We start from the raw sequence: 121896 nt of genomic DNA on the forward strand, positions 1-121896 counted from the left end.
CCTGCATTGGACTCTCTGTCCAGCAGGGAGTCCGCTTCCCTCTCTCTCTCTGCCTGCCTCTCTGCCTACTTGTGATCTCTCTTTCCGTCAAATAAATAAGTAAAATCTTAAAAAGAAAGAAAAAGAAAGAAAGAAAAGTGTGTAAACTGATGGTTTTTATAAAGTGTGCACACTTGTATAATTGCCACACAGATCAAGATAAAGAACGTACTGGCAGTCCCCACCAAAGCCTCTTCAGACTCCCTCTGGGTACAACACTTCTGTTCTCTGGAAGGTAACTACTATTCCTGTTTCTAACAGCATTAGGTTCATTTTGACCATGTTGTTCTCTATATATACAGAATCATATGGTAGGTATTCCTCAGCGTCTGGCCTGGTTTTTTTTTTTTTTTTTAAGATTTTATTTATTTGAAAGCAAGTATGAGCAGAGACTGGGGAGGGGCAGAGGGAGAAGCAGACTCAAGGCTGAGCAAGGAGCCCGAAGCGGGACTCGATTCCAGAGAGGGACTCGAACCCCAAGATCATGACCTGAGCCAAGTCAGATGCGTAACCCACCGAGCCTCCCCTTAACCACTCAGAGTCTGGCTTCTTTCTCTCATCATTGTATTTGTGAGATTCTCCTGGGTCATTGCAGTAATTGTAGTTCTCATTGCTGTAAGGTATTCTATTCTATGAAATACCACGTTTTTAAAAAATTCATTCTAGTATCAATAAATAGTTACATCGTTTCCACTTTGGGGCTATCATAAACAGTATTGCTATAGCCATTCTTACATAAATGCTTGGTTAAGGTCTATATGCGTTTCTTTGGGGAACACATTGGGGCGGAAGTGCTGGGTCATAGATGCTCGGTGCCAGCGGCCGCCATCAGATGGTTTCCCAAAGCTGTCATCCTAATTTACGCTCCTGCCAGCAGTCGGGAGCAGCCTTCATGTCTGTGGACACATAGCAGAGAATTCAGAATGAGAGTAGATTTTGTCCCTGGACTACGCAGGACTGAGAACTAGTACTGTTCCCTTTCAAGGAGAAAAAATCAAGACTGATATCAGAACTCTGGTTTGTATCTCTTATACTTCATGGTCTCTAACTACTAAGTATATCATTACTACAATTTCCTGAGCTTGTAACAAGTGCCAGGCACATGGGTTCTAAGGGCCCATTATCATCCTCATTACAACCCTAGGAGGGAGCAATTAATATTGTTTCAGGTTTCAGGTGACGAACCTGTTACCCAGAAAGACACAGGCACCATCCCAGGGTCCCGGGGCTTGCAGGACAGATCGGCATTGCTTGAGCACAGAGCCTGGGCTCTTCGTGTGCCCTGCAAATACGTGCCTGTGTTCTCATTCCAGAGCCTGGGCTCAGTCTTTTTCAAAAAATTCTTTGACAGCCTTCCGAAAGACCTAAATCACAGAGCCATGCATCGTCAAATAGGACTACTCGGACCAATGAAATTTGCCCAGCTGTAGCTTGCAATGAATGAATGCCTTCGGACCAATCACCTTGAAGAATTCTGCTCCTAAAAGTCTTGTTTCTTTCGGGGGCACCCTGTGCTCCGCCGGCTCAGTGCTGGTACATAGTGGCTCCTCTGTAACATTGGCTGAACGGAATTGTGGAAAAATTCACTTATGTGCTGTTGGGGGCGGGGGGACCTCTGGGTCGCAGCTCCGGGCTCCTAATCTCTGACCACCAGGGGGCACATGTCTGTCCCTAGAGCACCCTCACATGGCGTCTCCCAAAGCCAGTTCCTTGCGGGCGGGGAGGGGAGGGCCCAGGGTCCCAGGGAAGGAAAGGGCTCTCTGCCAGATAACTCTGAGTTTTGAAAAAAGATACAAGACAATTGGGTTTTTCAGGGTGTGGTCCGAGGACCACCAAGTCATAATCACCTAGTATGTGTGACGAAAATGTAGTCTGCAGCTTGTTTGCCCTATACCTACTCAGTCGGACTTTCTGGGGGTAGGGTCTGGGAATTGTATGTTAACTAAAGTTGTCTAGTTATTCTTCCTTTCTTTCTTTTTCGTCTTTCTTTCTTTCTTTTCCTTCCTTCCTTCCTTCCTTCCTTTCTCTCTCTCTCTCTTTCTTTCTTTCATGCACACTGCTCTCAATTCAGACTACCTGTATTCAAATATTGACTTATTCACATGTTATCTGGGTGACCTTGAGCAGGCCAGTTAACCCAAGACTCAATGTTATCGTGGTAGGAGATCATAAAAACACGCTTTGTTCTTAGAATTGCTCTGAGTCACAAAGAAGACAATCCTCGTAGAGAACTTAGCGTGGTGCGTGGCAGTATCGTGACATTCATGAAGTTTAAAATATGATTATTGAATAATCAGGAGGGAGTGTGGTGAGGTGGCAAAAGCATGATGGGTGAGAACCGGAAGAGGTTTGGGAAATATCTCAGCTAAGGCTTTGCCGCTCTCACCAGCTGTGTGTCGTTGAGCAGGTCATTTAACTTCTCTGGGTTTCTATGCATATATAATGAGGGAGTGGAGCTAACTGGTCTGGGAGATCCTTTCCAGTCTGATGGTTCAGGGAAACTTCACAGTGTTTGGAGTATCATTCTGAACACGCAGTCACACAGACACACACACACACTCCGCTCTGCAGTACCAGTGGGATTCCTGTGAGGTTCCTGCAGCCCCTGTGTGATTATGTCCTTTCAGCCTTTATTGCTAATTCTCTTCTTGGCTTTTTCAGGGGAGGGCAGGGCCCATGGCTTCTTCATCCCAGGGCTTTCCAAGTCTGGCCCACCACCTACCACATGGTTCCTGTGATCATTTATACTAGAGAAAGTAGAAATGTAATGTGTGACACAAATGTAAGAAATTCACATCACTTTTATTCCCAGATGGTCTTGGAGAAAAATACCCGTTGGCGGGGAGAGAGAAGAGGGTCAGGCAAGGAATGGCTGGAGGAGCCCGGAGACCAGAGGTGAGCCTGCTAGCCTTTTGGGTGGACAGATACATGGGTTCAAGGAATGAGAAAAAGGAAGAACAGGTAGGAGTCGGGGTAGGGGATTTATAAGAAGCTTCGTCTACCAGGCTCCTTCTGCAACTTTCTCTGCACCCAACAACCCTGAGATTAAGAGTTGCCTGCTCTTACCGCCTGAGCCAGCCAGGGACTCCCGACCTTTTGTTTATTGTTGTTGATTAGGTTTGGGGGAGAAGCAGGAATGGGGTCAGTGTCTAGCCTAATCACCTGCACAGAGTAGATCTTCAAATATTTCAAATATTTAACTAAGGCTCATGGCATGGGAGAGCGGGAAGGAAACAGGTCCAAGGCACTCCTCTCATCTTTACAACAAAGCCAAAAATTATAAGCTGGAAAGGCAGAGTCTTTTGCTCAAGATGATGTATTAGGTTATAGTGGAGATGGGAATGTGGTCCACCAACCTCCATCCCAGCGCCCTGCCTTGGACCCTGCCTCTTCCAGTGCTTTTATTTTTTTTTTTTAATTTTTTTTTTTTAAATATTTTATTTATTTATTTGACAGACAGAGATCACAAGTAGTCAGAGAGGCAGGCAGAGAGAGAGGAAGGGAAGCAGGCTCCCTGTCGAGCAGAGAGCCCGAGCGGGGATCCATCCCAGGACCCTGGGATCATGACCTGAGCCGAAGGCAGAGGCTTTAACCCACTGAGCCACCCAGGGGCCCCTTCCAATGCTTTTAAACGAATGATGAATGTACACAGGTGGGAATGTTTCTGAACGGGCAGCTCGTGTCTTTACCCATCTTTTGGTCTGTCCAGCTCTGTGCGTCCACCTACCTCAAGCATGACTCTACCTGGATGTCTCCCAGGCTTGAGAACACAGAGCGCCTAGACTGAGCTCATTACCTTCGTCTCAGTTGTCTACTTTCCTTTTGTATTTTCTCTTTCAGCAAACGGTGCCACTATCTACTTATTTATTTCTATTTATTGGGGGGGGTTCACTGTTTATTATTCCATTATTCGGATTGAAATCTGGGTGCCAATCTTGACTCCTGCCTCTCTCTCACTCGTCATCACCAAAGCCCGTCAATCCCATCCCCTGCTCTCTCTCTATTCCATCCCTGTCCCTACTCCTGGCACCTCGGTCTGGGGATTCATCATGTCCAGGTGTCTGACAGACTCCTAACCAGTCTTACTGCTCTTCATTCAGTCTCCAGTCCCCAGCCGTCCAAGGCGTCACCTGCAGGCTGTAAGTTGCAAACTGGCCAGGGGCGTCTGGGTGGTTCAGTTGGTTAAGCGGCTGCCATCTGCTTGGGTCCTGGTCTCAGGGTCCTGGGATTGAGCCCCTCTCCCTCTGCCTGCCCCTCTGCCTACTTGTGCTCTTTCTCTATCTCTCTGTTAAATAAATAAAATCTTTTTTATTAAAAAAAAAAAGATGCAAACTGGTCAAATATTCATTGAGTTCCCATACATGGTTCTTTTTTTTTTTTTTTAAGCAGGCTCCCTGCTGAGCAGAGAGCCGGATTCGGGTCTCGATCCCAGTACTCTGGGATCATGACCTGAGCCGAAGGTAGAGGCTTTAACCTACTGAGCCACCTAAGCGTTCCCCCACCCCCCAAACCCCCATACATGGTTCTAAGTGATTGAGGATGGACAAAACAGACATGGTCCCAGAGATGAGCAGAGTCAGGGTGAGATGGACAAGAAAATGGGTAATTATAACAGATCATGGGAAACACTATGATAGGGGGAAAAAGAGTGAGGTAGGAGCTTTTGGAAAGACAGCTATGAACTTGGTGAGTTGAATGAATGAATCCAAGTGGGTACTCCTAATCCTGTGAGATTTCAGTGTCTGCCTACCCTCCTGGGTTTTGTGGGCTGTGTACACTGCATATTGGGAATGTGTCTGCGTACATATGTATGTCTGTTAGGATTGGATTCAGCTGAGAGTGACAGATAACCAAAACAGAAGTTTCTTTTTCTCTCTGACTTCAAGCCCAGACCTCAGTGGCCCCGGGCTGGTGCTGTTTTTAAAATAAGTCTGCAGAATCTTCTTCTTCTTCTTCTTCTTCTTCTCCTTCTCCTTCTCCTTCTTTTCCAAATTTTATTTACTTATTTGAAACAGGGGAAAAGAGAGTACAGGAGCAGGGACAGAGGGAGAGAGAGAAGTAGACTCCCTTGCTGAACTGGGAGCCCTACCTGAAGCTCGATCCCAGGACCCTAAGATCATGACGTGAGCCCAAGGCAGAGGCTTAACACGACCGAGCCAGCCAGGTGCCCCAAAAGGATTTTATTCTGGGTGGAAATTGCCCAGCTATAAATAAAAAGTTCTGGGATGCCTGGGTGGCTCAGTTGGTTAAGCTGCTGCCTTCAGCTCAGGTCATGATCCCAGGGTCCTGAGATCCAGCCCCGCATTGGGCTCCTTGCTCTAGGGGAGCCTGTTTTTCTCTCTGCCTCTGCCTGCCACTTTGCCTGCTTGTGCTCTGCCTGTCTCTGTCTCTGACAAATAAATAAAATCTTTAATATATATATTATGTATAAAATATAATATATATTAAAGTATATATTTTTAAAAATATATAATATATATTATATATTAAAATTTATATATATTAAAATATATATTATATATATTTATGTTTATATAAATATAAATATTAAAAGTTCTATTACTATAGGGAAAAAAAACCAAACCTTCATATTAGGAGTCTCTTCACTCTGTTCCTCAGCTACAATGTAGAGATCCTGATATCAGCCTTACAAGGCTGGAGAGAAGATATAAATGAGGCAAGGAAGGAAAAGTTCCTATGTGTCTGGGTGGCAGTGGGAAGCCATCCAGCATTTGTTGGCTCTGTTAAAAAAGTGAGGACCAGAGAGGTAGAGTGAGTCACCCAAAGTCACCCAAGAAGTGAGAGCCTGATGGTAGGCTCAGATGCTGAGAGAGGTCAGGAGTGCCAGACAAACTGGGAAGCCTTCCTGGAGAAGGGGGCTTTATCCTAGCGAGGCACTCCTAAGCTTCATCCCCATGCTTCCCCAGGCCCCTCCTCCAAGCTGGGAGAAAAGGGTTGCACTAGGAGGAACTTCTGCTTTGGGTGTAGAATCGCCCCAGTTCTTGGTTCCTGCCAATGTCAGTCAAGCTGTCCTGGGGGCCAGGTGGTTTCCAGGCCAGACCTCACCTGTCTCCTCATATGGAGAACTCTGTAGGACCCTCAGGGCATCCACATCTGGCGAGGGAATTTCCTGAATCTGGAGGACTGTGTCCACCGCTAAGTCCTGAGTACTGGAAGTTAGGGGTATTCTCGAAGCTTCTGTTGAGCTGAGCAGGCAGGATTCCGAACGCAAGGGATGCCCATGGTGTCTCCCAGCTTTTTTCTGAGTTTTCCTCCTTCAGGGCCCCCACAGCTGGGGATCAACAGCCCAGTTCTTCATGTCCGCAGCATCCCTGAGCTGGAGGCAGATTTCTTTTTGTCTCCAGATCTCAGTAACAGCTACTCCCCTGCAGGTTAAAGAGCAGGGGGGCCTGGCTCTGGGGGTCTCCAGAATCCAGAGCATGATAGGAGAGATTTCAAATAGACTGAACGAATGCCTTGCGGAAGGGAAGAAGGGTAAGGCTCCAGAGCACACCTTCTGCATAGGACCAGTTCAATGGTATTTTTCCTCTGGGATCAGAGATGTTCAGGTCTTACTCCTGTTCTCTACCACCTCTAAACCAAGCTCGTGTCTCCTTGGGAGGCTGCACAGCACAGAGCTTGAGCTTTGGGGGCAGCAGACCTTGACTGACATCCTGGTTCTGCTATTCAGTTTTCTCATCCACAAAATAGGGGTTAATCATACCCCCCTCAGTGAATTTTTGGGAAGGACTCCACTAAGAAGGGCTGTGAGGAGCCCAGCATGGGGCAGGTAGTTGCTACCCTTCCTTCCCTGGTTTGGGAAGATTTGGAGAGATTTTTCTGTTGGTTGAGGGACTTGGGTGCCCATCGTGAGACCACGTGGCAAAGGAATTTGGGGAGAAGCAGAAGAGAAAACTATTGCCTTTTTAGTCCAGAAAATTTATTTTTTTATTTTGTTTCTTTTTTTAAAGATTTTATTTATTTATTTGAGAGAGAGTGAGTGAGAGAGAGAGCATGAGTGGGTGGAGGAGCAGAGCGGGAGGGTGAAGTAGACTCCCCGCTGAGCAGGGAGCCCAATGCAGACTCCATCCCAGGACCCTGAGGTCATAACCTGAGCCAAAGGCAGATGCTTAACCCACTGAGCCACCCAGGTGCCCCCGACCAGAAACTTTAGAGGAGGAATTCCAGCACAGATGCCAACAGCAGCTGTGTGCTGGCAATCGTTTAAAAACTGGCTGTCTGCCAGAAATAGGCCCTCAACTCTATGGTCAACTAATCTTCGACAAAGCAGGAAGGAATGTCCAATGGAAAAAAGACAGCCTCTTCAACAAATGGTGCTGGGAAAATTGGACAGCCACATGCAGAAAAATGAAATTGGACTATTTCCTTACATCACACACAAAAATAGACTCAAAATGGATAAAGGACCTCAATGTGAGAAAGGAATCCATCAAAATCCTTGAGGAGAACACAGGCAGCAACCTCTTTAACCTCAACCGCAGCAACTTCTTCCTAGGAACATCGCCAAAGACAACAGAAGCAAGGGCAAAAATGAACCATTGGGATTTCATCAAGATCAAAAGCTTTTGCACAGCAAAGGAAACAGTTAACAAAACCAAAAGACAACTGACAGAATGGGAGAAGATATTTGCAAATGACATATCAAATAAAGGGCTAGCATCCAAAATCTATAAAGAGCTTAGCAAACTCAACACCCAAAGAACAAATAATCCAATCAAGAAATGGACGAAGACATGAACAGACATTTCTGCAAAGAAGACATCCAGATGGCCAACAGACACATGAAAAAATGCTCCACATCACTCGGCACCGGGGAAATTCAAATCAAAACCACAGTGAGATACCACCTCACACCAGTCAGAATGGCTAAAATTAACAAGCCAAGAAATGACAGATGCTGGCGAGGATGCGGAGAGAGGGGAACCCTCCTACACTGTTGGTGGGAATGCAAGCTGGTGCAACCATTCTGGAAAACAGTGTGGAGGTTCCTCAAAAAACTGAAAATAGAGCTACCCTATGACCCAGCAATTGCACTACTGGGTATTTACCCTAAAGATACAAACGTGGTGCTCCGAAGGGTCACGTGCACCCAAATGTTTATAGCAGCAATGTCCACAATAGCCAAACTACGGAAATAACCTAGATGTCCATCAACAGATGAATGGATAAAGAAGATGTGGTATATATACACAATGGAATACTATGCAGCCATCAAGAGAAATGAAATCTTGCCATTTGGGACGACATGGATGGAACTAGAGGGTATCATGCTTAGCGAAATAAGCCAATCAGAGAAAGACAACTATCATATGATCTCCCTGATATGAGGTTGGGGGGTAGGAAAAGAAAAAATGAAAGAAGGTGGGACTGGGAGGGAGACAAACCATAAAAGACTCAATCTCAAAAAACAGACTGAGGGTTGCTGGGGGGAGGGGGGACGGGAGAGGGTGGTGAGGATATGAACATTGGGGAGGGTATGTGCTATGATGAGTGCTGTGAAATGTGTAAACCTGACGATTCACAGACTTGTACCCCTGGGGATAAAAATTCAGTTTATTAAAAAATATAAATAATTAATAAAAAAATGGCTCTCTGGAAAGGTGTACACCTATACATAAGTTTATTAAACTTTTTTTATTTACATAAGGAATGCACAAGTAGATAAAAGTATAATAATCTTTGATATAAATTCCATGGAGCCAATTGATTTCTACAAAATGTTTTCATTTTGAGGACCACTCATCATCAGTAACCAACCTTAGGTCAGAGTCGATTACCTAGTATAGTTTTGACATGAACATTTGTATGTTCTTTAAGATTTATTTTACTTTATTTCATTTTTTTGAGAGAGAGAGAGAGAATGATCAGGAGGGGCAGAGAATCTCAAACCCCAATGGGGCTCGATCCTGTGACCCTGAGATCATCATGATCTGAGCCGAAACCAAGAATCAGATGTTCAGCTGACTGTGCCACCCAGGCGCCCCTAGTTTCTGTGTGTGTGTTTGTTTTTTTTTTAAGGATTTAATTTTTAAGTCATCTCTATACCCAAGGTGGAGCTCAAACTCACAACCCCAAGCTCAAGAGTCACACACTCTACAAACTAAGCCAGCCAGGCACCCCTGGATAACCTAAGCGAAGGCACAGGGTGAAAGTGGAACACTGAAGATTCTTTTTTTTTTTTTTTTTTTTAAAGATTTTATTTATTTATTTGACAGAGAGAAATCACAAGTAGTCGGAGAGGCAGGCAGAGAGAGAGAGAGGGAAGCAGGCTCCCTGCTGAGCAGAGAGCCCGATGCGGGACTCGATCCTAGGACGCTGAGATCATGACCTGAGCCGAAGGCAGCGGCTTAACCCACTGAGCCACCCAGGCGCCCAACACTGAAGATTCTTGTCTGAACTTCAGGCCTTAGTCAGTGACTGGCTGATTTTCTTTGCTGAACTGCATCATAGTTTTTAAACACAGAGGACTATTTCCTCAGATTGTCCTGTGAGTCGTAATATAACTGCTACAGACTTGACACATTATTAACATTTTCTCCATAAACATCTTAAGTCCCGACAGCCGCTGAGCAGGGAGCCTGATGTGGGACTCGTTCCCAGGACCCCGAGATCATGATCTGAGCTGAAGGCAGACACTTAACCAGCTGAGCCACCCAGGCATCACAAGTTTATAGAATTTGACTTTTTGCAGTGGCCATGCTCAACAGCTCACCCTGGAGATTTGATAGTGGGCTCTTGTGAGCAGGAACAAGCGAGCTCCCGCGCCAGAGGCTAGGGGGAGGGCAGCACCCCTACCCTAAATGGGAAGCCGCTCACTGGGTCCCACCAGCTATGGTGCATGGTAGGAAGATCACCCAATTTTTCAAAGAAAGCCAGAAGTGTGGATTTTTATGGGATTCTCTCCACTTAAAAAAATTGGCAACAAATCAAGATATTTTTCAAAACACAGTGCGAGCCAAACGAAACACATTTATGCGCAGAATTCGGCCTGTGGGCTTCTGTTTGTGACCTGTGCATTCATAATGTGCCTCATGGGCTGTCCTGTTGGGGACCCCGTGAGCAGGGCCAGGAAGAGAGAGTCAGGTGAGTGCACAAAATTTAAAAGATGCCAAAACACTCGATAATCCAGATAAAGAATATTTTACTGCAATATATTTAAAAATTAAAATTAATGCCAAAAAAAAAAAAGCCCTACACTGAACAAAATGATAACATTTTCTATAAAAACAGGGTCCATAACAGTATCGTGCCCAGCCACATGGGAGCCTGAGACAAAAGGAAAAGTCTATAATATCGACTTGGGACTAGAGGAACTTAAGGAAACTTCCATCGGGGCCACTGCCCAGCCCTGTGTTCTAGGACATCGGGGAGGGAGCGGATACTCTGAGATTTGGAGCTGAAAATATCTCCAGGCCTTGGCTCTTCTTGCAGGTTTCTATGATTTGTGTGGCTTCGAGGAAGGCCCAGAGGAGTCTATGCAGCTGCCTACCTCAACCCCAGAAGATCGACCCAGCAGTGGTGCCAGTTTGTAGAAGGCCGGTTGCTGCCCCAAACCTGAAGATTCATTACCCCTGACTCTGACTCTGATCTTGGTGGCTGGCTGGAGCACCTCCATTTCCTACGATACGGGGCCTAGGGTCTTCTCCCTGAAGATGCTGGTCACAGCATCTTGTGTATCCCTTTTGGAGTTTTCCCTTTTGGATCCTAGAATCTAAACATCAACTCCATTCTCAGCCTCCAAGCAAGAAAATGCTTGGTTAAGCTTAGACCAGTGGTTCTCAGTGGGGAGCAGTTTTGCTCCCCAGAGCAGTTTTGTCTCCTTTGGCGATGGAGACATTCTTGATTGTCATGACTCAGGGGTTGGACACCCCTGGTATCCACTGAACAGAGGCCAGAGAGGTTGCTAAACAGTCTACAATGCATAGGACAGTCCCCTACAGTGTAGAATTATCCTGTCCAGAATGTCAGGGCTGGAGCACCTAGGTAGCTCAGTGGGTTAAGCATCTGCCTTTGGCTCAGGTCATGATCCTCGGGTCCTCAGATCAAGCCCCGTGTCAGGCTCCCTGGTCGGTGGGTAGTCTGCTTCTCCCTCTACAATTCCCCCTGCTTGTGCTCTCTCTCTCTCTCTTTCTCAGATAAATAAGTAAAAAAATTTTTTAAAAATGTCAGTGCCGAGGTTGAAAAACTGGCCTGCGCAGAGATCTCTGCTCCATTTTCAAAGTTCTCCTGGGAGGCTATGTTCTCATCCATTGCCTTAAACCCCTGACAACCAGAAACTTCTACCCTTATTCACTCATATTGTTATTTGAGAACTTTTCTCCCCTCTAGCTTTCAAGGGAGAGAGAAAGTAAGTTTCTCAGTCCCTACTCTCCTCTTGGGCTAGCTGGCATTTCCCCCTAATTATTTCCATGCCTCATCGATTTCTTTCTCCTTCACCCTTTCTCCTACCAGGGTTCAAATCAAAAGGGATGGGGCTCAGTTCTGGTTTCTTGGATTTGAGGGGTAGTTTCCCTCTTGCGGCCAACTCCTGGCTGTCTTGTCGAGAGAAGAAGAAAGTTTCCAGAGGCTTCCGTCTCCCAGGTGATTTGCCAGCTGCACGCCAGTACCCACTTGCTGGGGGATATTTGAATAGCTTCACTGGGAGTTTCCAGTATCTTTTTCCATTTATACTGAGCACCTACTAGGTGACAGGTACTAAATAAGGGTTGTTGTATTTTTTTTTAAAATTTATTTATTTGAGAGGGCACGAGCACATGTGAATGGGGGAGGGCAGAGGGAGAGGGAGAGACAATCTCAAGCAGATTCCCTGCTGAGCACAGAGCCTGATGTGGAGCTCAATTCCAGGACCCCAAGACCATGACCTGAGCCAAAATCAAGAGCCCGCTGCTGAACCGACTGAACCACCCACACGCCCCACTAAGTAAGGGTTTTGGTGTTGTTTTTTTTAAACTCTCTTTGGTGATCTAAATATTTTTTTTTTAAGATTTTATTTATTTATTTGACAGACAGACATCACAGGTACGCAGGCAGGCAGAGAGAGAGAGAGAGAGAGGAGGAAGCAGGCTCCCTGCCGAGCAGAGATCCGATGCGGGGCTTGATTACAGGACCTTGAGATCATGACCCAAGCCGAAGGCAGAGGCTTTAACCCACTGAGCCACCCAGGTGCCCCTGATCTAGATATTTTTGTATTAAAATATACAGTTTACCATTTTAACCATTTTATTTTATTTACACTGTTTAAAAATTTTATTCATTTATTTGAGAGAGAGAGAGAGAACAAGCAGTGGGGAGGGGTAGAGGGAGAGGGAGAAGCAGATTTCTTGCTGAGTAGGCAGGCTGTGGATCCTAGGACCCAGGGATCATGACCTAGGCTTATGGCAGGCACTTAACCTGACTAAGCCACCCAGGCAGCCCCATTTTAACCATTTTAAAGTGACATTGAGTATATATAATGTTGTGCAACAATGACCATTGTTCATTTCCAGGATATTTTTTTTGTTTTATAAGTAGGCTTTATGCCCAGGGTAGAGCTCAGTGAAGGGCTTAAACTCACAACCCTGAGATGAGCTGAGATCAAGGGTCAGACGCTTAACTGACTGAGCCACCCAGGTACCCTAGTCTAGAACATTTTCCCCTTTTGTCCTTCCCCCAGCCTCTGGACCATTTAGAAATATAGCCATTGAGTGGGTAGACCAGAGGCACAAAACTGGAGTCAGAGAAACTTACTAGGACTCTAGCGATCCTGGGGAGAGAAGATAAATTCTGGACTAAAGCTATGCCAGGGACTGGTGAGAAGGGAGATATTAAGGGGGCAGCATTTTGGGGATTCAGTCAGCAGTTAGAAATGGATTAGAAGCAAAGGGGAAGAATTATGGGTAACAACCAGGAATACTGACTTGGGTTGTGGTGCTATTCACCAAGACAAGAACAAGAGTAGGTTTGGGGGGCACATGGGTGGCTCAGCGGGTTAAAGCCTCTGCCTTCGGCTCGGGTCATGATCTCAGGGTCCTGGGATCGAGCCCCGCATCGGGCTCTCTGCTCAGCAGGGAGCCTGCTTCCTCCTCTCTCTCTGCCTGCTTCTCTGCCTACTTGTGATCTCTGTCAAATAAATGAATAATAATCTTTATAAAATAAAATAAATAATAAATGAATAAATAATCTTAAAAAAAAAAAAAGAAGAGTAGGTCTGGGGGAAAGAATAAAATACCTAACATCCAGGGTGCCCAGCTGACTTATTCAGTAGAGCATGCGACTCTTGACCTCAGGGTTGTAAGTTCAAGCCCTACATTGGGTGTAGAGATTTCTTGAAAGTAAAATCTTAAAAACATAACAACACAAACAAAAAAATCCACCTAATATTTGTGAAACAATTAGTATGCACCACTTTTCTTAGTCCTTTGCATATATTAACTCAAATAACCCATACAACTCTATGAGATAAATACCATTATCTCCATTACGCAGATGAGGAAACAGAAGCAGAGAGAGGTTGAGTAACTTGCCCAGTGTCACACAGCTCTGGGCATCTAAATCCAAGCCCGTGTTGTGGCCACAATGCCACATCTTGGAGATGCTTGTGGCCATTCTAACAGACCACATCCTCCAGGATCAGCAAGAGGTTGAACTTATCTTGAGGAGCACTGATGTTTATATCTTGGAGAGTTGAGGAAAGGCACATTGACCCGCCAGGGAGATAAGAATCAAGAAAGCCTGGTTTTCTGAAAGTTAAGGACGAGGGGGGGGGCGGTGTCTTGGGGAGCAGGGGGCAGTTCCAGTGGCAACTCTAGGAATCTGTTTAGGAGGAGATTAGGGAAGGTAATCAAGTCAGTGGTAAAGGCCGGAGTCCCATCTTGACCCTGGGTTTGCACTGTGTACATACCACTGCTCTATTTAGATTATATCTGTATTTGGGAGGCGGAAAGAGGGTGCTGGTGGACATAGTGGGTGTGAATGCCCTCCCCCAAACTGTTCCTTGTAAATGTTTAAATTCCTAAGATCAGAAGCAACAAATATGTAAAGATGAGATTTTTGCATCCATCCACGGGGCAAGACCAGGGGCTGTGAGACCTCTCTTCCAAATTCTGGCACAATTCTGGCACCAATTCTGGTGACCACAAGTCGTATGTTACCCAGGAACCTGGAGGAAAAATCCATCTAAGAACAGTCTGCTGTGGTATCTTGAGGGAAATGTGCCTGGGGCTGTGGAGGTCTGAAAAAAATGCCCAGGACAGTTGGAAGGTTCAAAAGCCCATTTAGCTGGGAACCTTTCAGCAGAAGCCAGATTGCAACATAAGCGTGCAGACTGTCCTGGTTAATGTGGGGTTGCATGGGGTTCCTTCGGAGCGTCGCTGCTTCCATCTTTGTCTCCTTCCTGTCCTTTTCTCTGCCAGCTCATCCTTCTTGTCCTTGCAGACAGTGAGGGGCAACGCCTGGGCATCAGGCACAGATGGAACCGGAGCTCTCTGCTGTGATCCAGAAATAGTCATGCAAATATCTGGCTGCTGGGGCTTTATATTTTCACCCTCTTCTTTCCGACTCCTACCCTCACCTGCATTCCTTCCTTAAGGCGGGTGATTATTATGTTCACAGGGACCCGGGCTGGGGCTCCTGAGGTGTGCTCACTTCCTAGAGAGACAGCTCCCATTGGGAGAGAGGAATCTTCCCAAATGCCTTGCGACTGCAGCCCAGATCCATGACCTGAGATCACACAGGGTTATGCCCATCTACCATGTGACATTGTGTTACAGATCTTTATGGGCTGGCCTTCCTGGTGGGTTGTTTGGGTTTGATGTTCCATATTTGTTTCACAGACAAATGTTTCATAGACAAACATAGACAAATGTTTCCCCAGCCCACTAGTATAGACTGCTGTCCAGGGCAAGGAGGAGATGGTCTATGTGGACTTCAAGTTCAAGGTAGGGGTGGGCTCCTTCCTCCTGAACCTGGTGGAGCTGCACCCTGTGGGCTCTTTCCCTTCTTTGTGGCCTGCAGCAGTCACTGCCACTTCTGGGGGGGGGCCTGCCCACCCTCCCCTGCTCCACTCTGATGAGGACAGGACTGGGCTTCTGGTTCCCTTCAGCTGGCTGGTGCCTGGATAGTGCAGGCCCTGGTGAGAGACAGCTAGCTCAAGGTAGCAACAGAGACTTGAGACCCTACTGTACCACCTGGCAAACAATCCGGCCATTGACATCACTCTCCCGCTTGATCCTTGAAGGCAGGGAATGTGGAGGGGAGTGGGGAACTCTGCTTCCTCCCCAAAGCATTATCTCCATAGACACAGTACAATGAAGTGATCAAGAGCAAGGCTTCTGGATGCAGACAGCCCGAGTTCAAATCCCAGCTCCGCCACTTACCAGCTGTGTAACTTTGGGTGAATTGCTCAACCTCACTGTGCCTCAGTTCCTTACCTGCAAAGTTGAAATAATAATAGATCTTCCCTCTTGAGAACATTGTGAGGATGAGGTGAGTTTCTCCATGTATAGTGCTTACCAACAGTAGCTAGCGCATTAAACTTTAGCCATCGTATCGACCTTAGCAGTCTAGGTATTGCTTTGACCTTGCTGCATGGTCCACTCAGAACTGAATCAGTTGGCGGCTCCTCCCTCACCTGCTCCAATGGCTGTGGGTAGCTGTGTCTCCACAGAACCTCCTTCCCTGTCTCCCCTGTACCTGTCCCTACAGCATCCCTCTGGCACAGACTTGAACCCTCACTCCCTCTGGACTACTACTGCTGAACATGCCAGGCATGCTCCTGCCCACACCGCCCCCCACCTGCATTCCCACCCAGATGTGATTACCACTGGAAGCTCCTCAGCCTGGCATCAAGCATTGTCCGTGAGCCAGCCCAGACCTCCCTTTCCAACCTGGTCGTTCACTCCTTCCCATACCAGTCCCACCAGGACCTGCACCCCAGACCTTCACCAAATCCCTCCTACCCTTGGCTCGCGCCCCTCCTGGGGAGCTCTGCCCTGGTAGGCTTCAGAGCTGAACTAGCTAATCTTGCTGGATACTCGCACCACTCGCAGGCTATATGACCTTGGGCAAGCTGCTTAGCATTTCCAGGCTCAATTTCCTGCTGTATAGAAAGGAGCTCATCGTACCACTTCATAAGGTGAGGATTCAACAAGACAATGTAAGTAAAGTGGTGGGCACCCACTGTCCTTCAGCAGGCGGTAGATGATGTCATTATCATGATCCCGGAATCAGGGACCCAAACCCTACCCTCTTTCTGTGAAGCCTTCCTTGACCCCTACCTTGACATTTTGCGAGTGTTTCCAACTGGTCTTTGTACCTCAGTGACAGATGGGTGGCGAGAGTATGCTTGGAATCGGGGCTCCCTCATGTATACTGATTTAATTTAGTTTTGATACCTTCAGGGCAGAATTAGGAGTGGGTCCACACAGGGCATGGCAGAAAACTGGACAGAGGCACATTCCTCCACCTCCTTCCACCATTTGGGCCGATCTTGACAATCCTTTATTTTTATTATTTTATTTATATTTATATATTATTTATTATTATTATTTATTTATAAAATATTTATTATCGTTCCACCACTTGGGCCAGTTTTGACAATCCTGGGTCTTGAGAAGAGTAGGGGCCAGCTGCCTTTTGTGTTACGCTCAGAAGCGTGGGTTCTGTTCTGTTGGTCAGGGATGGGCAAACTATGGGACTTGGACCCCATCTGGCTGGCCATCTGTTTTTGGAAATTTTATTAGAACACAGCCACGCCTGTCTGTTTATGTACTGCCTATGGCTGTTTATGTGCTATGGTCTTCATAGCTGAGATGTACATAAAACCTAAAATATTTGCTATCAGGCCCTTTCCAGAAGAAGTTTGCTGACCCCTGTGCTAGGCCATCATTGGGAGCCTTTGAAGAATTCCAAGTCGGGGTGTGACATGATTGCATTTGCCTTTGAGAAGGATCCCTCTGGCAGCTGTCTGGAGGGCAGTTGGAATGAGGCAGGTGACCACGGAAGCAGGTAACCCTGAGGTGGCTGTTGCAATTGTCCTGCCAACCAGTGACGAGGCCTGAACTAAGCCGGTGGGCAGTGGGGATGAACACGTGGTGCAGACTGGAGAGATGCTTGTGGAGTGGAGCCAGTAGGACTCGATGCCTGAGTGGACGGGGCTGAAGGGAGGAGGAGGAGGAGGAAGGAGAGACGACTGCGGGCTTCACCCACTGAGGGTGAGGGTCATCCGCTCAAGGAAGAAGTCGCTGAGGAAGGATGTACATTGGGCTCTGGACATGAGTCATTTGGGATATTTGCAAGACAAAAGGAAAGCACCAGTTGTTATCCCTCTGGGAGTGTTTGTTGTGGTAAAATATGCATGAGATAGTCTTTATCTTTTTAACCATTTTCAAGTGTGCAATTCGGTGGCATGAAGTTTATTCATGATGTACAAATATCACCACTCTCCATTTCCAAAACTTTCTCATCCCCCACGGAAACCCTGTACCATTAAATAATGACTTCCTCAGCCCTGGGAACCTCTATTCTACTCTCTGTTTCTATGAATTTGCATAGTCATTGAACCTCACGTAAGTGGAATCATACAATAGTCGTCCTTCTGTGCCTGACTTCTTTCACTTACCATGATGTCCTCAAGGTTTAATCACAAATGGCTGAATAATATCCCATTGTATGTGAATGCTATATTTTGTTTATCCATTCATCTGGGGATGGATATTGTTTTGTTTTGTTTTGTTTTATTCTTATGCTTCTAGTAAAAACAATCATATTGGGCGCCTGGGTGGCTCAGTGGGTTAAGCCGCTGCCTTCGGCTCAGGTCATGATCTCAGGGTCCTGGGATCGAGTCCCGCATCGGGTTCTCTGCTCCGCGGGGAGCCTGCTTCCTCCTCTCTCTCTCTCTGCCTGCCTCTCTGCATACTTGTGATCTCTCTGTGTGTCAAATGAATAAATAAAATCTTTAAAAAAAAATCATATTTCTGATGTCTTAAAGTGGCATTTCAGAGACAATGGGACACTGTGTGCCTCCCGAGGCAAAACTATATACCACCTATGAAGCACCTTTGCTAAAAAATTAAATTCAAATCCCTTCGAGCCTCTAGGTTTATCTACCAGTGTATAGGAAATACAGAGACCAGAGCATCATATTAAACTATGCCATGGGGAGGCAATCAGCAAAGTCCAGACTGAGAAATATGTAGGATAAAAGACCTACTTTCTTCAACAAATAAATTGCAGAGGGAAAAAGAAAAAAAAAACAAAAACACAAAGATTAAAAGATACTTAGATACTTAGGGCCCCTGGGTGGCTCAGTGTGTTAAAGCCTCTGCCTTTAAGTCAGGTCATGATCTCAGGGTCCTGGGATCGAGCCCCGCATCGGCTCTCTGCTCAGGCGGAGAGCCTGCTTCCTCCTCTCTCTCTGCCTGCCTTGTGATCTCTGTCAAATAAATAAATAAAAATCTTAAAAAAAAAAGATACTTAGTACTGAAAAGTTTTATTAGCGAACTGCTCTGTGTAGATCTTGATTCAAACGAGCAGTTTAAAAAAATACGGAGACAATCAGGAACTTGAACATTGATTATTTGATGATATTAAGGAATGATTGTTTAAAATTACTAGCTGTGACAATGGTGTTGGGGTTTGTTTTTAAAAAATAATCTTATCTTGGGGGCGTGGGTGGCTCAGTCAGTTAAGAGCTGGCTCTTAATTTCAGCTCAGGTCATGATCTTAGGGTCATGAGATCCAGCCCTGAATCCAGCTTTGTGCCCCGCAGGGCATCTGCTCGAGATTCTCTCTCTCCCTCTGCCTCTTCCCTCCCCACCACACATGTGCACGTGCAGTCTTGCTCTCTCTATCTTAAATAAATAAAACTTAAAAAAATAATAATAAATTTTAAAAATCTTATCTTTTAGCGATAAACACTGAAATCATTTCAGATGAGATGATATGATATCTGGGAATTGTTTCAAAACCCTACTGGGTAGGAGGGGGCATAGTTGAAACAAGCTTTCCTATGCTTTCCAAGTTTTCCTATGATTCTATGCATATGACCTGGTGCTCATAAGAAACTGGGACTCCTGGTTGGCTGAGTTGTTTAAGGATCTGCCCTCTGCTCAGGTCATGATCCCTGGGTTCTGGGATCGAGCCCCGCATCGGGCTCCCTGCTCAGCAGTGAGCCTCCCTCTTCCTCTGCCCTTCTGTCTGATTGCGCTCACACTCTCCCTTTCTGTCTCTCAAATGAATAAAGTAAGTCTAAAAAAAAAAAAGAAGAAAGAAACAAGCTTTCCATGGATTGGTAGCTATTAAAATTGTGTGACGGATACTTGGGGATTTATTTTATTATTTGTTTATTTTCCCATGTGTTTGAACTTTCCTCAAATAAAACTTTTTAATGTCATATCATAGGCGTTCTCCTTCATTTTGGACTGGTCTTTGGCAAGCGTTCTCTTCTAAGAATTTAGCTTTGAGTTTCCTGGAGAGCATTCTCCACCCACACTCTAAGCTTCTACACAAAGAAATAAAGGATCTTAATAAATGCATTTTGAGGAACAATATTCAAGGGGTGCCTTTGTCATCTGAGCACAATTGTTATCAGGCAGATTTGCAATTCTGTGGGCTTTTAATTTTTTAAAAAAACTTTAAAAGATTTTATTTATTGAGAGTGAGCATGTGGGTGTGCATGAGGGGAAGGAAGGGGAGGGGAGGGGAGGGAGAAGAGGGGAGGGCCCAGGGGAAAGGGAGAAGAAGCAGGGACTCCCTGCTCAGCGTGTTACAGAGGGCGACCCCAGGATCCTGAGATCCTGACCTGAGCCAAAGTCAGATGCTTAACTGACTGAGCCAGCCAGGTGCCCCTCCAAAGGCTTTTTTAAAAAGCTGGCTCGTGGGGCTCCTGGGTGCCTCAATTGGTTAAGCCACTGCCTTCATGACTCAGGTCATGATCCCAGAGTCCTGGGATGGAGTCCCATATCAGACTTACTCTGCTCTGCAGAAAGCCTGCTTCTCCCTCTCCTTCTGCCTGCCACTCCCCCTGCTTGTGCTCACTCTCTCTCATTCTGTCAAATAAATAAATAAAATCTTAAAAAAAAAAAAAAGCTGGATTGCTTTTCTGCAACTGTTTTTGGAAGATCATGGTGTGGTAGCTTGCCACGTGGCAAGTCCCCTCTTACTTACCATTTGCCGTGTCTTGTGAGCCTCACGATTACTCTATGACTTACGTATTATTTTCAGCATCCATTTTACAGATGAGGAAGTGGAGGTTCGGCAAGATTAGTAAGGGCCGACATCGGTTAACCATTTACTATGTGTCAAGCACTGGGCTAATTGTTTCAATGAATTTGCTTGTTTTATCCTTACACACCCTTATGAGGTAGGCACTATTATTATCCCCTTTTTATAGATGAGGAAATTGAGGCTTACAGACACTAAGGAATTTGCTAGCACTGCTAGAGCAAGTGTCCTCTCCCGCTGTGTGGCTCCGAAGCTCTTCACCCTAACCTGGCCCCAGCCCAACAGAGTGGTTCAGGGCGAGCATCTGGGGCTCTGCTGTTTATTGGTCACATGGCCTTGGGCACATTATTTCATCTTCCTGAGCCTGGTTCCTAATCTGTAAAATGGGGCGAACAATAGCACCTCCCTAATAGAGTGACTGTGAGGACCAAATGAGCCTGTCAAGGGCCTGCCCCCATAGTAAGGACTCAGCTGATGGCAGCGACTTTTATTATCACCAGGTTTCTCTTGGTGGGGATCCTTGATTAAAGTCAGATTGCTTTAGAAGCTCAGGAATCTGGGGTGCCTGGGTGGCTCAGTCGTTAAGAGTTTGCCTTCAGCTCAGGTCATGATCCTAGAGTCCTGGGATCGAGTTCAGCATCAGGCTCCCTGTTCAGCAGGAAGCCTGCTTCTCCCTTTCCCTCTGCCTCTCCCACTCCCACTGTTTGTGTTCCCTCTCTCAATGTGTCTCTCTATTAAATAGATAAAAATCTTAAAAAATCTTCGGAAATAACTGGCCGTTCCACAGTCGTGGGATATTCTGTGTGGACACTACTCCGAAATTTTTCTTGGCAGGGGGGCGGGGGTGGGCGCGGGGGTGTTGGGGCAGCGGAGGGCAGGGGGTGCACGTGGAGAGGTGCTTTACTTAGAGCCAGGAGAGGGGGTCAGTCTGACCTTCGGGAAGTAAAAGACTAAAAGCCGATTGATCATGCAATAAACAGACACTGTAGGTGTTGCTCTGGTGTTTCAAACTATCCTGGTCTTTGAAAGTGCTTCCTGGGTCCGGCTAGAGGAGCTCTTAGGAACCCTCACTGGGTGTGACCCCAGGAGTGCCCAAGATGGGGACACATATAAATAAACATGTTAATATGCTATCCATTCCTTGTCCTGTAGTGGAGGGAAGGACAAGGGCTTTGGAGCACTAGGAAGCTCAGTTTGAATCCTGACTCTGCCACTCAGAGAGTATAGAGAGTCACAAATCCATCTGTGCTTAAGTTTGCATAGCTATGAATTAGGAAAGATGTGAGAGTAAAGCTAACAGTTGCAGAATGCTTACTATGTGCGGGGCGCTGTTGTTTTTCTATGTTAACTCATTTAATTCTTTCAAACTTAAGAAACTTTATTTTGGGGGCGGGCACCTGGTGGCTCAGTCATTAAGCATCTGCCTTGGGCTTAGGTCATGATTCCAGGGTCCTGGCATGGAGCCCTGCATCAGGCTCCATGCTCAGCAGGAAGCCTGTTTCTCCTTTTCCCACTCCCCCTGCTTGTGTTCCCTCTCTCTCTGCCTCTCCCTCTGTGTGTCAAATAAATAAACAAAATAATTTTTAAAATAAACTTTATTATTTTATTTTATTTTTGTATTTTTAAATTTTTTATTTAAATTCAAGTTAGTTAACATAGACTGTATTATTAGTTTCAAGGGTAGAATTTACTGATTCTATGCATATGACCTGGTGCTCATAAGAAACTTTATATTTTTTTAAGACTTTATTTTTTCATTAGACAGAGAGAGCACACAAGCAGGGGGAGACACAGAGGCAGAGGGAGAAGCAGGCTCCCTGCTGAGCTGGGAGCCCAACATGGGGCTCAATCCCAGGACCCTGAGATCATGACCTGAGCTGAAGGCAGACGCTTAACCATCTGAGCCACCCAGGCACCCCAAGAAACTTTATTTATTTTTTTTAAAAGATTTTATTTATTTATTTGACAGAGAAAGAGAGAGCACAAGCAGGGAAAGTGGGAGAGGGAGAAGCAGGCTCCGATGCGAGGTTCCATCCATAGTTTCGCCTTTTCCATGACGTCATAGAGTTGGACTCATACGGTATCTAGCCTTTTCAGATTGGCTTCTTTCATTTAGCAATAGGTATTTAAGATTCCTCCTTGTCTTTTCATGGGTTGATAGCTCATTTCTTTTTAGTGCTAAATGATATTCCCTTGTCTGGATCTACCGCAGTTTATCCATTCAGATATTGAAGGATATCTTGGTTGCTTATCTGTTTTGGCCATTTTGAATAAAGCTTTTACAAACATCTGTGTGCAGGTTTTTGTGTGGATATAAGTTTTCAATTCATTTGGGTAAATAATAAGAAGAGCAATTGCTGGATCATATGGTAAGAGTGTGTTTCATTTTGTAGGAAACTGCCACACTGTCTTCCACAGTGACCTGCACTGCTCTGGATTCCCGACAGCAATGAAGAGGACTTCCTGGTGCAGACCTCTTGAGAGTGCTTGGTTTTGTCAGTATTCTGGGTTTTGGCCATTCTAATGGGCATGTAGTGGAATCTCACTGTTGTTTTAATTTGCATTTTCTTATGACATCTCGCATACAGCATCTTTTCAAATGCTTATTTGCCATCTGTGTGCCTTCTTTGGTGAGGTGTCTATTCAAGTCTTTGGCCCATTTTTATTTTTTTATTTTATTTTTTAAATCTGGAAAGAGAGAAGGAGCCCAGTTTTTGTTTTTTTTTTTAATTTTATTTATTTATTTGACAGAGAGAAAGATCACAAGTAGGCAGAGAGGCAGTCAGAGAGAGAGGGGAAAGCAGACTCCCTGCTGAGCAGAGAGCCCAATGCGGGGCTTGATCCCAGGACCTGAGATCATGACCTGAGCCAAAGGCAGAGGTCATGAGCCACTGAGCCACCCAGGTGCCCCTTTGGCCCATTTTTAAATAGGATTATTTTATTGTTGAGTTTTAAGAGTTCTTCAGATATTTTGAATAATAGTCCTTTATCAGATGAGTCTTTTTTTTTTTTTTTAATTTGACAGACAGAGATCATGAGTAGGCAGAGAGGCAGGCGGGTAGGGTTGGGGAACAGGCTCCCTGCTGAGCAGGGTGCCTGATGCAGGGCTCGATGCCTGGACCCTGAGATCATGACTTGAGCCCAAGGCAGAGGTTTGACCTACTGAGCCACCCAGGTGCCTCCTCAGGTGAGTCTTTTACAAATATTCTCTCCCAGTCTGTGGCTCGTGATCTCTTAGTATTATTGTCTTTTTCAGAGCAGAAGGTTTTAATTTTTAAGAAGCTCAGCTTATCAGGGCACCTGGATGGCTCAGTCACCTGAGCATCTGCCTTCAGCTCAGGTCATGATCTCAGGGTCCAGGAATTAAGCCCTGTATCAGGCTCCCTGCTCGGCAGGGAGCCTGCTTCTCCCTCTCCCACTTCTCCTGCTTGTGTTCCCTCTCTTGCTGTCTCTCTCTCTCTGTCAAATAAATAAATAAAATCTTAAAAAAAAAAAAAAAGAAGTTCAGCTTATTAGTTTTTTGTTTCATGAATCATGCCTTTGGTGTTGTATGTAAAACTCATCACCATAATATCAGCTGTAGCAACATTTTTCTAGATGTGTCTCCTGAGGCAAGGGAAACAAAAGCAAAATAGACTACTGGGACTACATCAAAATAAAAAGCTTATGCACAGTGAAGGAAACAATCAACAAAACTAAAAGGCAACCTACAGAATGGGAGAAGATATTTGCAAATGACATATTCAGTAAAGGCTTAGTATCCAAAATGTATAAAGAACTTGATGCAACTCAACACCAAAAAAAAACATATAATCCAATTCAAAATTTGGAAGAAGACATGAATAGGCATTTCCCCAAAGAACACATAGAGATGGCCGGCAGGCACATGAAAAGTCGCTCGACATCACTCACCATCAGGAAAATGCAGATCAAAACCACAATGAGATGTCACCTCACACCTGCCAGAATGGCTAAAATAAAAAACACAAGAAACAACAAGTGTTGGAGAGGATGTGGAGAAAAAGGAATGCTCGTGCACTGTTGGTGGGAGTGTAAACTGGTGTGGCCACTGTGGAAAACAGTAGGGTGGTTCCTCAAAAAATTGAAGACAGAATTAGTATATGAACCACTAATTCCACTACTGGGTCTTTACCCAAAGAGCATGAAATCACTAATTTGAAAAGGTATATGGAACTCTGTGTGTATTGGGGCGTTATCTACAATAGCCAAACTACGCAAGCTGCCAAGTGTCCATGGATAGATGAATGGATGAAAAAGAGGTGGTCTGTATATACAATGGAATATTATTCAGCCATCAAAAAGAATTAAAATTTGCCATTTGCAACATGATTGGAGCTACAGAGTACAATGGTAAGTGAAATAAATCAGCCAGAATAAGACAAATACCGTATGATTTCAATCATATGTGGAATTTAAGAAACAAAGCAAACAAAGAAGAAAGAGACAAACCAAGAAAAAGACACTTAACTGTAGAGAACAAACTGATGGTTGCCAGAGTGCGGGGTTGGGCGGGGATAGGTGAAGGGGATTAAGAGTACCCTTATCATGATAAGCACCGAGTAATGTACAGAATTATTGAATCACTATATTATACACCCAAAACTAAACAGAACATTGTATGTACATACACTGGAATTAAAAGTTAATTAAAAAATAAAGGTCGTCTGGGTTCTCACCCTACGTTACTTTCTAGCAGTTTTAAAGTTTTGTGTTTTACATTTAGGTCTATGATCCATTTTAATTATTGTAAAAGCTGTAAAGTCTGTGTCTAGATTCATTTTCTTGCCTGTGGATAGCCAGTTGTTCCAGCAACTGGAACTAGAGACTAAGACTAGAGAACTAGAGAACAAAGACTAAACTCATTTAAATTTCTAAATCAACTTTGAGGCACTACCTTATTTATCCCCATTGCTCAGATGAGCAAACTGAGGCATAGAGTGGTTTTTATCAGTTACCCAGGGCAACACAGGGAGTACTTGACAGGGATCTGAACACATTGTAACCTGAAACCAGAGTCCATACACTCAATCCCTATCTACAATAATAACCTCTTTGTCATAGTTTTTTTGTATGTAGTTTGTATGTAGTTTTTTTGAGTAACACAGATGGTTCCTAGCACATAGTAGGTACTCAGGAAGCAGTAATGGTAGCATTGTCCAGCCCAGCCTCCAAGCTTTCACTCAATATCATGTTCTCAGAGAAGCTTTAGTTCATTCCTCCAGGCTAACCAGCCAACCATTGGAGGGCTATTTCATCCTAGGGATGACAGACAGCCTGTACCCTGCTTACTCTCCTGGTGTACCCTACATACAGTCACAGGTCGCTTCCATGTGAATTCCGCCGAGAGGCTCCATGTCTGATTTCTCTGTGTCCCCCAGACCGCCAGGTGCCGCACTGGGCAGCCTCTCAGTGAAAGTTTGTTTAATTGAGTTGGAGTGGCCTGCTCTTCCTTGACCCAAAAGGGTCACCCGTGCACATCACGGGTGTGGTCTATTCCTCAGGATATCCAGGCTCTGACTCACATCTTTGCTCCTGAGGCCCCCTTGCTCCAACCTTCCCTGATCTGTCAGGTTGGGCCACCCTAGTCTGCAGAAGTTCTCAGTTCCCTCCAAACTCAAGACATAGCACCTATCTTGAAGGCCTGCTCTCTAAACTAGACTGGCCTCTCCCAGGACGTCTGAAATCCCTCTTTGGTGGGTAGAGCAGTTCACTGGATGTTTAGCAGGACATGACAGACCCCGGCGACCTCATTCCAAAAAGATTATGAAAGGCATTAATCTTAACATTGTTGGACTGGTTTGGGGGCTAAGTAAGTGCCCCTGAGGGCTGTCTCCTGGGCCCTGGTATACCCCTCAGGCAGCCCCACTTGAGTCAGGGCTCTCTTGGACCAAGCTAATCACATGCCCATGTCCGCCTTGGGGAGTATGTTCTACCTGGGCCACCGTGGACATGCCGGCAGTGCCTGCTTTGGACTGAGCCATGTAGCACCATCCAGCAACGCCCTATGTCCGCCTCTGCAGAGCCACCCTGGGAAGATGCGACCAGCAAGACTCAAATAAATGCTTCCTCCGGACAGCACTGCCCTGGGCAGCACCCTCCTGGACACGGGTCCAGCGGAGGCCATGGGAGGAACCTGTTCTCTCCAGGAAGGCACGGTGCCTGCCCTGGGCGTGCCCAGCGGCCTCCGGTGCCCCGTGCACGCAGGGGTTCCAGGCAGGCCTCTCGCACGCGGACAGAGGGCTCCCAGAGCAGCGCCCCGTCCCCACATGGCCCGTCCTGGAGGCGCGCCCAGCCGCTGCCAAGAAGGCCGGCAGTTTATCCCCGGAGCCGCCAGCAGGGAGCTCCCTTTCGGTTCGGCTCGCGCGGCTGCGGGGGGCGGCGCTGCGCTGCGCCGCGCTGCGCTCCAGCCCGGACCGGGCCGGGGCCGCTGGATGCCGCGTCTCCGCTTCTGCAGCCTGCCGGGCGGGCTCCGGCGGCCGGTGAGCACGGTGCGGCGGGGGCGGCCGCTCGGGGACGGCCCGGGCCCGGTGGGGCGGCGGGGCGGGCTCCGGCCGGGAAGGCGGGCGGGCGGCGGGGCCCGCCGGCTCCTCCTCCCCCACTGTGCCCTGGAAGCGGCGGCCCGGACTCCCGGCTCCGGTCCCCGGCTGCGCGGCGGGGCTCGGCGCCCCGGAACGGGGAACCGACCGGGAGGGGCGGAGAGGGGAGCTCTGGCCCCTTTGGTCGGCTCTGGGGCGCGCGGAGGCAGGGCAGAGTGGCCTTCAGGTTGGGGGGGGCGGAATTGAGGGCTTGGGGGAGCCCAGGTGGCCCAGAGCTGCCGGGTGAAGGCTGCAGCCTCCGGGATAGGGGGCTTCTCGGGGGCAGGCCCAGGTCCCCCAAACCGAGCGAGCGAGGGAGGCTCTGAGCGAAGCAGCGGGGAAGGCGAGTACCTCCACCGAGCCCTTTATCCCTCCCAGCGGCCTTCACCCTTTCACTGCCAGGCCGACTGCGGGCTCCCTCTCAAAGGAGCAGCTGCTAGACAGCTGGCAAAACAATGGAGACCCCGCTTCCCCAGACCCCCTCCCCGGAGATAGAAGATGGGGTGAGCGAATGGTAGGCTTTGGAGACTAGGGAGTGCTGGCTGTCCCCGGTGCCTGGGTGCCTGGTTGCTCACCTCACCTTTCCCTGCAAAGGGGTGGGGTGTGTGTGGGAAGGTCGGACAGCCTGCCCCAGGCCTCTGGGAGCGACTGCCCGGACGCCCCGCCCTACTAACCTGTCATGCCAGTTGTTTCGCCAATGGGAAGAGGGAGGTGGTAAGGTTAGCTGCTCCCCCCTCCCCGTGTTTGGGTGGGGAACGGGTGCTGCTTGGTACCAAGCATGGTGAGGAGTGGGTCTTGTTCCTGGCTGAGATAAGGCCTGCAGGGACATACCACACATGGGGCTTTGTTGGGGGAAGGGAGGGGGGAATGGGGATGTCACCCTTTTGCAAGGCACATGTGTCCTGCTGATTAGTTAGAAAGGCTGCCAGCCAGAATGAACGGGGGTGCGGGTGGGGGGGCAGGATGGGGTTGGAGGAAGGCAGACAGTATGTTTTTTAAGTGGTGCTCCTTTTGCCTGGTCACTTGGCCCATGGGGCATGTGTTTGGCAGTGTCCTCTTGGTTTGTGTTTTGTAGAGAGGCCCCAGGACAATGCTTCCTGGGAGGGGCTCTCCTGCCTAGTGCCTTCCTGCCCTCAGATGGACCCCCCAAATTATGGAATCAGATTCCCTCCCGCCCTTTACCTGGCGAGTGATTCAGGCTGGTTTGTGTGGGCTCATTGGTCTTTGGAGTACCTGGCATGTGTAGTGCTGAGGAGGCCTTGTAAATCCCCCCAAGGAGAGTGAACTGTCGGAAGTACGCATGCAGTGTGTCTGTGCTGGAAGGGAGGGAAGGTCAACCAGCAGGTAAAGAGTGAGATTGCTTTAGCCAGACGTTGAATCCAGGCAGTCAGGCTGCCTTTCCATGTGCTTATGAGATCTGGAGCCCTTTTCTTGGGCAGGTTGGTTTCCTGTTGTCATGGCAATGGGCCAGGCCTTGTCTAACTTTCCCCACCCTTTTGGTTCAGAAGCTACTTTCTATTTGGGGATATTGAAAGTTGCTCTCCTGAGGTCTCTGGCTTCCTGACAGACCTCACTGGCTCTTTGTCAGTGGCCTGCCACCTCCTCAGCTTCCCCTCTGTCCTTTTGTGATGAGGGTTTTCCAGGAAACATCCTCCTGGTTGCTGGTCATGGCTAATTATATATAGCCTGGGGTGTGCTTGTCCATTTGGGGTTGGGGACATTCGTGTGCTGGGGCAGGGGCCTCGATTTCAGGAAGGTGACAGGGGAAGCTATTGTGTTGGAGGGTTAGGACAATGAGAAGGGTCGCAGGTGGGGGTGGGTGGGATAGAGCGCTGGTGGTCACTTCCTTTGAAAGCTTTGAACTTTGAACTGTTGATGACCTGGTGCCTGGCAGCTCTGAGAATCTAGTTTGTTTACGCTCTCCAAGCCTGGCTCAGGTGCCAGGGTGTGTGCCTGAAGGCTTCCTCAGGTGCCCCAGGCTCTCCTCAGAAGTCCTCACTGTGGATTGTGCCCTTCCTGACTTTCCTGCCCGGTCCCTCAGCCTCACTCCCTGGCAGCCCAGGGAAGCCAGCCTGGAGCCTGGAGCCCCCTTCACCAGCCCAACTCCAGGCTGCTCATGAAGGGGTGCATGTGTCTTCAGAAATTGGGCCTGAAACATTCAGGGTCCCCCAGAGGCAGGTGCCCGAAGGTGGACTGGGTGGGGCAGAAGTGAGGCTAGCGTGAAAAGGAGAATCCACCCAGCTCGGGTGGAGCAGGGAGTTGCTGGAATTCAGGAAACCTTGATCCACACTTGGTGTGTCACAGGTCTCCAGAGCAGCAGGGCGGTTCTGGTTCCTTCAAACCTGAGGTCTGTACTCCCCCCACCCCTCCACCCCCCACCACCAGACACCCTCACCTGAAGTGGACACCATGGACTGGACCTCCATCACCCGGGTCCTGTGAGCTGGTCCTGCTGGTGGCTCTGGGCCCCAGGTCTCGTCCCAGGCCTCTCCTGAGTGTGGTGGGTAAAGCTGAGGGGCTCTAAGCCTAGCGTAGTTTAAAGGTTCAAGGGTATGAGAGTGGTTCCCCCAGAACTGGGGCTGGGAGGCTTGATGGAGCTTTGAAGTTCTACTTTGGGTCAGGCTCATGGGTGCTTGAGGATCTGCTCACTCTGCCCCCACCTCTATCACCATAGGTTAGGGTTAGGAGGGGCGGGGAGCAGAACTGGAAAGCCTCCACTCCTCTCCCCACCTCCCTTTCCTTGAGGTGGGACCTGTGTGGCTTGTAAATTATCCATATTCCCTTGATGGTTCAAAGAGCTTACAGTCAGGCAGGACTTTAAACTGTGGACTGAGGTTTTTACAGGGCCCAGGGCCCTTTCTCTCTGCCAGGCACTTTACCATAACTTACAAGGGATTCTTTATATTATTCTCGGAGATTCAGAGATGTTGGATGATGGGCTCAAGGTCACACAGCAAGCACAGGCAGAGCAGAATTAGAACCTTTGCAATTTAGAGTTGAACAGAGTTAAGTCTCCAGCAAAGGCAACGCTTGCGGCCAAGTGTGAAGTCTCAGGCCCACGGAGATTTTATAGTTGAAATAGCTGAGGCCTACAGAGGGGAAAGGACTTGCTCAAGGTCACACAGAAGGGAGGGGGGAGTGGTGTTCCCTGAGTTCAGCGCCCAGCCGGCTGCGGCAAACCCCGCGGGAAGCCGAGGAGGTGCACCTAGAGGAGCAGCGGAGCACTCGGCCGCGCCGCTGGCACGTCTCCCGCTGTCGTTCCTCCCGGGGCCTGCGGGATCCCTGTGTTCCGAGGGAGACGGTAAGCGGCGGGAGGCACCGCGGGCCTGCGGCTGCCTGGAAATGCTCGGCGCCGCGGTTTCCGAGGGAGCGGGAGCGGGAGCCGGAGCCGGCGGGCGGACTGATGTCATGTGAGAAGCGTGCAGTCGGAGCGAGCACACCTGGAGCCCGATAAGCTCCGTGTGACCTGGCAGTGAGTCACGGGGTGCTGCGGAGCTCTTAGCGCGACCGGTCGGGAAGAGGCTCGGTGGCAGCGGCCGGCGTCACCCTGCGCTATTCGGTGGAGGCGGCCCCCCACTCGCCCTGCCCCGCCGCCGGGGCGGGTCAGGTGCCGCGCGAGCCCCGCCGGGTTGTCTTTGCAACCCTCCTTGCGGGACTGGCGCCGAAAAAGGCCTCTGGGCTGTAGGAAACGGCCGCTTAGGGAGGTCAGAGGCCAAGGGAGAGAGGCCGGCTCTCTTGGGAAAGTATTTCCTTTGTATTTATTTATGAGTGTGGTCTGGGAGTGGGGAGTGGGGGACTGACCCTTTTTAGTGTCCACCCACAGCAGCCAAGTCTGGGCGCCTTGTCTTGGGATACTAACGTTATAGTTTCCATTTCCTGGGGTTTCTACTTTGCCAGCTGCAGGGTGACCCATTTAAATCTGTCCCCTCTTAAAGCCACAAGACACTAGTGAGATCTATTTTAACCAAGTCCCCCAAGTCACTGAAACTTTTCCCAGGCAAGAGATGGCAAGCCTTGAACCTGCCCATTGCAAAGTTGGTTCACAGTTCTCACGCTAAATGGATTGTCAAGCTTTTCTTTTTTTCTTTGTCTGTCCTTCTTTTTAATCTTTAAAAATAGCAAAATTAACATATTCTGGGAAAAGGTTTAATTCCTAGGAAGTCTATTAGATAAAAAGCTAAAGTGGTATTCTCCGTTTGCTCCAACTGCACGAAAATCCCAGACAAAATTATGTAATGGATATTATATATATGGATACATGTGATACATATTTATGATAGATTTATATATAACATTATATTACATGATACAATTTAATATAAATTTTTTTCTGTAGGAAATAAAGAGCATACAGAAAAGTAGAAGAAATGTTATATATAATCCCACTATCTAAAGTCCCTAGGCCTAGATACACACACACTAGCTAAATATTCTCATTGTAAAAAAAATAGAACAATACAGATGAAACACCAATCTGCTTTGACTCTTCTAAAATCTGTCTCTTCCCGAAAGCATACATTTTTCTATGCATATGTAAATATTGCATATACATAATACATAATGCACATACATACATAATGCACATGCATATATGTGCACACATAAACATAGTTTTTAAAATATATGATTTTAAAAATTAAATATTATCTGAAAACTTGGGTTTTTTCACTTAACAGTATAGTATTGAGTCTTTCCAGGTGGGTGCATACAGATCTCCTTCATTCTTTTTTTGAAATTTTTTAAAAAAGATTTTACTTATTTGACAGAGACACAAGTGAGAGAGGGAACATAAGCAGGGAGAGTGGGAGAGGTAGAAGCAGGCTTCCTGCTTCGGGGCTCAAACCCAGGACCATGGGATCATGACCTGAGCAGAAGGCAGGTGCCTAACGACTTAACCACCCAGGCACCTCTCCTTCATTCTTTTTAATAACCCAGTTATTAAAATAGCCCAGTTCTATAATTTAGCTCTTCCTCCAGTGACGGATCTTTATATTGACAGAATTTTACAGTTGCAAACAATGATGCAAAGATGAGCCATGTTTCTTGTGTGAACATATCTGTCGAGGTCCTGTAAGTGTAATTGCCTAGAATATGTACATTAAAATATTTTCACAGATACCCCCAACTTGCCCTCCCTACACCAATTTATACTCCCAATAACACACATGAGCTACCCTGCTTCCTATCTTCTATTTGATTGATGTTACTAATAATGGTAGTTTTTACTAAACTGTTAAGTGAACAGCAGTATACCTCTGTGTTCTTTCATGTGTGTGCAGATAAGACTGAGGCTGAAAATCTGTTCGTGTCTGTTGGCCACTTGTATTTCAACAGCTATGAATTGCCTGTACTTAGTCTTGGCAGTAGTTACCTGGGCCCTCTGAACTTGAACCAGTGTGCTCTGGCTTGGCCATGTGCTCACGGGATTGCCTTCACCTCTTTGGGCCGTACTTTTTTCCATATACAAAGGCTCTGTCCAGCATTAAGGTTTATGTGTGGATTTATTCTAGTCACACTTGGGCTGAGGTGCACACTTTGTGGACCTTATGCTGTTTGTCATCCCATTTAGATGATAAAAATGTGTCCTGCTGTGATTGGGTACTGTTCTCGAGGGCCTACTCTGGGCTGGGGTTATCTGGAGGGCTTATAGACCAATTTCATTCAGTTCCCATGCCGTATGTGGTAGGTACTGTTATTACCCCATTTTACAAATGGGAAAACAGAGGCACAAGATTGCATAGCTATTACCCTGGTCCTAGGTTTGCTACCTGACATCTGAAGCCTTTCTTGAGTTTCACTTATCTTTATTTATTGAATTTATTTTTTGAGGCGGGGGAGAGGCAAAGGGAGAGAGAAAATCTCAAGCAGGCTCCACACTGGACCAGGGACATGACCTGGACACAGGGCTCCATCCCACAACCCTGAGATCATGACCTGAGCCAAAATCAAGAGTCAGACACTTAACCAATGAAACCGCCCAGACCAGCATATCTTGCCTCAAATACTTTAGTGTACATATCATTAAGCAGACTTCAGTGTTTGTTTACAGTTCTTTTTTCTTTTGAGTGAATACTTCACATAATGAGATGCACAAATCTTTTTTAAAAGATTTTTATTTATTTATTTGACAGAGAGATACAGAGCACAAGTAGAGCAGCAGGGAGAGGGAGAAGCAGGTTCTCTGCTGAGCAGGGAGCTGGAAGTGGGGCTCCACCCCAGAATCCTGGGATCATGACCTGAGCCAAAGGCAGAAGCTTAACCTATTCAGCCACCCAGGCGTCCCTGAAATGCACAGATCTTATGCATGCTATTTGATAACTGTTGGCAAATGTATACACCTGTCAATCCAAATCCCTATCAAGATAATTAAGGTAATATGAACATCACTCCAGAAAGTTCCCTCATGCCCTTTTCCAGGCAATTCCTACCCCTACCCCCTTCCTCAGCATCCAGATGTAATCGGTGTTCTGATTTTTTTTCACCATAGCTTATTTTTATCTATCCACATCTGTGGCTTACAGTGGCTTTACCTCCTTCCTGATAAACCCATCGTAACTCGAAAATACCATAAGTCGAGAATGCATTTAATCCACCTAACCTACCAAATTTAGGTTAGCCTACCCTCCCTGAAATGTGTTTAGAACACCTTCATCAGGCTACAGTTGGGCCGAATCATCTAGCACAAAGCCTATGTTATGATCAAGTATTGACTATCTCATGTAATTGCTTGCACACTGTGCTGAAAGTGAAGACAGAATGGTACAGCACGGGTACAGAATGGCTGTCAGCATTTCATTTGTTTACCCCTGTGATCACATGGCTGCCTGGGAGCTGCGTCTTGCTGCCACTCCCCAGCATCCCTAGGGAGCCTCTCACTGCATATCGCTACATCAGGACAAGATCCAAATTCAAAATGTGAAGAATGAGTTTTATTGAGTGCAAATTGCTTTCACACATGTGTAGCGTCAAGTCAAAAAATTGGTAAGTCGAACCATTGTAAGTCAGGGACCATCTGTACTAGAACTTCATATTAATAGTACTATACTAGTATGTACTCTGTTGTCAAAGCCTTCTTTTGCTGTCATTTGACTCCCTGTTTTTGAGATTCATCCCTGTTGTGTGGATCAGTGATTGCTTCCTTTTGCTTGCTGTGTAGTATTCCATTGTATGATTATGTAAATTGTTTCTCTGATTGATGAACTGGTCGGTGCGTATTGGAGTCAAATGGTCCTTGCCCTCAAGATGCTTTCTTTCTTTCTTTCTTTCTTTCTTTTTTTAAGGTTTTATTTATTTATTTGATAGACAGAGGTCATAAGTAGGCAGAAAGGCAGGCAGAGAGAGGAAAGGAAGGGAAGCAGGCTCCGTGCTGAGCAGAGAGCCCAATGTGGGGCTCGATCCCAGGACCCTGGGACCATGACCCGAGCCGAAGGCAGAGGCTTTAACCCACTGAGCCACCCAGGCACCCCCCTCAAGACACTTTCTGTCCTAACATACTAAGGCCTCTGAGTTGACCAAGTGGATTATACTTTGCGGTGATTTGGGGAGCAGTGAGGTCACAATGATGTAGGTACAGACCCTAACTTATATGCATACCTTTCCTCCACGTAAAATTAGGAAAGGCCCCCTGGAATAGGCTCAGGGGAAAAAGCCAGAGAAGGAGGTCAGAAAACTGTAAGGTTCCCTTCATGGGACAGGGTAAGAGATGAAGGGGAGCCCAGAATGAAGAATGGGAAGGTGCTGATATCATCCCTGCTGGAGTCTTTGGGCCCGGGGACAAGAGATGCTAAAAAGTCCAAGGTCTACAAGAAGGTGACAGAGCCCCAGGGTCCAGCAGAGTGGGCTCCAAGGAACAGAGGAGCAGTACTGCCTGTACCGGGGGTCTGACCCTGGACAGGGAGGTTGCAGGTGGCTCTAGACAGGTGGCACAGGAGAAAACCCAGGCCACAGCCAGGCAGTTGTAGGGATGACAGTGGGTAAGGGGTACCTTGGGAGCCGTGTGCATGACTTTGGCAGGACAGGGGTGCTGAGGGGAGGTCTGAAATGGACTCAGTCTCCAGAGGCTCCAGGGTTGGGATGAGAGGGGTAACTTCGGCAGCAAGTTAATAAACAACCTGTGTCCACAAGAGACTTAGATAGTTGGAATTTTCGAGCTAGAAGAGATCTAGGTCATCCTGTCCAGCCTTGAGCAAAGTGACAGGCTGAAGGTCCCCCCTAGTGATCTGTTGGCAGATCTGGGCCTAGATAGCAAAACCGCTAACCTTCCTGGCCAGCGGTTACCGCCGCCCCCATACTGCTACTCTAGGGCAGACTGTGTGCGCTTCCTATCCATCACAATGGCAGTGAGGGGCAAGCTTTTGCCAAGACAGCGATTTCCATGAAATTACTTCTCAGGGACCTTTCCAGCCCCAAAATTCTAGAATTCTGGGGCCTGTTGTCCGTTGATACTGCTCAGATGTCTAGTCCCCACCCAACAGAGAGTCAAGATTGGGTAAGGATTACAGAGTAAGAATTGAAGACCAAAAGAGGTGTCTTGCTGGGATAGCGTGGGTAGGCAGTTGGGTTCTCATGGTTGGGCTGAAGCTGAGGCCAGTGGACACATTTGTCCCCTTCCAGTCCCCAAGGTGGGTTTCTTTCTTCATTTCCCACATGGGTGTCTTTGGAGCCATCTTCTAAATCAGTCCTTTTTTTAGAGAGAGAGAGAGAGAGAGAGAGCGTGGGGGTGGGGTAGGTAGAGGGAGAGGAAGAAAGAAAATTTTAAGCACTCTCCATGCTGAGCCTGGAACCTGACACGGGACTCCTTCCCACAACCCTGAGATCATGACCTGAGCTGAAATCAAGAGTCGGATGCTTTAGCAACTGAGCCACCCAGGCGCCCCTAAATCAGCCTTTTAAGACAGTGTGGGTAGTATTGGGTGGAGGCAGTGACCACCAGAAGATCCCACATTCTGTTAAATGGTAGGTCTGTGCCCCACTCCATCAGTATTCAGGAGAAAAGAGAGAGAGAGACTCCCCAGGTCAAAATAGAGCCCTGAAGAGGGTAGCCCCCCCACCCTAAATCAGCCCAGACTCAGCTGGACAGGGCTGCCCCTGGCTTCGCACTTCCAGGGCCCCAGACTTCCTGTCTTCCTACCTCTTCCAGGTACTATGTGTATGGAGCATTTTGAACCAAAAAGTCCAGAGGGAACTTTGTTCTACTAGGTAGAAATAGGTCAGGGGGTCAAGGGGTGCCTGTTAGGCCCACAGGGAGCTAGTAACTGGGCCAGATTCCCCACCTCTTTGGATATGCTCTGCAATTAAAGATTTTTCTAGAATTCACTGCCCAGTTCAATAGCCAGTAGCTGTTGAATACTTGAAATGTAGTTATTCTGAATTAAGATGTGCTCTGAGTGTAGAAATCACATGGGACATTGCAGCCTTCTTATGGAAAAGAGAATGTAAAATATCTTGATAATTTTCATGTAGATTACATGACATTTTCTTGGATATATTTATATGAAAGTATATCATTAAAGCTAATGATATACTTCTTACCTTTTCTTCTTAGCTTTTTTCTTCTTACCTTTTTTAGTGTGGCTGCTAGGAAATTTTAAGTCACACCTGGGACTTGAATCATATTTCTGTGATGAGCGCTGCTCTGGGAAGGATACATCGATCTCTCAGGAACCTCATGGGTCAGGGTGCTGGGCAGGGAGGAGGCAATTAGCCAGAGCCACCAGGACCCTTGGGAGTTCCTGGCCTTGATGTTCCCCTAGGCATTGTATCAGGGCTAGGGGTCCCTCTCAGTAGGTTGGGGAGCCTGGAGGGCCTTGCTTGGTCGTGGCGGTGGGGTACACAGACAGGAAAGGCCTCTCCAGGGCCTCACAGAAGGTTATTCCTGGAAGAAGTGAGCTCGTTGGTCATGTGTCTGGAACTCGGAGGGGGAGGCCTTCTTGGAGAAAGAAAAAAATTGCACTTAATTTCTAATTAGATGGTATGGCCTACTTCTACTCCTTGTTCCCGGCTGGTTAGAACGTGTTCCCTAGCTTGCAACTCCACCCCCACCAGGTCTTTCTCAGTCCTGTCCCGAGTCGGGTGCCCACCGTGGGTGCAGGTGTCCGGGAGCTGGCTTGTCTCTTGGGCTGCCACAACTTTCTTCCCAAGGCTATATTTAGTTGTTGGTCTGGGGAAAAGGATATGAGTTTTTCAGGATCCTGTTTATCCAGCAGACCCAACCCCCCACCTCTCAGCTGTCTGTCCCCTGTCCAGTCTGGAACTTCCCCTTCCCTCCCTGCTTCACTTGGGGCACCATGGGCCCAGAGAGAAAACTGTATTTGCCGCCAACTAGCCAGGTGACAGCTAACATATACTTAATTTTCTGCACCCTGTTTTCTCATTTGTAGAGATAATGATACCTGCCTTGCGGGGAGGCTGCGAGGCTCAAATGAGAGTGTGGGTCACGCGCCCAGCAGCTGGAAATCACAACGTAAGGGTTGGTGCTCTGAGCTTCTCTGTCAGGCAGTGGCTAAGGCGGCTTTTGTGTCCCTTTCCTTCTTCCTTTGTGTTGAATCTTGAGTCAGGCCTCAGGTCGGCTTGATGGCACCGTCCCGCCAGGGGGTCCGAGCTCTGGGAGCCACCTCGGTGCACACCTATCAGGGATAAAAGGCGATGACAGGCTCTGGAGTTTGCATTTTTACAACCCTTATCAAAACCTCAAGTTTCCTTATTTGTAAAATGGGGGTAATCGCAGACCTTCCCGTAGCAGTGCTGTGAGGATTAACTTAACAGAGACCGTATTGTATCAAGCCAAGCACCTGGCACAGAGTGAGCCCGCTGTCGGTGAGGGGGAGCTGTGCTCATTAGTTCACCTTGTCTGGACTAGAGACACGGGAAGAGGCTCTGTGCAAATAATGTCTCCCTCTCTCTCTCTCTTTCTCTCTCTCTCCACTTCTGTTTGCAGCAGCAAGGTGGGGTACAAGCGCCCTGTGCTAAGCACCCGTAATCCTCTGGGGGTGCCCCCCCAAAGCAACGCCCCACCATGTTTAACCTAATGAAGAAAGACAAGGACAAAGATGGTGGGCGGAAGGAGAAGAAGGAGAAGAAGGAGAAGAAGGAGCGGATGTCGGCCGCGGAGCTGAGGAGCCTCGAGGAGATGAGCCTGCGTCGCGGCTTCTTCAACCTGAACCGCTCCTCCAAACGTGAGTCCAAGACACGCTTGGAAATCTCCAACCCCATCCCCATCAAGGTGGCCAGCGGCTCTGACCTGCACCTGACTGACATCGACTCCGACAGCAACAGGGGCAGCGTCATCCTGGACTCGGGCCACCTGAGCACCGCCAGCTCAAGCGATGACCTCAAGGGCGAGGAAGGCAGCTTCCGGGGCTCGGTGCTGCAGCGGGCGGCCAAGTTCGGCTCCCTGGCCAAGCAGAACTCACAGATGATCGTCAAGCGCTTCTCCTTCTCCCAGCGGAGCCGGGATGAGAGTGCCTCAGAGACCTCCACCCCTTCCGAACACTCTGCTGCCCCATCCCCACAGGTGGAGGTGAGGACCCTCGAGGGACAGCTGGTGCAGCATCCTGGCTCTGGCCTCACTCGGCCAGGGCCCCGGTCACGGGTCCCGGAGCTGGTGACGAAAAGGTTCCCAGCTGACCTGCGCTTGCCCCCCGTGGTGCCCTTGCCACCACCCGCCCTCCGGGAGCTGGAGCTGCAGCGGAGGCCCACTGGAGACTTCGGCTTCTCCCTGCGCCGCACGACCATGCTGGATCGGGGTCCCGAGGGCCAGGTCTACCGGAGGGTGGTTCACTTTGCTGAGCCCGGCGCGGGCACCAAGGACCTGGCCCTGGGGTTGGTGCCAGGTGACCGGTTGGTGGAGATTAACGGGCACAACGTGGAGAGCAAGTCCAGGGACGAGATCGTGGAGATGATCCGGCAGTCTGGGGACAGCGTGCGGCTCAAGGTGCAACCCATCCCGGAGCTCAGTGAGCTGAGCCGGAGCTGGCTGCGGAGCGGCGATGGACCCCGCAGGGAGCCAGCTGATGTGAGTGTCCCCCTGTGCAGCTGGGCCGGAGCCAGGATTGGGAACTGTACTTGGGTGGATGACTGGGGTACTCAGGAGCTGTGAAGTTGTGCCACTTCTTGGCCCCAGTGACAACTTACCTGGCCTGCAGGGTGGAACCACCTTAGCACGGGGTGGTCCATGGGGATATAGGCTTCAGGAGACAAGGGTGAAGGCTTTGGGCACCTTGTTTCCTGAGCCCTAAATCAGGGCACGGAGGCTCACATGGGTCACTTCAGATGAGAGATAGTCTGGACTACTAGTCCAGCCCAGCATCTGGACAAAAAGAGAGGAGTCCCATCTTTGGGCATTAGACTTGAAAGAAAAAGATGACTTATTTCAAATCAGGGCTGTCTTGGAACATCTAGGCTGTGCAGCTGTTCTGCGAGCTCTTGGGTAAGATGACTTCAGGCCTCCTCTTGCCCTTGAATGAGGAGCTGAATAGGAGGTAGGTTACAGAGACAAGTAGAGGCCAGATCATGAAGGACCTTGTAAGTCATGATAAGAATTTAGATTTTTGTCCCAATGAAATGGGACCATAGTGGGGTTTGAAGCAGGGGAGTGACTGGACCTGATTTATACAGATCACCTGGGTTCTAAGAGTCTTTATTACCTCTCCTGGAGGAAGAAAACACCTCAGAAACATAACAGGTATCAAGGCCACAGAAATAGTATGACCTGAGTGTCCCCGAGACCCCAGCCTTTATCTGGCCCACACAAAACATCAGTGGAGGGGGTGACACAGGAGCAGAAAAGATTTAGTCTATGTATGAGACGGTCTCCACGGGGACAGTGATCTCTAACCCCAGGGGTCTTTCAATAGAGTGGCTGTGTATCAGTTTGGAATGTTCCACTGGAGACAGAACGGGAAGGACAGGTTGGCCTCTGGCCGTCCCTGTCTCCCAGCTGTGGACTTTAGGATTGCCCAGATCTGGTCCAGTGTCCAGCCTGGCCAGAACCTGTCAGCACTAAGTGACCGGCCAGATGGGTCAAAGTCAGAAGTAGGAAGAAATGCTAAGGAAGCAGCCAGAGTCCTGATGCAAGCTTTCTCCCCGGGGAGGGGAAGCGGATATTCAGATGGCAGCTCAGCTGAGCAGCATGGAGGGCCTGGAGGGCCTGGGAGCGGCTGGGTCAGAGTCTGGCAGGAAGCACTGGAGGTGGGTTCCAGACCTTCCTTTATCCTGGGCCCAGCAGAGCTCAGGCAGTTTTGCTAGTCAGTAAGGGATAGTGAGTGGGAGGGAGCCTGTTGTGGGAACCAGGGAAGGACCTGGACTCATTCATTGCAGAAACTCACACAGAGCATGTACTGTGTGCCAGTCACCGGACTAGACTGAGCTCAGGGAACCACAGTGTGGCGGGAGTGGGCTTTATCCTAGAACCAGAGCCCATACCATGTTGCCGTGTCTGTCTACTTTCTCCCAGGCGGACGTTATTTTTAACAGATGGAATTTTCTTCTTCAAGAATGAATCCCCTGGGGGGGTTGTTGCCAGTTCCCTGTTGAACCACAGCACAGGCCTCTGTGGGGCCCTGGGCCTGGCATCCCAGATGCTATTTTGTTTTCTCTTTATAGCCTAGGGATCATCTTGGCATCTCGTATTTCTCAGCCGCTCTCCCTTCCCAATGAGCGGCTGCTCCCCCATCCCTGGGGAAGGGGGTGTTTCGGCTTTGGAGGCCCCAGTAGATTCCCCAGTACCGCCGGAGCTGGTATCCCTGAGATGCTGGCTTGCTTCAGCCCCTGTGGGGCAAGCCCAGCGGTGCCTAGAGGACTTCTTCCCCAGGCTGATGCCTAGGGGAATCCGGCAGGGGCCACACAGCAAACTCCAACCTCATGAGTCTCTGAGAACCATGTGAGAGGACAGTGAGAAGCACAGGGCTGAGGAAGCCCTGCATCTGTCCCTCCCTGGCAGGTGGCGGGGACTCAGGCCACCGCAGGGAGGAGCAGAGCGGGCCCGGCTTCCTGGCCTCCCAGGACAGACCGGGAGCTGGTGTGGGAGTGCCGCGGCCACCACGGTGGCTCTCCTCCTCCTCCTCCGTCTCCTCTTCTTCCTCCCACTCCCGCTCCGGCTCCTTTCCTTGGCAGCCGTTCTAAGCTCAGCTCCGTGCCAAGAAGAGTCTTCCCACTTCCCCAAGGCTCCTGGGTGGGGTACTCTGACAACTCTGGCCCCGCGAGGACGGCTCCCGGCGGCCACCCTGCCCGTCACGCCATCCATCAATGGTGTCCACACATGGCCCGTCCCCAGGGAGCTCCGAGGGAACCGGCCGGCCATCTGTTCTCTCTCTGCACACAGATGGAGACCAGGCGTCATGGCTCCTCTCCATGGCCTGTTCAGAAGGCCCCAGGGAGAGACAGCCCCTCGGGTTTCCTTCTCACAAGAATGCTTGGCTCACACCTCCATGTGTCCCTGTAGCTGCCAGCAAGGTTCCACTGGGAGTAGGGGTGAGCCACAGCAGGGGGATAGATATGGAGCCCTGATAGAGATCCCTCAGCAGGCCTGGGACCACGCAGCTCTTCTCCCCGCATCTAGTCTTCCCCTCCACTCGTTAAACAGACATGCGCTGAGCACCCACGGTGAGCTAGATCTGGGGAGCCAGCAGCAAGCCGCATGTAGCCCCAGGCCCCTCAGAACTCACGGTCTAGCGGAAGAGACGGTCAAGTAGCAGGGGATGTCAGTGTTGTTTGAGAAACTCCCCAACAGGGGCCAGTACGGGGTCCCAGGGAGCACAGAGGAGGGACCAGAAGACCAGTCTTGGGAGTGATCCCAGGGAAAGCTGCCATCTGGGTGGGAGATGAATGCAGGGGAGGCAGGAGGAAGGGGAAGGCTGTGAGAGACACATACCAAGGCCTAGAGGTTGGAGAGAGAATGACACATCTGGGGGGGGAGAGATAAAGCTGGGGGACAGTGCATGGGGAATGAGGATTGAGAGAAGCAGCAGAAGCAGCAGGCAGGGGACAGGTCAACAAAGGCCCTTGTGAACTAGCCTAGGGAATGTGAACTTCAACTGAAGGGTGAGAAGCTCTTTAATCAGGAAGTGGTGGGAACAGATCTTAGAAAATCTCTGTGGAGAATGCTTTTGGGTGTAGCGAGGGCAGCCATGGGGAAAATAGTGAGGGCCCTGTCACTGTCATCCTAGTGGGATGGAGGCCCGCACTCGGGTAGAGCAGTGGCGATGGAGAGAGATTTCGGACGTGACTGACTGGTGTGGGGGAGAGAGGTGAGGAGAGCCAAATGGGCTGTCAGCTTTGGAGGAGGATGCTGAGTTCCTCCCTTGGCTCCTCAGGGAAAGTGTTTTAGGGTATTTGGTTTTGGATCAGTTACTCTTAAATTGTCTAAAGGCAAAGCGTTCCCCGAGTCTGGCAAGATGAAAGAGAGTGTTGGTACCGACAAGGATCTGAAAACCCCAGCTGGATCAAAATTCTTTTCTCCTGCTCCATGAATCTGAGTGGGAAAGTCAAGGGCCCACTGAGAAGGACGAGGGCCCGGGAGGGTGGAGAGCTGCACCCTTCTGTTTGTATCCTCAGTGGACCCATTGCAGGGAGCAGGGGTATAGGATGTTCCTGCCAAGCTCCGAAAAGCCCACCTGCTTACCCTCAGCTGATGTCATTGTCCCTCTGCCACCAAGAGCCAGAGGAGCTAGCCCCCAAAGGGGCTCCACCCAGAAAGGGCTGCTTCCCTGAGATTCCAAAGTTGTGGTGGGAGGGGTGAGGTGGGGATTTCCAACAAGGCACCTGCCCCCTGCAGTCAGGCCTGCTTCCTCGGGCTCTGTATGGAGCTGTCAGGCATTTCCCAGAGATCTGTGATATGATTTCTTCTCCCCTTGGACTGTGGAGTTTCTACTCAAAAGTTCTAGGGCTACGAGGTTCCTTAAGAGGTTCTCATGTCTGTAAACCAGCCATCTGGTTTGCTTACATAGACATGTGTAAACCACCTTTCATAGATTTTGGGAGGTAGTAAATGCCTAGGATGATGGTTAGTACCTTTCCCCCTGCCCGGTTTCTGAAGCCATCAAGGGAAGGTAATTTTGCTGCTTCCTTAATTAACCCATCCTGATGTGCTTTCCTGTCTTTGTTCCTGGTAAGGTTTTCTTTCTAAGGGGAACTCATGATGCTTTTGTTCCAACCCTTTCCCAGTAGCCCCATCCTCAGAAACACCCAGCTGAAGGAAGAGCTGGGATGCTGGGTGCTCCCTAGATTTTTCCAGCATCTCAGGCTTACCGATGGAAATCAATGGCCGAAAGGTGACTGGCGGGTCGGGGTTGCCTGCATCTGGGAGAACGGCAGATGTCCCTCTGCCAGGAAGCCCTAAACCCTTGGGCAGAAGCTGTATGAGTATCACCAACCTCGTCCCCTGACCGCCAGGGACTTTCAGGAGGAGGGTACCAAGGGAAGACAGAAAATTGTCCTGGCCCAGGTCTGCCAGGCCCATGGGCTGTCCCTGGGGCTTCTGGTCATGGTGTTGGTGCCTGGTACTGCCTGGGCTCAGTGTTCTAGAACACCTCTGTTCCTAGAGTCACTCCAGATGATCCTTGGAGGGGTTTGGGTTTTTGTTTGTTTGTTTGTTTGCTTGATTGAAACAAAAAATTCTTCATTTTGTGCCAAAGCTTTAGGCACGTCTGCCGTCAGTCTTGCCATGGGAGAGTTCTGGCTTGGGGCCTCAGAGTAGAACCCAGACTCAATTCTTTTGGTGATGAGGTGGCTGGAGAGCTGATGGGTGAAAGGTCTTTGGGAGCATTTTGGCGGTTATCTATCCTGGATTAGTGGGATGCATGGGACCAACAGGATAGCCTGGTGGACAGGGTCATGTCTATTCTGCTAGGTCTTCTTTCTTTCTCAGAGGCACATTCTGCCTTCTTCCTGATGAGCTGCCAGACGAACTACAGCCCCAGAGTGCCCTGGCCACCCAGTCCGTGGGTGGTGGGCATAGTGCCCAGGCCGCATTGAGCTGGGTGTGGGTACATGTCATGGTCATTGGTTGTTTTCGCCAGCACTGCTTGGCGCCCTGGTGTGGGGGCAGGGCCTCGGTTTGAGGTGGCCCACACTGGCCCCATCCAGCCCTGGCCACAGCACCAACCCCCCCCCCCCGCCACACCCCTCCCTGGGGCCCACCCTGCTACCCCCTGGCCACCGGGTCTTCTGCTCCCTTCTAATCTCTTATTTACGTTGAAATGGTTCTGGAAAATACCAGATATGCAAACACCCAGACTGGGGGTGGGTGAGGAGTGGGGTGAAGGGGGGCGTGTGGCGGGTGGGAACACAAGTATTTTAAAAATGCTGCAGATCGCTACAGCGTTTCCCAGAAACCACAAGCACGCGGTCTGCCTGCCAGCAGCGCTCCCCGCCACCCCAACACCACTGAGCTGCTGGGCTCTCCTCGTTTGCCTTAGCTGGAGGTGGAGAGTAGTGTCAGTGGGGGTAGGGGGCCAGTGACCCAGCTGGGGAGGGGGCTCCCCACCCCCCCCCCGGCCTGCTGGGGCTGCCTGGCGCCTCCATAGTCAGTCCTGAGCAGCGCAGATGGATGTGCCCCAGGCTTCCAGTAGCACTGTGGGCGCCCACCGTGCCAGATAGGCACTGGGAAGGAGTGGAGTCTTCATGGCCCCCCACCTCCTGCTGTGCAGTTTGGTTGGGGGGGAAGGGAGGAGCTGGGGGGAGAGCCTAGTTCAGAGCCCCGCGTGGTGTTTGGCAGCCGCTTCTGTTCTGTTAAATACAGGGGACAGTGTCAGCAAAGCTCATGTTTTCAGCTGTTGGCTCTAGTTTAGTTGGGAAACTATTTCCTCAGACCTGGGTCCCCACTCTGGCTGCATTGATCTCCCGCTGTGAGTTTCTCAGAATCAGGGCGCAACAGTCTTCCCCCGGCATGGCTTAGCCCAGCCGCTTTGCACTGACTTGGGTGGGGGGGGTGTGGGCAGGCAGGGAAGCATGTAGGGTGTTCATCCCAGGGGCAGGCAGCGCATGGCACGGTCGTCTTCCCAGGTGGTGATTAACTGATCTGGTAAAGATTCCCCAGAACAGCAATGCCCTGGGGGCCGGTCATGAGAGGGGACAGCTGGGATGAGGATGGTGGCCAGTGTTCACTCTATGTCAGGCACCGCTCTAGCTGTTTTACACATACTAACTCATTTAAAGTGCTCAACAACCCTTTGCAGCAGGTCATGCAATCATCTTTATTTCACAGGCGAGGATACCAGATCACCGAGCGGTTAAGGATAAGTCTGTGGCCGAAGGTTTCAAGGCGATTTAAAGTCCCTTGTTGGGAGTTGAATTTAGGATATCAGCTCCTTGCCCTTCATGAGTGCGATGTATGGGGCAGGGGAACACAGTATCTGCGTATCCTTATAAATCCACCGGCCAGCCCAGGCCTATGTCCTCTTGGCCTCTATAGGCCTCGCCTCCAGAAGGGGAGGGAAGCAAGGAGTGTCTGGCCATTCTTGCTGTGACTCTGTGGATTGTGAGCTACAGGACGATGAGACTGTCCTTCCAGAAGTTTAGCCAGAGGAAGTGAGCCCACGCGGCAGCAGGTGGGATTACATCGGGTGGGAGCTGGGAGAGGGACTGGGATGCTGGCCCGTTTGGCCCTTACTGACACATTAATATGGACATCTGCAGTACTTTGGGGTGGCGGGACCCCCTCAGAGCGTCACCTCTGATGGAAGACAGGTCCTCTCCTGTCCCACGGGGGCTGCACGCTCTTGCTTCCTAGGGTGCACTGTGGGGGAAAGGTGAGCACGGGCCTGGCAGAGGGCCTCGCGGGTGGTGGGTATGTAACAAAGAGTTCTCATTGGCTTCTACCATGGAGTCCCTGCTGTTCCTTATGTATGTCATGCTTTTCCTCGCCCATCCTCTTGCCCTCATAGGCGCTGGCCCCGGTTTGAATGTCACTTCCTCAGGGAAGCCTTCCCTGACCTCTGAGTGGTCACCTCCTCCTTCATTACAGTCATCAAGATTGTTGTTCGTTAGTCACCTCATTTCTCTAGTGCAGAAGGGCTTCGTGAGAGTTGTGGGATGTTTGTTGAAGGAAAGAAGATGGTTCTGTGCTCAGGAACTGGTTTCCCATTCTCTCTGCATGGTTTTCCTCATTTACCTGTTTTGGTTCCTAGAACCTTTTCCCCCACTCCACCCCGCCCGCCCTGACTCGCCTTGGTGACTTGTCCATGGTACCTGTCCCACCTTCACCCCCGAACTCCACTTCTTCTGTCCCTGGGCACTCAGCAGCCCCCACAGGAATGGAGGAGACAGGGACTCTAGGCATCCAGGAGCAGGTTGCAGGATGGTCTGCCTCCTGGCCCCGCATTGGTGTTTTTGGAAAGGCACTGGGCTTGGATGAGTAGCAGATTTGGGGTTTTACGGGGGTCATATAGTGTGCAGCCCAGGGGACCTGGGAGCAATGTCCTTGGCGTCCTAGCTGCAGGTCTCTGAGGGGGAGGATGTGGCCCAGCAGGGCTCATGGCTCCCTCTCTCCTTCGGCTGCTTTTCCCACTCTGCCTGCGTGCTGGAATGTCAGCAGGCTGGGAATTTTCACAGCAAGGATTTTTCCCTGTCAGAGCAACAGATTCCAGCTGGAGCCTGGGGACAGCTCCCACATGGGCAGTTGGCTGCCAGACAGGGCCAGGGTCCATTCTAGGCCACCCCACCTGCTCTGCTCTTGGAGCCAAGGCCCCACTCCCACCCTCCACGGGAAATGCAAATATCTGTCTCTCCACTGGGTCAGGTGGAACCTGGAGCTCAGGAGAGGCAATGGGAGGCCTTGGGCACCAGAAACTCCCCCTTGGGGAGGAAAGAACGTGACTGGCCATATCCCACAAGCCTCACTTCCTCCCTGGGTGAGTGAGTCAGGAAGGGGAGCTACCTTGGATTCCATCCTCAGGTGGGGCTGTGGCTGCCAGACCCAGGTTCTCTGGCCTGTGGGGGCTACCCAGCCTGGGCAGGAGGTGGCCCTGGAGAGTTAGTCACCCTTATCATGTCTCCAGGGCCTGGTTCCCTCTCTGAGTGACCCTTTCCTGCCTCTGTGCCCTTTGCCCCTTGATCTCAGTTCCGCTGGCCCCTCCCTTCACTCCCATTTCTGCAAGGAGCTGACTCACTTCCTCTCTCCCTCCCCAGCTTCTCTCACTGCCAGGGCCTGTGGGTACAGGGTACCCACAGGGAGGGGGGTCTCTCACAGGGTGCCTCCTAGGCTCCTTTTCCTGGCGGTAAGACGGAGGCTGCCCCTGGTGCTGGGCAGAAGAGGGCTAGGAGATGGAGTGGGCAGTGGGGGGCATGGCTCTGGGCTGTAGGAAGGCCAGATGTAAGTGGCCCCAGAACCTTAGCGCAATCGAGGTTGGATGTCAGAGGCCGTGGGGAGTGCCAGCCCCATGTCACCCTTTGGGTTCCGTGGAGGAGAAAGGCTGAAGATGCCATCCCTGTGACCAGGAGGCCTGTGTTTTCCCCAGAACAGAAGACATCTGCAGCGGGATCAATCTCAGCCCAGGGTGGCATGGGCTAGAGGCCAAGCAGTGATGGCACTGTCAGGCAGCATGAGATGGTCATGACTCTGTGACACCCCGTTTCGTGCCCAGCCCCATCTCATCATGGAGAACGTGTCTGCGGATCCCAGCAGCGCCTTCCAGGGTCTGATACCGTCTCCCTGTCGGTTCTTCCTGCTGGGAGCCCTCGTCCTGCCTCTCCCGGCCCCTGCCTCTCTCATCCGTGGGTTGGTCTAGTTGTGGAGCCCACTACAGAAGCTGGCTTAGAACAGTAGAAGGTTTCCCCCGCAAGTGGCTGGCATCATCTAGCTTGCCATCCTTGAAGCTGTCGAGGCTGGGGAAGCCTGTGGTTTTAGGGCACTGGGGATTCAGCTTGTGCTGGGCCTGGCATGGCCTGGGATCTTCCCCTTCAGGGGGCCTAGGTTAGCTAAAGGGCACAGGTACCCGGTAAGAGCGAGTCCCCATTTTTCTTGGCCATGCAGCAAGTTCAATAGATGCTGAAGGGAAACTGGGTCTACCCCTGGGAAGCCTGGGGGAATGCTGTGAGCTGTCTTCCTAGAATCAAGCGACCTGCAAACATTCCAGCTCCCTTCGCACAGGCGGCCTGCCGTGATCCTGATCCTGGCCTCAGGAATTCTGGACCCTGACGGGTGTTCTCTTATTTAAATGAGGTTGGGGGTGGCAGGCTAGAATGAGGCCTAGGTGTGGCCAAGGTGAGGGGCACCTGCCTGACCACCCCACCCAGGGTACTCTAATCCTCTCTGGCAGGAGGTCCACCACCCCCCACAGGCATGCAGGTACCTGTCTGGTACCTGTCTGTGTACCTCTTCTAGAGTTTCTTTATTGCTCCCTGCCACTGGCCATCACTACCTGGCCTTTACCTGTAGCTCAGAGCCAGGCTCTGGGACAGGATACCCAGTTTGGAGATGGCTTGGGACACACATGCACGTACACACACACACACACACACACACACACACACACCTATCCTACAAAATTTAAGCCAGGTGTCTTTTTCTCTCGGACTCTTCCAAAGAATTTCTGCCGCTGGCTTCAAATTCTTCTAACCGGCCTTCCCCTTCTCTGTCCAGACCAGAGGATGTGGTCTCCAGGGCAGGGCATGGCAGAGTTTTCTGGCTCCCAGCAAGGGCCTTGCATCTACCTTAACACATCAGTTCTCAGGTCTCTTTCCTGTGCCTTTGAAAGAGGGACCCATGTCCTAAAGGGTCCCCTCTTCTCCCTCCCTACTCATTCTCTTCGAAAATCCCCAATCTGTAGATTCTGTTGTTGCTATAGAAACAGATGCTTGGCAAATATGAAGTTGGATGGAAGGGCTGGTTTTGGCTGTAGGAACTGATTTCAGCTCATTCAGGGAGGAGGAGGAGGAGGCAGGCAGCACAGGGGAAAAGGCCTACAATTCGGAAGAATGCAGATGGTGGTGTTATTAGTACATTGGGGTATATTGGGTACAACATGGACGCCGGAGCTGGACTCCTGGGTTCAAATCCTGACTCTGCTGCTTCCTAGCTGTGTGACCTTGGGCAAATAATTTAATTTCTCTGTGTTTACCTTTCCTCATCGTAAAATAATAATAATACTTTCTTATAAGGTGGTTTTAAAGATTAAATGAATCAATACCCGCGAATCACTTAGAATGGCATTACCCTCATCCTTAATCTGTCTGTAAGGTGCTGGGAGGTACTTGGTGCCTGAGAACTTGATGGGCCATCTGCCCAGGAATGCCACAGGCCTGCTAATGACTCAGCTCTGCTGCTGGTGGGGGGCGGGTTAGGGGGCAGTGCAAGACACTTTACTATTGTCCCTCGAATGATGCTTTTCCCCAAAGGGCCCTCTGGGTAAAGACAGGGAAATAAGACCCAGGTTGGTCCCCATGTTTACTCAGGGCCGCATGATGGCCTCAGGAGTTTGTCCAGACTAGTCTGTAGTTCGATGCATCCTTAAAATTGTGCTCCTTTTCCGATGACTCCCTCCCTTCGGGTTCTTGACTTCTTTCTACCTACTTGTTTTCCAGTGGAAAAGACACTACTTTTTCGTGGTCTCTCTACAACGTCTTTTGTTTCTTCATGCCTGTCTTGCTTCTGGATTAGGGCGAAGCAGGAGCTGAGGCCAGAACAGAGAGGCAGTCCCGACCATACCCATTCCTGGGCCTGTTCTCTGCTTTACATATGAGCTTGCCCGGACACTCCCACTTGGATTTTCTAAATCCTGTGGCAAAACCTTTCATATGAAGCACCCAGCAGAAACTAGTAGCTGTCAGATCTGTGTACTTTCTGTTCGCTTATTCCTCCATGGATCCTGGGCTGGGGAAGCTTGTTTCGGCCTCTCTAGCATGGCCAGTGTGCCCCGAAGTCCTTGCTCCACCATGCCCTCCTCCCGCTCTTCCTCATTTGGTTCATCAAGCGAGTGACGCAGGGAGGTGGCCAGTTGCAGTCCCCATTTGCCCCATGGGCAGAACTCCTGGCATGCTGCTCAGAATAAGGCTTTATTGGCCTTCTTTGCCCTTGACAGTTCAGGGTTCTGCTGGGACGTCTCTCTCTGGGAGCCCTAACATCAGATGAGTCCGGCAGCCCGTGGTGTGGGGAAGCCCTCAGGCCACTACATTCCAGATGTCTTACCCATGCCTGGTCCAGAGATGCTGCAGAAACAAGGAACAATTGTGTGGCACTAAGGGGCTTTCTCCCAGGCCTGGGATGCCTTGGAGTGGGGGCTGGCTTCCATTCAGCTTTGCCTTTTCAGCCCCTCTGCATCTGGCTTCTGCTCCCTGGCTAGTTGTTCAACTGTGGCTCAATGGTGTCCCCCTCCCCCAGGTCTTTCTGAGGCCTTAGGGGTCAAGGCAAGGCACAAGGAGACAGGAGCCTCAGCAGACTCCGGGGCAGGGGGTGGGAGAGAACAGCAGGGGCCAAGGGCAACACCTGAGGGAGTCTTTGGCAAGGCTGACCAGGGCCCACTGAAAAGAGGACTCTCTGGATCAGAGCTGTCCAGTAGGACGTTCTGCCAAGACGGAAATGTTCCATAGTCTCTCCTTTCCAACTTGGTAGCCATTAGCCATATGTGGCTACTGAGCACTTGACATGTGGCTGGCATGACTGAGGAACTGAATCTTATTTTTTTAATTTGTTTTAATTTAATCGAAGTATGCCCATTGTTTCAATTAAACTTAAGTAGCCGACATGGCTATTGCCTGCTGCACAGTGCAACTCCAGATAGCTCCCAGAAAAAAAATGGTGGGATGTTCTTGAAGGATTCTGTCCTCTTGGAGTGCCCCTGGTGAGGCTGGGGTTGGTGTCATTTTCCCTTCCTCTCAGGAAGGAAGCCTCCTCCTCTCTGGCAATTTCTACACTTCACCAACTCTGGAATCCTGATGCCCCAGGGCCGACAGGTCCCTGGCCGTGCGCCACCACATCTGGGGCAGTGTTTCCCCACCTTGCCAAGCATGTTTTCTGCCCAGCCTTGTAACACACAGGTGCTCACATGCCCCAGTGGCTTTGGCCAAGGCTGTTAATGTGGAGGTGGTAGGCTCGTAGGAAAAGGAGAAGCTTTGGCTTCATCCTTCCTACTTCTATGGAGGCTGAGTTTGCGATTTATTTTCACTTGAAAGGGTTCTAGAAATAGGCCCAACCAGAGCCTCCAGAGGTGAACACACAGATCCTCAAACATGTACTGAGTGCCCAGTGTTTGGAGGAACCCGAGGCTTGTCTAAAGCAGCTCCCTGACTCAGAGAATAAGCACCTTGGATTTCCAGCTCTCATACCCGCAAAGACCTTACTGAGGTTTTATTTAAATTTGTGTGGCTGACCCTTAAACTGGCTTTCCTTTTTTTCTTCCCTGGAAATAGAAAAGAGTTGTCATTTATGTGAAAAAGAGAACAATAGTTCATTATGCTTATTCTCATGTCTGCCAGAGGGGGTTGGGGTTGGGAATATTGTGTATGCGGTACATTTGGTAGACTCAGAAGTGAACCAAGGCTGGGTGAGATTTGGGCAGGGGTCTGGAGGATTTTGTCAAGACCAGCCACCCTTGGTTTTGGGCCTTGTGGGAGTTGGCTAAGCAGAGGCAGTTTGGAAATCCCCAGGGGCCATGAGGAAATCCCCCGCAGCTGAGCGTCCTCGGGGAGCAGCAGGCCTACTGGAGTGGTCTCTGCAGGCAGCCACGATCTCACTCTGAGGGGACAGACTGCTAGTCTTAGGAGAGAGGACGAACCCAGATGTCACCACTTGGGCTCTGTGCCTGTGAGCAAACCCTTGGGTGTGCTAAGGCAGGCGCTGGGGGCGTGCCGAGCACTATGCCTCAGTGGTAGTGAAGGCAGTGATCTGGGGCGACCCTCTCTCCCTGACTTTCCTAGACTGCTACTCCCAGACCTCCTCCCAGCCCACAGGACTAAAGCGTCCCCGGAGTCTTATGTTTATTCACGTAGTCGTTCATTCATCCCTTTTATTCCATCAATAAGCATTAATTGAGTGCCCACTATATGCAGGGGCGGTTTGGGGGATGGACCGGCGATTAAAACAAAGGCAGCGCCGAGCTCAACGCGGCCCCTTTTCGCCGTACCCTTCCAGGATAAAGCGAGAGGCCATCTTGCCGCGGCAGCCCCCTTGGTCTGGAGCTCCCGGGGGACGCCTCTTGGGGGCGTGGCCTGGACGGAGGTGAAATCCCGCGGCTAAGGCAGCCGGGCTGGCGAGAAGGGGGCGGCCGCCCTCTGCCGGGCTCCGGAGGCGCTGCAGGGCGGGTGCGTCCTGTAGCTCCGAGCGCACTGCGCGTGTGCGGGAGCTGGCCCCGCCCCTGCGTCTGTCGGCTGGTGGGCGGGGCCAGGAAGCGCGGCCCGGGCTCCCACTGGCCACGACCGCCTACTGCCTGCCGCAAGGGCCTGAGTGTCTGGGCCCAGGCTGGGCTTGCACTTTTCACCACCCCCTCGAAAGAATGCATGCCCCCTAACGTCCCTAAATAAGGAGTTGTACTGATGACATTTTATACATTGCAAATTAGTAATAATACAAGCACTATACGATAAGTGTTCATATGTGGAGACTGTTTCTAGACCTTTTTAAAGGAATTTTGATTTAAAGAGGAACTAGAGAGACAAATAGGGTCAGAGCAGTATTCTTTTAAGATGTTAGGTAGAATGCCAGGCTCAGTGCTTTTTCAAGCTGTCTCCTGAAGTCAGCCTACATCTGACATTCCTGTTTTGGATAGTGGCTTCAGGCTGTCCTCTTGAAGTCTTGACAGCTTGAAACCTTGGAGGCTTTAGATCTTCTTCCCAACTATCACCCCCGTCCGCTTCCCAGCCTCCCCCACAGCCACCAATTCTCTGTCTTGCATCACCTTCTCTTCCCACTACCAGAATAGGGCAGACCCCCGCCCATCTTTCCTCTGGCCATAACGTTGACTTCCAGTGGTCTTTCAGCTTCCAGCCTCCTTTGCTTCCCAGCATCCTTCTGTTAGATCAGCATTCCTAAAGCACAGGTTTAATCATGCCCCTTCACTCTCCAGAAACCTGCTATGACTCCCACTGTTTTCTAGGCAAGAGGCAGAGTGGAAGGAGCCGGGCTTGGAGTCAGAATAACTAGAGCCCTAACGCAGGCCTTGCCAGTCACTATCCATATGGTTGCAGGCAAGTTATTTAACCTCTGTAAGCCTCAGTTTCCCAAACCACCATTCCCCTTTTGCAGCACTCACCTCCCAGGATTTTGTAAGGAAAAAAAGTTGCACTGTCCCAGAGCCACAGCTAGTGCTCAGAATGTGCCTGCTTTGTCTTTAAGCTGCTTACCTCACTTTTGTCCTCAGGCACCACCCTTTCTGTTGTAAGTGATGGAGCCCAGCTGACCAGGTTTAACAAGAAGAACTGCAGAGACTCAAACATCTGAAACATTCCAGGGGTAGAACTGGTTATAGGCTCAGCCTTATCTAGAACCCAGGCCTTTTCTAGGTCTCTCAGTTCATCTTCCATGTTGGCTTGGTCCTCAAACAAGTGGTGGGCAAATGGCACAGCACAGGTTTCAGGTCTTTTGGGGAAAGAATAATCCCAGAGTTTCATTCTATGGCCTTGATACTGATTGGGTCATGTGCCTTCCATGAACTAATAATCCCTGTAGTCTGGAGACATGACACGCTGTGGGCCCAACTCAAGTCACATGCTGGGGTAGGTTGAAATTGGGGTGCTCTAGGCAGGAAATGGAAGGATGGATCATGGGCAGCTGAAACCAGACCTGTCCACTGTGGCATACAGGCCTTCTTGATCTGGCCCCACTGACCTTTCCAGCTTTGTCTCGCATTGTTTACCTCTCTGTGTCCTACACTTCACCCAGTTTCATGCTTTCCCAATTTCTTACCTTTTGTCATTCTAGTCCTTTACCCTGGAATTCCCTTCCTCCCTCGTCTCCTCCTGAAAGACTTCCTTCCATCCTTCATGGCCCAGCCCTAAGCGGCCTCTAAGCTATCTGCCTCATTCCCCAACAGGAAAAGATATCTGCCTCAGAATCTCCCTAGAACATTATCAGTGCCCCTTTTGGAACACAGCATTTTCTAAGTCGAATTCTAATTCTTTGGGTACATTTGTTGTCTCTTCTTCTGGTCTGCATGTTTGCTGAGGTCAGGGTCTACATCTGCTTCACCTTATTTCAACTGCTTGCTCACTCACGTGTCGAGCACTGTCTCTGAGCAGGGCCCAGTGCTAGGTGGGTACAGGGGGCACAACCGTGAACAACGAACATATCACCCCTGCCTCAAGAAGCTCATAGTTTAGTTGTGAGGAGACAGAAAAAGTAGCAGGCATTGGGCTTCCCCACAGTGTTGACCTTGAGGTGTGACACCAAACCGCTAGTTGAGTACGGGAATGACTTCCTTCGCTCCTCAGAGCCTCCCGTGTAGCCGTGTAGTCAGCCCCCCAACCCCCAACCCCACTCTCCTTCACCACCCTGCCGGACCCAGGGTCACAGAACTAAGGACCTCTCCCTCACCCCATACCACCACCGACATGGGAGAGCAGAGTAGTTGAAGTTGTGACTCTGTCCGGATATCCCTTTTTTCCCTGTTGTGTTCCACCCAGTATATCTCACAGTACCTTTCAGATGAGTTAGTCAAATCCAGTGGCTACTTACTGAGCACCTACTATGTGCTTAGTGACCTTCGAATCTAATCCCATGTCGTGTCTATGCCTCTTCTGTTGCGTCTAGCAGAGCACCATATTGAGGATAAAAAAGAAGCACTGTGTGTATGTGGTGATGTCTAGGTATAGACAGTGAGGGCTGTGGTTTTTGATGATAATTTAATCACTACCTACAATTTGCCAGGCCTAATGCCAAGGTGCTTTACGTGTACTATCTCTTTAAATTCTCACAAGCCCATAAAGTAGGTAGACCATGATAAGGCAAGCCAGTGGAAACTCCAAGGAGCTGAGTAACTTTCCCTCAGGTCAGACACCAAGAAAGTTGCTGAGCTGGGATTCAGACCCAGGTGGGCCTGACAGCGAGTGGGTGGTCTTTGCACTGTGTCGCCCGGCAGGCCTTGGGGTCCAAGGAAGGCTTCATAAAGGAGGTGAGACTCAACGGAGATGGACCTCCACAGATAGGAAGCGGTGGGCAAGGGAGAGAGGCATTTGCTCTGGTGGTGATGAGGGTAGGGACTGGGAAGATCAGCCTGAGAAAGTGAGAGCAAGGTGTGCTGGGGAAAGGGAGATGGAGGGAGAAAGGGGAAGGGGAAGTGCCAGGAGGCAGGTCCAGGGGGCTGTAGGTGGGCTGGCTTGGTGTGACTGCTGGGCTGCCTGGGGTCATAGGTTGGGCTTCCTGAAGACTCAGGCCTGGCCCTGAGGCTGCACCGACCTTGGGCAGCAGATGACTGTGTGTGTGGCTGTGTGTGAAGCTGAATGAGTGACCAGGGCCTCAGTTTCCCCTCTGAATGAAGAGGCCTGCCCTTGTCACTGAGGGAAGAAGCTGCTTTGAGAAGATCTCCATCAGTAATGCGAGTCAACTCAGAGACAGAACCAACAGAATCTAGTCTGAATAGAAGAGGGATGGATCCACATGGTGACTAATAATCCAGGACAAGACTCTGAGGGTAAAGTGACACCCTGGTCACCCAGAAGTCATCTTCCAGAGCACTGCTGAATGGAAGGTGGGCCTAGAAGGCCCTCAAGCAGGCAAAATAGAGGACAGCAAGTCTGCCGGTGAAAACCCAGGCCCTTTGCTCACAGGAGAGTGGCTCTCTGGTAATCTGCTGGCTTTGCTCTGGACTCTGTGGTATCAGGCTTGGTTATCTGGTTTCCTAGCCTCTGGCAGAAACTGCTTATTAGAAGGAAGTGAGACTGTCCGGATCACCTGCGCTGACAGGCAGAGTGACAGCTGATGGCCTGACCAGGGAGGGGACAAAAGCAGATAGATGGACACAAAGGGCATCTGGCCTTCCCAGAAGGGGTGTGGAGCAAGGCCCCAGGTGGCTACAGTACCTAGGACAGGGCTGGTGACCTTTGGGAGTGGCCCAGGAGCCAGACTGGGAAGTCCGGAGTCCTCACAGTGGCGGTGACGTGCCCCTCAGTACAGGGTAGAAACGAGGTGGGTTCAAGAGATGAAGCTCGGGCGCCTCGGTGGCTCAGTTGGTTAAGCATCTGCCTTTGGCTCAGGTCATGATCCCAGAGTCCCAGGACTGAGCCCTGTGTTGGGCTTCCAGCTCCTTGGGGAGTCTGCTTCTCTCTTGACCTTCTCCCCTCTCATTCTCTCTCTCACTCTTTCTCTCTCAAAGAAAAGAAAAAAAAGAAAGAAAAGAAAGAGATGAAGCTCAGGGGCTTCTGGGTGGCTCAGTCGTTAAGTGTCTGCCTTCAGCTCAGGTCATGATCCCAGGGTCCTGGGATCAAGTCCCGTATTGGGTTCCCTGCTCAGTGGAGAGCCTGCTTCTTCCTCTCCCACTCCTCCTGCTTGTGTTCCCTGTCTTGGTGTCTCTCTCTCTCTCTCTCTGTGTCAAATAAATAAATAAAACCTTTAAAAAAGAGAGAGAGAGAGAGTGGAAGCTCCAAATTTGAGATGTTTGAGAGGGGTTCAGAGTGTTTTACTTAGAATTATAAAAATGTCTATTTTTATGATTTATAAATTAGTCACAGAATTTAGAAAACTACTCAAAATAGAAAATATTTTGTCCCTTCATGGAACTAGTCTTCAGTTACCTGGAAATTTTGCTGTGATGTTTTTCTTTTCTCCCCCGTTAATGATCCCAGATAGATAATAATGGTTAAAAAGTATGGAAAACCTTTTCAGTAAGTTCATTGAAAACTTCTGTGTGAGACACTGTTCCTAGAGCAAGCACTAATTCATTTAATGCCTGCAGGAACCCTCGGTGGTAGTACTATCATGCCCCCCTCGTAGAAGTGAAGAAATCACACCACAGGCTTCAACTGTGTAGCTTACCATGGGAACAAGCCACGACTGAACCAGGCTGGCTGGACCTGGAAGTCTCCCTGTTGACCACGGTGTACCATGACTAATTCCTTCAAGTGGTTCTCAGACGCACCAGGAGGGCTGGCTAAAGCACAGGAGCTGGGCCCCATATCCAGAGTTTCTGCATCAGTAAGTCTGGAGTGGAGGAGGGGTTGCCGGTCCGGGGACCACACTTTGAGAACCAAATCCTTTCACTCACTGAGATTTTACCAGTCATATACTGACCATGCCAAAGAGTCACTGGCAGGCAGAACCTCATTTTGCAGATGAAGGCCGTGTAAGTCACATGCCCATGATCACACAGTTAAGTCCTTCCTTTCTTCCCTCCGTCATTCACTCAGGCACTCAGTGATTGAATAAAGGAACACTTTTTTTTTTTTTTTAAATAAGTTTTTTAAAAATTTATTTGTCAGAGAGAGGGGGGCACCTGAGTGGCTCAGTGGGTTAAGGCCTCTGCCTTTGGCTCGGGTCATGGTCCCGGGATCCTGGGATGGAGCCCCGAATCAGGCTCTCTGCTCAGCAGGGAGCCTGCTTCCTCCCTTCTCTCTGCCTGGCTCTCTGCCTACTTGTGATCTCTGTCTGTCAAATAAATAAATAAGTAATCTTTAAAAAAAAAAAAAATTTGTCAGAGAGAGACAGCACGCACAAGCAGAGAGAGAGGCAGAAGCAGGCTCCCCGCTGAGTAGAAAGCCCGATGCGAGACTCGATCCCAGGACCCTGGGATCATGACCTGAGCCAAAGGCAGACACTCCACCCACTGAGCCATCCAGGCATCCCAGCAAAGGGATACTTCGCACCAGGTGTTATGCTGCCTTCAAATTGAGCGGTGGTCAGCCTTGCCTACCTCTAAGAATCATCTGAGGGGAGCTCTTACAAATCCTAGTGCCCAGACTTCCCTCCCAGACCAATTAAATCAGAGACCAGGGGGAAGGAGGTGATTCAGGCATCTGTATGTTTGAGTCCCCAGGGGATTTCAGTCTGCCGCCAAGGTTGGCACCATTGTGTCAGGAAAGCCCTGGGGATGTGATGATCTCCAGCACAGCACATGCCCTGGAAGGCCCGGAAGATCTCCCTGGGGAGACACAGCAGTCCCTGGAAAGCAGAGGCAGGAGCCCCATGTCCTCATGGCCACCTGTGTCCAGTGTATGGTGGGGGGTGGGGGCGGTGCTTTGCTGGGCTTTGGTCCTCTTAGGCCGTGCATACCAGCCTTTTCTCAGAGAAAGTCGTGCTGTTTACAGGACCCAGTGGGCTCACAAGACTGGCCGGGGTGGCAGGCCTGGGGGTATCCAGCCCCCCTTTGTTGGACACTGGTTAGGTGACAGCTCTGTTCCAGGCCTTTCCTCCCTCCCCACCCCACCCCACCCCTTTTTTTTTTTTTTTCCTGGAGAGGAAAAGACAGACCAGCTTCCTTTTTTCTCCAGAGCTGACAGCTTCTGAGACAGCCTCAAAACGCCTGTCTTTTGGCTCCTTCCCATCTGCCCCTAGCTCCCATTTCATCCTCTTGCGAGCCTGGGGCAGGGGTGGGGGTGGGGATGGGGTTGGCCCCCCCGCCCTGGTCTGGGCATCCAATGGTCCTACCCAGAGAGCAGGGCCAGGCTTTCCCTTGATAAGGAGCGCTGGCTTTTCACCGGCAGCCCTTGCTCATTGGCCAGACACCCACGATTTCCTCCGCAGGGCCAAGACCCACCCAGCGCACCCTCCTCTGTGCCTGCGCAGTCTCCGGCCGTGGGGGGTGAGGGGGATGTGCAGGGAGAAGGCCGTTGATTCCGTGCATGTCCCCAGTGTATTTCCGGTAAAGCAGCCACAGCGGGCCTCACACGGATCGTGCGGGTCTCTGTTCCTGCCGGACTTTTCCAGGATGGCTGCGTGGCTGCCGATGGGGCACAGCGTGCAGCGGGCCCCATGTACTGGATTGGATGTGACGTTAGTGGCTTTCTTGGCCTCTGCCGCAGTAATTAGATGGCTGGGGTGAGCTTATGATTTGTGTGTTCTCAAGAGTACTGTGCTGTGATTGAGTGTTCATGCATGATGGTGTGCTTGTGTGTGTATGTGTGTGTATGTGTGTGTGTGCGCGTGAATGCGCATGTGCTTGTCTTAATCCTGGCCTGTGGGGCCGGGGGCTGCAGGTCTCAAATTCCTCTGCTATTTTTAGGGGCCATATCAGCCCAGCTGTCCAGGAGCCCGGGTGTGTGTCAGGAGGAAAGTCCCACCCTCCCTGTCCCTTGCCCCTAACCCTCCAACACCGCCTAACCGCCCCCCCACCACCACCCTACCGGTGCCCTCACTCACAGCGCCTCCTCTTCCCCTTCCACACACACTGTGTAACCCTCTCCATCCTGGCCTACCTGGTCCCGGCAGTCCTGGAGGCCACTCGCTCTCTGGGACAGGCTGCAGCCAGGGTTGGGCAGCTCGACTGGGGGGGAGGGGCCTGGGGGGAAGGAGGGGAACAGGGGCGGGGCTGCGGCCAGTGCTATTTTGAGCGGCTAGCGGAGCAGCATCCGTGAGGAGACTCCTTGCTCCTGGTTGCTCCAGGCCAGGCCATGCGGGTGAGTGTCCCTCTGACCCCCCCACCCCGGAAATGTCCCAGGCTCCTCAGGCGGGTTCCTCATTTCCGAAAGGAGGGGCCTTTCTGTTATTTCCCCAGATGTGGCTGAAGAAGGTTGGGGGGGGTGGTTAATGACTTGGGGCCCCTCCCTGAGCTTCTCTGTAGGGAGGGAATCTTCAAGCTCAGGCAGCCTCCCACCACCTCAGAGGCAAGGCCCTCCTGGCCCTGACTCATGACTTTGGGAGTTTGGGCGGGGGGGGGGGGGCACCATTTTCTAACCCTCGGTGTCCTGGGACCGCATCAGCTTGCCCACGGGCTGTGACACGCCTTCCCCACAGACCATTAGCGCTTGAGGTCTACATTCCTTGGGGTGCTATTTTCTTCTGGGGCCTGGGACCCCAGTACCTTCCGGACCTTGGGAAGTCTTCTTCCTGCTTTGTGTTCCTGCCAGTGTGGCCCTCCACCCTTCATTCTCCTGGTAGACAAGAGAAAGGTGGTAGAGAGGGGTCGTCCCTCAGGTTGTCAGGGGGGTACTCAGCATAGCCTCCTGCATTTCTGCGGCTCCAACACTTGGAAGGGGCACAGATGGCATCTCGGGGATGCCCTGTCTGTAGATCTCCTTTTCGCTGAGATTACTCCAGAGGAGTAAGTTCCTTAAAAAAGCAAGTGAGGAGAGAGACATAGCTGTCTCCCCGTGGTTCCGTTTCCCCCCACGCCACCCCCTCCCAGCCACTGAGGGTCAGGTTTTTGGTCATGTCAGCAGTTGGCAGCGTGTGGGCTGGCCCAGAGCAGAGGTCTACGGAAAGCCTGAGACGTGCCTAAGATGAGCATTCATCTCTCCCCGTGCCCAGTCCCAGCCACAGAACTGGCACCAGTACTGAGGTGTGTGGGGGTGTAGCTGGGGGTGGGGCCAGGGAGATGCCTCACCCCACAAGTTGGGTGCTCCCTGGTCAGGCCTTCTCCCCTCCCCACCCCACCCCACCCCATCAGGGGCCCCGGGGCCACCAGCACTAGGTCAAAGATTGAAGGGGCGTGCATGGTGATGGTGAGGCAGATGGCAAAGGGCCTGGCAGACCGGCAGTGAGGGTCCTCAGGGGAGGGAGGGAGGCCTCCAGCAGGTCCAGCCGTTGGAGGAGGAACCCTGGGCCTGTCTGCAAGTGCAGTGGCAGCAGGAAGCCATTCCAGTGCACCTGCTTCCTCCCGGCCAGCCTGGCTCTCGGTGAAGGCGGGCTCTCGGCTGCTTTCTCTTCCGCCCCATGCTGGGGGAGGGCTCTCCCTGGAGGCTGGACCGAAGGGGCCAGGCAGCCCTGCCAAGCTCTCATCCCCATCCTCCTCTGGCTGGCAGCATGGCCTTCAGGCCACTCCCTGCAGACAGAGCTCTGTGCAAAGCCTATTCGGGTCATGGTGGAAGAGCAGGTCATCTCTGGAAGCCCTTGCTTTCTTTCTCTCCAAGCTGTTATTCTGGCCGATGACATCATGGAACTTCGGCAGTGCAGGTGGACTGAGGGAGGCGGGGGCAGGGCCTGCTTCCACCCCTTCCAGTGAGCCCAGGAGGTTCTTGCTGGAGGACAGGCCTGGGTGTGAGTTCTGATCCGCCACTTGCTGCTCTGCGACCTCGGCCAGGTCATTTCTGATCCCTTTTGCTCATTTGTAAAGTGGGAATCAGAGTAGTATGTCCTTCAGAGGACTGTTGTGGGGATTGGATGAGATCATGCGAGCAGAGGACACAGCGCGGTGCCTGACAGTTAGGACAGGCTCAGCAAAGTTTAGCTATTACTGCAGTTCTTTCTTCCCTCTGCCTTATCCCCCGCTCCCATCCCTAGATAAGAAGGTGCTCGGGTGGGGCTGGCAGGGAAAGGGTCTCCTGGGAGCTACTCTCTGCTGCTCAGAACGGGAAAGGAGAGGGAGGGAGGGTTCCATGTCTCTTTCTCCTCTAAATGTGCTCTAGAGTTGGTAGAGGGAAGAGGGGCCAAGTTCTAGGTCACAGACAGCAGGATCTCCTCTTTCTCTTCCCACTTCCCTTGGGATCTCCCGGTGTATGGATATCTGCAGGGACACTGGAGCCTCGATGCATTTTTCCCCAGCCTGGGAATTCCATGCTCGTGGGGAGCCTGGTGGGTGGAAAGCTTCTCCTAGGGGCATTTGTGCCCCCATTCCCTCTTGTGAGGGGCACAGAGAATGGGAAGGTAAGGGCGGCTGCTGCTTGCTCATCCCTGCAGAGGCTAAAATGCAGCCTGGTCCAGCCCCCTGAGTGTTGGAAGCCTTCCCAGGCTGAGCATCGATGGGTCCCCGAGCACATTTCTTGGATGTCTCCTCTTGGAGAACAAATGCTCTCAGCTATTATCTCCTCTGCTTTTTCTTTTTTATGGACTATTTAGCCCTCTTTACAATAGAAATAAGCAGTAAGTAACAAATACATAACAAAATAAATACCAAATGTCTCTGTTGTGTCTAATTTACACAATTTACAAGATGACGATGATCACTGTTTGCACGCTATTTCGGTCCTAGTTTCTTTGATTGATCTTAGGTGTTTTCCCTACAGTGACGGTGGTCACACATTTGTTAGTTTAAATGGTGACATAACAATGCATGGGTCCAAGTACCATAGCTCACCTATCCCTTCCCTAATGCTAGGATTTGGGTGGTTTCCAGGTTGTGCTCCTACATAGAGTGCACCTTGAAAAGTCTCTCTGTGGGTTTGTGGGTTTTTTCTTTCTCTGCCTTGCTTTAAATCAGCTCATTGCTTAGACATTCCTGAAGATGGGATGGCTAGAGCCAAAGGGTGATGCATTTTGTGGCTCCTGTTCCTTCCCAAAGAGCTACTCAGCAATTTCAGAGTGTCCCCGCCCTCCCCTCTCACCCCGTGGCATCGAGTGTACTAGTTATTGTTGCTAAGTTTAGAGAGTGTCCCTCCCTTGTGTTCCCCTCATCCCTGGGAATCAGGATTGGCAAATGTTATTCTCCTCAGTTTACAGTTGAAGGAAGAGACCAGATGGGAATGAGACGTTTGCCAAAGAACCCCTGTTGCCACACTGTCATGCGGCAAAAGTGTATTTATTAAGTGCCCCCAGGATGATGGGTAGCATTGTGTCCTGCCCACAAGGAAACCACAGTCCAGGAAACACTGTGGACACACAGACAGCTCACGCCCTGAATCCTAGTGTGGCTGCTGACTAGATCTGGGGCCCTCAGTGAGGCCCTCACCCTCTACAAAGTGGGCTTTTGGGAGGATGAAGTAGGGAGGCGGTGTGAAGGGCCCACCGCTGTGCCTGGCTCATTGCAGGGGTTCAGTGAGCACTGGTCTATCTTCCCTTCCCTCAAGAGAAGAGGCCAGACAGGCGCCTGAGTGGCGCAGTTGGTTAAGCGTCTGACTCTTGGTTTCTCAGCTCAGGTCCCAATCTCAGAGTCATGAGTTCGAGCCCCACATTAAGCTCCCCACTCAGCACAGAGTCTGCTTGTTTCTCTCTCCCTCTACCTCTCCCCCAACACTCTCTCTATCTCTCTAAAATAAATAAATCTTTTTTTAAAAAAGGGAGACAAGGCCAGAAGTACCTGCGAGGGTGGTTGGGGAGGGGGTCGGAGCTTCCAAGGGGCAGGATCGTGGTGGGGTCTCCCTTTGCAAGTCTAGAAACTTACCCAGGCACATTGAACACTAGCAAATGTCTCCCTGTCACTCCAAGCCTCAGCTGGACCCAGACCTCTGGAGACCTCCTGAATGCTGACAGCGACACAGTACGTTAACCAGAGTTGGCTCCTAACGTTGACTCAGCCCCTCTGACACGGCCTGGCCCTGCAGAAGAGGTGGGCCTCTAAGGGAGCTCTGCAGTCAGAGTGACTTAGGTTCAAATCCCAGCTCTACCACTTAATAGCTTTAGGGCCTCATCTCATTCTGAGTCTTTTTCCTCATAAGTAAGATGAGAAGACCAATAAATCCTCTGTTGTGAGGCTATTGTAAGACTTCCAGTCCAAAGTATGTGTTAAATACTTTTACAGGGCCCATCACCTTATAGATGTTCCATATTCAGTCATGAAGGAGGTTGTCAGAAACGGCTGAAATCCCTAGAGGGAGTAGGTCAGGAAGGAGAGCCCCGGGCCCCCTCCCTGCACAGAGCCATTCGTGCCCAGCTCTGGAAGTGACCATGGTGACCGCGGTGGAGTCATTGCCACCATCTTTGGGGCTGAGTTCCTCCCCTCTTCTGTGTTGGCATGTGTGATAGGTTATTCTGCGTCCTAAGCAAATCTTTGAAACTTTAAAAGCCAGTGATAACAAAGAGAGGAGAAAGAGCCAGGTGATTCCTCACAAAAGCCAGAGAGAGAATTCCCTCCGGGTAGAACCCCACATTTGCATTCAGAGTAGAATTCCTCAGGAAGAGCTGGGACAGAGGGTCAGACCCGGGTGTGAACGGGCTGGCGTCACCACCACCTGGGACGCAGGGGCTCCTCCCTGCACGCACAGGAGATCAAAGACCACATGAGCTAAATAATTAAACAAAGTCTCGTGTATGAACAGAGTGTATGATAAGAAAATAGACAAGTCAGGGGCGCCTGGGTGGCTCAGTGGGTTAAGCCGCTGCCTTCGGCTCAGGTCATGATCTCAGGGTCCTGGGATTGAGTCCTGCATCAGGCTCTCGGCTCAGCAGGGAGCCTGCTTCCCTATCTCTCTCTCTCTCTGGCTGCCTCTCCATCTACTTGTGATTTCTCTCTGTCAAATTAATAAATAAAATCTTTAATTAATAAATAAATAAATAAATAAGAAAAAAAAGGAAAATAGACAAGTCAATAAAGCACGTTAAAAATAATTCTCTAATTTTTCACCAGTCATTCATCAGTAAGCAGTAATCAGAATGAACCTGTTCTTAAACTCCACTCAACTGAACGGATTCTTTGGACGAAGCCTCTCCCTGGGAGGAGGCAGATTCTGCCTGTTGCTTCCCAAGAGCACCCATTCTAATTTCTCAGCCATCAATGGGGCGGCTTTACCGTTCTCCAGACCTCCTGCCCCTGGAGGGTAGTGATGCATGGCAGGTAAAAGGCAAAGAAGGTGAAGAGTCCTGGAGAAGTTTTGCTAATACCTCCACGGGCATGTACCTCGGGTTCTTGCAATGGAGGGCTAGAGTGCCTCTTCTACCAGACCCCTGGAGTGCAGACCTGGAAAGAACTTTAGCCATTATCTACCCTAATCCATTCCCTAATTCTGCGGACAGGCCCAGAGAGGTGAGCTGGCTTATTCAAGGATGCACAGCTTCCAAGGGCAGGAATTTCCATGGTCTGTACCCCACCTTGCCGTCTCTTTCCTCTGGTGTTTTATTCACTGTTCCTCCTCTGATGTCTGGGCTTTGCCATCTGTCCCCCCTTCCCCACTTCCTCCCTCCTGTTCCCTGTTGCCCAAGGTGTTTGTCCCGGCAGGTCGTGGCCTTTAGGAAGACTCGGATTCCCTGAGCGACCCTGCCTACCCCTGTGTCTGCTCTGACCCTGGGTGCAGGCTTTCTTCGGCGCCATGGCCTTTTCATCAAGGTTCGCCTTCTGGGAGCAAAAGGAAAGTTGGGTCTCAGAATCCTTGTGCTTTTCCTATGTGCTTGGCATGGTGTGTGCAGGCAGGAGTCTGGCTTGTGGGCAATAGAGCTCTGGGAGCTAGATACGGCCTAGCGCATGTGTGTGTACCGGGGGGCTGGGGAGAATGACCAGGGCGGGGCGCAACAACTCACTCTTCTTTCTGGATGGGCTTCCGCGCTGAGTCATGTTCTTCCTCTGAGCTCCACCTCTGGTAGGCTGAGCTGCCTTTTGTCCCACCGGTACCCATCTAAGTTAACCCCTCCACACCCTTCCCTCCCCACTGCTGCTCTGGCTCACCCCTGGGAACTTGGTTAGCTGTGTTGGGGCTGCTGGGAATGGCCTCGGCTCAGAGGCCTCTGGAACTGTGTCTCCCCGCGTCTGGGGACCTTGGTGGGTAAGAAGGACAGGAGCCAAGAGTCCGGAGCCAGGCCAGCTGGCTGCCTGGGTTCCAGAGGGTGATTCAGGCGGCAGCCCTGGGCATGCCTTTGTGTGGTGCACAGTCCCCAGCTGGGCAATGACCTATGACAGACAGAGCCCTTGGTTGGGGGGAGGGAGGCAGGGGGGAGGCTAGTGAGTCAGCCTGAGGCTAAATCCAGAGCTGAGCTCAGAGCCCTGCCTGGTGTCCCAGACATTTCGGGGGGCGGCCAGTGTTGCCCCCGACGCTCCTCCACTTGGGCGGGACGCTTGGGGTCCCCAGCTCACATCCCCAGAGGAAAGACTGAATTGGAGCGGGTGAGGGACGCGGAGTGGACTTGGAATCTGGGCCATCCCCGAGCCTGAGCTAACAGCACTGCGTGTAGTCATGAGCACGTCTGTGTGGTTTGTGAGACTTGACGTTCCTCTGACCTGTGTGCTCAGGAGCTAATGCATGGTGTGATCCCTGGGGGTGTGGGGGGGCATGGGGGGTGTGAGTGATGGACATTGGTGGGGGGCAGCAGGTGCAGACCTGGACTCTGCCACCCCTCCTCATTCCCTCTCCCTCTCCAGCCCCTCCCTTCCCTTTATCTGCTCCAATCTAAGGCAGTAGACCCCACTCCAAGGAATAATTGCCATTTTCCCTGTGGCCATAACAGTATGAACTAACTTTGAAGCTTTGGCCAGTTGAAAATAGCTTTATAGACAAGACACGGCTTTAAAACTTCAGTGGCCATCCTGCTGGTCAGTGCCCTAGGCACTGCTAATCAGAGCTCAAATGTAGCCAAGGACCCTGGTGACAAACGGAGAGTCTCCCCTGGCCCTCCCCCCGCCGCCACCAGGTGGATCATTAACGTGATTCTGGACGAGCTTCCAAGGATCTTTTCCATTAGGAATCAAGAACTCCTGCCAGGATACCCACCCCCACTCATCCCCACTGTTCCAGGAAAGAAAGGCATGCTTCCAGACCTGCCTTTTTCCCATCGTCCCAAGTGACTAGGGAAAGAAGAGAAACGAAATCCACTAGGACTGTCTGAGCTTTTGGAGGGAGAGATGCTAGTGCAGTGGGGGCAGAGGGCTCATTCAGACTGAGGCCTGGCCCCTCTAGGTCTGTCCCGAGCCAATCTCAGTACTGAAGGGACCATCGGATTACCCACCATGTCTCTTCTTTTTCCAGATACAGCATGGTGGCTGCCATTTTCCCAACTCGGCTCCTCCCCTCTGACGTAGGCCAGCTAGTGCATAGGCTGAGCACAGCCCCCCCACCCCACCAGAGCAGCCGGAGGGCATCTTTCCTTCCTCTACACTGTGCCCCTAACTTTGGGGTTCCCTCCCTTGGCTGCATAGTTGACAGTTTTGTGGGTCTGGGTTTGGCAAAACGTCTGGCCTCCCAAATCTTTGCCTATGCCTCCTGTCCTGCCTCCTGTCTGTCTGGAGCTGTCTGGCTGGGAAGGCATTCGGGCTCAGGGCTGGGGGGTATCGCAGGGACCTCAAAGCAAGTTGGAGCCAGCCTGGGAGCAGTCTCCTCCCAGCAGGGCCCCCACACTGGGGTCATTCCCTCCTTCTTAGTCACTAGGTCAGGGGACTCTTGTTCAGACCGTCCCTCGTCTGAGCCAGGAATGACTCTTGTCATTTAGTATGAGTTGAGTTATCTGGATCTTTCCGTCCGCCCCGTAACCAAGGCCATGACAGCACTCTCTTTAAACAGCCCAAGTGGGACACGTGACTGGGGACTGAGGCCAGGGTTCCCCCGCCCCCCGCAACCGTGGAGACTACTCCCTCTTGAAGTTGTCACCGGACAGTTTGGACTCCGGCACAGGCTCTCTGTCACTCGTGTCCTTCACCCCAGTACTCCTGAACACACGGGACCTCTGCCTCCTAGGGAGGGGTGGCCCCTTGGAGGTTTGCCTCTTGTGCTTTTGATGCTCAGCTTCCCTGCCCTGTCCTGCGAGTGACTTCTTTGTCTGCTCCCCCAGGTTAAAGAGGAGGACAAAACTCTGCCGAAGCCTGGCCCTCCTGGCAAGGAGGAAGGGGCTGTAAGTGCTTCTCTGAGCCTCCCCCCCAGCCCCGCCTCCCGTGTGCGTGTCCCCGGGTGGGTATGCCCGCCTGCCCTGGCCTCCTTCACGAGGCAGCTCCTGGGAGGCAGCTCCCGGGAGCAGGCATGCCCGGCGGGGTGTCCCTTCCTGTCTGGGGTGGCCAGAGGGAATGCCACTGACAAGGCAGAAAGTGCAGCATGTGTGATGCCAACTTGGGGTGCATGGAGGACATGGGAACCCCGAGGGGCTTTGGAGATCTCCTCCGACCCCCTTTCTTTCATTTTTTTTTTTTAAGATTTTATTTATTTATTTGACAGAGAGAGAGATCACAAGTAGGCAGAGAGAGAGAGGAGGAAGCAGGCTCCCCGCTGAGCAGAGAGCCCGATGTGGGACTCGATCCCAGGACCCTGAGATCATGACCTAAGCCGAAGGCAGCGGCTTAACCCACTGAGCCACCCAGGCGCCCCTTTTCTTTCATTTTTACCTTTAGTTCTTGCTTCCTGAACCCTTGGGGGGTGCCGGAGAGGCCTAGGTGTGTGAACTCTGAGATCGGGGAGCACCAAATGAGAGCTCAGCTGTTGGGACTCTTCGTCCCACTCTGGGCGGCACAAGACCAGCCCGGGGAGGGGTTTCGCTGCAGCTGTTCTCTCTCTTCCCGAGACCCCATCAGCTGCTTGGCACAGGTGACCCAGAGGCAGGCTTCAGCTGCCCAGGGCCCCCCGGTTCTCCCCCAGGTCATTTGGCCTTGAGATAGAGACCCTGGACTCATTTCATGCAAGAGAGGGGAGAGATGGTTCCAGAATAGCCAGGTCTGAAGATATGGAATTAGGAGAACACTGCAGCTGGCTCAGGGGGTGGGAGTGCGGGGGGTTCTGGGCCAGAGCCAGGTCACCAAGCAGCTCCGTGCTTCGTCACCCTGGATGGTGCCTGTCCCAGCTGCCCCGCTTCCTTGGATGGAGGTTGGATCAGCCAAACCTTGTGGCTTCCAACTGATCTGTAGTTAACCCTGCAGGGCGAGCTTGTGATTTCAAAGGAGAAGTGTTTGAGATATGTGTGTGGGAGGGGCCTTGGAGTATCCAGGTCGTTTATGAAAAATCACACATGAAGTGCCCTCAGGACTTCCCGGCATGTGGTAAAACCCTGCACGAGTGCCAGTGGTTACCGCCATTGTCACCGCCATCTTCAGCTGGGGGGGATGGGAGGAAAGCCAGAAGAGGGAGGAGGAGGGGGCAGGAGCCGGCACCTGGGGCCAGGAGCCAGCTCCACAGGGCCCTGGCATGCCGCAGTGCACTCCTGGTCCAAGAGGTTGAGGGAGAGGCACCTTCCAACCCTCCTCTCCCCACCCCTGCAACAGGGCCACCAGCGGCTGAGGTGACTTGGCTCAGCTCTGCTCAGGATGTGGGACAGCCTCTCCCTGTGGCAGCCAGAGGGCTGCCCGCCCTGAGCGTCTTCCCACGTCCCAGCAGAGGTGACAGCCAGACTTGCAGGGCCTAGCGCCCAGGGGCACCCTAGAACCAAGGTCGTTGTTTTGGGGAACAGGGACTCAAGCATGGCCCCTGAGTGGCAGGGCTCTGCCTGACCAGCAAGGAGCCCCCCAGGGGTTGACCTTGCTCTCTCAGGCAATGGGGCTGGCTTTGCAGGAAACCCTGACCTGCTATTAGCCAGCCTGGCTTTCCCCATTGGCTTTCCCTTGGGACTGCAGACGCTTGCTGACAGTGTTGGGGGAAGGGTGGGTGCATCGGGCAGTGTGTGCCAGCGTAAGCCTGTCGGGTGCCCAGAAGCTGGGAGGCTGGCTAAGCCAGGGCCCCAGCTCTAGGGCAGGGTGATCTATGGCCACTTCAGTATGACCCTCCATGGGCCCCAGCTGCCTCCTCTTCGTCCTGTCATTCTGTACACGTACTCCGGGAGCTGGGAGGCCTCCAGGCCTGGGGAGGTTTGCAGGAGGAAAACTGCAGAAAGCAGGCTGGGGTGGAAGCTTCTCGGGCCCGCACTGGTCTCCGCAGCCCCTGCAAGTACAGGTGAGCTGTAGACAATGGCCACGAACCAGAGGAGCAGGAGGAGCTTAGCCTATCCTGGGGCCAGGAATTGCCCCCTGAGCGCTATTTTTGCTGGGATGGGTAGGTTTGGGGTCTGACTGCCCAGAAAGCACAGTGATAGACCGGGAACCAGAGGCAGGAAGCCCCAGAACGAGACCTAGGATTGATGGTGGGAATTGGTGGTCTGGCCTCTCTGTGCTCTCTCTGCTGTGTTTGGGCTCACCTGGGCTGGGGCTTGGTTGCTGCCCTGACGTAGACCAGTGAGTCTGGGACAGAGCAGGGGCCTCTGGGCACTCTGCTGGCATCTCATGGCCCTGTGCTAAGGCTCGGGGGTAGACAGCAGGTGACAGCAGTACCTGCTTGTGCTTTGTGTGAGAGAGAAGCCAAACTCATAGGGGCAGTTGTACCATCTGGAAGATGGACTGAGGGCTTCCTGGTAAGAGCTTCTTAGAGCTCTGGATGGACGGAAGGTCTATTCCAGGACAAGGCCTGAGGTCGCACCTCTCCCTTCCTCTGCACGGGGTGGGCAGGGACGCAAAGGCTGATGCTAATGTCTACCTGTATTTGTGTGACCAGCCAGAGGGCAGCTCCAAGGACAGCAGTGGCCCATCTAAGAGTCCTCAGCCTTCCACCAGCCCTGTACCCTCAGAGACCTCCCAGAGAGCCAAGAGCCCTGCACCCACACTCGCCATGAATGGCCCAGGGGCTGCCTCCGCAGAAGGCCCAAGCGAGGAGGCCCAGGGCCTGTCCCGGAAGAGAGTGGCAAATGCGGTGAGGAAGGTGGTGAGCAAGGTGCTGCCTGGCGAGGAGCCTGGGAGTGCCAAGGAGCCTTCAAGTAGGGGGGTCCGATCCCCAGAGCACCCAGCTCGAGGCAAGAGGGGAGAAAAGGCAGCACCCGGTCCCAAGCCACCACCTCCCCCACCTCCTCCGCCTCCCCCTGCCCCACCTAAGCCTGACACAAAGAAGGAGGCAGCCAAGGACGAGCTCTCCGTGGGCCTACGGAGCCTGATGTCTCGGGGCAAGGGCAAGGACCACAAGCCCCGTGGCAGGCAGTCTCCAGGGAAAGTGGACAAGCCCTCCAGCCAGGAGCCAGGCTCCCCAGCCAAAACCGAAATCCCAGAGAAGCAGAGTTCCCCAGCCCCGCCAGGAGAGCTGGCGGTCCCAGTCTCCACCGGCCCGAAGTCGAACCTCCCTGGATTGCCGCCCTCCAAGTCACCGGCCCCTGACGTGCAACAGGAGGTACCCCAGTGTGTCACTAACCTCCCATGCGCCCGACCACCCTTGTGGGCGGGCCAGGCACCCTCACAGCCAGCTTTCCCACGCCTCATCAACACGCCCGCGCGGCTGAGACGCTGGGCCTGGCCAGGTGCCCGTGGAGGGCCTGCATGGCTTTCCTCAGCCACGGGCCAGAGCCCACGGCAGCCTCTGCTCTGGGATGGGCCCCGCTAACCAGCATGCCGCTATTCCTCGACCCTCTTGCGTGGGATCAGGGCCTGTTCCCAGGCTGCATGGTGTTGGCTAGGGGCTCTGGATCCCAAGCAGAGGTTCAAAGTCTTAGCAGGTCAGCCCTAGGGTAGGAAGAGAATTTCTGGAGTCAGCAACCTGTGTTCACCTCCCCAGCCGCTCACCCTGTGCGGGAGCTCAGCAGGGTCCCGTCACTCAACCTTCCTCTGCCAAGGAGGGATGGGACAGGTCTCCAGTCCCTTCTCTGAAGCCCCTGGAGCCAGAAGTGTTTGGGAAGTTAGTGATTTTTGTATTTTAGAAAGTCCTACATAATGAGCAGCAACATGTAACCCGCACAAATATTTTCACAGGGAAAATCTATGACTGTTCACACAGCAGGGGGCTAGACTACAAACAGGTTTTGCCACCAAAATAGTGAAGAAGGAAAAAAATATTTTGTTGGGGTGAGAGGGAGCTTTTGGATTTTGGAATTGCAAGCAAGGGATAACCCCAGCTCGGAAGGGTTGCTGTGATGATGAGGAATGGTACACTGCTCTGAGCCCAGTCCCTGGCATGGTGGGTGCCCACAGATGGTGGCATAGATAGCGATGCTCTTAGTGGTGGTTTTAATGCCATCATTGCCATCACTACCTTCTTCAAGCCTGGCCTGCAGTTCCCTCTGGCAGCAGGACTCCTGAGCCCTATGCCTGGGTGGCAAATGGGCACAGTGAACCCCCTTTGGATCCGAGGCCCCATTTGTCCACAAAGTACTCTCTCAGTGGGACAGGAGGCTGAGAGGCAGAAGGGAAGACCTTAGAAGGTGATGCCTGCATGGCTGGTCCTTTGGTCAGGGACAGTTCTCTCCAAACTTCCCTATTTTGTAGAGCTTCTGAGGCCTCATGAGGTTTGCCAGGGGAGGAGTCAGGTTTCACCACAGTTTCTCCCAGGCTGTTTCATGCTCTTCTGGCAGGAAGGGCAGGGTGGGGGGCGTGGGGGGTAGGACACAGCCTAGAGGCCCTCCCTGACTGCTTCCTCCTGGGATTCCTCCTAGAACCTACCTTATTCCCTACTCCATTCTTCCTGGGTTTCACAGAACTTAGAGAAGAGCAGGCGACAGCCTTCCCAGCCCTCCTGGCCTCCTTGGAATCAGGGAAGTCACCTCCTGCCACCCAGAGTTGGCAGTAGTGTTTTGGCCTGATGGGCAGGCCATGAGGGAAATTGTCAGCCCCTGAGTAGAACTTATAAGTAGCCAGAGAGTGTCATGTGCCTGTTCCCGGGCCTGGCCGCCCTCCCTCTGGCTCCCTGTCCCTCTCACTAGGGTGGAATTAGGGGCCGAGGTGGGCCCTGGCCTGGAGTTCACCCACCTGCCACCTGGGCCAGGGGAAGGAGCCAGAGGGTATATGGGGGAATAGGGCCATCCTGGTACTGAAGTTGTGAGGACTGTGAGAAGGAAGAACCCCAGACTTTCCAGGCACCTGTTCTTTTTTTTCTCATCCGACAGTCTAAAAACTCAAGTTGTTGCCTGGCTTGCCCCCCTGACCCTGCCCCACTTGCCTACTGGGCCCCAGCAGCTTCCTAGACTACAAGCTTGGCATGCTGTGCCCCACTGCCCCCAACCCCAGGCCAGGACTAACGGTGGTTTAACCCCTAGGCCGGAGCTGCCCCTGAGGTCCAGCTGACCCCTGCAGAGGAGGCCCAGCAGCGCCTTGAGAGGATCTTCACAGCTTCTGTAATAGCACCTCTCGTGTATGGTTCCCCAGGTCCTGGTGCTCCTCTGTGCCGAGGCTGGCAGCCAGACTGTGGGTGTTGGGGGTGGGGGGAGCCTGACTATGGAAGGATGGCTCCGTGGCAGCCTGGGGGCCATCACGGGGTCTTCTCACCTGAAGAAATAAGGGAAGGGCTCTCTAGAGAGTCTGAGTGGTGAGGCCTGTTCCTCGAGGGGACCCAGAGCCCTGTGCCCGTGGAAGGGGACAGCCAAGGGGATCCCTCTTGGCTGAGAATCCAGCCTCTTCCTCTGGCCCCATCCTCTTGCCCTGGAGGCCGTGGCTTGGTGCCAGGGCCCGGTGGCTGGTGAGGCAGGGAGCTCACGCTCCCCTCTTTCAATGCACTGGCTCTCCAGGCCCAGTTGGGGCCTGTTAACTCCTTGCTTATTCCTTATAGGCAAGGCCCAAGGCCTGGCCGACTTCACTTCCTCTTCAGAAAGGTCTTTAAGTAAACAGACAGAGACAGGTGAAGTCCGGCCCCAGGGTCTGCCCACAGTTCCTTGGTTCATGGGCAGGTGGCCCCGGTGGCATGGTGCCTCTGTTTGCCATGGGACGGTGTGCCTGCCTGTGAGTGGGACAGGGGTACAATGGGGGATTGAGGAAGGGGGTCCCAGACTTGGGCCTGCTAGTGGTCTCGTTCTGAGACTTGTTCTATGGCGTTCTGCGCAGGGGTGGCAGCCCGGAAGGACAGCCTTGGTACTGGGTGTGGCACCTTTGTGTGTGTTTGGAGGACAGGGACAGCCCTGTTCTGGGGTCTGCTGGCTCCAGGGGACCACTTATCTCCAGGGCACTGGCTGATCTGGAGATAAGGCCAGAGCCACCCAAGGGGCCCAGGCCCTGGGTGTGGGGAGGTAGCCTGGCCTGACAAGCTTGTAAAAGAGCCTAGTTCAGGGTACACTGGACATCCCACCCAGGGGAGACTGTGGCCTGAGGCAGAGTGACATACTCCTGCCCAGGCCACAGTGAGTGACTTAGCAGAACGTCTTCTCCGGGACTTCTGATGATAACAGGTGTCTTCGCCAGGCTGGGCCTCTCCTTCCGGGTCTGGCCCCCTGGACTGGGCACAGTTCACCTGCCCAGGCCAGCTTCCCATCCTGGCCCCTGAGCTCTTCCAACCTCCACCCTGCATCCTGGGCAGCCAGAGAGAGCCCACCCACGTGATCCAGAGTGCTTGCTGAAGGGGACATGCCAATGGTCTGCTTGTCTTCACCCCTCTTTCTCTCTCTTTCCTCTTTTCTTGCTGCTGTCAGCTGGACCCTGAGGCCGCCTCTCCTGCCCACAGCCAGGTAGGGTGCTCCTGCCCCCCTCAGGAGCCCTCCGCTTCCTCCAGTGACCACCCGCCACCCCTGGCCCGTACCTGGGCTGGCGTCTGTGCTCGGGCCTCGTGCTGGAGTGTAAGGCCTCTTTCCCCTTCTGGCTCCCACCTGGTATGGGGGGCGGGTATCCTTGGAGGAGGCGATGCCCGAAGTTTGAGATGGAGCAGTTCTATGTCAGGCCCCTTGGGAGCATCTAGATGGAGTGTCACCACTCGAGTCTGGCCTTGTGGCACATGGTTTTTAACCACTGGAGCCCAAGAGCCTGGCAAGAGTGTTAGTTTCTAGGAGCTTCAATTCTGCTCACTTCTGGCTAGAGAAAGTGAAGAGGCTGAGCCCCTCCCACCTCCTACCCACTGTCCCAGTGAGGATATGGCGTGCTCTGGCTCCACCTGCTGGCCAGTCTGGGAAACGTAGTTTTGAATTCATTCTAAAGGATTAATTCTAGGCCCCGCCTGACCCTTTGACCTCCCCCTAGTTTGTGGGGTTCCAAACACCTGACCCATAAGACGTGTCCATTCGAGACAAAGGTTTTCCCCTATATCGTGTGATTTGAAAAAAATAAAAAGAAAAAGAATAAAACATTGTGATTTTTTTTATAAAGTCACATTTCTTCAAATAATGAAGAATTAGCTTTTCCTTTCTTTTTTAAAAATGTCTTCATTTAACAATTTAAAATGTTGCTGGCCCCATAGCGGTCCTCCTGTTTGAAGGGTGGTTTCACTGGCCATGATTCCCAGAGCCAGGGGCCACTTGTAATCTAGGCTGCTCTCTCTGGAACACAGAAGGGCCATCAGCAAGGGAGAGGGGGTTACGTGAAGCCAGGACCCAACCTGGGAGTAGAACCCGACCTCTTTTTCTTTCAGCTCCAAGAAATGTGACAAAGAAAAGACTTGTCCTTCCCGATTCCTCACCCAGGAGCTCAGTGACACAAAGCAGTGTCTGCGCCTCAGTCTCACGTCTCCTCTCAGAGACTGACTGTGGCTCACAGCTGCTCCACTGCCCATCCGGGTGGCACGCAAGCCTTTCCCGTGTCCTTCCCAGCCTTCTCCCCCACGTATGGGGCCGTGCTATTTCATGCCCTTGCATGGCCTTCGCCTGTCCTTCTGAGGAGGCATGAGGCAGGAGTGGAAAGGCTGTCATGTGCCTCCAGGGGCGCGTCCTCTGGAGGGAAGGCCAGGCCGAGGCTAGGATTCAGGACCCGCAGCTTGTGTTGTAATATAGTAGACACTTCTCTCCTCGGGGCTTGAGGAAGCAAGCACCCTTTCCCAGCTTGGTGAAGGAGGGCCTGTTGGTGGGCTGAAGGCAGAAGCTGGACATGAGAGGTCACAGTAGCAGTGGGCGGTGGCCCAGAGGGCGGTGTGCGGGTTCAGGACACCAACCCTACAGGCTCCACAGGGAAGTGGGGAAGAGGGTAGCTGAAGGTGGCACCTGGTTTGCATTTTTGTGGTCTGTTGTCTTCCGGGCTCGAGTTCAGAGTGTCCCCTTCCTTCCAGACTCTCAAGGCTGGCATGGTCCCTGACTCTGTGTCCTCGTCCTCAGGGCTCCTGAGGACCACCCCCATCCCATGACTTCCCCACCTTCTTCCTCTGACACCTCCAATGTCCCCTGTTCTGTTTCTGCCCCTCAACTCTTCTCCTTACCCAGAGGCTCCTCCAGAAGCACTTCCCTTCACATGTCTGCTCTCTCCTGCTCTCCTGACTCTGTTTTCCAGAACAAGGACTGACTTTTTAATCCCCCCTACCCCCATAGGTGAAGACAGAAGAGCAGATTGCCGCTGAGGAGGCCTGGTATGAGACAGAGAAGGTGTGGCTGGTCCATAAGGATGGCTTCTCTCTGGGTGAGTCTGGAGCTGCCCAGGAAACAGAACGCCTGGGTGGGACTCTCAGTTTTCAGGGCCAGGTGTGCCTTCTGGGTCTGGTGAGGCCTGGGTGATGAGTGAGGAGAGCCCCATGATAGGGCGGGGAGGAGGCAAGACTACAGAGGGCCCAGAGAGGGTGGCAGAGGTCCCCAGGCTTGTGTCTGACTGTCTGTCCCCGCTCTGCAGGCAGTCAGCTCAAATCTGAGGAGCTAAGCTTGCCGGAAGGGAAGGTGCGCGTAAAGCTGGACCATGACGGCGCCATCTTGGATGTCGATGAGGATGATGTGGAGAAGGTTTGCGGGGAGGGCACAGGAAGGGGTCTGGGCAGGATGGGCCTGTCCACTGGCGGTGCAGGCAGGTTCTGCGTCTTCAGTGCCTGCCTGCCTGTCCCGTCACACAGGCTAATGCTCCCTCCTGTGACCGTCTGGAAGACCTGGCTTCGCTGGTCTACCTCAATGAGTCCAGCGTCCTCCACACACTGCGCCAGCGCTATGGTGCGAGCCTGCTGCACACGTACGCTGGCCCCAGCCTGCTCGTCCTCAGCCCCCGGGGGGCCCCCGCCGTGTACTCCGAGAAGGTATGGCTACCATTGCTGCCTCACCAACCCATCCATGTCTTACCTACCCCACCTTCCCTGGCTCCTTGCCTTCCCCTTGGCATCCCACTGGGCTCCTGTCCGCTCTCACAGTTGACCTGGCAAAGAGGAGTCATTTCGGGAGTGGAGACATGAGGCCCTCTCCCTAACCTCCAACAGAGGCCAGAATTGGGCTAGAATCTGCATTTCCACACATGGCCATAGCCTCAGAGCCCCTCAACCCCCTGGCAGTAAAAGGCCCAGAAAGGCAGACCTTAACAGTGAGGACCTTGGGAATGGGACCTGCTAAGAGCCTTACCCCTTCCCTCCACCCCCCTCCCACCCAAGGTGATGCACATGTTCAAGGGGTGTCGGCGAGAGGACATGGCACCCCACGTCTACGCTGTGGCCCAGACCGCGTACAGGGCCATGCTGATGAGCCGCCAGGACCAGTCTGTCATCCTCCTGGGCGCCAGTGGCAGCGGCAAGACCACCAGCTGCCAGCATCTGGTGCAGTACCTGGCCACCATCGCGGGCACCAGTGGGAACAAGGTGTTTTCCGGTGAGACAGGAAACCTGGAAAACCTGAGAGGGGCTGGGATTGGAAGGGCCTCGTAGGTGCCATCTTTTTTCCTCCCTGGCTTCTCTGTGTCCCCCAAACCCCTTCTGTCCCTGGGCAGCCTGGCCAGTGTAACACCGAGCCTCTGTGTGCTGGGGGAATAGGCCTGGGCTGGGCCTCTGGAGGCTTTCCTGATGGCCCCGGGCCTGTCTTCTACAGTGGAGAAGTGGCAGGCTCTGTACAGCCTTCTGGAAGCCTTTGGGAACAGCCCCACCATCATGAATGGCAACGCCACCCGCTTCTCCCAGATCCTCTCCCTGGACTTCGACCAAGCCGGCCAGGTGGCCTCTGCCTCCATCCAGGTGAGGGACCTTCAGGGTGGTAAGAGATCGGCCTGGACTCAGGGCATAGAAACCAGTCTCTCTCCTGCGCCTGGTTTTCCAAGGATTTTACCCCACGAAAATGGACCCTGGCTCTCAGGGCGGGTTTGCTCCACTCTGGGCATTCACCCTTCTGCCCCCAGTGTCTTCTGTCCCCGCAGCTTTCTGCCCCCCCCCCCACCTCTGGCCCTGAGTGGGGCATGCCTCAGGGTCCTGCCCACCCTTGGGGTTGGCTTCACCCTACTCCTGGGTCCTGGCCCTGTGCTAAGGGGCTTCTCTCTGGCTAATTTCACCCAGGTTAAGACTGGCTTGTCAGTAAAGTAAGGTCCAGCCAAGGCTGACCCCCTACCAGGCTAAATGAAACATCTCACCATGCTCAGTTCCTTAAGAAGACTGTTCCCCAGGGGCCTGGGCAGGGCAGCAGGGCCCTTCCAGGAGCTGGGCCTCTTTTCTTCCAGGCCTTGGGGGGAGCTAGCCTCTGGTGGAGGGTCAGCTGCCGCTGCTACTTCCCAGGGGCCCCATTCTTTCTGGTGTGGGATGGGAGGGACTTGACCTTCGCCCATACCCTCCCATGCTGTGCTATAGACGATGCTTCTGGAGAAGCTGCGCGTGGCTCGACGCCCAGCTGGTGAGGCCACGTTCAATGTCTTCTACTACCTGCTGGCCTGTGGGGATGGCACCCTCAGGTGAGATGGGGCCAAGGAAACGGGGCCGGGGGTGGGGTGGTGCCCTGGACTCCAGCTCACTCGTGGCTCCTGGATCTTGTCACTCGCTTGCCTCCCGTCCCATCTGTTTACTGCATGCTTGCCACACATGATGTCCGAGCTAAGGGGAGCTACCCCACAGGAGTTCCTGAGCCCGGGGCACAGAATTCAGTGTTCCGGAGCCTTGCTAGGACCTCTGTGGCCCCCAAAACCAGGTCTGCAGAGGAAAGCACAGACGGCACGGGTGGTCAGGGACTCGCCTGTAGTCATCTGGCTACTGTGGGGCTGAGTGGTGGTTTGGTCCATACCAGTGCTGAAAGCCCGGCGTTTTTCAGTGCCCTCCAGCCTGGCCCTTCCTGCCGTCTAGGCTGGTTGTCTGCTGGGCTCTTTCCTTTCGACACTCAGACTTGTTGTCTTTATTCTGCGGGAAAAGGGTAAAAGGATAAAAGCAGCTCCAGAACATTATCCTCCTTAGGTCTTCTTGTCGCTGAGAGCCCGGTCTCTGTCCTGTTTGGACTCACGCTGCAGGCAGATTCCTTGCTCTCTTTCAGGGGTCTGGCTGGACACTCTCACCAGAGCATCTCTGGTGACCTGGCCTAGGGAGCCCAGTGCTCTGACCAGGCGTCCAGGCCAGTTAGGGAAGGTGGCGGCCTCTGGCCTGACAGTAGAGCCTGATGGGCAGACAGAACTCAGAGTCTGGAAGCTGGATCCGTCCATCTCCACCCTGGTAGAGAGATGGCCCTTGGCATGGGGACCACACACCGTGCTGATGCCTCATTTGTACCTGTAGGACAGAGCTTCACTTGAACCACTTGGCAGAGAACAATGTGTTTGGGATTGTGCCACTGGCCAAGGTGAGGGGGCTAAGGGGATAGGGTTGGCAGCCCTGGGCCTTGGGAGTGGGGCCGCCTCCAGCAACCTGGAGCACCCCGTGGGAGGATCAGGAGCTGGGCTGCAGCCGGGCAGCTCTCCCCAGCCTCGCTCTCCCACGGCCCAGCAACAGGGGGTGCGCAGGGAGGGACAGCACCTCTGAGATGTGGTGCCCACGTGCCTGTCCCTGCAGCCTGAGGAGAAGCAGAAGGCATCTCAGCAGTTCAGTAAGCTGCAGACCGCCATGAAGGTGTTGGGCATCTCCCCAGAAGAACAGAAAGTCTGCTGGCTCATCCTGGCTGCCATCTACCACCTGGGGGCGGCAGGCGCCACCAAAGGTAACCTGCCAGGGGTCTCGACCACGCAGCTTGTCGCTGGGAGAGCTTGTGGAGGCCCTGCCCCTGTGTTCGTTCGTCCTCACCCGGCACAGGCATCTCTGTTAGCAGACTCCCCGCGTTGTCTTCCTGGTCCCTCAGCTTGGAGCAGAAGGCTTCCAACACCCAGAGAAGCATTTCTGCCCCTGGACTTGGACAGCAGTGACACAGAACACTGTGGAGAGCTGGGGGGTGGCAGTTCGGAGCTGAGGGGGAGGAGAAGGGCCCTAACTCAGAGCAGTCCCCCTGAAATAACTCTGCTTTTTATTCCCTCCCTGACAGAGGCCCCTGAGGAGCAAGCGGGTAACTGACTTTAGCCCCTCCCTGGGGGGTAGAGGCCACCTTGTCCCCTCTTGGTGGTGGCCCTGGGCTCTCTCTGGTGACTGGCTTGTTCTGTCCAAATGGAGGGGACTGGCCTGGGAGAAGCCCCTGATGGAGAGGGGAGAGTGCCTGCTGGCCCTGAGGCTTTTCAGCATCCGAGGCCTAGCCGCTCCAGCTCGTTTTGCCTCCTGATCCCGGGACCTCTCAGGATGTCCTCCATGGGGCTCAGATGGGGTAGGGTGGTCTTGGGGCTTTCCGAGGCCAGTTGTCCCTGAGTCTTCTTCCCTTCTTTTCACCGGTTTGATAGCCGGGGTCTCCTCCTCTTGCATGGCAGGGTGGAGACCACTAGGGGGCAGCAGGCACCGCGGTAACCAGTGGGCTGCCGCTTCTGCACTTGGGCTTGGGAGCTTGTGAATGGCTCGAGCTTGGCCTGGCTTGGAGGAGCTCTGCTGCCTTCCTCTGAGATTATGGCGATGGGCTGGCACTCGGAGCACCTCTTCACCCCTTCCTCCCCTTTCTTAGAGGGACGCTGCCTCTGAACAGCGCCTTGGGCTTAGGCTCCATCTTCCTCAGGGATGTGAAGGGCCCCAGGCTGTTGGGGCAGGGACAAGAAAGAGAAAGCACTGGTGGGTGGGTACTGGTGGGCGAGCGGGCAGGCGGGAGCTCAGAGGAGCAGGTGGTGGAGTCTGGTCCTCGAGATCCCAGCGGAGGCATCCCTGCCAAAGAGAAGCAGGCTCTGGGTTAAAGAAGTTGTCTCCAGACTGTGTAGGTGGGCAGAGGGGTAGGCGTGTGGCTGTGTCTTGAGGAAGTTCTTCCACTCTGGGGAGGCACCAAGACCAGGTTCCTTATGAACCTGTAGTCCTTAAGCACTGCCGGCCTGCAGACAGATCACACGTGCCTTGTTGCGCAGGGTCTGTTACCTCCTTAGAGCTTCCATTTATTTTCCAGAGGATGCGTGTACGTGTATGTGTGTGTGTCCGTGCATGGTGTCCTTGTAGGGGTGTGTGTGTGTGTGTGAGTGAGCGTAATTACATCCGTAAACGTTCTCCTTTGAGATTGTGTGTGTGTGCTTGTGTGTATTTTTGTGTCTCTGAGTCTGAATGTGCTTCCGTTTTCTCGCCTGCTCATCCTCACGAACCCCCTCCAAACCCCCACCACCACCACCACCACAGTCCCTTCCCGTGAGCCTGGCGGGCTCTGTTGATGACTGTTTGCTAACACGCTGTTTTTCTTTGCATGCTGCATGCTGGTCCTTTGCCTTACAGAAGCTGCTGAAGGTAAAACCTTGTTTCTTGTTAGCTTTCCCTAATTGCTGTGATTAGACACATGTTGGCCGAGGCGCGTCTGTCTACGTGGGCTGTTCCCTTTCCCCTGCGGCTTCTTCCACTTCCCCACTGTTGGGCCGTGGGTGGGTGGCAGTGGTCTCCCCTGGCAGCTGCCTAGAGGTAAGGGAGAGGGTCCTGATGCGTTCCTGGAAGGGAGAGGTGCTAGAACACTCTCATGACGTGTCCCCCACAGGCACAAGTGTCCCTTGTGCTCATCACAGGGGGCCTGGTTCACCCTCTGACTGGCCTTCCCCATGCTGGCATCCCTGAGGCCAGGCCCTCTAGAAGAGATGTTTGGAGCTGCCTGGGTGCCCTCTAGTGGCAGCGGTGTGGAGTTCCCTCCTCTTTTAGGACCTCAAGGGGCACCGGAAGTGCTGGTAGCCAGACTCCCTCTCTTGCTCACCAGAAGTCCCTGTTTTGCCTAAAGCCCTTCTGATGTCATCAGGGCTGGTTTTAACTCCCAAGAGATGCTCACTCCCCATTTCTTGGCCATGGGAGCCAAAGAGCACATCGGTCATCAAAAGGACTAAGGAGGAAGACCCGAGATGCCAGATCCTTCCCTTTTTTTCTACCCCGTAGCTGGGCGCAGGCAGTTTGCCCGCCACGAGTGGGCCCAGAAGGCCGCATACCTGTTGGGCTGCAGCCTGGAGGAGCTGTCCTCAGCCATCTTCAAGCACCAGCACAAGGGCGGCACCCTGCAGCGCTCCACCTCCTTCCGCCAGGGCCCTGAGGAGAGCAGCCTGGGAGACGGCACAGGTGCCCAAGCCCCTTGGCAGGTGGATGTGGTTGGGGGGCCCCAGCCAGGCCTCACTGTGGTCTGCTCCGGCCAGGGAAGACCACTGGGGCGAATAGATGCTTCCTTCAGAGGAAGAGGTCCAGCCCCAGGGCCCTACGCTGACTTGATTCTGGGTGACTAGAGAGTATACCCCCCCATGGGGACCCCCAGGCGCAGGACGGAGAGCTGATGTTCTTGCCTCGCAGGCCCCAAACTGAGCGCACTGGAGTGCTTAGAGGGCATGGCGTCTGGCCTCTACAGTGAGCTCTTCACCCTTCTCGTCTCTCTGGTGAACAGGTGAGTGAGAGGCAGGTGAGTGGGGGTTGGCCAGGAGCTGCCCAGCCTCCTGCTGAGACAAAGGGCGAGTTGATGCCTCTGGGCTGGTGGGATCGCAGAGGCAGCGCCATTCTCCACCAGCAGGGGGCTCCCTGTCCTCACAGGCGAGGACAGGTGCGTTTCCCGCCTTCCACCACCCGGCACCACCAGGGTCCTGGGCGCCAGGGCAGGGATGGAGATTTGTCTGGGACAGAAGAGGGCTGCCTGGGTGCCACGGGCAGACCGGTGAGGCCTGTTTGGCGGCACTGCCCCAGCCAGGCCTGACCCAGTCTCTCCCTGTGAAGGGCTCTCAAGTCCAGCCAGCACTCGCTCTGCTCTATGATGATTGTGGACACTCCAGGCTTCCAGAACCCGGAGCAGGGTGGGTCAGCCCGCGGAGCGTCCTTTGAGGAGCTGTGCCACAACTACGCCCAGGACCGGCTGCAGAGACTCTTCCACGAGTGCACCTTTGTGCAGGAGTTAGAAAGATACAAGGAGGTAACACTTGACCTTGCCTCAGCCGGACATCCCCCTCCTGGCCCCGCCCTCCCCCCCCCCCCAGCCTCCTGGCATCCACAGAGAGGACAAGGTGAAGAGGGCAGGTTCCACTTTCCCCACTTTTGCTCTCTGTCATTTCCGTCTCCCTGTGCACCCCGGAGCGGTAGTCTTGTCCTGCCCCAGACTTCATCCTATCTTTGTAGAGAGTTTGCTCTCCAAGAAGTTGCAGATGTACTCGGGGCCCTGAGAACCCCTCATTGCCCACCCTTGAGGCACCCATCTAGGCCCTGTGAATTGCCACCCCACAGTTCCTATGTCCATGTGGGTCCGGCTGGGCCTTCCCTGGCTCCCGATATCTTAAGACGGTGATTGGTTATGTAGGGCCCCTTCATAGAAGGGTGTTCCAGATGGGACAAGATCTAGAAATCCTACTTCATGGGCAGGTGAGATGAATGAACTGGGGAGGATATTTATCTTGGATGAGAGAAGATTCGGGAAGCAAATGACAGCTGCCTTCAGGTGTTTCAAGGATGACGGTGTGAAGTCTAGAGTAGGCTTATTCTGTGTAGTCTCGTCAACAGTATTCCTGTGAGTGGCAGGAGTAGGGGAGTTTTGCTCAGTGTTAAAGAAGCTTCAACAAATTTTAGCTGTCCAGAAAGGCCATGCGGTGTCTTGGGAGGTGGTGAACGTTTGTCAGAGGGGCTGATGGAGGGGAGGAGCTCCAGAGAGGGATGGAAGGGTGGACTAGCCAGCCCAGTGCCCCCTCCTGGCCTTCAACGTAGGGCTGCACCCTACAAGTGGCCTGCGCTCACAACTTCTCTCCCTTCCCTCCTAGGAGAACATCGAGCTGTCATTTGATGACTTGGAGCCCACTGTGAATGATTCCGTGGCAGCTGTGGACCAAGCCTCCCATCAGTCCCTGGTAGGAATTGTAGCGAGGGCCTGGGCTGACCCTTCCTCCCCTCGTCTGTCCCTGTCCCTCAGTAGAGCCCTCACCGCTCTGTTAGCTGCTGCTGCTTGGCCGGTCTGGCCGGGACGATGGCACTTTTTTCTCCCCTGGTGCAGTGAGAACCTCAGCCCCTGGGTGTCCCCAGGCCCTGTCCTGTGCCTGGCTGAGCCTCACATGTGTCTGCCAGGAGCCTGGTGTCTCCCCCTTGGTGGTGAGAGCTGGGCTGGACCCAGAGGTTAGAGTCATCCCTCCTGCTGTCCCCAAAAGATGGGTGCAGAGTGGGTGAGGAGTCTGTGCAAATAGGGAATCTGTGCCTAGCTCTAAATGGGAGCCCTCGCCCCTCACCCCTTACCCCTCCACCTTTGTCACACTTTGGACAGGGATCTTGGGCACTCTGCTGCCTGGGGGCCTGGTTGGCCTGCTGAGCACTTGGCATCTGCTGACTGTCTTCAGTTAGGGAGGTTTCAGAAGGCACTTTACTAGAGAACTGGTGTTCCTGCTAGGCTGCTGCTCCCATCCTCGGCTTTGACCCCTGCCTCCTCCTCCCTCTTCCCGGTGGGCAGGCCCTGCTGTGCTAACAAGGGGGTAGGGCCCAAGGGACAGTGAGTGTCCCCTGGGACTAGTACTTAAAGTGCCCAAGTTCCATGTCCCCGCTAAGGGAAGCTGACTTTTCTTTTCCTGACATCTGGGTTCCCATGCTGGCCTCCACTGAGAGCCTTTGCCACTCCCAAGAGATGTGGGGAGTCAAGTCAGTCCATGTGGCTTAGAAGGGACAGTGTATCAGATAGTGTGTTTGGATCGGACTTGGCCATCTCTTCCCTTCTTTGCTCTCCCTATCTGAGGGACCTTGGCAGCTTTGGGGACAGGAGCCCTTGGATGTGGCGTCTGCCACTCACTGTCCCATGGCTTCATTGCCTGGTCCTGCCATGCAACACCAGACCCTCTGGACCTTAGCTCCCCATCCGTCCTTGGCCACATTCTGCTTCCTCCTGCTAGTCACACTGACTCCCTCAGGCAGCCATGGGGTAGGGGGAAGATGCAGGCAACTGGGTGCAAAGAGTGGAGGAAATGGCACTTTTCTTACTTCTCTTGTTTCCCTGGTCCCCAAAGGCCAGGCAGGAATGGGGTGTAAGGAAGGTTCCATCCTTGCTCAAGGAAGTCTTGGAAATGTCATGGCAAAGGCAGCTCAGACCAGATGCAGCCACAGGCCTGGTTTGTGTGGCCCGCATGGCCCACATGATTTGAAATCAGAATCCTCTTAAAAGCTGGAGGGTTTACAAGGCCAGTGTTATTCTGGGACAGCGGCTGGCTGCAGCTGACGGGAGTCCTTCCCTGTGGCCGGGGACAGGTGCTCTGCCATCACCCCGACTCCGCCCATTCCTGCACTTGAGTTTCTGACCCTGCAGGAGCCCCACCTGTGCTCAAAGCCCTCCTCTCTGGGATCCTCCCTGTTTGGGGGACTAGGGCACCCCACAGCCGATGCTGGCTGACAGCTTCCTTTGGCCCATGCCCCCTGCCCGGGGCCGTCCAGACTTCATCTCCTCTCATCCGCCTGGGAGGCGATGCCTTGGGCTCACCCCCAGCCCTTGTGACTCCTGAGAGGATGAGGATGGTTCACGAGAAACCTTCAGCCTTTGGTGACTTTGGACACAATTCCTAGGCGGGAGATTTTGCTGTGGGCTTCTCTCTCTAACACCGTCCAGCTCCCTTTTCCCCCTCACTGCCCAGCGGCCCCACAGGGTGTGACCTGGGAGCGGGGTGTGTACTTATGCGCATGTGTAGCAAGTTTATAGCCTGTGGTTGGGCGGGGGGGCTCCTTGGGACACGGTGGCTTCTCTTCACTTCTCTGCAGGTCCGCTCGCTGGCACGCACCGACGAGGCAAGGGGCCTGCTCTGGCTGTTGGAGGAGGAGGCACTGGTACCAGGGGCCACCGAGGATGCCCTCCTGGAGCGCCTTTTCTCCTACTATGGCCCCCAGGAAGGTGACAAAAAAGGTAGGTAGCACCCCTGGAGGGTTCTTTGGCTTCCTCTTGAGGACCCACTTGTATGAATTGAGATGGTACTGCCCAGAAGGTTTCACTGAGTCCCTGGGCTTTTTCGGGGCCTGTGCCCTGATGATCTGACCCTTACTTTTCCCACCCCCAGGCCAAAGCCCCCTCCTGCGCAGCAGCAAACCACACCATTTCCTCCTGGGCCACAGCCATGGCACCAACTGGGTTGAGTACAATGTGGCCGGCTGGCTGAGCTATACCAAACAGAACCCAGCCACCCAGAACGCCCCCCGGCTCCTGCAGGACTCCCAGAAGTAAGAACGCCACTCACCCTGCCCACGTCCCATCCCCGGGGCTGGTTCTGGGCTTCCTGGTCTCAGAGACTCACCAGCAGGGTTGATGGCCTTGGCTTCCGGAGAGGGAACAGCCAGGGCCAAGTGGTCTTGGGAGCCTGGGGGTGGCCTCCTGGAGTAGAAGTGGGATGCGCCTGGTTAGACGGACCTATAGTTTGAAGTTTGAATAGCACCCCTCCGTTCTTCATAGAAGGCAGGAGTAACACACAAAACAAAATGAAACAAAACAAAAACACTTAAAAAAAAAAAAAGATTGTATTTATTTATTTGACAGAGAGAGAGACACAGCAAGAGAGGGAACACAAGCAGAGGGAGTGGGAGAGGGAGAAGCAGGCTCCCCGCTGAGCAGAGAGCCCAATGCCGGGCTCGATCCCAGGACTGTGGGATCAAGACCTGAGCCAAAGGCAGATGCTTAAGTGACTGAGCCACCCAGGTGCCCCACAAAAACACTTTAAAAAATGGGGCACCTGACTTAGTCAGAAGAGCATGCCGCTATTGATCCCAGGGTTATGAGTCCGAGCCCCACACTGGGTGTAGAAATTACTAAAAAAAATAAAACAAGATACAAATAAAAACTTTAAAAGAAGGTAGGAGTAGCCTTAGAAACCCCTCAGTCCCATAAGGCCCGTCATCCATCTGTTTATCTAGCAAATAATTATTGGGCGCCTGCTCTTTTTCTTAGGTACCTGGCAGATGGCAGTAAATAAAACAAAACTCGCTGCCCAATTGGGGGCAGGGGCAGGGGGGGTGGTGGCAGGCAGATAACAGCCAGTAGATGTCATACACAGATTATACGGTATGGTAGAGTGTTGGGCTCTAATCTCTCCTGGCACCCTGGACCTCTGGACTCCCTGGTGATGGAGAAGAGAAGATCACACTTCTGTCCCCCTGCCCACCATGGTTTTGTCTTCTTCCTGTTTGTAGATTCCCCTCCAGTTTCTCTCTAGGGTGCAGCAGCCCCAGGCCAGATAATCCATACCCCTAGCCAGGGCGATATGGGGGACTTGGGAGTGTCCTAGGAGCAGGGAAGCCGCCCTCTCCTAGTCTCTCAAAGTGACTTCTTTCCCTCCTTCGCCCTTCCACCTCTGGTAGGAAAATCATCAGCAATCTGTTTCTGGGCCGGGCGGGCAGCGCCACGGTGCTGTCGGGCTCCATTGCTGGCTTGGAGGGTGGCTCGCAGCTGGCCCTACGCCGGGCCACCAGCATGCGGAAGACCTTCACAACAGGCATGGCGGCTGTCAAGAAGAAGTCACTATGCATCCAGATTAAGCTGCAGGTGGTGAGTGTGCCGGTCTAGGCCCCAGGGCCCTCTCGGAGCTCCTCTGGCCATTCTGGGGGAGCCCTGGCTTACCCGGTACCCACTCAGCATCCCTCCCCCGAGACTTAATCGCTGCTGGTGGGTCCTCTGCTCAGTGCCACTGCCTGAGTGGCCCTCAGGCCTTGGGAGGGTGGAGTTGTCCAGGCTTGGCCCATCTCAGCCAGCGGTGGGACGGCTGCCATCCTACAAGGAGCAGAGACGCTCTCCTGGGCACCAGCCGGGCCACCAGGAGCCACTGAGGCCTGTCTCTTTCCCTTTGGCAGGATGCCCTCATTGACACCATCAAGAAATCAAAGCTGCACTTTGTGCATTGCTTTCTGCCTGTAGCAGAGGGCTGGGCCGGGGAGCCCCGGTCTGCAGCCTCCCGCCGAGTCAGCAGCAGCAGTGAGCTGGACCTGCCCTCGGGAGAGCACTGTGAGGCCGGACTTCTGCAGCTGGATGTACCCCTGCTTCGTGCACAGCTCCGGGGCTCCCGCCTGCTGGACGCCATGCGCATGTACCGCCAAGGTGGGGAGGGTCCCTCTCTGCTCCTACTTCAGTCTTCCAGAGCTGCTCCCCCCTCCCCACCTCCCACATGTGACCTGCCAGGCTAGAGGGGTACTGCACCCTCCCGTCTCTGGGCTGTTCCTAGATCTCTTCTCTGGGGGGGTGGGCGGGAGCTGGCAGGGGTTCTTTCCACCCAGTCTGTTCCTTTCTCTTTTTCTTCCCACCCTGGCTGACTCCCTTCTTCCTCCTCTCCCTTCCCTTCTGTATTCCAGTCCTCTTCATCCCCTCCCCACAGGTGACTTCCACACAACCGCTTCTTCCCCTTTCTCTGCTCTGCCCACAGCAGCAGACCTGTGCCCGCATAGAGCCATCTGCTTGGAGGTGCTAACTACCTCCGAGAGTGGGCTGGGCCATACTCCCCCACCCCACCCCCTGCCCCCACAGTGAGACATGAGGTGCTAGATCTTTCTGAGGCACTTAAAATTCCCAAGAAAGGTCAGCCTGACCCTTTTCAGAAGGGATTGGAAAGGGTGAGAGTGACAGCTATAGCCAAGCCTTGACCAATGCGGGTTTGAGCTGTGTGGGTCCACTTAGATGCTGGCTTTGTGTAGTGCTGTGCGAGAAGTGTATTTTCTCTTCCTTCTGCCTTTCTTAATAACATTTGCTACTTTGCTGTAACAATACGGTATGTCCCACACATTGCACACAGCAATGTGTCCGACTGTTTATGTTATCAGTAAGGCTTCTGGTCAACAGGAGGTTATCAGTCGTTATATTCGGATTTTTGACTGCACGGGGGCTGGAACTTACGTTGTTCAAGGGGCCACTCCTCAACATCGTTAAAATATTTATAGCAACCAGGCACCCATTCAGAACTCACCCTACACGTTCCTCAGTTAATCCTCATAATACTCATGAGATGTGGGTACCATTGCCATCTCCAGAGAAGGAGACTGAGGCTCAGAGAGGTTAACCAGCATGTCCAAGGTCACACAGCTCACGAGTGGCAGAGCGAGATCTGACCCACACGGACCAGCTTCTGAGTTCATGCCTCTTGAGTAGGGTTTCATTTGCCTGGGAGGTTGTGGGCTGCCGGATTTCTGCCCTTGTTTCCTTTGCTAGGAGAACTGGCAGGGTCCCACCCGCCTGTAGCCAGGTCCCCTTGAGGCATCCCCATGGACACCATCACTTTTCCTTAGCATCCAAAGCCACAGATTGGGCTCCCTGCCCTGCTCAAAATAAATCATCGATCTGTCCCCACGTCTTGATATGGAGTTGGTGTTTATTATTTCAAAACCAGATTGTTACCGCTCTGAACCAAAATCAATGTGCTTTACTCAAACAAGCAGATCGATGAGGCCGGCAGCAACAGCAGGCCCCCCTCCCCTCGCCCAGCCCCCAGCCGCCATCGATAGCGCTGATGATTAATTAAGATGCCAGGCGTCCAGACCTGCTATCCTGGCCCATCAATTTAATTGCAATTCAGATACAATCAATAGCTCACTTTGTCTTGGCCCCTCAGCGGCCCCCGCCTCCTGTTTCAATTATCGGGCACATGCATCAGCCTCATCTCCCAGTTGGAGGCTTTCCCGGAGCTAGCGAGGCCGGTGGAGCGGAGCGAGCCCCCGACGGGCTCTCAAGAGCCTGGGTTTGGAGTCCCGCTCTGCCTCCAGCTGCAGCCTCTGTGACCTTGAGCAAGCCCGGTCGTCCTCCTCTTCGGCCTTAGTTCCCAGGCCTGAAAGATGAGTTGGATCTGGTCTAAGACCTCTTTTCGGTTTGAAATTCTGTGAGTGTGCATGAGTGGATCTCTAGGTTCTCTCCTGTTGGTTTTGGTGCCGTCAGGTGGCTCAGGGTGACCTCCTACTGGCCACCATCCTGACCTCGTTCCAAGCCAGAAGCCATCTGATCCTTGTCCCAGCCTCAAACCTATGCAGTAGGTAGGTCTTTGCTGGAGGTAATGCTCTTCAGGAAAAGAGAATCTAGAAGTCTTCGGGTCACCTGGCGTAGGGCTCAAGGTCAGGATGGGAGCAGGAAGGGCACCCTTTCTGTATCCTGCTTCAGAGGAAAAGAAGGGAGCATTTTACTGAGCACCCACATGAGCCAAGCCATGCTTTCCACACATTCTCTCATTCAAACCCCGTGACTACTGTGCAGAGTAAGCAGCAGGTCCCCCTTTGAAAGATGGGGAAAGCAAGAGTCAGAGATGTTGAGTGACTTGTCCAAGGTCACACGGTGCCAAGAGCCAGAGCCAGGATTCCAACCCCAAGCCCATGTACTTTTCCTCTCAGCTACTCTCTATGGCCTGATTTTCTTTGTGCTTGTTAAGTCCTGAAGACAGTGTTCTCTCTGGGTGTAGCAGAGTCATAGACTTGGAGGCTAGAAAGCATCTTTCTTTCCCGTGACATTCCTTCCAAGGGGGCAGCCGTGTCCTCTGTTCACACACCTCACTGACAAGGCGCTTGCTTCCCTCTAAAGGAACCTGTAGTCCCCTAGGAGGGCAGTCCCCTAGGAGGGCAGCCCGAACTGTCCTAAAGGCCCCTGTCCCTGATCCTGCCTCTTCTCTCCCCACCCTCTTTTCCCAGGCCTGCCCCAGCCCCAGGCTCTCCACCCCAGCAGCTTCAGCCCCTTCCCATAACTGTCCTGTCCTGCGACCTGGGTGCCAGCAGCCACCTGGCATGTCAGGAGCAGGCAGGACATGGACCAGCCTGCCCTCTTTCTAGGTTACCCGGACCACATGGTGTTCTCTGAGTTCCGCCGCCGCTTCGATGTCCTGGCCCCACACCTGACCAAGAAACACGGGCGCAACTACATTGTGGTGGATGAGAGGCGGGTAGGTCTGGGAAGCCTCACCGGACCCCCTTCTTTCTGCCCAGACCCCTCCGAGCAGCTGCCTCTCATCCCCTCGAGAGCCCAGCTGCCCCTTGCTCAGGCTCCTGGTTTTGGCCACCTGGGGTCAGAACAGGGGCCCGTGGCCACCAAGCTGTGCCGGTCGGGAGAAGGTAGGCTGGGGCATGGACTGTAGGGATCGGAGAAGAGCCACCGTCTTTGGAGGCCAGAGTTGGGGCTCTCCGCTCTCTAGTGAGCTCGTCATTATCTACGCAAGTCTCCCAGGGGGCAGATAAGAACTAGTGTTTTGGGTGTTACCCTGGGTAGCCTCTGGGCCTTGCCTCCTGAGTCACAGACCCACATTCACAGACGCCTTGGAAACCTCTCCATCCAGGACCTGCCAGCGTCCTGGGCGACCTTGGTGTACATGTAGATCACCCACCTCGCAACACCCTTCTCTCTGACCCCTGACCTTTATTCCAACCTCCCACTCACGGCTACACCCAGGACCTTGTCACCCCTGGAAATGCTTCACCTCAGAAATCTTAAATCCCAACATGGCCTCCCCTGCCCACAGCCTCCTGCCTGAGCACCTCACTTCTCTCCTCCTCTCAGGACACCTGCTCTTCGGCCCTGTTGAGACCTCTCATTTCTGGACCCCACCGCATTTTCTCTGCTCTGTCCATTTCCTTCTGACTTTTCCACTCAGTCTCGATGCCCTGCTCCAGCCCTCCGGTCACTTGGCCCTCATCATCCTCAGCTCTCCCACGCTTCCCACAGCACCTGCCCTGCCCAACCCCCACTCTGAAGGGCCAGCCTCCGGGCATCTGCACTCCTCCGTCTGGGGTTCCCAAGGGCTAGGGGAGAAAATTATACAACAGCTGGACTCGAACTCCTACCAGTTCATGGTCTCCAGCCTCAACTGGGCCCTTGACGTGGCCCAGCAAGTTTTTCATAATGACCCATCCTTCCCTGGCCCCTGTTCCAAGCTCCTTCCCTGCAATTCCTACCCTGCCTTCCCAGGTCGTCTGCTCAGCAGTTGACCTTGCCTCTAAATGATAATAAAATCAAGGCTCCTCTTCCTTCTGTACACTTCTCCTCGGGTACCCTCCTGTCTCAGTGGGAGAGTTGTCCCTCCCCTCATCCAGTCCCTTCCTCCTGTGCTTTGGAATCCATTCCCCGGGGCTCTGCAAAAGCCCGCTCTCTCCGTGCTGTTTTCTCTCTCCTGTTACTTCGGCCTCTCCTCCGCTGGTCTTTCCTTCCAGTGGGAAGCATCCTGCAGATTAGTGGAACCTGGCCCTGACACCCTGGACCCGGTCTTCTCTTGCCCACCACCTTCCATGTTGCCAGAGCTAATGGCCACCTTACTGTGCTTCTTGGCAACATCTGACTCTCTTGACAACTCTGTTCTCTGCTGAGCTTCTTTGCTGCCACTGTTGGCATTGCCTTTGTCCCTCTGAGCGTCCCTTCTTCTTCCTGCCCCTGAAGTAAAGATCTCTCTCTTCCTTGAGCCGCTGTCCTTGGCCGTCTGTGCTGTCTAGTCTACAACCTCTTCCCAGCCAACCTCATTCACACCCATCGCTTCAATTACCACATATGTATTGACGACTCCCAAATCAATACCTGTAGCCCAGGCCTCTCCCCTGAACCTCAGCTGTGCATTTCTATCTGTTGCTTTCTGGACTTTTCTACCTGTGTACCATGTAGCATCTCAAACTCACGTGTTCGGACCACACTGATTCCATCCCCTCCCCAACCTACTCTAGCTCTTCCATTTTCTACGTTGGAGAGTGGCACTGTTTTCTCTTCGGCTCCATAAGTCAGAAACCTCCGTGCAGTGTCCCTAGATTCCTCCCCCTCATCTGCCCCACCCCCTCGCACTTGCAGGTGCCAGGCACTCTCTCCTTCACGTGCCCGGCACTTCCGTCTCTCTCTTCCCTCTGGGTCACCCTCTAGCCTACTCTCCTGTGAATCCCTCCAGTAGCTGCCTGAGGGGTCTCCATCTATTCTCCCCCTGTGTGCCAGTGGGGATCCCTGGAAAATGCCAATCCGATCGTGTCCCTGCTTGACCGAACCCTCCAGGGCCTCTCAGCGCACGTGGGCTATTTTCCACCTTTCTAGTTGTGCCTTAACCGCCCTACTCCCTTCCCTCCTGAACTGCCTGGTTTCCTCAGTACGTTGTCTGCCTTGTGTGTCCATGTCTTTGCTCTTGCTTGTTCCTCTGCCCGAAATGCCCTCTCGGCGACTTTGGCTAATTCTTCCTTGTAACTGAAGACAGCACGAACTACATTTTGTCTCCTCCACGATGCCTTCCATGATCCCTTGCCTGACTTCGGTGCCTCCTCCTCTGTGTACTTCACTAATTCACTTATCTCCCTCCCCAACAAGACAGCTTATTGCTCTCATAGTCATCCTTACGTCCCTAAGGAACGTAGGAATCGCTACAGCCTGATTCTGTGGAAGCCCACCAAAAGCATTTGTTGAATGACTAACAGATTGTCTCAGCAGAAGCCCGGGAAGGACTCGTGCCTGGGCCAAGGAAGCCCGACGCGGAGATGGGGGAGGCCCTTGGCCTCCCTGACAGAGACCTCTCTCTGCAGGCGGTGGAGGAGCTTCTGGAGTCCTTGGACCTGGAGAAGAGCAGCTGCTGCATGGGCTTGAGCCGGGTGAGTGGTCGCTGCAGGAGGCCAAGAGGGCCCGGCCCTCACTCTCTGGTTGCCCTTATCCCAACAGCTGGCCCTCCCCTTCTGCAGCAAACTTGACTTCCCTCCCTCTGAATAACCACTCATTTGGTGCCTTGAACACCCCAGTGACGTGGGGAGGCGGAGTGTGTTGGAAGGTGGCCCTGAACTTGGCCTGAGTCCCAGTGTGGGGAGTGGGGAAGACAGAAGGGAGGAAAGCTGGACAAAGCAGGAAGGCAGCAGGCAGAGAGTTCCAGAGCCCCCGCCCCTTCCCCCCCACCCCCCCTGGGCTGCCAGGGTCCCAGAAGAGCAAGCAGGACGCCGTGAGGCTGTGCTGCCACCACCTGCCCACAAGCCCAGTTCCTCACCTGAATGGAACGTGGTGTCTAAGAGGCAGGCACGCCCGCACCCGGGTGCCAGTCTGCCACATTGCTCCACGCCAAAGGCCAGGCAAGCGTCCCTCCCACAGGCAGGAGCCCCGCTCACCTCTCGCTCCTCAGGCTGCGAGGCCTGACGGGTGGCATCCACGTATGTGCTCCCAGGGCCCAGGGTGGGAGGGAGGGCGTTTGGGAGCCCGGGAGGGGGTTCCGAACCTCTCTACCTGTCAGCAGGGAGTGGGGAGCCCAGGGTGCCGGGGCTTCATGGGGAGTGTGACGGGGACACAGATGCTCGGAAAAAAGGCTTGGTGTCGTTTGTCCGCTCTGTTCTCCCGGTTCTGTCTTCTGAGTCACAGTCCCCCCCCTTTGCTTTCCCATCTCCTGTCTGCATCTGTCTGCGCTGGTTTTCCCCTTTTCCTTTTGGCCCTGGCAGCTCCCGGCTCTGTCATTTTCTGTTTCTTTCCTTGTTCTCTGGGTCTTCTGTGGGCTCGCTCTTTCTGTGTCATTTTTCTGGTTTTGGTCTCTTGCTGTGCCTGACTCCACGTCTCCTCATCCCGGACTTTCTGTCAGCGCGGGGGCTACTGGCTGAGCTTCCTCCCCGGGAAGCCTGCAGTCCGAGGCTGAAGCAAAGCCTCTCAGTGTCTTGGGCGGGCTCCTGCCCCCCTTCCCCCCGCCCACAGGCTGGGCTGCTGCTGGCTAGCATGGGGGTGTCATCTCCTCCAGGGCATGTCTTGGGCAGGAGAGGGCCTGCATAGGCTGGTCCTCTTCCCAGCTACCCTCGCAGCCCCGCTGCTTCGTCCCAGGTGCCAGGCCAAGACGGGCGAGCCCCAGGGCCCACTCACGCTCACAGAGACATTAGGGGCAAAGTGGGATGTTTGCTTACATCTGACTTGTGAGAACAATTTCAGGGCCTCTGGGCTGTGGTCAGACCAGCTGAGGAGCAGGGATTCTGTGAGCTCGTCAGATTGCTTTGGAGGACGGGGTCACAGTCTGAGCCCATGGGACCCTGAGGGTTCAGGCAGGGTGAGAGAGGATCCTGAGGGCCTCCAGGTATCGTTTGTAAAATATGTATGGATGTGTCTGTTGGGGAAGGACAGGGCCCTAAGCTTTCACCCAGTACTCAAAAGGATTCCTAACCCCACTAAGGTAGAGCTGTAGGACCCAGGCCTCAGGCTCCCCGCCCCAGCCCTGAGGCCATCTTTTCTCATCTCACCCTGAGGCAGTGAGAATGGGGGGGCCACTCTCCAGCCCCTAACCCTCCGCCTCCCTTCTTCTGCCTCAGTCAGACCAGCTATGTGCCCTGACCATGAGCCCCTATGTCCGCCTCCAGGCGGGACTTGGCTATTTCCCACCCCCGGTGGAATCTCAAGGCTCACGTAGGGCTTGAGGCCTGTGGGAGATCCTGGGCACCCAGCGCGTGAGGGCGGGGATTTGGGGAAGCAAGCGTTTGCTGACGCTGGCTTTCTCCTAGGCCAGCCCCAGGGGACTAGGTTTCTGTGGAGTCGCCAGAGGCAAACCTTTCTCAGCAAAAAGTGTAGGCCTTCTCTCCACTTCTCCCCTGAAGGGAGGCCTGGGGGTACTGTACAGACTGGTTCTGAGTATTTCCCGTGCTCTTTGACCCACAGAAGGGAATTTTCTGTGTTCTGGGCAAGGCGGAGGTGGGCACATGCCTAGGTGTCCCTTTGCCCTCTGTGAGGATCCCGGAGTCTTCGCTCACCAGAGTATTTTCTCACCTCTTTTTCTCTTAGTAGGGAACACTTTACCCAGCCCCAGTTCTGAGCACCAGAGGGAGAGGAAATGCTGGCTCTGGGGGCGCCCAGCTGGTTCCTCTCCTGTCTGTCCTCCAGCCCCCAAACCTGTAGGACAGGTCCCTTGATTGGGCTGGCCCCCACCCACCCCCCCTGGCGTTTTCATGAGCTGAAACCTGGGTGTGTGTGTGGGGGTGGGATGCTGGCACATGAAAGAGGAGGCTGTCTGAGAGGAGACCGAGTGGGGGGGCCCACCCTTTCTCTGCACACGGCTTCTGGACCTTTCTCTCCTTACACGCTTTCACCACCATCTACTTGGCCTGATCCCAGGCAGCTGGCACCTGCGGTTGGGCCCTTCAGTGGGATCTGGGCACAGGGGCACGGACATGGTTGCTGGCAGTCCTGGGGGAAGGAAACCTGGGGGAAGAGGATGTTGCTGAGGGCTGTCCTGTCCCCATTTGACTGTGGCTGCTTTATTTCCTTCTTGCCCCAGATACAGATACCTTCCCTTTGCCCTCCCTCTCCTTTTATCTCTCTTTGAAGTTAGATTTCCCACCTTCCTCCTCCTCTTCCGGAAAAACCTCCCCAGGCCCGGCCTGGCCCTCTTCCCTTAGCCTTCCTGGGGCCTCTCCTTGCTCCTTCCCTCCTCTCTTGTTCCCTTGGACCTTCAGGTTCTTCCCTGGGGGCAGAGGGCCACCTCCCAGGCCTGCTGGTGTCCTGCGCCCCCAGCCCATCTCCCGCCTCCATCTGGCCTGCTTCCCCACAGGTGTTCTTCCGGGCAGGCACGTTGGCTCGGCTGGAGGAGCAGCGGGACGAACAAACCAGCAGAAACCTGACCCTGTTCCAGGCGGCCTGCAGGGGCTACCTGGCCCGCCAGCACTTCAAGAAGAAAAAGGTGCTGTTTCTGGGGTATCTCCATCCCACTCCCCGGCCTAGACAGCGAAGTGGAGTTCCTGGGGTGGGGGTGGGGGTTCAAGGGAAGGTGCTGGAGCAGAGGCTGGTCTTGGGTCCACAAGTTATTGTCACCTGGGGGAGATGAAGCAGGGCCCTCCTAGGGCCACCATGCCCGGGGCCAGGGTGGGGGATGGGCAGCTCCTTGGTGCCAGCGAGCCTGCTGGTTCTACACGGCACGGTCATGGGGCAGGGGTGGGGGGCAGCGGCTAGGCGAAGGTGGGCTCTGGCTCCTAGGCTGCTCCATGAAGATTAAGGAGCTGTGTCAGCGACTCCTTTTCTTATTAGCAAGTCCATAAAACAGCCAGCACCACCGCCTCTTGTGTTTCAGCAAGATTAGGTTTTATAGCACATCGAGGCCAGGGTGCTGGAAATAATCAGGCAGCAAATAAAGCAGATGAAATTATTCCTAATGACGCCAGAGCGGTTAGTGCCCAGTGCGGTGCTCCCAGGGCCGAGCTCTCGGCTGCCCACTCTCTGAGGGCTGGGGAGAGGCTGGGAGTGGGGGTTGGGGGGGTGCAGAGAGTGTTCAAACCGGGGTTAAGGGGGCCAGAGGAGCGGCCCTGTGGCTGTGCTGGTGATGGGCGGGGGGAGGGGCGATCCTGGCTGGGCTTGGGACTGAGAGCTGTGCTGTGCGCCACCGTCACCCCAACTTAGATCCAGGATCTGGCCATTCGCTGTGTGCAGAAGAACATTAAGAAGAACAAAGGGGTGAAGGACTGGGCCTGGTGGAAACTCTTTACCACCGTGCGGCCCCTCATCGAGGTACAGCTGTCCGAGGAACAGATCCGGAACAAAGACGTACGTAACGGCTTGGGAAGGGCCAAGTCGATGGAAAAGGACTAGTTCATCCATGTGGGCAGAAAGTCTTGCCAGCTCGACCTGGGCTCCCAAGTACTCTTTATTTAGTCCAGAGAGCCAATGTCCTTGAACGATGCCCGTCAAACAGAAGGCATCCCTCTGGAGCGCTGGCTAAGCCGCTGGGTAGCCTCTTGGTATAAAATCTCAGGCATCCTCAGCATCTGGGGAGGGGTCTAGGATCAGAGCCCCTGGGAGGCAGGGGCTCCCTCCCTATTCCCCGTGTCCTGGCTGGAACTTCACCAGCCTCATTTACCCCCACGGTGCAGATTCCAGGCTCCAACCTCTCACAGAGCCTCTGGCTCAGTCTGCCCTCTTCCCTACACCCCAGGAGGAGATCCAGCAGCTGCGGAACAAGCTTGAGAAGGTGGAGAAGGAGCGGAACGAGCTTCGGCTCAACAATGACCGGCTGGAGACCCGGGTCAGTGACTCCCAGGGCCAGGCCGACTGGCCCACCCATGCAGGGTGCCAGGTCCAGGAGCCCCCCCACCCCCAGGGTTCTAGCTGAGTGAGGCAGGCATTTCAACTGGTGGCGACTCCCCCAACTCCAGATCTCAGAGCTGACATCGGAGCTGACTGATGAACGTAACACAGGAGAGTCCGCCTCCCAGCTGCTGGACGCCGAGGCCGCGGAGAGGCTCCGAGCCGAGAAGGAGATGAAGGAGCTGCAGGTGAGGACAGGGCTGGGGTGGAGACCGCCGTGCTAGCTACCACCGCGCTCTGGCGTCCATCTGCTCCCCCCTGGGAACGGGTGGCCCGGCACTCCTATCTGCCCGGGGTAAGCACGTGCCCGTGGTCTGCATGGCTTGGGGCCTTGGCTGGGCCTGGGTGAGGGGCTGGGCTGGCAGCCTCACAGGCTTCCCTTCCGCAGACCCAGTACGATGCGCTGAAGAAGCAGATGGAGGTGATGGAGATGGAGGTGATGGAGGCCCGCCTCATCCGGGCAGCGGAGATCAACGGGGAGGTGGACGATGATGACACGGGTGGGTCTGAGGCCCGAGGAGCTCAGGGGGGCCTGAACAGCAAGCTCGGATACCACCCCCGGCCCCCAGACAGCCCCGGCCCCCGCCTGTCTCCCTCCTGGAGCTGGGCCAAGGCTACAGAAATAGACAAGAGTTGAGGTGCCAGCAAACGCAAAGGATTATCGTGGAGGCCTGCGAGAGCCATGATAAGGACAGGGTCCGAGGGCCATGGTCTGCGGGTCCCTGGGAGGGGACAGCACACAGCCACACACCCTCTCTAGTCTTTCCCTGGCTTGGGGGGAAGCCATCATTCCAGAGACCTTCCTGAGTCCCTCTGGCTAATGCCACCTGCTGCCCCTCCCCGTCCTGTCCTTCTCCCCCTCCACCCCTTGTCCAGGACTCTCAGCAGCCCAGTCCTCTCTTGTCGGCCCCACCCTCACAGGCGGTGAGTGGCGCCTGAAGTACGAGCGAGCTGTGCGGGAGGTGGACTTCACCAAGAAGCGGCTCCAGCAGGAGTTCGAGGACAAGCTGGAGGTGGAGCAGCAGAACAAGAGGCAGCTGGAGAGGCGGGTGAGGCTGGTGGAAGGATTGGAGGCCACGGGCCCTGGAGGGGCGTGGTGCCCTGGGAGCACCCAGGAGGGGTTGGCGGGTTAGCCTCTGGGCTGCAGACGCCCAAGGGCAAATCGACTCCGTCCCTCATCCCTGGATCTCTCCCTCCCTCGCCCCCCTCCTTCTTCTCCCCTTCTCCACTTCCGGGCCTCTTCCCGGTTGCTGACCCCGCACCCCGTCCCGCACCCTAGCTCGGGGACCTGCAGGCAGACAGCGACGAGAGCCAGCGGGCCCTGCAGCAACTGAAGAAGAAGTGCCAACGGCTGACAGCCGAGCTGCAGGACACCAAGCTGCACCTGGAGGGCCAGCAGGTCCGCAACCACGAGCTGGAGAAGAAGCAGAGGAGGTGGGTGGGTCCCCTGCCCCGGACACACGAGACTTCCTGGGGGCCTCCCCCTCCAGGGAAGGGAGAAGGAAGGAGGGCCTGGATTTGGCCGCATGGTCCTGTGGCCTAGAATGCGAACAGGCCTCTCTCCTGACCTCCGAGGAGCCCTCAGGCCCTGTCCCCACTGAAGGCCTGCTCAGGCCTCGGCTCTCGGACGCGTTCCCTGCAGCGTGTGCCCGTCACCCTGCCTGGGCCCAGCAAGGACAGAGCTCCCACCAGGCCCCGTGCAGAAAGCATCCTCGCCCCTCCTTGCCCCTTGCCCCCACCCAGCTCCCCACGTCTCACTCGCCTCAGCCACACAGACACACTCTCCTGACTAATGTTGTTGAACTACCGTGCCACTTCCATCTCATTATGGTAATGACACAAAGGAGGGGGGCAGCCCTCACAGGATCAGATCCAATCTAAATTAATTTCCCCGGCTGGGGATGGGAATGGGAGGCCTTTATTAGCTACACTGGGGAACCCACACACCCTGGGAACAGCAGGGGGCCCCAGGGAGTGGGAAGAGCGCCTGGTTACCCTCTGCAGCGGAGGGCTTCTTGGCAGAGGCCCCGGGTGCCTTCGTGAAGGGACAGCCCCACACCCACAACCCTGGGGGTGAGCGGGGCAGAGCTGAGTCCTTCCTGTGACCCCGAGTTACCCTCAGCTTCCTAGGCGCTCTGCTGTCCTCCCAACTGGGTCCCACCAACGGTGAGGGGAGCTGGGAGATCTTATTCCTCCCTCCCAGCACTGTGCCTCTCTGCCTTTACCCCCCCTCGCGTTCACTAGAGGCGGTTCACCCTTAGTGGGACCCCTTCTCCCAAGCACCCCTGCCATGGCAGTGCCAGCCTGGCCTAGTTACCAACTCGCCGCACTCCCTGCTGGGCAACTTATTAGGTTTCATTTCAGCTGCCCGGAGTTTGCTTACCCTTTTTTTTTTGATGTGGGGTTGGGTTGGGAGGGAGTCTTTCAGTATTTTCGAAGGGAACCTTATTAGCTATTCGGGGAAGGTGTTAAGAGGAATTTTAGCAATTTGCTCCTTATTTAGAGTCACTGGGCGGGGAAATAGGAGGCTGGGAGGTAGAGGAGCCAAGAAAGGGGCCAGCACCTGCAGGCTGGGCATAGTGGGACAGCTGGCTTCTGTTGGCAGGGGATGGGGTCCTGGGGGTGACATGGGTACTGCTGGGCCACATGGCCCTGGCCAGGGGCTGGCACTGAGAGGTGGAGGCTGGAGCTGGCTGCCACTCTGGAGTGGCCAAGTGGAACCATGGAAAGTGAGTTAGATGAGGCAACGGTGTCCCTTTCTATGTATCTCTGAGCCCACTCTGCCCTCACCCTGGTCCCTCATTCTTTGATCTGTGGAAGCAGAAAAAGGTTAAGACAACAATGGAGAGCCTGTCTACCTCTTCCCTGGAGTAGCCTGTCCACTGCTTCCCCAGAAGCAGTCTGTGGGCCCCTCCTCAGCTCACCTAGTGTAAGGGCTCTTTAGATGCTCCCCATCCCAGAGCAGACGGCCAGCTGGGCCTCGATGGCCTGTGAGCCTGGGTGTCACCTCACCGCTGCCTCCCACTTCTGGGCTGTGTAAGGAGTCCTCCTCTGCTTGCATCCTGTCTGCATCCGTGGCCCTGCTTCCTGGCAGCCTCTGGGTGCTGGAGACCCAGACTCTTCCCTGCCCTGGCAGGGTCACCTTGGCCGTCCCTGCTTCCCCACAGGTTCGACAGCGAGCTCTCGCAGGCTCATGAAGAGGCCCAGCGGGAGAAACTGCAGCGGGAGAAGTTGCAGCGGGAGAAGGACACGCTCCTCGCTGAGGCTTTCAGCCTGAAGCAGCAACTGGAGGTGCGTGGGCCACCCACCATCCCCCCGTCCCCACTCCCACCCCCAGACAAGAGCTGGTCCCAGGCCAGCCTCATCTTCTCTTTCGCTCCAGGAAAAAGACATGGACATTGCCGGATTCACCCAGAAGGTTGTCTCCCTGGAGGCCGAACTCCAGGACATTTCTTCCCAAGAGTCTAAAGATGAAGCCTCTCTGGCCAAGGTCAAGAAACAGCTCCGGGACCTGGAGGCCAAGGTCAAGGATCAGGAAGAGGAGCTGGATGAGCAGGCGGGGACCATCCAGATGCTGGAGCAGGTGCCGCAGAGTCTGCCCGAGGGGGGCCCCACCATTCCCACAGCTAACCCAGGGGGTAGCTGGAGTGGAGGGGGTGGCGGGGGAGGGCAAGTTCCCACGTGCAGTCAGTCCTTCGTTCCCTTACTCACAAAATGCTGAGGGAGCACCTGATCTTTGCCAGACACAGTGTGAAAATAATTAAACTTTCGTCCTGCTTTGAATAAATCTTGATTGAGCTTTAGTATTGAGGGGTTTGGGATGCCCAGCAGCCAGAAGGCCACGTGCCCACCCGGCCTGCCGCTGAGCCACCATGTCAGTTCAGAGAGCTAGAGCCTGAAGGCCAGATGGAAAAGCTGCCCAACTGTCCCCGTGTCTGGCAGCCTGCTCTGGGCCAGCATCAGACATCTAGTGAGGGGATTTGGCTTCTCTGGGGAAGCCGGCTGCCCCAGGAGCAAGGTGGGAGCTCGGGGAAGCGCGGGCAGAGAAACTCCCTGCCCCTGAGCTCAGGGAGACCCATCCTGCAGGGGGCAGGGGGCTGCTCAGGAACCCGGTCCCTCCCCCCACCCCCATCACCTCCAGGCCAAGCTACGTCTAGAGATGGAGATGGAGCGGATGAGACAGACCCATTCCAAGGAGGTGGAAAGTCGGGATGAGGAAGTAGAGGAGGCCCGGCAGTCATGTCAGAAGAAGGTAAGGGAGTGGGTACTCGGCGTGTCCAGGATGAACCCTGCCTCCCCCATCCCTGCTTTAAAGTAAGGGGCTTTCTGATTCCCTTCCTGAGCCACTCTATCATCCATTTCCATTCTGGACCTGAGATCCTGGCCTTGGCTGGGATGTGTGCCCTCAGGGACTATGGAGAAAGCTTGGTCCTTTGAGGGACGTACGCTCCCTGCTTTCTGGGCACTCAGCGAGGCTGGCCTGGCCTGCCCACTCTGGAATGAAGCCTTCCACTCCGGCGTGGGGCTGCGGTGCACGGGCTGCCATCCCTCCTCCCCCTCCCAGGCTGCTTTGAAACCCTGGGAACTTCGAATTCGGGGTCTGACCCCTCTGGGATCTGCTCAGCCTGCCCCACAGTTTTCCCAGGGTCCGGGTGTGGTGGGGGGAGGCGGGGGAGGGATCCAGAAGGGAAGGGGCCCGGCTGGCACTGAACACTGAAGGGACTGCCGGGCCTCTGTCCCCACGGCCCTCCAGTTGAAGCAAATGGAAGTGCAGCTTGAGGAGGAGTACGAGGATAAGCAGAAGGTGCTGCGAGAGAAGCGGGAACTGGAGAGCAAGCTCGCCACACTGAGTGACCAGGTGAGCGGAGCCTGCTGGCCGGGCGCGGCCTCATCGAGGTGCCTTTCAGGGATACATAGCTGGGCAGGGGGTGGGGTGGGGGGGGCAGGCTCTGTAGAGCTCATTGTCGGCACATGGAGGATGGGGTGGTTACCGCACAGAGCACACCCTGGCTTCTCTCACCGGCTGGCCTGAGCCCGGCACGTCCTCCACTGCTGCGTGTCGGGGGGGCTCTAGAATAAGGTCAGGGGTGAAGAGTGGGCATGGGGAAGACAGGAAGAGGCTCTGTGGGGGAGGCCAGAGCCCCAGCTCCTGCCATGTGCCCAGGTGAGCCAGAGGGACCTGGAGTCCGAGAAGCGGCTCCGGAAGGACCTGAAGCGCACCAAGGCCCTGCTGGCGGATGCCCAGATCATGCTGGACCACCTGAAGAACAACGCCCCCAGCAAGAGGGAGATCGCCCAGCTGAAGAACCAGGTGCCTGGACAGAGGGGGGCTGGTCAGCTCCAAGGGGCAATCGCACGCCTGTAATTTTAGTTCTTTCTCTCCCGCCCTTCCCCTGCCAGGGATTCTTGAGTCCTTGAGAAGGAAGGTAATGAGAGGGGGAGAAGCCACTCATAGCTGTAGACTCCTAGGATCTGTGCATTCTAGATAGCATGACCGCCAGGCCCCAGGATGGCGTGGATGGTCCCCACACCTGCCATCCCTGCCCTGGGAGACACCCGTGCGTGCTGGCCCAACAGGCCAGGGCTGGGCTCCTTCTCCCCTGCAAGCCCCACCACCAACCTTGTCCAGCGCCCCCTGCCCCTGGGGCCTGGCTAACATCTCTCCCTGGGGTGGGGACGGCCCTGTGTCCAGCTGGAGGAGTCCGAGTTCACCTGCGCCGCAGCCGTGAAAGCGAGGAAGGCCATGGAGGTGGAGATCGAAGACCTGCACCTACAGATTGATGACATCGCCAAAGCCAAGACGGCGGTGAGGAGCAGGGGGTGTAGGCCGGGCTGGGGGCGGGGGTGGCTGAGGCAAAGTAGAGTGGGGACAGACGGGGCCCTTCCCCAGCCCGATTCCTTGACGCCAGGGCCTTCTGCAGGGAAAGCGGGCCTCCCCTCCTTTGCCTCTCCCCACTCAGAGCAGAGGCCCAGGAAGGGGGGGTGAGGTGGAAGAGGGAGCCAGCCAGGGCCCGTCTCCCTGTTTAACCACCTGCCTGTGGGAGCTTGGCCACAGGCCCCGACACCATAAATAAAGGCAGCTAATGTGGCTGAGGGATGTAAACAGGTGCCTGGAGATTAGCCGAAGCACCGATAAGAGGATGGGATGGCTCCGGTTCCCTCCCCTTCCCCGGGCCAGCCCACTGACAAGCCCAAGCGGCAGCTAATTAGAGCTCTTATTTAATGCTTCCCTTTTAATTCCCTACCTCTCCCGCGGCCCATCCATCGGCCGGGAATGCATTACCGGGATACGGGCACCAGTACCTCCTTGGGCAGGGAATGGGGCAGCGGGGAGGCTGGGCTTGGCTCTGGGCTCCACGGACCCCCCCATCTGGTCACCCGTCTGTTGAGGGATGCCAGTCTCCCGGGCTTGATTTATCTCTGTGACATTTGTGCTCCTCAGCAGTTTTCAGGTGAGTAATTCAAATTCTTTAATTGTGTTAAAAAAGGCTGTTATAAAATTACCATTTTATTTAAATCCGAGTTAATAAATTTCTTGGCGGAGGCTTCCCCAGCTCCCCACAGCCCGGTAACAAGATGGATGGGGCCGGGAAGGAGCCAACGCAGTCATTTTGGTTTGGAATTACAGGCTAATAGATTCATTCATTTCCTGAAGCTGCTGTTGGCTGTCTGCTCCCCTCCCCCCAGGAGTGGACTGACTGTGGGGCTGGAGGGCCTGGGAGCAGGCCGTCCCAGGGGAGATGCGAATCCAAGCCAAGGGACCCTCACACATTCGAGGGGTCCTTCCCCGAGGCCTGAAGGGGGCAGAGTGCATGCAGGTTAAGGCACAGACTGCTAGGGCCAGGAGGATGGGTCATTTGTTCTGAGCAGACCTTTTCTGCCTTCTCATTAGCCTTCGAAGAGCTGCCAGGAAGCAGCTGTCATTTAGCCCAGGGTCCGCCTGTGCCGTGAAGACAGCCTTTCCTGTACTCCCTGAACGCCCCTGGGTCTGGACCCTGCTCCCCTGGCCGGTCTGGCCGCATCCTCACCCCCATCCCATTGGAGGCAGCGTGGGGAAGTTCAGACTTGCCACCAGGTGCCATTAGGCACTCGAGGCCTCATGCCCTCTGATCGGTCTTGCCTCCATCCAGCTGGAGGAGCAGCTGAGCCGCCTTCAGCGTGAGAAGAATGAGATCCAGAGCCGGCTGGAGGAGGATCAGGAGGACATGAACGAGCTGATGAAGAAGCACAAAGCGGCCGTGGCTCAGGTGCCCCACCACGCCCCTCCCCACGGCGCCGTCCCCGTGGTGCTCTTCCAAGAGCCCCGCACGCCCCTTGTCTTGGGAGCGGGCCCCAGCCCCGTACCTGGCGTGTGGCGAGCTGGGGTTTGTGTTCCCGGGGCAGCCCACATCAATGCTCACTCCTTTTTCCCAGGCCTCGCGGGACTTAGCACAGATGAACGATCTCCAGGCCCAGCTAGAAGAAGCCAACAAGGAGAAGCAGGAGCTGCAGGAGAAGGTGGGGACCAGGGTCTCCCTTGGTAGAAAGAGGGTGCAGGATGGCTGTATGTGCGGACAAGCCCCCAAGCTCACAGTATAATAGGCGCTCCTCTCGCTCATCAGTAATCCACAGAGCAGCGTCTATGCGTGTGGAGGCCTAGGCTCCGAGCCAAAGGACCGTAGTAGACATTTTGGCTTTAGCTGCCTTATTTCACATTTCTATTCCCTCTCTGGTCCTTGGCTTTTCCCTTTCTCTCCAAAGAGCAAAATCTGTCAGCATTGGGCTAGGTGGGGCATGCCTCTGGCTCGGGGCCCCATCCTTCCCCCTCCCCTGGGCACCCATCCCTCCCTCCCTCAGCCTTCTGGTCACCATGGTGATCGTGCGGGGCCCAGACTCTGCGCCCTCCCTTCAGGGCTCAGTTCCTACTTCTCTCCCTGCCCCTGCCCCCAGCTCCAAGCCCTCCAGAGCCAAGTGGAGTTCCTAGAACAATCCATGGTGGACAAGTCCCTGGTGAGCAGGCAGGAGGCTAAGATCCGAGAGCTGGAGACCCGCCTGGAGTTCGAGAGGACCCAAGTGAAGAGGCTGGAGGTGGGTGCACCCCCGTTCTGGCCTGCAGCCCAGAGCAGGGCCAGGCCGTCTCGGTGGCTGGAGCCACGCATGCTCCGCAGCCCTGGGCAGGCCGCGGCTGCTCCTCGGAGGCCCCTGCCAGGCTGCCAGGCCAGCTGACGGGGCGGGTGCCTTCCCCCCCACCCGCCCGCCCGCCCCTCCTGCTCTCTGGGCACCGCGGAGCCAGCCTGCTTTACATTCTGTTTCCGTGCTTGCTTTCTGCCAAGGGACCAGAGCAGCTTAGCTTTTTGTCTTCATATTTTCCTCTACCATGAGCTCCCCCCACCGGTCCCCTCACTCGCTCTCCGGCAGGGTCATAAATATGCAGTGGATGGCGCCACTTCTGTGAGGGCTGAAGTCTGTTCCCTCATCTCACCGCTCGCGCGCTCTCTCTCCTTTCCCGTTCTTATTGCCTTTTTCCCTCAGTTCTTCCCACCCGTCCTGTCTCTGCTTTTTCTCCTCTCTCCTTGCTTGTCTCCACGTCTGCCCCCTTCTCTCCTGTCCCTTTGCGTGTCCTCGCACCCACTCCGCACTCCTTCCTTTCTCCCCCTCCCCTCCCTCCTCCCCTCCTTCCTCTCCCTCTGCTCCTCATTCTTGCCTTTGACCCTTCTCCCGTTCTGCTCGCCCCTCTTCTGCTCCGTCTCGCTCTTCCTTTCACCAGCAATCTCTGTGCTCCACATGCAGCCCGCTCGTTTCCAGGCCCCTGAAACCAGCACGCCCAGCCCCGCCCTCTCCGGTAGAGCAGGTAGGAAGCACAAGGCAGGCAGAATTGTCTCCAGTGAACGCTTCTCTCGCCCTGTTTTTAAGTTCTCCTCCCACGCGAGCTTGTACGCGTGTCTTAGCACCGACAGTTCTCCGTGAGAACTGTGTTCATGGGTGTGCGCACTGAGGAGCGCCCCTGCCTCCTCCCCAGCAGCCCCTGGGGCCGCCGAGCAGGCACGAGGGTAGGGATGGGAACAGGCGACTATGGGGCTGGCAGCAGGCATGGAGAGGGCATTCGTCCCCTTGACGTGGGAAGAGAATACGGCAGGACCTCCCAAGGCAAAGTCCCAGTGCTCAGGAGAGCCAGGGAGAGTTGGGAGGCTTAGTCATGTTCCTGTTCCGCCCACCACAACCCAGAATGATCGGTAATATATATTGCCATCCCCATTTTGCATGCAGGAAGGGGTAAGGAGATTGCCTTTGGTCACAGAGCTGTCGAGGGGCTGAAGAAGCCATTGATCTGGTGGCTCTGGGGCAGATCTGTGCACTTGTCTCCTTTCCTTTTGGGCCTCAGACCCTTTCCTCAGCCCTGTCTCTGTATCCTTCTGCCCGGAAAGGCAGTATTGTCCCTGAGACACACAGGATCTTAAATACAAATGGCCCTTAGAGATGGCATAGTCTAGTGCCATTATCTTAGCCACACAGAGGCTGGGGGTCCCCGAGGTGGAGATCCCACAGCCAGTCGGTTGTCAAACCCAAAGCAGGTCCTTCCCTCACACCCTACCCCAGCCTCTAGGTCATTTTTTTTGCCTACGTCCTGGTAAGGAAAAATGTATTCCATGTTTCTGGAGGAAGAGAGAAGCATCAGGCTTAAAGGGATGGCTGTGTGCTTAGAATCTGATGACTCTTTAGTCTCCTAATCCAGGAACTCTCGACGAACCATTTACCTCCAAGCAAGAGATCTAGCTTCCAGAGCTGCTGGGTTCAGGGTCTCTGAGGGAAGTGGGGCTGACAGTGGAGGCCCCACACTTGGCGTCAGGATGGGTAGGCCCAGGCTCTAGCCAGGGCACTGCTCCAGCCATGGGAGTAAGAATGATGATGGTGACGGTGATGGCACCTTTCATCGTCCCAGTCGCCTTCATGTACCTGACCTTATTCAGTCTTTAAAAGACCCTGAGGGATGGGCGCCTGAGTGGCTCAGTCGGTTAAGCATTTGCCTTTGGCTCAGGTCATGATCCTGGGGTCCTGGGATCAGGCCCTGTGTGGGGCTCCCTGCTCAGCAGAGAGTATGCTTCCCTCTCTCTCTCTCTGCCCCCCCCACTCTGCCCCTCCCCCCACTCTGCCCCTCCCCCCACTCTGCCCCTCCCCCCACTGCTTGTTTTCTCTATCTCAAATGAATTAATAAAACCTTAAAAAAAAAAAAAAAAGGTCCCGAGGGAATAGGTGTTATTCTCCCATTTTACAGAAAGGCAAAGGAAGCCTCTTCGGAGGGCTTTAGTTCCTGCCCACCTACCAGTGAGTGGTGTGGTGTGGTGCCAGAGCCGGACCCCAGTCCTCCGGACTCTGGAGCTCAGAGCCAGAGCCACACCCGTGTCCCAGCCTAGCTGATGGGCCTGTCTTCCCCGCCTCCCTGTCCAGAGCCTGGCCAGCCGGCTCAAGGAGAACATGGAGAAGCTGACAGAGGAGCGCGACCAGCGCACTGCCGCCGAGAACCGGGAGAAGGAGCAGAACAAGAGGCTCCAGCGGCAGCTCCGGGACACCAAGGAGGAGATGGGCGAGCTCGCCAGGAAGGAGGCGGAGGCAAGCCGCAAGAAGCACGAACTGGTAATGCCCCCCACCCACAGGGCCCTGAGCACAAGGTCGGCTGAGTGGCTGTATGCACACACATCCCCCCGGGCGGGTGGGGGGGGGGGTGGGCCATAAAGAAACCGGAGTTGAGATCATTGGAAGGAGGAGGAACATGTCAAGGAGACAGTCCAGGAAGTCCCAAAGGCAGGCTAGGGGGCCAAGGGTGGGGTACCCCAGTGTCCATCAGGTGAACCCAGACCATGGAGCTCATGCCTGGCTGGGAGAGACTTAAAGCAGGCTTTTTCTGGAGCACCTGGACGAGAGACTAGCCCTCCTGGTGAACTGGACTGCCCACTCTGCCTCTTAGGAGATGGATCTGGAGAGCCTAGAGGCGGCTAACCAAAGCCTGCAGGCCGATCTAAAACTGGCATTCAAGCGCATTGGGGACCTACAGGCCGCCATTGAAGATGAGATGGAGAGCGACGAGAATGAGGACCTCATCACCAGGTGAGGGGGCCTCTGTGGCAGCAGCGGCCCGCCCCAAGGCCCTCTGACCTCCTCTGGGTCAGGCCACAAGGTGGAACAGCTGCCACCTCTGTCTCCCTACCACTGAGTCACCAGCCCACCTTCCCCGCATCGCCAGACCCCAGCACGGACCCCATCCCGTAGCGACCAAAGGCAGGACGGGTGCCACCTGGGTGAGACATCCGCCCTCTTCCCCGCCCCCCGCTGTGCTCCCTCCCCAGGCCTCACGGGAACCTGGCTCTCCTGCTCTGCCTGTCCACGATGAGTTATTCCCCCGTTTAGCTGCATTTCCGATGGTGCCTGCCCCACTCTGGGGAAAGCAGAGATTTAAGGCCTGTGGTGCCTTGTTACCGTGCCAGAGATTTTCTCTCATAAAACCCACCCAGGGAATGGTTCAGGAGAGAGAGAGAGAGAGATTTGTAGTCTGAGTCTGATGAAGAAGCACAAGGCAGGTAGATCTGCAGCTCTGCAGGGTGGGGGTCGGGCCCTGGAGAAGCTCCCAAGGCTGCCTTGGGCAGAACCCTGGCCCCCAGACCTGCCCCCTTCCTGGGTGAGCACCAGTGCCCCATCCTGCAGGCAGAAGGAACCTGCTGGTTTCCAGGACAGGAGAACAGTGCCCCAGGGCAACCCAGCAAGTGAGCAGCATCACTCACCCTGCCCCCCAACTGGTCTCCACCAGTCAGAGGCATCTCTTGCTGAAGAAAAAGGGGTCCTCAGTGGAAAGGTCCACCTTGGTTTGCTCCCTTGTGATCTCCCTTGCCCACCATTTTCTTTCTGTTTCCAGTTTGCAGGACATGGTGACAAAGTATCAGAAAAGAAAGAATAAACCGTGAGGACTGGAGCGCATGCGCTCTCTGCCTCTCCGTGGTGTCTAACTGCCCCTAACACTGGCTCCCCACCCAGGGCCCCTGCTGCATGCCGCACGTGGACACAGCCTCTCACACCTCCTCCAAGCTGGCCTCACGCTAACACTGCTGACTCTGTCCTGAGGCGAGGCGAGGCGAGGGGACGGGCCCTGCACTGGGGGTAGAGGACAGGCCGCGAGGTGCACTCCCCCAGGAAGATTTACAGCCTGGGTGGGCAGGATGGGGGCTCCCACAGAGAAGAGCGTTCGGCCTCAGTCTGCCTTCCTGAGCTCCAGCCTTCTTCTCCCTCAGAAAGCAGGTGTAGCTGCCTCCCCGGCCTATTTTGCTGGGGGAAAGTCTGATTGGGCTGGACTGGTCCACACCCTGGGGCTCCTTTGGAGCCTGTGCCACCCCCGAAAAAAGTGGGTAGGTTTCATTTTGGAAGGGCCCACCACCTCCCTGTAGCAGACAAGGGTACGAGGTGTGGGGCAACGTCTAGCAGTTTCTTGTTTGCAGAAGGCATCCAGCCAGCTCCTCACGGGCTGCTTCCCCATAGCAGGAGAAGGGAACCCAGCCAGATGTGTTCACCTTGCTCCCTGCAGGCACACTGGCAGAGGAGCCCCCCCCTTCCCCGCACCGGGCGTTTGCGCTGGTGCTTCCTGTCAGGTGACGGGGAGCCCAGGAGATCTGCCCTCACCCTCCGATTCCTGCTTTCTGAGTGGAAGCGGGATAGCGGGAGCAGACGCGCGGGCCTTGAGGCCGATCAGAGTGATCCTCTGTCAAGTTCGTCAGGGCTGTTTGTTCGGAGGTGTGCTTTTTTTTGTTGTTGTTGTTTTTTACCGTGGCATTGGCTTTCCTCCCCCGACTCTCTCTTGCCTGGCAGTCCTCCTCCCCTGGCCGGGATGTGCTGGCGGCGGTGCCCAGGAGTCTGTGAGCGCTAATGATAAATGTAATAGTGTGTAACAGTGATAGAGGGCCGCTGGAGCCCGGTTGTCACACACAATTAATATCCCCCGCCATCCTGTCTCCGTTTGTTTGTTCCCCCGCGATTTGGCTCCCAGTTAACTAATAGCACATGAGCCTGGACATAAATTGTATTTGACTCGGGGTTTAATTCCGACCATTTAAAATTTCAACTGCCCCCTGAGCCCGCCTGCCCCTGGAGTTTGTTCACGGGCCTGATTATTTAAGGAAAAGAGCCTAAGCATCATCTATAGGCTTGACACTAAAGGGAAGGCGAGGGCAGGCCGGGCGGTGTCTCCACCCATTCATGCTCTGAAGGGAAGGAGGAGAATTTGTATTCTGGGTCCACAGCTGCCTGTCCCCTGTGTGTTCCAGCCCTGCCATCCTTGGGCTGGAGGAGCTTCGAGGGCTGATAAAATGCGCATTTAAGATCATCTTCTAAACCATTGCTAGGCAGGGGCACACGCGTGCGCGCACACTCACGTACACACCCGGTGTGCACTCACGCAGGCGCACTGGGGCGTGCAGTCCTCGCCACAGTCCCACTGCTGGCCGAGGTGGTGTGGCTCCGTGCTCAGCCGCTCTGGGCCCCAGCGCCAAGTTATCGAGCGAGCGAGTAAAGCGGGCAGAAAAATAATGTTTCGATTTACTTAGAGATACAGTTGTTATTGCCATAACCTTAATGAAAGCAGTAAACAGTGCAGTATTAAGGGAGATTTATACAGAAACACTTTTAACATGTAGACATAGATTTTGCGATGCACACAGAACCTCCTTTCTAAAGGCAATCAATATGGTTATGAACGGTGGTGATAAATTACGGGTTCTGAAGCTGGAGAAGGAGGTTTTTTGCGTGGGTGTATAAATCAGGTGGTGCTGGCGTTCTGTGGGGCATGTACACCATAGTAAATCTGCCGGGCTCGGACAGGCACGGGGCTTGCATTAGTGGTTTCGGGGCTGTCTGCTAAACTCCTGTTTACCCGGGGCATCAGCCAGCCTCATCTTTGTTATAATTCTGTTTTTGATGGAAGCCCATAAAATATGCCTCTTTGTTCCCCTCCCAATGGGTCATGCTCTCTCACGGTCTCCAGAATGGGGTCTGGCAGTTTCCTCTGTGTGTGTGTGTGTGTGTGTGAGAGAGAGACAGAGAGACAGAGAACACACTTGCGTGCACAAACACGCACGCGTGCCTGTGTGGCTGTTTATTCAAGAACATAATTCAGGAATGGGGCTGCTCCTGTTGACACAGATGAAAGGAATATATATCAAGGAGAAATCCTTAGCATCTCCTTAGCAGGGGAATGTGGGAGCAGACGTTTTGCAGAATTCTAGAACATTCTCACTCAGAAGCTGTCCCTAAGCCCCTGCTGCTTTGTAAAGGAGTCGCCGTGACTCCAGCCTCCGATTCTCACTCCTTTGGGCTTTTCTGCCAGTAGAGAGGGCTCAGGCCAGCTTGGCAAGATGCACAACTAGGAAGCGAGAGCAGGAGGCTGCCTGAGGGAGGGAAGAGGAGACTGATCCATTGTCTGGGACTTTGTGAGGGCTGAGGTGGATCTCCAGGACACAGTTTGAATCCCAGAGCCATTGCCAGCACCTCAGGAAATGGCGGATGCCCCCTCCTCATCCTTCTCTGTTTCCTAAGGGTCGGGGACGTCACAGGATGGGATGGGTCTGAGATCTGGCCAGCCCCGCTCAGGTGCGCCACCGTCAGCTGAGCCAGGAGGCGTCCGGTTCAACCTAATCTGAAGGCATAATGATGCCTTTCTCTTCCCCGCCCCATGGCCTGCAATCTGGCTCTTACGGTGAAGGCGTGGGAAATGGCCGCAGCTGTGGCCACGTTTCTGGGAGTGGGCAGACAAGAAACGGAATAGGCCTCAGCAAGTAGCTATAGGGCCTCGGACTCCTCTCTTTAACCAGTGGCCATTTAGCTGGAACTCATAAATGGACAATTTCCCTGTCATCCTCACTGGAAGTGTTTGGCTCCATAGCAGTCTGTCTCCACAAGTAGAATGGGAGGTCCTCCATGCTCCTCAGGGTCCTCTTGGTGGCTGTCCTGCGTGTGGCCTGCTGAGCGGGGCAGGGTCCTCGTGAATGGGGCGCCCCATCTAACCTCCCCGTTCTGCTCCCTGACTTACTGATGTGCACGCCATCCTGTCCCCCACACTCCGGGCCAAACCGTGGCCCCTTCAGCGCACCCCACTGGGCCATGGCTTAGCCCTTCCTCCCTCGTCTCTCCTACCTTTCTGCTCCTCATCCCACAGCGAGGGGGACTCAGATGTGGACTCGGAGCTGGAGGACCGCGTCGATGGAGTCAAGTCATGGTTGTCGAAAAACAAGGGGCCTTCCAAGGCAGCTTCTGATGATGGCAGCTTGAAGAGTTCCAGGTGAGTACATGGCCTTGAGCTGGGAGGGAAAAGCTACCTCATAAGCCAAGAATAAAGGAGCAGTGCCTCGGTCCCGGAGGGGCCAGGCCTCTGGTACCAGCCTCTCGGCCTGGCACGCGTACACGGGGCCTGGGCGTGTCCCCAGCATGTGGGATGAGCACAGGAGGCTTGGGGTCTGTGCACCCTTATTTTTCCTAGGTAACGGTTTCCTACCAGGCTCGGGCCTTTGGTTTGCTGTAGGTTTGACTTCGTCCCCATTTATTCATTCAACAAATAGTGGTTGAACCACCAGAAAGTTTGGGCCCCAGAATCAAGATGGGAATGGGGCATAAGGAGTGTCTGGACCCCATGACCCTCAACAGGACTGTCTCAGGCCAGCTCTGGATCTCTGAAATCTTAACAGGACTAGCAGCAGAAAAGGCACCGGTTCCCCTGACTTGCTTATCACAGCCACATTTCTCTTCCTGTCCCATTCTCTCCTTCCTCTGATCTTTTCACCATGTCCCCTCCCCACCCCACCCCCGTGCTTCCTGCTCACACCTGTCCACTGGAGGAACTCCTTCTTCCCCTCCTGTCCAGCCAAGTCAGTCCAGCTCCCCCTGGAATCTAGCTCCCCAGTCCCCATCCCTCACTTCCCGGCCAGCATGGCAGCAGGAAGGGTAATCCTCTGTTCCCTGTGCCAGTGCCTCCTGCTGGCTCCCCTGCCTAGCAGTTTCTTCCCAACTCAGAGCCATCCTGATCCACACCCCCCTCCCAGAGTCAGCAGGCAGTCTGGGTTGACAGGTAATCCCACCCCCTTCCTCCCACTCCCCTGAGGCCCCTTCCCAAGTCCAGCCCCTCACCACCAGCACCCCAGCGGCCCCCTCTAATTGGTTTAATTTATTCAGCCAAACAACATTTCGTTATGGCAGATAATGCCGCCTTCCCCGCCCCGCTGCCGTTCACCACCGCGCGGCACAAGGCTCCAGGTAGTTGACAATGAAATAAATTGAACTAAACGTTTTAGAGGGGGAAAAGTGATGAAATAGAACAATGGTCTAATTTACATGACATTCTCCATGAAGCTATTTTCACTGACGCAAATTATTTTGCTTCATTTCCTCCAATGCTCTCACTGCCACTTCGCTGGGGTGCTGCTGGTGGCTCCCTTTGCCTCCTGTCTCCTCCCTCCCCCTGTGTCTTTATTCTCTGGGTTTCATGCAGGCTCCTCTCCCTCTCTCTCTTTCTCTCTCTCCCTCTCTTATTCCGTCTGTGCTGCTTCTAATCCGCTGCTGGTTCTCTCTTCCCGGCCTCACCTCCCTCCCCTAGAACGGCTCTCAACACCTCTGGCAAAGAGGGCAAGGGGGTGGAGGAGAGGCCGGCCTCGGCACTGAGCTCCCTGAGCTACCGGAAGCGGCTCACCCTGAAGGACTCCATCGGGGGCACCGGGGATGAGGACTCGCTCTTCACCACCCTGAGCGAGCGGGCGGCCTCCCCGGAGAGGCCACCCCGGAAGACCCGCATGGCCCCCAGGGAGGAGCCAGACGAGTGCGACTCCATCGTCTCCGAGGCCCTGAGCCGCCCGGGCCGGGGGCTGGAGAAGCGGTGGGGCTCAGACTTTGACCGGGCCTCCACAGTCTCTGCTCCCACCAGCCGGGCCTCCTCAGCCACACGGCGTGGCTCCGGTGAGGATGGGGCCCGCTCGTCCATGAGCTTCTCGCTCTCGGGCTCCCCAATCTCCCGGCGCAGCACCTCCCGGCTGGACACCCTGTCCAGGACCCTCAGTCCTTCCCTGAGTCGCGCCTCAGGCCGGGGCCGGGACAGCCCGGATTCCCGCCTGTCTCTGGGCCAGAGCTGCCTGGACGCGTGGGACGACAGAGCTAGTGTGGCCTTGAGCGAGGCCCACTCCCAGTATAGCCATCCGTCACTGGCCCGCAGTCTTTCGGTGCCACCACGGCCTCGTGTCTCAGCCTCGGCCACAGATGAGCCCCTTGGTGCTGGCATCCGCCCCGTCAGCCGGCACTCCTACCTGGACCCTGACCTGGAGGCTGCCATCAACGAGGTCTTAAGCTTCAAACCCGGCCCATTCCAGAGGAGCAGCCTGGAGCCCGACTCGGAGGAAGATGACCGGAAGAGCATCCAAAGTGTCCGCAGCGCCCAGCTGGACCTCCCAGCGCGGGCAGCCAGCATCCGCCGCTCGGCCTCCGCTGCCGATGTCTCCCGCTCCCGCAGCAGCCACAAGGGCCGGAGCCGGAGACGCAGCAGCTCCCACTCCGGCTCCAGCTCCGAGGACTCCTCGGAGCCCAGACGGCGGAAGAAGGGGCGCTCGCGCAAGGGCAAGAAGAAATCCAGATCAAGGAGAAAGAGAATGGAGACCGAGTCGGAGTCCTCATCCAGCTCCAGCGGCTCTACGGTGTCAGGCCACAGCCGCTCGAGCGTGAAGAAGGGCCCCAATGCCGAAGACGAGGAGGCTGCGGGCCGGCAGTCCCGGCAGTCTCGGAAGGAGGAGAAGAAGCGCAAGAAGGAGGTGGACAGCCTGATGATGCGGTACCTGTACCGGCCCGAGAGCGACTAGCGCGGCAGTAGGTGGCAGCTGGCGTGGGGCATGGAGTGTGCCGCTCGGTGTGAACTAACATGCCCCCACCTCGCCCGCCCGCACAGAGGCCTCTGCTTCGCTCCTGTCGGGCACGCCTGGCCTCAGGGAGCCTTTTGGCTCCCACCTTGGAGAGTAGGGCCCGTTAGTCATCCTGAGCCCCGTGCCCCCCCAGACTGATCCTGCGGTGGACAGTCGCTCACACTTATTAAGTCCCTGCTGAGGGCCAGGGCCCGCCCTAGATACTCACCACACTGTGTGCACCTAATCCTCGGGCTAACTCCATAACCAAGGCCGGATGAGCCCCACTTTACAGGAAAGAAAACCGAGGCTTGAGGAAGTGAAGTCACTTGCCACAGTCACAGGTCACACAGCTGGGAAGTGATGTTGCTGAGATCTGAATGGAGGCTATTCAATTTGCCCTTGAGCGCTCCTCCACACGGCCCAGGGCAGAGCACGGGGATGACAGGTTTGGTGCGCGTGCCTGGCAGCACTGATGCCCCAACAGGCTGGTCTCGGGAAAGGGCTCTCGCTTCCCTCCCGGGTGTGAGTTGGTGCACTAGTGGCCGTCATCTATTTTGAGGCCTTCTGGCTCGGCTTTCCCCTGCCCTGCAAAGCCACCTTGCTCCCTGGCACACATCTCAAGCCTCAGAGTGCAAGGCTCCCCAGGGCCACAGCCCCCACAGCACCACCCCCTACATCACACCCCGAGGTGCCTGACTCCCTCCCCAGCCCTCCCACCTGAAGCCCACACATGGGCGGCACCTCAGCTCAGAGCATCTTAAAAAGTAATAATGAATAGAAATTAGCAGCTGCTGACTGACAGACCCCTCCTGGCTCTCCTGCCTCCCCCAGCCTTCTCTCTGTGGGAAGGGAGATCTAGCAGTTAGGCCCTTTATGCCCACACCCCCGTCTCAGAAGAAAGGCGCAAAGACTGACTCACTGGAATCCCATTGTTGCCAGTTTCCCTGGTGGGTGGTGACATTTGGATCACCCTGGTTATGTGAAGCTGTTTTCAGCATGGTACCTCCCAGGGCAAGCTTGCTGCTTCCCAGGAGATGTGACCCCAGAGTGCCGCCCCCTGGAGCATGGCCACTGCATGAACTAACACACCTGTCGCATGCCTGTGGGCCTCGCGTGCCATGGGCACCCGGGCAGGTACACTGATTGGGCAGAATCCTCTCCAAAGGGATCAATTACATTTTAAGAAATGGACAGGTAGGAGTAAATGTTACCTGCAGCGATTTGGAGATGGGTGATGGGATGGTGCAGAGAGGGTAGAATTTAAACCCAGACCAGGCTCATGGCCGTCTCAGACTCCTCAGACCCTGAGCTGCTCTGAAACCAAGCCTCTGGGCTCAGCCCGGGCTCTGTCGCTTCCCCCATGTGGCTGATGATTGCAGGGTGCTCTGGGAAGAGCAGGGAGCATCTTGGTTGCACTAGGGAGCTGTTGTCAGAAAAGACAAGTCTACTGCCTCATCCTTCCCCTTGGCAGCCCTGCCGAGTGCCCTCCTCCCCCAGCACAGGAAGTCAGTTGGTAGGCCAGGCCCTTCTGGGTACTGCACCCCTGCCTGGAAAGGGAGAGAGGTGCAGGCCTAGCTGGGCATCGTATGCCGCCCAGCCTCAGACCCAATGCTCTCAGCCTCAGTCCAATTTTTGATCCTATGACCAGCAAGAACAACAACAACAAAAAAGTCTGTTTCTTGCCCCAGCCACCTGCACAGTTCCTCTTGTCCACCAGGAAAGCAGGAGTAGTTCCGAAACCCTACACACCACCACCCAAGAGGATCAGATTCACAGCAGGGAGAGTGGGCCCCAAGCCAGAATCTAGCGGGCCAATACTGAGCCCGCCAGAGAAGGGCCGGGGAAGGGAGGGCCTGGCTGGGCTCAGTGTGAACTGGCTTTGGGTAGTTAAACTGCCAAGCATGGGGGCCAGGAGCAGAGCAGTGGCTTAGCTTCCCATCTGGCAAACGGGCCCAGTGAGAACTCCGAAGGTGAGCTCATCCACAGCAAAGGCAAGGGGAGGGGGCTGCCACCCTGGGCTCACCCAGCAGAAATTAGCTCATACACCAAATTGTTTGTGACAGCGTTGTGCAGGAGTAGCTGGCTTGTGGGGAGGAAGGCTTTTTGAACAATTTGGTTAAAATTTTCACATTGCCAGCCCTGACTCTTGCCCTGGGGAGGGGGCAAGGTGCTGGCTGTTGACTCTACAGCTGTGGCTCCAGAGGCCACAAAGGAGCCTGGCTTGTAGCATACCTGGCTACCTAGGTTCGGAGCAGGGCAGAGGAGCATGGCATTGGCTCCCCTCTCTGGCTACCTCTGCCGCTTGCCCAGCACTCAGATGGAGCCGTATCAGAACCTGGCTGTCATTTATCCAGGCGTCTGTCTGCTTGGCAATCACAGGAATGTGGGAGTGGGGGCCTCAGCCCAACTCAGGAAAGGTGCGAGAATGGAAAAGAGCTCAGATTGGCCCTACCCGGCAATGCCCCGTCGGCATCTGGGTCGCAATCCTGGCATCTGCCTAGCCCCCTCTCCCCCCCCACCCCCCGCAAAATAACCCTACTGTTTTTCCAAAGTCCTTTGCCCAACAGCAGACCTTCGCACTTGGGTGCCCAGAAATTCTGTCCAAAAATTGAAAATAAAACCAGGCTCCCACTAATTTAGAATTCAAACAACCCAAAAGCTAAAATAACCCCAATTTTTTCTATGTTGCACAGTCATCATTGAGCTTTATAATTTTGTCCCTGAGACACCCTAGAGTCCTTAAGTGCCTTTGGCCCATCAAAGTAAGACTCATTTACGTTCAGTCTAGTTTGTATGAAATGTGTTTTGTGCTATTCTGATTCCTTTAAAAATGGTAATACATTCATGAGAAATAGGATAACTATTAACCAGACTGCCCCATTCCTGAACCATTCTGCATAATTGAACATGTATTCTATCAGCCTCTTCCTTCTCCCCGGGGAGACACAGAGAGCGAGAGCGAGAGCGAGAGAGAGAGAGAGAGAGAGGCCTATCTTTACATACTCCCTGGGCTCTCACCCAGGAGGGCAGGGAACATTCAGGTTTGGTTGTGTTTTCTCTTCAGGTCACCCCATCTAGCAGCAGGCTGGAATCAGCAAAAGGCTTTGAGGTCTAAGAGTCCAAGTTCAAATTTCCATACTGGCTATGTGACCTTGAGCCAGAACCTTTCTGTCTTTGAACCAGCTTCCTGGTGACATTTCATAGTGTTATCGTGAAGAGTAAGATGGGTGTCCAGAGTGCCCGGGACAGTGTCACACACAGGAAGTACTCCGTAGCCAAACCCTATCCTCCGAACACAGTTGGAAAAGCTAAGAATGTGGGTCTTGCAGAACACTGTTTCCTTCTCTTTCGGTTTGGGGATGGAAGTTCTTCCAAGGGGCCAGTAAACAAGGTCCCCCATCGGATTCTTAAAGCAGAGTTGGGGGCAGAGGGATCACGGAATTCCTGTTTATCCTAGGGAAAGCTCTCTAGGATGGGGAGGCAGAGCTATGTCCCTGGGAGCGCACTGGGCAGGGACTCTGGGTGCAGGGCCCTGAGAGTGGGGGGGAGGGAGGGGACACAGTCTGGGCTGCATTTTGTTCAGTGTTGAAATTCCAGTGCACTTGAATCAGTGAAGGCAGCGGAGGTGGGAGGGGCAAGGGCAGGCGGCTCTAAGGCTTTGGGAGAGAAGGAAAAAAGATAACTGCAGCAAGAGGTTTCTGTCCTTGCTCAATGCCACGAGCCTGCCCCATCCAGGGGATAATTATCCTTCCCATCCTGGTGAGAGGAAGCTGGAGGCCTGATGAAAACTCTGTAGGATTGGGTTATGGTACCAAGAAAGGGATGACTATGCCACCATGAAGCAGAATTCTAGCCAGTCCCTACATCCTGAGCCTCCTTCCCTTGCGGTGAGTAGATGATGCCACGGTCAAGGGCAGAAATGCTCACAGGCCTTAGGAAAACAATGAAGAGAAAGGATTAAGGTCTGGGAGTATCCAGTGGGGAAAGACCCTTCCTCTCAGAAGGAATCATGGTTAGGGGTGAGGTTACCGACCCGCAGTCTCCAAGCCAGTGTGGCCCATGGACCACCAGCATCAGAGTTTTCTGGGGAAGAACTGAAAATGCAGAATTCCTCGGTTCCACCCAAAAGCTAACAAATCAAACTTTCTCGAGGGGAAGGACACAGGAGTCTGTTGCCGATTCTTAGGTTGAGACCTACAGCTCTACGGCATTACTTTCCAGGAACTTTCAGAGGTTTTTGGAATCAAGACAATGCTCTCCTTTCTCTCACTACTCTGCGTATCTTCCGGGGAAGTGAGGGATTGGAGTCACCTCTCAATTTGTGGCTTTTGAGGAATGCTGTGGCAGGGTTGTGGGAGCCTCCCCAGACCCAAGGGCTTTGGTGCTGAAGGTTTAAGAGCATTGTTCCATCATGACCTTGCTCCTCTCTCCTCACAGCCCTACCAGCTACTGGAAGTCCCTTGCCCCTGACCGGTCAGATGATGAGCACGACCCTTTGGACAGCACCTCCAGACCACGATACTCCCATAACTATCTGAGTGACAGCGACACAGAGGCCAGACCGACAGAGACCAACGCATAGCCCAGGGGAGTGGTCTGTACCTCTTGTACCCTCCGGGCCTCTGCTGCCACGGCGCCTCTCCCAGGGAGTGGCAGGGCACAGGTCTCCCCCACCAGACTGCTGATCCACATGGGAAACACCCTCCCCCCCCAGGTCTGGGGGGCTTTCCACGCTGCGGGTGTCTGACATCTCCACATGGACGAGGTGGGGGAGGGGGGCAGAGCAGAGAGGAGTTCCTGAAAAGCGAACTTTTTGCTCCTTCTGCCTCCAAAATGCCACACTCTGTGGGCAGTGGCAGGTGGCTTTGGCACGGCATGGAGCCAGCAAGCTGACCTCCATCTCAGCCCCCTGCTCAGGGACGGTGGACACATTGCCTGCTGGGACACTCTAGGTTGCTGGGTCCACGGGGACGAGTCGGGGGCAGGAACAGCCATTCCTCCCTACTGCCCCCCCTCCCCACAGCCCCCGGCTTGGGGTGAGGGCTTTCTCTTCTCAGTGCCTGCTGTCTTTTTACTTTTAATTTAAATACCCAACCTCTCCATCACAGCTGCATCCCTGAGAGTGGGAGGGGGCCGTGATGGCAGCTGGAGTTTGCGGGAATGACTAGGGGAATCTCATCTCCACTTCTCCGAGAGCGGTCCTTTCTCTGTGCAGCTGGAGAGACCGGTGAACGGAGCAGGAGCCGGATTCTTCGGTCAGCCTGGGGAGGGGCTCTCAGGTGCTTCTGGGTATGGGTTGAGCCAGCCTGCACGGACAGGAGTGCCTCGGTACCATCCGGCACTTTCATGCCCCACCCCCTCTGTCTCATCAGTGTGTTAAGTGCAATGACCTATTTAAGACTAAACCCATTCCACCCACACCAGGTCAGGGCCTATCCGAGCGCTGCTTCCCTGCCGCTCTGTCATAGTTGCCTGGACCATAAGCCCAGCTGGAGAGGGAAGGCCGCGGGTGGAGGGCTTGTGATGAGAAAAACTGAAGATGGGGGTTTGGGTCAGTAGTGATGTGTATTAGACACAAGCCTCCACCCGTGTCCTAAGCCGGAGCCATTTTTCTTCTTCCAGTTGTCTTGTCCCCACACACTCACCCTAGACATGACCACATGTGGCCCGACAGTCCCATCCCCCACTCTAAAGGTCATCCCGCCAATGCCACCAGACTTGGGGGCCCGAGAGCAGTGCCTGGTGCCGCTCCCATCCGCTGTCCCCCCCACCCCCCTCCTGCAATTGGTTTGTACTCATTGGGCTGTGCTCTCTCTTCCCCGTTTACCTGATGTATGGAAATAAATGTCCTTTTCCTCCTGGCTCTGCCAATTTTCCTGCCTGTTCCTTCAGGCTCAGGTAAAGTCCTGGGTGGTCCCTGGGGAACAGAGGATTCTTGTGGGGACCGGGGGAAGCGCCCGGGTCACTGTTCTACTCCCACACCAGACCAGTACCACTCAGAGCTGGTACTGGAAGGTCATTTGGGGCAGGCAAAGCTAGTAGGATGAGAAGGTTGGTCCAGAAAGACAAACACCGCCTTTTAAGAGCCTGCCTTTTAAGAGCCTGCAAACTGTAATCAGGTGAGCCATCCTTGCCGCATCCTCTCCTGGTCTCCGCTCAGAAATGTTGAGATCTCTCTGATTATTTTTTTTTAATATTTTATTTATTATTTATTTGACAGAGAGAGATCACAAGTAGGCAGAGAGGCAGGCAGAGAGAGAGGAGGAAGCAGGCTCCCTGCTGAGCAGAGAGCCCGATGCGGGACTCGATCCCAGGACCCTGAGATCATGACCTGAGCCGAAGGCAGCGGCTTAACCCACTGAGCCACCCAGGCGCCCGAGATCTCTCTGATTATTAAATCTCACCAATTACAGAAAACTTTTTGTTTGTTTGAGGGAAGCAAGTCCTTCTTACTAGAAAAAAAGTTTTAGGTTTAATTTTAGTCATTCCAAATAAGACTTTCTGACCAAACATGGCAGAACTCCCTCTGGCCCCCAGCCCCATT

General features: G+C 54.0%; 1 protein-coding gene and 1 long non-coding RNA gene across 21 annotated transcripts; one reads left to right on the plus strand and one right to left on the minus strand.

Annotated features, from left to right (window-relative positions):
* Positions 1–26621: 26621 nt before the first annotated feature.
* MYO18A (myosin XVIIIA) lies at positions 26622–120516 on the plus strand. Of its 20 annotated transcripts, XM_032322917.1 has the most exons (48): positions 59251–59327; positions 64736–64865; positions 67273–67332; positions 69945–70607; positions 72463–72540; positions 73825–73860; positions 75640–75727; positions 75935–76041; positions 76149–76325; positions 76671–76884; positions 77101–77243; positions 77847–77947; positions 78756–78819; positions 79029–79173; positions 79492–79512; positions 80796–80807; positions 81435–81611; positions 81837–81927; positions 82251–82443; positions 83279–83365; positions 85245–85386; positions 85538–85697; positions 86829–87015; positions 87318–87561; positions 90261–90370; positions 92967–93032; positions 95939–96067; positions 96781–96924; positions 97313–97402; positions 97533–97652; positions 97853–97964; positions 98386–98513; positions 98744–98898; positions 100632–100755; positions 100847–101047; positions 101606–101716; positions 102218–102322; positions 102629–102775; positions 103157–103270; positions 104595–104711; positions 104878–104961; positions 105394–105531; positions 107890–108075; positions 108407–108546; positions 109349–109393; positions 112634–112756; positions 114065–115317; positions 119790–119879. In XM_032322917.1, the coding sequence occupies exons 2-47, from the start codon at positions 64827–64829 to the stop codon at positions 115308–115310; spliced, it is 7164 nt and encodes a 2387-aa protein (XP_032178808.1). In that variant the 5' UTR covers positions 59251–59327; positions 64736–64826; the 3' UTR covers positions 115311–115317; positions 119790–119879. The 20 variants fall into 20 exon arrangements, with proteins under 20 accessions (XP_032178798.1, XP_032178800.1, XP_032178796.1 ...); XM_032322918.1 differs by lacking the exons at positions 59251–59327; positions 64736–64865 and adding an exon at positions 65464–65614; XM_032322907.1 differs by lacking the exons at positions 59251–59327; positions 64736–64865; positions 67273–67332; positions 69945–70607; positions 72463–72540 and adding exons at positions 26622–26768; positions 37792–38868.
* Positions 35683–41726, minus strand: LOC116578503. Its single transcript, XR_004280911.1, has 3 exons — positions 41519–41726; positions 37247–37480; positions 35683–37014 (listed from the first exon to the last, which is right to left on the minus strand). It is a non-coding gene; the product is annotated as an uncharacterized LOC116578503 (long non-coding RNA).
* Positions 120517–121896: the final 1380 nt, after the last annotated feature.

This window comes from Mustela erminea, chromosome 18 (assembly GCF_009829155.1).
Source record: "Mustela erminea isolate mMusErm1 chromosome 18, mMusErm1.Pri, whole genome shotgun sequence".
NCBI lineage: Eukaryota > Metazoa > Chordata > Mammalia > Carnivora > Mustelidae > Mustela > Mustela erminea.

What these genes read in the sequence shown, in the direction of transcription:
- MYO18A (XM_032322907.1), top strand. Translation starts at nt 37,870, where the DNA reads ATGTTTAACCTAATGAAGAAAGACAAGGACAAAGATGGTGGGCGGAAG. An exon ending in TAAGGATGGCTTCTCTCTGG is followed by an intron (nt 75,728 to 75,934) that starts GTGAGTCTGGAG and finishes CCCGCTCTGCAG; the next exon opens with GCAGTCAGCTCAAATCTGAG. An exon ending in CCGCCGTGTACTCCGAGAAG is followed by an intron (nt 76,326 to 76,670) that starts GTATGGCTACCA and finishes CTCCCACCCAAG; the next exon opens with GTGATGCACATGTTCAAGGG.